Source organism: Hemitrygon akajei, unplaced genomic scaffold (assembly GCF_048418815.1).
Source record: "Hemitrygon akajei unplaced genomic scaffold, sHemAka1.3 Scf000041, whole genome shotgun sequence".
NCBI lineage: Eukaryota > Metazoa > Chordata > Chondrichthyes > Myliobatiformes > Dasyatidae > Hemitrygon > Hemitrygon akajei.
In genome coordinates, this window is record NW_027331927.1 from 6609470 (window position 1) to 6753648 (window position 144179).

Here is a 144179-nt window from a genome sequence, read left to right on the forward strand (position 1 = left end):
ACTCTTGCCTCTCTTTTACTCTTTATATATCTGAGCAACTTTTGATACGATATTATTGGCTCACTTACCTTAATTTATCATCTTGTCTCTCTTGTGTGTGTTTTTTGTTGTCTCCTGTTAATTATTTAAAAGCTTTCCAATCCTCTAACTTCCCACAGTTTTCTTGCTGTATTACATGACCCCGCTTCTGGTTTTATCAAAAACAGGAGAAAATCTGGATGCTGGAAATCCAAGCAACACAAACACAAAATGCCGAAGGAACCTAGGAGGCCAGGCAGCATATATGGGAAATAGTAAACAGTCGACGTTTCGGGCAGAGACCCTTCATCAGGACTGGGGGAAAAAAAGATGAGACGTCAGAGGAAGAAGTGTGGGGGTGAAGCGGTGGAAGAAGTCTTCGGTGACAGGTGAAACCGCGAGAGGGGGAGTAGTGAAGTGTGAGGATGAGAGGGGTGGAAGAAGTGTGAGGGTGAAGGGGTGGAAGAAGTGGTCGGTGATAGGTGAAACCGCGAGAGGGGGAGTAGTGAGGTGTGAGGATGAGAGGGGTGGAAGAAGTGGTCGGTGATAGGTAAAACTGCGAGAGGGGGAGTAGTGAAGGAAAAAACTTATTAGGAATTTATTTCCTTAACGATTCTTGAAAAATCATTGCTAATGCCTCCACATCTCTTCAGTCACCTCTTTCAGATCTCTGGGGTGTACACCATCTGGTCCAGGTGACCTATTTACCTTCAGACCATCTCTGTTTCCCAAGAATCTTCTCCCGTGTAACGTAACTTTACACATTCTGAGCACTAACATCTGGGACTTCCATATTCCTGCTGGTGCCTTCGAGAGATAAGATTGACGTACAATACTTACTCAGTTCATCTGCCATCACTTTGCACCCAAACCCCATTATTACCTGTCCAGCATCATCTTTCAGTCCACCCCCTTTTTCAGAGACTGGGATCCCTGGTTCAACCGGAAATGATGTTGTGCATTTCAATGTGTTCATCTCTCAGTCCTCGATTCTCTAAATGAAATGTAATCATATTTGATCTTTCTTCATATGATGACCCCACCACTCCAGGGATCAGTCTGGTGAATCTTCATTGCACTCTCTATAACAAATACTCACTAACCTCTTTGCTAATCCTCTTAGCAGTTAATTTCCATCTTCTGCAGCCCTGTGTTGCCCCGACCACTTCCGTCTCTCTTTTGCACTATATGTAGCTGAAGACAAATTTGGTATCCTCTTTAATATTACTAGCTACCTCACCGATGTATTCCATCTTTTCCTTCTTAATTATTTTAGTTGCATTCTGTTTGTTTTTAAAAATTTTCCAATCCTCTAACTTCCTAGTAATTTTTGCTCTATGCCCTCTCCTTGTTTTTTACATTTTCTTTGGTTTCTCTTATCAGCCACGGTTTTGTCACCTTCCCTTTGGAATACTACTTCCTCGTTGTGATGTATATATCCTGTGCCTTCCGAATTGCTTCCAGAAATTCCAGCCATTGTTGCTCTGTTTTCATCCCTGCCCGTGTTCTTTTTAAATCAATTCTGACCAGTTTTTCTCTCATGCCTCTCTCATTATTCCGCATCAGACTTTTGCTTCTCCTTCTCTAATGTCAGGGTGAATTTAATCGTATTAAGATCTCTTGTCCCTAAGGGTTCTTTGAAATTAAGTGACCGAATTAATTCCGGTTTGTTACATCACCCAATCCAGAATAGTTGATCCCAAATTGAGCTCAATCACGAGCTGCTCTAAAAATGCATCTTGTAGGCATTCTAGGAATTTCTCCTCTTGAGACCAACCCCATCCTGATTTTCCTAATCACCTGCATGACAATCCCCCATGACTATTGTAACATTGCTTTTTTGGCACGCATTTTCTATCTCTCATTGTAATTTGTGGACCACATACTTACTACTGTTTGGAAATCTCTATACAATTCCCATCAGGGAGTTTTTTTTTACATTTGCTATTCCTTCATTCCACCCACAGATTCTACACATTCAAACCCTATGCCGCCTCTTTCTAATTATTTTATTTAATATTTTACCAACAGAGCCACAAACCCCACTACCAGCTTGTTCTGTCAAGAAATATATAAGTATCTGGGAAACAAGAGGACCTGCAGATGCTAGAAATCTAGAGAACTACACACAAAGTGCTGAAGGAGCCTAGCATGTCAGGCAGCATATATGGATGGGAATCAACATTTCGGGCCAAGACCCTTCATCGGGACTTTTTGTTGTAATTTATTTTTTTAATGAAGTTCATCATCAACAAACATTTCCATAAGATGTATTTCAGGTACTGTACATATATATTTGCCACAAATCTCCACATAATTTTCATCTGAGTTATACACTTATAGAAAAGAGAGGAAAGAAAGAACAAGCGAAAGGAGAAAACTATGTACAAGTAGGCAGTGATCTTTTTTTTTACAATATTTTCATTCATTTGTGAGAATAAAATCAGGTCTATGAAGTGTTATGTAGTTAAAACATTTTTCCCCAGTATGAATCAAATTGTTCCAACTTATGATTAACAGATGTTGTTATCTTCTCCATTTTGTAAATGTCCATTGTAATTTTCATTCATGCGTTTAAGGTTGGGCTGTCCTGTGATAACAACTTCTTGGTAAAAAAAAATCTTTTTAACAGCAACCAGCAGAAAATTCATTAAATATTTATCTCTTTGTTAGCATTCTTGAGGTATATACCCAAAATATATGGTCTTACTTTCTAAAGGTATTTCACATATAAAACGTCTTTCAGGGCATTGTGTATCCCACTCCTGTAGTCTTTGACAACAGGGCAATCCCAGAAAATATGATAATGGTTTGCATTTTCATTTCCACAATTTCTCCAGCAAACAGGAAGTTAACTATCATAATGGGATTTCTGAGAGGGTGTAATAAAATCTTATCAAGGTTTTCCATCCAAACTCCGTTCATTTCTGTGAACTGGTATACCTCCATTGATAACTCCATAATATTGTCCATTTTTCCTCAGATATAATTATTCCTCATTCCTTGTCCCATTTTGTTTTAATGTACACGCTTGGAATTATTCTACTACCATTATCTGAATTATACTTTTCTTTCTTCTAAATAACTCTATCAAACATGAATTTGCCTTGGTTTCATTTTTAACCCTCTTATTAATATATAGTGGAGTGGCGGAGCAGACTCACCTACTTCTGCTCCTTTGTCTTGTGATCTTGTAATATTGCCCTTTTGGTACGCATTTTCTATCTCCCATTGTAATCTGTGGACGACATACTTACTACTGTTTGGAGGTCTCTGTACAATTCCCATCAAGGAGTTTGTTTTTACATTTGCTATTCCTTCATTCTACCCGCAGATTCTACCAACAAACAAACAAAGCAGTAAGTGCAGAAAATGCCAAGAGAAACCAGAGACAATTGAAGACATTCCAGGCTCCTGCAGCAGTTTAACTCAATCTGATTACTTACAAAAGTACAATCAAGTGGCAAATATCATTCACCAAAATCTTTAAAATACAAACTCATGAATGCCCTCTATCACTTCATAAAGGCACCATAAATTCAAGCCTTATCCAATTTTAGAGACAAAATCTTACAAATTATATGATAATCAATACATTGTTTCAGATAGGACAATCCATAATAACCATCCGGATATAATACTACAAGATAAACAAGCAGGAACAACAACCTTAATAGATAAAACCATTCCCAACACAAACATGTTCCACAACCAGTGGAGCACCTCACCACAGTTATTGTTTCTCTCATCAGTCAGACAAACAAAAGATTTTCTCTGTCAATCAGCTTCCAAATGTTGCTACTCTGTCATTCGTTGCCACGCCCCGCTGCTGCTTCCCTTCTCATCATCATACGTTCATAATCCAGAGCCCCAAACTCTGCCCTGTGCAGACACCCCTCGGGTTTCTGACCCTGCTTCGTTGAACATCCAACAGATGGTTTTCCATTCTGCTTTCAGTCTTTAAAGGACAGGGGTGTTTTCAACAACTTTTAGAAGCAGGAAAAATGACACATAATGTGGAAATGAGTCGTGAATAAGGAGGTTAACTACCAAAGTCATTCTTCCTCAGTCCAGAGATGAGAGGGGTGAAGAACATCTCAAACAGAACTGCAGTCAGCTCGTCTTCTTCAGTCAGCAGGGAATTCAAGGGAAGCCTCTTCACCCACAGAGTGGTGACTGGAACCCATCCGACAGGGAGAGAGAGAGGGGAACAACCGGGGAGGATTTAAAGGACTGTCCTGGAACAGAATCACTGGCAGGGTCCAGCTAGCCTGAGTTGACTCTCTACTCTGCACTAGGCATGTTATAAATTCACTAAGTACCAGAGACAGAGTTTAAAATAGAACTAATTTATTTGTCTCAGATCCAGAATATTAAACTCCATTTGTCACAAGGTTAGATTACTGAGTGAATTCCTTCCCACATTCACAACGGGTGAACAGCCTCTCCCCAGTGTGAACTCAATGACGCACATTTGGTGGAGATGGCTGAGAGAATCTCTCCCAAAAGTCTGATCAGATGATCGGCCTCTACCCAGTGTGAACTCGCTGGTGTCTCAGTAGATTAGATGACCGCGCGAATCCTTTCCCACAGTCTGAGCAGGTGAACGGCCGCACCCCACTGTGAACTCGCTGGTGTCTGTGTAGGTTAGACGACTGAGTGAATGTCTTCCCACAGACTGAGCAGCTGAATGGCCTCTCCCCGGAGTGAACTGACTGGTGTGTCTGTAGGTGAGATGCGAAAGTGAATCCTTTCCCGCAGACTGAGCAGGTGAACGGCCTCTCCCCAGTGTGAACTCGCTGGTGTCTTTGTAGGTCGAATGGCCGCGTGAATCCCTTCTCACAGACTGAGCAGGTGAAAGGCCTCTCCCCAGTGTGAACTTGTTGGTGCTTCTGTAGGTCGTATGATCGATTGAATCCCTTCCCACAGTCGGAGCAGGAGAATCGCCTCTCCCCAGAGTGAACTACCCGGTGTCTCCTCAGGTAGGATGAATGAGTGAATCCCTTCCCACAGTCTGAGCAGGTGAACGGCCTCTCCCCAGTGTGAACACTCTGATGTACCTTCAGATGAGATGATCGAGTGAATCGCTTCCCACAGTCTGAGCAGATGAAGGGCCGCTCCCCAGCGTGAACTGACTCGTGTGCTTTTAGGTTAGATAACTGAGTGAACCCCTTCCCACACAAAAAACAGATGTATGGTCTCTCCCCAGTGTGAAGTCTCCGATGTGCCTTCAGCTGAAAGGACCGAGTGTATCCCTTCCCACAGTCTGAGCAGGTGAATGGCTTCTCCCCAGTGTGGACTGACTGGTGTTTCAGTAGGTGAGATGATTTAGTGAATCCCTTCCCACAGTCTGAGCAGGTGAACGGCTTCTCCCCAGTGTGGACTGACTGGTGATTCAGTAGGTGAGATGATTTAGTGAATCCCTTCCCACAGTCTGAGCAGGTGAACGGCTTCTCCCCTGTGTGGACTGACTGGTGTTTCAGTAGGTGAGATGATTTAGTGAATCCCTTCCCACAGTCTGAGCAGGTGAACGGCTTCTCCCCAGTGTGGACTGACTGGTGATTCAGTAGGTGAGATGATTTAGTGAATCCCTTCCCACAGTCTGAGCAGGTGAACGGCTTCTCCCCAGTGTGGACTGACTGGTGTTTCAGTAGGTGAGATGATTTAGTGAATCCTTTCCCACAGTCTGAGCAGGTGAATTGCCCCTCCGCAGTGTGAACTGACTGGTGTTTGAGTAGGTGAGATGACTGAGTGAATCCCTTCCCACAGTCTGAGCAGGTGAATTGCCCCTCTCCAGTGTGAACTTGCTGATCTGCCATTACGTCAGATGACCTTCCCCACAAATTCAGCAGTTGACCGGCCTCTCCTTAGTGTAAACCGACTGGTGTGTCCATAATTGGGATGACCGAGTGAATCCCTTCCCACAGTCTGAGCAGATGAATGGCCGCTTCCCGGTGTAAAATGACGGGTATGCCAGTAGGTCAAATGACCGAGCGAGTCCCTTCCCAGTCGAAACAGGTAGGATCGGGAAATGAGCAGGAAGGATGATTGCACGAATACCCCATTCCACTTTTTAAATATCTGGGCAGGCACAGCGAGACTGGCGTGTTGTGTTCGAGATTCCCGTAGACAAATTTCTTGTTGTGTTTAACCTGAAAAAAAAGCAAAATCAATCAGTGGGTGAAGGACAACATTTAAGATGAGATCACTTTGGTCGCCGAGGTGTGATCTGACATCACACTGTTACAGTGAAGGTCAACCCAAGTTGGAGAGAGAAATGACCTTCTAACTGGGCACAGTGCTGGGAAATGGAATGCCCATGAAATTCTCTGATGCTCCTCCTGTCTCTATAAGAATCGGTGCCGGTGAGTTATCAGGCGTAAGATTTTTACACCGAGAGTGGTCCGTGTGTGGAATGGGTTGCCGGCCACGGTGGTGGAGGCGGATACAATTGGGTCTTTAAGAGGATCCTGGGCAGGTATATGGAGCTCAGAAAATTAGAGGACTATGTCTACCCCTGGGTAATTTCTCAGGTAATAACATGTTCGGCACAGCTTTGTGGGCCGAAGGGCCTGTATTGTGCTGTTGGATTTTTTTCCATGTTTCTGCTGTCTCCAAACTGTGACTTGGCTCAGTCTGGCTCTCGAATTGGTATTATTCCCTGTTTCCACTGAGCTGCATTTGTGCCTGGCCCCAGAGCAACAGAAACAATCTCACACAAGTAACCTATGTTGACTTTCTTTCATGTACTGTCAATTTAAAGTGCCACAATTTTAAAGCCATGTAAATATATCCTGCTGAGATGAATAGTTGTTCCACACAGCTGTTCAAAGGATTTAGAATGAATATTAGTATTATTTCAGGTTCTTGTAACAGTCATAGAAAGTACAAGATGGAAACAGGCTCGTTGGCCATCTGCCCACTCCCATATCGCTACCATCCAGGTACCGTACAAACCTCTAACATGCTGAAATCGATCTCGCATGCACAACTTGAGCTGGCTGCTCATTCCACACTCGCACGATGACATGATGACGTTTCGCCTCATGTTGACCTTAATGTTTCACCTTTCACTCCTAACCCATGACGTTTGGTTGTGGTCCCACCCAATCTTAGTAGCAAAAGTCAGCTTGAATTTACACTATCTATGCCCTCATAATTTTGGTACACTTCCATCAAATCTCCCCTCAGTCTTCTGCGTTCCAAGGAATAAAGTCCAGTTCAAACTCTCCTTATAACCCAAGACTTCCTGACCTGGCAACATCCTTGCGAATTTTCTCGGAACTCTTTCAACTTTTTTAAAATCTTTCCTGGGGATGGTGACCAAAGCTACACACAATACTCCAAATAAGGCCTCATCGTTGTCTTGTACAACGTCAACATCACATCCATCTCCTGTACTCAGTACTTCGGTTTATGAAGGCCTATGTGCCAAATTCTTTCTTTTTGTCCCTATCCAACTGTGACACATCTTTCAGTGAATTATAGACCTATAGTCCCATCCCTTTCTTCAACAACACTCCTCAGTGCCCTATCAGTCACTGTGTAAGACCTATCCTGGTAGATCCTACCAAAGTGTAATACCTCGAAATTGGCTGCATTAAATTCCATTTTCCATTTCTCACACCATTTCTCCACCTGGTCCGGTTCGCACTACAAGCCATGATAATCTTCTGTCAGTCTGCTAAACCCCCAGTCTTGTTTTCATCCACAAATTAGCTGATACGGCGATCCATGTTATTACCCGGATTACTGATATAGATGACAAACAACAACAGATCCAGCACTGATCCCTGTGGCTCACCACTAGTCACATGCCCCCAGTCAGAGAGGCAATCATCTGCTAGCACATTCTGAATTCTGCCAGAGACAGTGTCTCATCCAATTTACTGTCTCATCTTGAATGCTGAGTGACTGAATCTTCTTGACCAACCTCCCATATGAGACTTCGTCAATTGCCTTGCTAAAGTTCATGTAGACAATATCCACTGCCTTGCCTTCACCCACTTTCCTGATAACTTCCTCGAGAAACTAGAGAGAAGATTGGTTAGACATGACCTACCATGCACAAACCCATGCCATCTATCCACGTAGATCCAAATACTTATATATTCTGTTTCTGCACAAATGTTCCAATAAGTTTCCCACTACTGATGTCAATTTCCTCGTTTATTTTTAGAACCTTTCTTGAACAGAGGAACAACATTGGCTGTCCTCCAATCCTCCAGTACCTCACCTGTCACTAAGGATGATTTAGATATCTGTGCTTAGGCCTCGACAATTTCTGCACTTATCTTATGCAGGGTCCTGGGGAACAACTTGCCAGGCCCTGGGGATTGATCCACGCTAATTTTCCTTGAGACAGAAAACACCTCCACCTCTGTAATCTGTACAGGGTCCCTGAAGTTGATGCTGCCTTGCCTCACTTCTATAGACTCTGTGTCCATCTCCTGTGTAAATACAGATGCAAAACTACTATTTAAAACCACCCCCATCCATTTTGTCTCCCGTATAGATTACCATTCTGATTGTCCAGAGTAGGCATGTTTCTGTTCTGATCTTCTCCATGTTTCTGTGACAGAGAAGCTGGTCAGACTTGACTGGAAGGGGAATCTGGTAGGAGTGACGACAGAGCAGCAATGGCTGGAGTTTCTGGGAGCAACTTAGGAGGTGCGTGGTAGATACATCCCAAAGAAGTGGAAGCATTGGAAAGGCAGGAGGACACAACTGTGGTTGAAATGAGAAACCAAAGCCAGCATAAAAGCCAAAGAAAGGGCAAACAAACGAGCAAAACCCATTGGGAAGCTTTTAGAAACCAACAGAAGACCACTAAAAAATGTCAACTGAGCTCACGGCGTGGAATGATGTAGTCATGTTGTCATGATGCAATGATGTAGTCATTAATGACTCTTGGCTGCACCCAACAGTCTGAGGCATTTAGAGGTACAAAATGCATTTAGGGGGCCTCAATATTTCTTGAAAACCAAGGTAACCTGCACCAGTTCCCTTTCAACTTTTATTTAGGCAAGCATATACAAACTAGACATCCTCAATATTTCACTTCTGAAGGCCTCCCACTTACCAAGTACTCCTTTGCAAAAAATCATTCTGTCCCAATCCACACTTGTCAAATCCTTAAAATTGAGCTTTCTGCAATTTGGAATCTCAAGAGAGGTCCAGGCCTCTGTCTTTCCGTATTTACTTGGAATCTCATGGCATTATGATCACTAGACACAAAGTGTCCCCATACACTAATATATGTCTCTAGCCCTGGATCATTTCCTAACCTCTACGTCGAGAATTCTACGTACTGATTAAGGGAACATTTGACGCCTCTACCCCATCTAGTCCTTTTACAGTACGGGAGTCCCAGTCAATATATGGAAAGTTAAACTCACTTACTAAATGAAAAATTGTTTCTTGGCATAGTCTGCGATCTCTCTATAAATAGGTTCCTCTAAATCCCTCAGACTGTTGGGTGAAACCAAATTCCAGTAATGGCTACAATATCATAATTCCATGTCCTGACGTCTGAACAACATCTGTCTTTTGTCAACAAAACAACCTCTCCCTCATTGTCACAAAACTAAGGAGCCGATTGTGGACTACAGGAGGAATGGAGACAGGCTGACCCCCTTTGACATCAGTGGATCTGGGGTTGAGAGGGTGAACAGATTTATCAGTACTCCATCAGTACTGGAAAGGAAGGGGGAAGGGCCAGATGTTTGATTGATTTGGGAGAAGTGGGTTGTGGTTCTGTGGGACTTGGTTCTGTGTGTCAGCTGCTCCCTATCCGTGCAAACTCCAATTTACCCAACAACTCACTCTCGTTTGGGTATGATCGACGTCGCTTTCATATTTCACTCAACCCTTTGCCCTGCGGGGAAACAGATAAAACCTATACCCTGATATAGGAGACACCACTTACCTCTGATGCTGTAACCGGATGGCGTTCGGTGTGGTCCCGGGTAACCTCACTCTGACTTCCCGGGTGGGCGGCAGTGGATCTGAACCAGGGTGCTTAACCTGCGCGGGGAGTTCAGTCTGAGATGAGGCAGAGATTGACACTTTTCGGCACCAATGGAGCTAAATAACTCGCAGTCTCCTGACAACGGTTGTCTGGCAGATGACGGGCACACAAGGTTCCCCAAATCGTCTCACCGTGAGCCCCTCACCTTAATTATAAATTAAATTATTTAAATTCCAGCTTTGTGTGTTGATTATTTATCAGCAGGTAAATAATATTAATATTTGTTTCCAGTTCAACCCTATAATAAAATCATATCCCTCTTCGCATGCCGTCATTATACTAAATTGCACTGATTAAATTGTCAGAGCTTTTTGTGTCAACATACCAATACGTATAACTGGACCACACGGCCGCTAGAAGCTGCTGCTGCAGATAAAGAGGTCACGGCAGATCTGATCTAAAATGTCATTACGCATTCTCCCAGCCCCCCCCCCCCCCCCTTCCCCCCCGTCCATCCCTGAAACACTTCAATCCCGCTGTCTATCAACAATATCGGCCGTAAACTGAGTCAAAGACTTTGCTTTCACTAGCCATTGAGGAGTAGAGTTCAAAACTCTCCCAATCGGCACAGGAACAATCGATATATTCGTCTGAAATAAGACATTCTGAAAACGAAGCAGGTGTTTTGCTGTACGGATCTCGCACTCTTGCTTTGAAACAGGTGGCCATTGTTCTAGAGTTGTTCTTAATCTTTCCTTAACTTGTGGAAAATGTAAATTGTGCAAGCAGGTAACAGTCGGAACACAAAAAGCACCACAGACAAAAATGGCTTAAAATATCTCCTTGACCGCTGATCCAATGCACAGAGGACTGGCTAATTGGAAATAAAGGTCCGAAACAAATATCAGAAGCTGAATTATTCTCACCGTAATTCCCCAAGAATATTCTGAGAGTGTGGATACCGTGTGTCGTTTCTGACAAATAACCCCGCCCACTGCCCCACACGGATCTCTCGTAACCATGGCAACACACACAATGCTGGAGGAACTCAGCAGGTCAGGCAGCATCTATGGATGGGTGTAAATAGTCGACGTTACGGACCGAGTTCCTTCATTAGGACTGGAATGGAAAGGGCAAGCGGCCAAATTGACTGATTGGGAAGGTGCGGCTTGTTCTGTGAGTCTCGGAGCTCAGTGTCTGCGTGCAAGTATTTGCCTGCTCGTACACATTCCTCAGAACAGGGAGCGGCCGTTATGCAGAAACTAAATTCAACCGGTTGGACAAAACACTGCCCTTCAAATCTGAAGGAAGTTTAACCCTTTCTGCTACAGGAAGAGATAGTCCCAATGACGTGCTGCACAGAACATTACGTGTGGTCTCGATCCCACAACGTTACCAGTTACTTTGCTGCGAGTTTCCAGCATTTTGATTTAATCTCAGACTCGCTTCATCTGGAGATGTGCTAAAATAATTTTCAGGCTTTCTTCAAATAAATCGAACCGAGGCATTACCAAAAGCGACATTCCGTAATGTGACTGGGATCTCGTCCTGTTATTTTAAGTAGTTGTGTTTTAATGAGGGAGAGAGAGTGACCGGTGATGAGTCACTACCCCGTGGGATTTCACGTGTCACTATCGGGGTGAAAGATGCCTTCAGCTCGCACTCAGTAGAACCACCCTGGAGAGTATTTCTGGTTGAAGGCAACGGCATCGTTTCTCTTAATTCCATTTGGACAATGATTGTCTCGTTAACATGAACATGTCAGGACTCCCTCCTCCCACTAAATTCACTCCCGATTCCGATCAAAGCCGAGCCTCGCTGTAAACGCTGAATCGTTGTGCAGAATCATAGACAACACTTACCTCTGATGTTTAACCGGACGGCGTTCAGTGTGGTCCTGGGAAATCTCAGTCTTACTTCCCGGGTGATCGACAATGGTCCTGCACCGGTGTGCTCACCCTGTACGGAGAGTTGAGTCTGAGCTGCTGCTCCCGAGGCCACTCGGCTGTGATGTGTCCGTCGCTCATTACAGATGGACAGGACCGGGTGAGCTGGGGTAGAGCGGGACTGCCGCAGTCCGGGTCACACTAACTCTCACCGGCTCAGGACGGGACTGACAGCGGGACGAGGCGGGAGTGGGATCAATGTAGCAACCCTAAAGAGGGAAACAAACAGGCTGCGTTAACATTTCTGTCCGGATTTTCGTGTGGATCTCTCCTTTTTCTTTCATCGTAACCAGTGGGGCGGAGTTTCTCTGTTGAACTCAACCAGTCCCAGGCTACGGATTTGATCCAGTCCGGGCTCTGGGCGGGCCTGAGCTCCGCCCAGTGAGTAAACAGGCCTGCCCGGCAAAGTACAGGGAGCCGCCTTTCTGCTGAAATTAATGCAAACACGTTCGACTACATATTCCAACTCATTTGGGAAAAAATATAGCCAATGATTTTCTCAGCGCCTCTCGATTCAGTGGAGTTTATTAACATTTATAGACTCCATCATTGAGAGATTATTGTATTTCCATCCGGACAACTGTTGTCACAAGAAATCCCCTCGCTCACGGTTTCGTTTCACAAGCAGTGATTGCTGATTCACATCCTGCCGGAAATACTTGTGGAATTTGCTTCTCTTAAAATTCGGCTATTCCAAATGGCCAGAAGTTTTACCAAGGGGGCATGGTGATGGGCTGATTGAAAATGAGCTACCAGGGTGGGGTGGGGAGTAGTAGTGTGCTAATTAAAAATGGGACTCTCAGTTCCCTCTATCGCCTGACCTAATACTCACTCTCCCCCCATCCCTCTACCCCATGTAACCTATCTATACCCCTCATGACTGTGTAGACCTTCATTAAATCTCTCCCAAATCTTCTGCGTTTCATGAACAAAGTCGTAACCTTCTTTAATCTTCCCTTATAACTCGGGTCTGCAATCACAATAACATCCTTGTAAATTGTCGTTGTACTCTGTCAATCTTATTTACATTTTTCCTGTGGGTAGGTGATGTAAACTGCTCATAATACTCCAAATTAGGCCTCATAACCTTCTTAACTCACGCAGTCTCCTGTACTGAATACTTTAACTTATGAAGGACAACGTGCCAAACATTTCTTTACTACCTTGTCTAGGTGTGCCGCAACTTTCAATGAAATGTGGACCTGTATTCCCAGGCGCCCTTGTTCTACCGCAGTTCTTAGTGCCCTACCGTGCACCGTGTAGGACCTATCCTCGTTGATCATACCGAAGAGCAACAACTCGCTGGCCTGCATTAAATTCCATCTGCCATTTTCAGCCCGTTTTCCCCACCTGATGCAGATTCCTCTGCAAGCTCTGATAGTCCTCCTCGCTGTCAAATGCATCTCAAACTTCGCTGTCATCCGCAAATTTGCCGATCCGGTTAATCAGATTATCATCCATATCACTGATATAGGTGACAAACAACAACGGATATCAGCACCGATCCCTGCGACATTCCACCAGTCACAGGTCTCCAGTCAGAGAGGCAACCATCTACTACTATTGGAGTACAAAAGTTGCATTGTTTGCTGTGTAACCAAAGCTATGTAGTCAGCTTTGATGTAGATTATGTAGTTTGAACTTGCTATCTGCTATGCATGTACCCAATTTAGTAGGAGAATGAAATCTTAAGAATGTAGAAGACAATGGTGTGTTAATGAGAGGTAGCTAAGAGATGTAGATTAGAACATGATTAAGTCAATAGGTAGAAACAATAGTGGCGGATGTACTTGTACCTATAGACCGATTGGATATGCTAATGCAACTAAACCAGGAGATTGCTATAAAAAATGCTATGTACAAGGATCGGTGGGCAATCAGCGACTAGCTCACTGACTGTCTCAGCTTTGATTTGCAAATTAAAGTTTAATACTTCTTGAAGAATCTTCTGCGTCTCCTGGTCGTTTGTGGGGCACGAGAAACCACGACACTCCCACTGTTTGCCTTCTCCTAACAACGCCAATGCCCGAAGAATGAACTTGATTGACCATCATCCGATGTGAGATCTTGTCAAAAGCCTTACTAAAGTCCATGTAGAAAATACCCAATGCCTTCCCTTCATCAATTTTCCTGTTAATATTCCTCTTCAAAAAAAAACCTACAGGATTTTCTAGAAAACACGAAGTCCCTAAACAGGCCTGTTTGTTCAAATGTTAACTATTCTGGTCCATCCAATTCCTTCCACTACAGATATGAAGAGCACTGGCCTATAAGTTTCTAGTTTAAATTTGGTGCCTTTCCTAAAAAGTGGAACAAGAATACTTATCCTCCAATCCTCTGGTCGGTCTCTTGTCGCTAAACATAACTTTAACATATCCGCTGCGTCCCTACAATTTCCGTATACGCTGCCATCAGGGTCCAAGGGATCAACCTGTCAGTCGTTGAGGATTTATCAACCCTAATTTGTCTAAGCACCTCCTGATCCGTAACGTGTATAACGTCCATGGCCTCACTTCTACAGATACTGTGTCCTTTTTATGAGTGAGCACAGGTGCAAACATCCACTTCGGAACTCCTCCATCTTTTTTGTCTCCACGCACAGATTACCATTCTGATAATCCAGAGGATCATTTGTGTCCCCTGCAATCCTTTTGCTTTTCAAATACCTGTATAATCCCTTAGGATTCCTACTCATCTTCTCTGCAAAGCAACCTTACCCCACCTTTTAGCCTTCATATTTTCTTTCTCCCTTATTATCTCGCTTTTCCTCAACTCCATAAGCATCGCATTTTTTTCGTGGAACATGGATGGGAGGGGATGGAGAGCAGATCAATGGGACTCGACAGGTTAACACGTTCGACCTGGAGACCGGGGACTGTGCACAGTGAATCTCCTGCTGTGGGATACAGGGAATGAGAATCATGCGTGGTAAAGCCTGTGCGCGATAAGATCCAGAGACCGAGAATGAATCGTTTGTGGAGAATTCCCGTGTAAAATCGCAGACCAGGAACTTTGCGTGCTGAACATCCCCGCTGTGGTGTCCCAAGACCAGGAACCCCAATCTCACACTGGATTTGTTCAGTGACTTGTGAAAAGCCATGATGAACATCCTTACAAACGTAGATAAATAAATACTTGTTCCAATAATTCTGACCTCGCCACCCGACAACTTCAACTCTCTTTCTCTCCATCACCGTTATGCTCACCCTCCTGCCCCTCCGCAGCAAACACGTTCCCCCCTTCTGCCTCCAACCCGTCTCGCTCACTGTCGTCATTGATGCCATCTCACTCACTCGTTGTTCTTCGCCGTCCGACTTCGTCACCCTGTTTCTTCGCAGAGTCCACCACCCCTCCCTCCCTGCAGACCATCTCACGCATCCTCAGTTACATCCCTCCTTGCTCGCTACCCCTATCACACACCGATTTCTCCTCGACGCACACCTCTCCTTCCGCATCCCACTCCCTCAGCCCCTCCTCGCCCCCGTTATTTCCTCTCCCCCTTTCAATCTCCCTAATCCTGTCTCATACACCATTTGTTTCTCCCTCACTACTACTCATATTCCTCACTCTCCCTACCCCTTACTCCTCCCTGGTCTCCTACCCTTCTCTCACCCTCACTCTCCATTTTCCTCATGCTTTCTCCTCTCGCCTATCCCACTCTTCCCATACGCCTCTCATGGCCCTCTGTCCCATTCCTCTGGCACCCTTTCTCGCTGCCCCTACACCTTCCTCAAATCAGCTATGGCCTCTGCACTTTCTGCACTTGCCTCCCTCGGGGTCTGAGGGATCAATTTGTCAATCTCTGAGGATTTATCCACTCTAATGTGCTGCAATGAGCAATCACGTCCTCTCTGTAATCTGTATCACGTCCATGACCTACTTCTGCTGTGTCTCACTTCTATAGATTCTGTCCATTTCCTGGGTAAACACAGATATAAAATCTCCATTTACGATCGCCCGCATTGTTTTTCTTTTGTCTCCACGCCTAAAGTACCATTCTAAAAATCCACAGGTCAGTTTTGTTTTTGAAATCCCTTTGTTCTTAAAATATCTGTATTATCCCATCGGATTTCCATCACCTTGTCTGCTAAGGCAACCTCATGCTTTCTTATAGAGATGCTGATTTCTTTCTTAAGCATTCACTGTTATTACTATACTCCACAGATACCACATTTATTCCAACCTGCCTCTGCATCACACACACCTCAATTTTTCTTTTTACCAGGGCTCAATATCTCTTGAAAATCAAGATTCCCAAAAAGTGTTACTTTTTCTTTTTATTCTGACAGACTCAGAAAAGCTTAAACTCTCAAAATTTTACCTTTGATGTTCTCCCACTGACATAGTATATTTTCTTTCCAGAAAAGAACCTGTTCCAATGGACACTTGTCGATTAAGGTGAGTATTAAGGTGGATCGGACCCAAAGTTTAATTAGCCCCGGGTTATTGAAGGAGGCGGGAGTTGAGATTGCCGGCCCCTTGACCAGTATCCTTGTCATCTTTTGCCACAGGCAATGTCCCAAAGGACTGGCCAGTAGCCAATCTTGCTGTTCAGTTTGTGAAGGGAACAAGGGAAAGTCCAGGGTGAATCGGCTGCCTGAATTCGGAACTGTATTGCGTATAGAAGACAGGTGGTAGTGGTTGAAGGGACATTCGAGCGGGAGGTCTGTAATGAGGAGAGTCTGCAGCGATCGGCGCTAGAGCCTCAGTTGTTTGTGCTGTTTGTAAATGACCTGGTTTGGTGGTGGAGGCAGATACATTAGAGACTTTTAGGAGACGTTTGGGTTGGCACATAGAGGTAAGGAAGTTTGGGAGATACGGACATGACGTATGTCGAAGGGATGTAGTGATTTGCATTTTAGCTTGTTCGGCACAACATTTTGGCTCATGTCCTGCTGCTGTGCTGTACTTTTCTGTGTTATATGTGGACAAGGTCTCCAGTCTGGCCTGACTGAGTCATCATGACATTTTGCCTGAATAGTGACGCCACCAGCCCCTTTAATTACACCCCCCCCCCACCAACTTTGTTGAGTCTGAAACAACGGAGCTGCGGAACATTGAGGTGCCAGTCCTATCACACTCCCCACTCTCTACCTCTGTTACTTATCGTCTCACCATCCTTCATAATCCAGTTCTTCTACACTCATCTCTTCTAACTCAAGCTCTCGCCCCCTCTAGTTACCCCGCTCTTTGTCGCTTCCACTCCTCCTACTTTCCTCCCCTCTCCTCACACACTCTCTCTCTCCCCTCTTTCCATCTCTTTCTCTGTCGCTTCTTCTCATTCTCTCAACCTACTCACAGAGGGAAACACATCTTCAGCTTCCCCCTCACGAACTTCCACACACACACCATGCCCTTCCCCTCCCCATCGATACAATTCTTTATATTGTGTCATGTCGCGGTCGGGACTGCCGCGGGTTGATTTATTTAAAGACATCGTGAAAACAACAGCAGGTAATTCGAATGTGAGGTGAGCATAAAATCATCCGGTGCCTCTCCTGTCGCTAAGCGTATTTTCAATATGTCTGCTACGACCCCTACAATTTCTGTAATTTCCTCTCTCAGTATCCAAGGGAACAACTTGTCTCGCGTTGGGGATTTATTCACCCTGATTTGCCTCAAATCCGCAAACTCTTCCTCCTCCGCATTCTGTCCAGGGTCCATGACGTCACTGCTGCTTTGCCTCACTTCGGTGGATTCTGTGTCCGTTTCCAGAGATAACACAGATGCAAATAAACCATTATAATCTCCCTCATTTTGTTTGTCTCCATGCATAAATTGCATAAATCGATAATCCAGAGGGTCAATTTTGTCCCTGACGATCATTTTGTTCTGCAAATATCATTATAATCCCATAAGATTCTCCATCACCTTGTCTGCTAGGGCAAATTCATGCCTTCCTTTAAACATTCTGGTATCTTTCTCAAGTATTTCCTTACGTTCCCTCGACCCCAAACATACTGCATTTGTTTCTAACTATCTATACCTGTTATGCACCTGCATTTTCTTTCTTTACCAAGGCCTCAATATCTTTTGAAAACCTCGGTTTCCCCAAACGGATACACTTAGCTCTTATTCTGAGAGGCACGTACAGGCTTTGGACTCTCATAGTTTCCCTTCTGGAGGTCTCCTGTTTACCACGTACAGGCTTTGAACTCTCACAGTTTCCCTTCTGGAGGTCTCCTGTTTACCACGTACAGATTTGCCAGAAAACTGCTGCTCCCAATCCACACGTCAAATCCTTTCTGATAGATTTCTCCAGTTTAAAATCTCAACACGGTGCGCTGTTTTTCCATAGTTCAGTTGGATTTACTGGCTTTGTGATCTCTAGAAGCAAAGGGTTTCCCTAAACAAGCCTCTATCACGTGCAATAGAGCCATAATACGGGAAGATATAGGAGCAGAGTTAGGCCATTTGGCCCATCGGGTCTGCTCCGCCATTTCATTATGCTGATTCATTTTTCCCCACAGCCCCAGTCTACTGACTAATCTCCGTATCCCTCTTGCCTTGATCGATCAAGAGTCTGTCAAACTGCCTTAAATATAAATAAAGACTTCGCTTCCCTAGCTGCCTGTGGGAAATAGTTCCACTGATTCACCACTCTCCGGCTAAAGCCATTCCTCATCAGCTCCGTTTTAAACAATGCATCTCAATCCACACACGAGGAATTCTGCAGATGCTGGAATTCAAGCAACACACACAAAGTGGAACACAGCAGGCCAGGCAGCGTCTATAGGGAGAAGCACTGTCGACGATTCGGGCCGAGACCCTTCGTCAGGACTAACTGAAAGAAAAGATAGTAAGATATTTGAAAGTAGGTGGGGGAGGGGAAATGCAAAATGATAGGAGAAGACCGGAGGGGGTGGGGTGAAGCTGAGAGCCGGAAAGGTGATTAGGAAAAGAGATACAGAACTGGAAAAGGGAAAGGATCATCGGACGGGAGGCCTAGTGAGAAAGAAAGGGGGAGGGGAGCACCAGATGGAGATGGAGAACAGGCAGAGTGATGGGCAGAGAGAGAACAAAAAGGGGAGGGGGAGGTAAATAAATAAATCAGGGAAGGAGCATTTCTGATGAGTTTTGGCGTGATGTGGGTCAACAAGCGCTGCTTGTGAAATGAAGCCCGTTGTTGACGGCCGGCGACGGTTTTCTTGTGACAACATTTGTCCGGATGAAGACGCAATAATACCTTAATGTTAGTGTTAATAAAGCAATATTAATAGATTTTCTGTAATCGAGAATCTCTCAGAAATATACGACAGAAGTTGTTCAGATTTCCTCTGGGGGAAATTTGTCCAAAGTGCTTGGTTTGATTTCAGCAGAGCTGCGACTACCGGGACAGGTCAGGAATGTTTGAGCTCAAACTCGTCCAGCGTCGGGAAGCCCGTCCTCACGCAGGGTGAAGAATAAAACCTTTCAGAATCCCTTCCACAGCCTGGGATTCGCTGGATTAAACAGCGAACCTCCGCCCCATTGGTTGTGATGGAAGAACAAGGGAAATGTGAGATCTACACGGAAATCCGGACAGAACCGAGCTGCGGTCGCGACTGACAGTCAACCCAGTCTTTAATATTCCCGTCTGTGCCTCCTCCATTTGTCCCAGTCCCCTCTCATCCCGATATCCGACACGTCCCAGACTGGCGAGGGTTTGCGGAGGCAGACTGCTGAAATCCACATTTACCCCGTCTCACTCGGACCTGTGTACCTGTAATGGGCGACAGACGCAATATAACCGAATTGCCTCGGGAGCAGCGGATCAGACTGAAATCCCGGTGCATGGTGATCACACCGGTCACCCGGGAACTCACTGAACTCCACCCCGTTTCAACATCAGAGGTAAATGGTGTGTCTGCTACTCAGGAACCAGTGAGCGTATACCACGCGGCTCGGCATCTGTCGGGATAGGGAGGGAATATTAGGGGAGAAGGGAAATGTTCAAGTGAAGGAATTAATTTTTGACCAAATGGATTGAAAGAAACGACATTGTTACCTTTAATCACAAACATTCTCTGATTGGTTTGTACTGAGTCGGTGCAGAAGAACTTTTCGCTCCGACAGCGACATCTGAAATCCCTCAGTGTCCCGTCTCTGATCTCTTTCTCTTGATCTTTTACACACACACACACACACACACACACACACACACACACACACACACACACACACACACACACACACACACACACACACACACACACTCAGAGAAACTATTCAGAATAACTGTGCGACTGTTCGGAACGTCCCCGTTCAGAATGCCACAGATCACAGATCGATTTATTTAATAAAATTGCACAGAAACGCACATTAAAACAACAGATGATGGGAGTTTGAGGTAAAATTAAAATACTGGAAGGTAATAAGGTCTGATAGCAATTGCAGCAAGTAGACATTCTGATTGCAGACACTGGAGTACTTGCTTCTCCATATCATACTTTTTATAGTTTATTCCCTGTAACAGAATTATTTAAAGACAGTATTGAACAATTTTGTTCACAGTTGACTGTGAGCGCGGAATGTCGAACCATTTGGATTTGCTTTCAGCAGAGAAGCCGCTCCCGCTCTGAGGAATGCCTGCGTGTCGGAATCCGCCCTGCGGACAGGCAGCAGCTTGACACAGAAAACGGCGCTGTGAGTCTCACAGAACAGCAACCCGGCCCCTCCCTCATATGCACTAAATGATCCTCGCCTGACTGTCTGTATGAAGGGAGAAGAAAGCGACCTGAAAATAATATCCAGACGGAGACAGAACATTCTTGGGTAATTGAGGTGAGACTAATTCAGCTTCTGATATTTATTTCCGATTAGCGCGTTAACTGTGTTTTGACATATAACCCTCCTCTGGCGGTGGTGGTATCATTGACGCTGCAGTTTTCGTCTGAACTATTGAGATTGTCGAGATTTTAAAAAAAATACAGTACTCTACTCAGGGGTTACGATTTCAAAGCACGCGGGCAAAAGGCTGTTTCGGCAACAGGAGTTCCGTTTCCAAGTCTTGTCATTTCAGATGAATGCGTGTTGTTTTCTCTTTGCGAATGTGTTTATTGTGGGTGTTTCAAGCTGATTTCCTCAATGCCTTGTACAAGCAAAGACCTTAATTCTGTTCAAGGCCTTGATACGTAGTAAGCATTGGGGGGGGGGGGGGGGGGTGGTGAGGATGACCAGTTACAGAAAGCCGCGGGCGGCACTGCGGAACAAAAGCCTTGAATTCACTGTGTTGGGCAAAAGTCTGGAAGGGCAGAGAGGCCAATTTCTCGGTGGTATCTGACCAGTTATTCTAAACCGATTTAATGAGTACAGTCCAAGGCACGTGTAAGTTACCTCTCGCAAAACCAAAAACAAACATTGCAGTAGTTATATCATTCAGTTCGCTGACATAGATGTTACGTAACAATGGACCCAGCGCCGATCCCTGCGGCACCCGACTACTCACTGGCGAGGATCAGTCCATCTTCTACCCCTTACTGACTTCTCCCGAGAAGCCGATGTCAAAGCCAGTTTAACACATCATCTCGAATGCCAGACCTCTGAAATCTCTTAGCTAACTTCCCACGTGAGACCCTGCCAAGTACCTTGCTAAATTGTTCCAAATTATTCTGGATTATTTTCAATTCGGTAAATCAACTGTCTTTTCTCCCAGAGCAGGAAGTTGTCACGATCCGGTCCATTAACTACACATTTCAGTTAATGTCCTTTCCCTTGAATTCCACTGGCTCCTTGATTAGGGCACCTGACCCTCATTCGAACCGGCAGCACAGAAACTCCGGGTTACATCTACTCGCTGCGGATGCGTCTCCGGGGTTGTGTGGCAATGCTCGTTCCGGGCCGCCAAGAATTTGGACCGTCTTCCGAGCCAGTGCGGCAATGCCCGTTCCGGGCCGCTGAGAATAGTGGACTCTCAGTTGCTTCGGTGCCCGGGGTTGCTTTGTGAATTCTGTTGCTCCCCTGGCCAGCTGAGTTGTCGGAAGTTTACCGCCACTCCGTGCCACGATACGAATGGGCTGTCATTGTTTACTTTTGTCGTCTCGTATACAGCTGAGGATTGCAGTCCGTTTGCCGCTATTCCGAGTCAAGATCCGAATTGTCTGTCGTTGTTTTTGTCCTCTTGTGTCCAGCTGAGTATCGCGGGCCGTTTTGCCGCTCCTCCGACCCAAGATACGAATGTACTATCGTTGTTTGGTTTTGTCGTCCCCTGCCCAAATCCAGGTCCAACTCCAGGCTCCATGTCTGTAACCACTCTTTTCCTTCTGTGGGCAAGCCAGTTCTGGATCTACAAAGCAATGTCCCCTTGGATCCATTACCTCCTTACTTTCTCAATTAGCCTTGCATGGGGTTCCTTATCAGCTGCCTCACTGAAATCCATATACACTACATCTACCGCTCTACCTTCAACAATGTGTTTAGTCACATCCTCAAAAAATTCAGTCAGGCTCGTCAGGCACGACTTGCCTTTGACAAAGCCATGATGACTATTCATAATCATATTATGCCTCTCCAAATGTTCATAAATACTGCCTCTCAAGATCTTCTCTATTAACTTACCAACAACAGAATTAAGACTCACCTGTCCATAATTTGCTGGGCTATCCCTACTCCCTTTTTTGAATGAGGGAACAACATCCACAACCCTCCAATCATACTTCCGTTATGCTGCTTTATATTATTGGCTAGTCTGCTCTCATATTTCATCTTTTCTATTTTTATAGCTGTTTTTAGTTGCCTTCTGTTGAATTTTAAAAGCTTTCCAATCATTCATCTTCCTGCACAGCTTGCTGCTTTATATGCCCTTTCCTTGGCTTTTATGCAGTTCTTAACTTCCTTTGTCAGCCATGGTTGCCTACCCCTGCCATTTGAGAAATTAGTCCTTTGTGGGACATAATAATCCTGTGCCTTGTGAGCTTCTCCCAGGAACAGCCATCTCTGCTCTGCCGTCATCCTGTCAGTATCCTCCTCCAATCCAGCTGGGCAAGCTCCCCTCTCATGCCTCAGTAATTCCCTTTGTTCCAGTGTGATGCTGATACATGTGAGTTATGCTTCACCCTCTCCAATTGCAGTATGAATTCGATCATATTATGCCCACTGCCTCCTAAAGGTTCCTTTACGTTAAGCTTCCTAGTAATATCTGGATTATTACTCAAGACCCAATCTAAGATAGCCTTTCCCCGAGTAGGCTCAAGCACAAGCTGCTCTAAAGAGCCATCTCGTAGCCATTCAATAAATTCGCTCTTACCGATAGAGACACGCCACAGCCTGTGCCTTCCTGTCTGTCCTTTCGAAAAAAATGTATATCCTTTGATATTTATCTCCCAACTACGGGCTTCTTTCAGCCACGAATGTCTCCCAACAGCTCTAATAAATATGCCCACGAGAATGTAGGCCCCCCTCGGGTTTGGTACAGGTCCCACCCGTACAATTGTGAAATTACCATGTAGAACAGCAGTATTTAATTGATTTTCTGGTCATTGCAAGCTGCAATGATATACTGACACTCGAGTGTATTGTTGGGCAGCCTCTGTTGAGAACAAGCCCTCTTGAAGCGACATGTCCCAACGTAGCATTTCTGTGAGTCCTAATGAGCAAATACCGACCAGTAATTTACATTTATATATGTCAGGTATCGTTAGGTATTTTTCTATGAATTAAAATGTCAAATTCTTTGACCCTGTGATTAAGGAGAAGTGGGAATTGGAAGGAAGCTCTGTTCCCATTTCGACGTGCACAAAGGGAACGGGATATACCTTGCAGGCAGTTCTGCTGGAGTTGCTGGTGTCTGTTTAAACTCGGCTGATATGAGGGATGGAAGCTGCGTGTTAGGTCAAATGATGGAGCAGTGGATATAAGTGTAGACTCGACGTTCACAGAGACTGTGTCAGGATAAGCTGTGGACAGGGCATCATGTACTCAGTTGGATGCTTTGAAATGTGTTCACGTCAATACAGTAAGTATGAAGAATAGCAGTAACTTAGTACAATGTTCAGTAGATAGATGAAACATGTTTACACCATCTTTTATGAGTGAAAGTCGGAAACAGTAAGGAAATAATCACACTGGGAGTGTTCTATTGCACCTCCCCACCCCAGTGTTCACCGGGACAAGGAGTAGCAGACACGGATTCAGTGTAGGTGAATGTCAGAAACAGGAAACGTGTAACACACAAAATGCTGGAGGAACTCAGCAGGTCATGCAGCAACTATTGAAAAAAAATAACAGTTGACGTTTCAGACCGAATCCCTTCAACAGGATTAGTGTAATGGCAGGAAAGGTGTAATCGCTCTGGAAGTACTCGGTAGCCTCCCCTCCCACTAATGGCATTGGGACAATGAGGAGATGATAAGCTGGTAGCTTCTGGAAAGGTGAAAATCTAACTTGATTGTTATAGTTGATGATTTCAATTTCCCTAGTGTTGATTCCCACCTCTTTATTAAAAAATGCTTCAGAAAACTGGGCAGCACACTATGCGAGTCCCGGAAGAAATCCTGACATACTATGTGGATGGGCCAGCCGGATGAGATGCTGTAGTGTGTCTAACACTAGGCAGTGAACTTGATTAGGCGCCAGGCCTCTAGGTGGGCTTCCTTTTTGGAGGTGGAGTGCAAACTAGGGAATGCGATTTATGGTGAGAGGGGAATATTTAAAAAGTATGTGATCCACCACTTTTTCAAGCAGAGCTTGTACAATATGTGTAGTGAGCTGCCAGAGGAATAGCAGAGGGACATTCGTTTATGCAGTATTATTCAAGAAGCAGTTTAGATTGGTGCATAGAGGCTCGGGGCCCGGAGCGATCTGGGACTATCACGGGAAATTGGGAGCATCATGGTGGTCACAGTGGTCAGCATAGTCCCACTGGGCAGAAGGGACTGTATGCATGGTCTGTGACTCTATCATTGGGATGCAACAGATATCAGTGGACAGGCATGAAGATATGGTGTGAATGTTGATGGTAATGGGGAATGTTTGCTCCCTACGGCGACTGCTGCTCCGATACAGAGGATGAAAATACTGTCATGTTTGCAAAGTAATCTTGCTATCTCTGACTCACCAATTAGAGACAATCTCACTCGATGTCTGCTTGTTGTGTGTAATTCAGAATGTCACCAGCAGGTGGGGCTTTCCTCCAGCTGGACCAAAGTGTAAGGAGGCGGGGCCCTGAGGGAAGATACAGGTAGGTGAGAAGAGGCAAAAAGTCAGTGACGGGAATAGAGAGAAATTTGTTTACCCGGAGGAGGAATTGATTTCATGCATTCATGTTGGAGGCTACCAAGGAATACAGCGTGGAATCGCAAACAAGAGAAAATATGCAGATAACACACACAAAATGCTGGTGGAACACTGCAGGCCAGTCAGCATCTATAGAGAGAAGCACTGTCAACGTTTCGGGCCTAGATCCTTTGTCAGGACTGTGTCTGCTGTGTTCCACCAGCATTTTGTGTGTGTTGTTTGAATTTCCAGCATCTGCAGATTTCCTCGTGTTTGCTCTTTAAAATCTGCAGATGCTGAACATCAGTAATATACATAAAATGCTGGAGGAATCCACGCAGGCCAGACGGCATCACGGAAAAGAGTAAACAGTCGGCGTTCCGAGACCTAGAGTCATGTTGAAGGAGCTTGTGTTATGTTGGAGTAATCATCAGATCAGTGAACAATGGCCATTGGTTTAATGGCCGTCAATCACAGGAATGGCCGTGTTTTTCGGTGCCTATGACATGGACCTTGTTCCTAACTGCAACAGTCGCTGTGTCAGAGCTTCACAGCCTCTTTCTGTTGAGGGCCAGGAGAGGGAGAGGGGTACATCTGTGGCATTCTGCTCACCCCATTCCCCTTCCTGCCACCGTGAGTTACTATCATCACTCTCTGCTGCAAGACTCTTGTCATTCCCGCTACGCCAGCCATCCGGATTTCTTGTCTCTCTCCATTGTCGGCCTCATTTCAAACCTGCGATTCACATCCCCAACTCGTTCCATTTTCTCAATCCTCTCCCTCCTGTGGGGATCTCTCTTCCTCATCACCCCCTCCTGTGGAATCCCTGTTGTCCATTCCTCTCCTGTGTGAATTACCCCCGTAACTCCTGTGGGTTATTTCCCACCCATATCTCACCCTCTGAGGGACTTTCTTGCGTCTATCGCCCTAGTCTCCGCTGACCCTCTCATGTCAAAAATAAATCCCCCCGTTGGGGAATCAGTTTACCGAGCACACTGGAGCTGGGGTGTGAGGGGCATTGACAAACTGACTCTTCCGGAAGTTTTGATGTTTCGTAAATTTTACTTTATTTTATTGTAAAGATAAGGTGTTACGTACCCCATAACTGGGTCACTTACCAGCAAAGATAGAGAGGTGCGTTGAAGTCTGATGGTACTATTTTTAAAACTATTTAAAATACACAAAAATAAGATTAATGTAAACATACAGATAATATACGTCGTCAATACTAAATCTAAAAGCGCGGGTATAATAATAATCAATAAGAAATAGCTCTATCGTTGTCTAGGGGATAATATATTGTCCGATGGAAAGATAACAGTCACTGTTGGTTCGTTCAAGCTGAAGCGTTTTGGGTTTAAGAGAGAGACGGTTTTAAACTTGCCCAGGTCGTTTATGATGCTAATCCTTTGAGTCGGGGGAGTTGATTTCCCCGTTGCTAACTAAAAGCCGTTTTCCGTGTTACCAGCCACCAGACCCAGGCAACGGAACTGAACGCACGTGGCCTCCTTCAAATGGCTTCCCGCTATTATGGGATCGCTAGCGTTTCTTCTGGTGCGTCTGAGGGGCTGTTCCTACAGACCCTCTTTTATCCTGACTCGCAGGGTCGTAGATGTCAATCAGGTTGGGGTGATGCAATCTCTTTCTCACCCAGCCCACTTTGCCTGAGGGCGTTCATGTAGCATAGTATCTCAATCCACAAATTTGTCTCCAAGAGACAATGGCCATGTCCCGTAGCTTTACATCGCCGGAGAACGAGACATTCTGCACGTCACTCTCCCATTTCCTGGGTCCCCTGACCCAACCCAATAGTGATCTTGCGATTCTCACAAAGGAGGGGGCTGCAGGCATAACAAAGGAAGAACAGGACTTACGGAACCAACAATTTCTTGCCATCCTATTACACCAATATGACCGATTATTCTACGGAACCGTACACCTACGGGAAGTGGCAGGAAACAGGAGCACCCGGAAAAAACACACACAGTCACGGGCAGAATGGACAAACAGACAGTCTCGGGAACGGAACCCGGTCGTTGGTGCTTTGATAGCAGAATGCTCACTGCTACACTACAGTGCAGATCCTAAATTACCCATGGCAGAGAAACTCCTTCGGACCCAGGGTTTGAATCGCTTTGCTTCTCTTTTTATTCTGTTTGTTTAGACTTGGCTGGAATGACGTGGATGCTTCAGATGGAACCCCAGTCTGGGTTACTGAGGAACCCGGAGTGTAAAATACAGAAACTGGGGTAAGGACCAGACTGTGGGAGATTGTGTTTACAGTCACTGTGTGTCTGACACTGAACATTAATGTGATCAGTAATTATGTTACTGATAAACACTGGGGATTTGTACCGTCTCCTGTCTCTCTGTGTCTTCCACCCTCACCCTCTCTCATCTCCAGGCTGAGTGTGGTTAGTCTCACAGATTCCTGTGCCGAGGATCTCGTCTCCATTCTCAGTACAGACTGATCACTGACGGAACTGTACCTGGGTGGTAATATACTGGGAGATTCAGGAGTGAAACTGGTGTCTGCGGCTCTGAGGAACCCGGAGTGTAAAATACAGAAACTGCGGTACGTACCAGACTGTGGGAGATTGTGTTTACAGTCACTGGGTGTCTGACACTGAACATTAATGTGATCAGTAATTGTGTTACTGATAAACACTGGGGATTTGTACCGCTTTTTGAACAGCGGCCAATCGGAATCCGAAGTGTGAGAAGACGTAGCTCACTCAGGTTCGCCGACTGAGTACGTAAAGCATCGGCTCGCGGCAGGGAAGCTGGGAATTGCACAGAAGAGTCGGTTTGCTGCCGAACAGGGAGGTGGGAATAAACTCTAGAAGGAATGCGTTTGCTCGTGCTACAATGGGTGTTGGGGGTTAAACGAGAGCTTCGGGGGATGGGGACCAGAGTGCCAGATCAGATAATGGGGGGATTCTGGAGACATGTTCTTATGGCCTCAGGCAAAGTCAGGAATGAAACAGATGAGATTGGTGTGACTAATATCCTGAGCTGCATATTTTTCTCGACGCATGACGTAGCAAAGGCAGATGAATTCAGTTTATCGATTAACACATGGAATTAAGATATTGCAGCTATTACTGATGCTTGGTTGCAGAAGGGGCTCGACTGGCAGCTCAATATTCCGGGGTTCCATTGTTTTAGGCCCGACAGAGGGGAGGGGATTATAAAGGGGGGGATTATAGAGGGGAGGGGATTATAGAGGGGAGGGGGTTATAGAGGGGAGGGGGTTACAGAGGGGAGGGGGTTATAGAGAGGAGGGGATTATAGAGGGGAGGGGGTTATAGAGGGGAGGGGATTATAGAGGGGAGGGGATTGTAGAGGGGAGGGGGTTATAGAGGGGAGGGGATTATAGAGGGGAGGGGATTACAGAGGGGAGGGGATTATAGAGGGGAGGGGATTACAGAGGGGAGGGGGTTATAGAGGGGAGGGGGTTATAGAGGGGAGGGGATTATAGAGGGGAGGGGATTACAGAGGGGAGGGGATTATAGAGGGGAGGGGATTACAGAGGGGAGGGGGTTATAGAGGGGAGGGGGTTACAGAGGGGAGGGGATTATAGAGGGGAGGGGATTATAGAGGGGGGGCGTTACTAGTCAGGGGAAATATCACGTCAATGCTCTAATCAGTGTTTGATTCGGAAGATGCGGGTTGTTGTTTTGTGAGACTTGATGCTCAGGACCTGCCTGTACACATTCCTCGGGACCTGTCCGTGTACATTGCTCAGAACAAAGAACAGCCTTTCTGCTGCAATCACAAGGAAATGATTCACCCAAAGTCACAAAGTCACTTTAATATTGCATCTAACAATGCCTGTTACAGGGTACAGCGATAGAGATTTTAACATGACAAATACATTTAACACATAAAGAAAAAATATTCTCCCCTGATTCCTTTAAATTAATCAGTCCGTGGCATTGCCAACTGCGACATTCCCTAATATAAAGAACATTACCTCGGGCATGGAACCTGCAACGTTCCCAGTTACAGTTGGCTCTAACCTTTAAAATGGTGTTGGCGTAAGGGTGACGATGACGGGATGGATCGGAGTGAGCAGGTGATCAAGGGGATGGGAAGGGGCAGGGCGGGGGGTGCAGAAGTTGTAGAGGGGGAAACTGAAGGTGAGGGTGAATGATTGGAGGAGACAGAGGTGGGAAGAAATGGTAAAAGGCTGGGTCATGGGTAAAGTGGTGGATAGGATAGGAGAGAGAAAGGTGGGAAGAAGGGGCAGATGGGAGAGAGTGGAGGGAAATGGTGAGGTTGTGGTTGATAGAAGTAGAGGGGGAGTGAGAGCAGTTTCGGGACAGTGCGAGAGACGAGAATGGGGAGGGCTGCGAGGAGGGCAGGGTGAGAGAGAGGGGTGAGGAAGGAGGAGTGTGCATGATGGGGCAAGTGGGATGGGTGAGAGTGGGGTGTAGTGAACAACCAGGGTGAATGACTGGGAGGCATAGGAGAGAAGAATGAGTGAGGTGGGCGGCAAGGAGAGAGGGGTGTGGGGAATATGCAGTGAACAACCAGGGTGAATGACTGGGAGGCATAGGAGAGAAGAATGAGTGAGATGGGCGGCAAGGAGAGAGGGGTGTGGGGAATATGCAGGGAACAACCAGGGTGAATGACTGGGAGGCATAGGAGAGAAGAATGAGTGAGATGGGCGGCAAGGAGAGAGTGGTGTGGGGAATATGCAGTGAACAACCAGGGTGAATGACTGGGAAGCATAGGAGAGAAGAATGAGTGAGGTGGGCGGCAAGGAGAGAGGGGTGTGGGGAATATGCAGTGAGCAACCAGGGTGAATGACTGGGAGGCATAGGAGAGAAGAATGAGTGAGATGGGTGGCAAGGAGAGAGGGATGTGGGGAATATGCAGTGAACAACCAGGGTGAATGACTGGGAGGCATAGGAGAGAAGAATGAGTGAGGTGGGCGGCAAGGAGAGAGGGGTGTGGGGAATATGCAGTGAACAATCAGGGTGAATGACTGGGAAGCATAGGAGAGAAGAATGAGTGAGGTGGGCGGCAAGGAGAGAGGGGTGTGGGGAATATGCAGTGAGGAATCGGGGTGACTGTTCGATGGTGAGGAAGGATGGGTGAGTGAGAATAACGTGAGTGAGAGAGGGCTGACGATTGCGGTAGAAGGTGGGAAAGTGTGTGATGAGCATCAGGTAGTGCTGAGACAGGAGTGGTGAAAGTGATGGGTGCGATTTATGGAGACAGGAGAGGTATGGACAACAGGAGAGGTATGGAGACAGGAGAGGTATGGACAACAGGAGAGGTATGGAGACAGGTTGCAGGAGGCGCAGGACTGGCAGCTCAATATACTGGGGTTCCACTGATTTAGACGTTACAGATTGGGATGGATTAAAGGGGGAGGTGTGCAGTTACTAGTCAAGGAAAATGTCCCGGCAGTGCTCAGTCAGGACAGGCTGGAGAACTTGTCTAGTGAGACTTTATGGGTAGTATAAGGAATAAGAAAAAATATAATCACGTTAATGGGGCTCTATTACAGATCACGCAACAGGCCGTGGGATATAGAGGAACAAATCTACAGAGAGATTGCAGACTGTTGCAAGAAACATAATTCTGTGATGGTAGATAATTTTAAATTTACACATATTGACTGAGACACCCATTCTGCACAAAGTGCTAGATGGGATAGTTTGTTAAATGTGTTCAGTAAAGACCGCTTAATCAGTACATTGAGAACGCAGTGACAGAGCATGCGATACTAGATCTCCTATCAGGGAATGAGACAGGGTAGCTGACAGAAGTTTGTGTCGGGGAACTCTTTGCATCTACTGATCACAGTGCCACCAGATTCAACGGAAATATGGAACAGGGTATCTTTACTCCATGGATTGAAATTCAAATTTAGAGAAAGGACAATTCTGATGTTATCAGAAATGGCCTGGCAGGTGTGGAATGGGATAGGCTGCTTACCAGCAAAGTTGTATGAGTAAACGGTAGGCATTCGCAAGTTAAGTTTTTAGAGCATAAATTACGTATGTGCCTGTCAGAACAAAAGGCAAGGATAACTGGTTGAGGGAACCTTGTTTGTGAGAGATGTTGAGGCTCTGGTTAATAGATAAAAGGAGTTCCATAGTAGTTATGGGCAGGTGGGGACAAATGAGGTACTTATTGAGCATAGGAAATGCGAGAGAACACTTCAGAAATCAGGACTGCTAAAGGAATGCATGAGATGAAGGCCAATGTTTACAGATTTTACAGACAAGTGCAAAAGGATTGCAAGGGATAACATTGGTCCTCTGGGAGATCACACAGTAATACCTATGTGGAGCCAAAAGAGATGAAGGGGTTCTGAAATGGTTTTCCTGCATCTGGATTTACTCAGGAGACTCATACAGAATTATATAAGTAGTGAAGTCCTGGACCCTATACAGATTAGAGAAGAAGAGGTGTTTTCTGTCTTCAAACACATTAGGGAGGATAAATCCCCAGAACCTGCCAAGGTCCTTCCTCGGACTGTGTGGAGGCAAGTATAGAAATGTGCCAGGAATTGATAGGCAGGTGAGCCTGATATCAGTAGTAGGAAAATTAGTGGAAGCTATTCTAAGGACTGGATATATGAATATTTTGATAGACATTAAGGATAGGCAGCATGGCGTCGTGCGTGGTGGGTCATGTCTCAACAACCTTATAGATGGACGTCAGCCAGTTAGAACAGCGAGGAGAGTTTAAAAGCAAGAAGGTTTACAGAGCGGGCGACAGAGTAGAAGGAGACAGAGTAAGAAGGCTTTGGCTCAACGGGTCTCGGGTGATAACGGGTCGATGCGAGGTAGGTTGCCTGTGTAGAATTAGAGACAGGAAGTATGTGTGTGAGGCCACTGGTCTGTGCTGGTTGTCAGAGGTGAGAAGTCCTGGACACTCCCAGCCTCCCGGCCAGCCACATCTGCACTAGGTGCGTCGAGCTGCAGCTCCTTAGGGACCGCGTTAGAGAAATGGAGATGCAGCTCGATGACCTTCATCTGGTCAGGGAGAGTGAGGAGCGATAGGCAGATAGTTACAGCGGGGCCTAGGGAGATAGACAATTGGGTAAGAGTCAGGAGAAGGAAGGACAAGAGTCAGAGACTAGATAGTACCCCAATGGCTGACCCTATTAACAATAAGAACACCTGTTTGAGTACTATTGAGGCAACGGTCTACCTGGGGGAAGCAACAGTGGCAGTGCCTCTGGCACAGAGTCTGGCCCTGTGGTGCAAAAGAGTAAGGCAAGGAAGAGGATGGCAGCAATGACAGAGGACTTTATAGATAAGGAGTCAGACAGGCTATTCCGTGGATGCAGGAAAGAAACACGGATGGTTGTTTGCCTGCCAGGAGCCAGGGTCCGGGATGTTTCTGATTGCAAGCACGATATCCTGCAGTGGGAAGGAGAACAGCCAGAGGTTGCGGTACAATATAGGTAGGGCAAGGGAGGAAGTTCTGAAAACATATTACAGGGAATTAGGAAGAAAGTTGAGAAGCAGGACCTCAAAGGCAGTAATGTAACAGTTAGTACAGGAATAGAGAGAGGTGGAGGATAAATGCCTGGCTGAGGGATTGGTGCAGGGGGCAGGGATTCAGATTTCTGGATCATCGGGACCTCTTTTGGGGCAGGTGTGACCTGTACAAAAAGGACATGTTGCACTTGAATCTCGGGGGACGAATATCTTGGCGGGGAGGTTTGCTAAGGCTATTGGGGAGCGTTTAAATAGAATGGCTGAGGGTGGGAACCGAACTAAAGAGACTGAGGAAGAGGCAGCTTGGTCAAGAATAGAGAAAGCTAGGAGACAGTGTATGGGGGAGGATAGGCAGGTGATAGAGAAAGGACGCACTCAGACCGAAAGTTTGAGATGTGTCTATTTTAACACAACGAGTGTTGTGAGCAAAGCGGATGAGATTAGACCGTTGATCAGTACTTGGAGATATGATGTGGTGGCCATTACAGAGAATTGGATGGCACAGGGACAGGAATGGTTACTTTTTCAGATGCTTCAGAAAGGACAGGGAGAGAGTCAAAAGAGGTGGGGGCGTGGCACTGTTGATCAGAGATATTGTCACGGCTACAGAAAATGTGGACGCAATGGAGGGATTGTCTACGGAGTCTCTGAGGGTGGAGATTAGGAACAGGAAGGGGTCAATAACTTCACTGGGTGTTTTGTATAGGCTGCCCAATAGTAACAGGGATATTGAGGAGCAGACACGGAAAAAGATCCTGGAAAGGTGTAATAATAACAGAGTTGTCATGATAGGAGATTTTAATTTCCCAAATATCGATTGGCATCTCCTCAGAGCAAGGGGTTTAGATGGGATGGAGTTCGTTAGGTGTGTTCAGGAAGGTTTCTTGACACAATATGTAGATAACTCTACGTGAGGAGAGCCTGTACTTGATCTGATATTTGGAAATGAATCTGGTCAAGTGTCTGATATCTCAGTGGCATGGCATTGTAGAGATAGTTATCACAATTCTATCTCCTTTGCCATAGCATTGGTGAGGGATAGTAACGGACAAGTTAGGAAAGCGTTTTATTGGAGTAAGGGAAAATATGAGGCCATCAGGCAGGTACTTGGAAGCTCAAATTGGGAACAGATGTTCTCGGGGAAATGTACGGCAGAAATGTGGCAAATGTTCACGGGATATTTGCGTGGAGTTCTGCATGGGTAAGTTCCAGTGAGACAGGGAAAGGATGGTACGGTACAGGAACCGTGGTGTACAAAGTCTGTTGTAAATCCAGTCAAGAAGAAAAGAAGAGCTTACGAAACGTTCAAAAAAACTAGGTAATGATAGATATCTAAAAGATAAGACTAGCAGGAAGGAGCTTGAGAAAGAAATTAGGACAGCCAGAAGGGGCCTTGAGAAGGCCTTGGCAGAGAGGATTGAGGAGAACCCCAAAGCATTCTACAAATATGTGAAGAGCTAGAGGATAAGAAGAGAGATAATAGGACCAATCAAGTGTGACAGTGAGAAAGTGTGTATGGAACTGGAGGAGAAAGCAGAGGTACTTAATGAATACTTTACTTCAGTATTCACTTCGGAGAAGGATCTTGACGATTGTAAGGCTGACTTGCAGCGGGCTGAAAAGCTTGAGCATATAGATATTAAGAAAGAGGACGTGCTGGAGCTTTTGGAAAACATCAAGTTGGATACGACACCGGGATCGAATGAAATGTACCCCAGGCTACTGTGGGAGGCGAGGGAGGAGTTTGCGGAGTCTCTGGCCATGACTTTTGCATCATCAATGGGGATAGGAGAATTTCCAGACTACTGACGGGTTGCGAGAGTTGTTCCCCTTTTCAAGAAAGGTAGTGGAGGTAGCCCAGGAAATTATAGACCACTGAGGCTTACGTCAGTGGTTGGTAACTTGATGGAAAAGATCCTGGGAGGCAGGATTTATGAACATTTAGAGATGTATATTATTTTTAGAAATAGTCAGCATGGCTTTGTCAAAGGCAGGTCATGCCTGACGAACCGGATTGATTTTTTGGAGGATGTGACCAAACAAATTGATGAAGGTAGAGCAGTAGAAGTAGTGTATATGGAGTTTAGAAAGGCATTTGGTAAGCTACCCCATGTAAGGCTTATTGAGTAAGTAAGGAGGCATGGGATCCAAGGGGACATTTGTTTGTGGTTCAAGTATTAGATTGCCCACAGAAGGCAAAGAGTGGTTGTATCTGGGTCATATTCTGCGTGGAAGTCGTTGACCAGTGTCGTGCCTCAGGAATCTTTCTGTAAACTCCACTCTTCGTGATTTTTATAAATTAACTTGATGAGGAAGTGGAGGGATGGGTTAGTAAATTTGCTGATGACACAAAGGTTGGAGGTGTTGTGGATAGCGTGGAGGGCTGACAGAGGTTACAGCAGGACATTGATAGAATGCAAAACTCGACTGAAAATGACAGATGGAGTTCAACCCAGTTTAGTGAGGTTGTTTTGTTTTGGTAGGTCAAATAGGATGGCAGAATATATTATTAATGATAAGACTCTTGGCAGTGTGGAGGATCAGAGGGACTTTGGGGCACGAGTCGATAGGGCACTCGAAGCAGCTGCGCAGGTTGACTCTGTGGTTAAGAAGGCGTATGGTGCATTGGCCTTCATTAATCGTGGGATTGAGTTTAGGAGCCGAGAGGTAATGTTGCAGCTATATAGGACCCTAGTCAGACCCTACTTGGAGTACTGTACTCAGTTCTGGTCGCCTCACTTCAGGAAGAATGTGGAATCCATGGACAGGGTGTAGAGGAGATTTACAAGGATGTTGACTAGTTTGGAGAGCATTCATTATGAGAATAGGTTGAGTGAACTCTGCATTTTCTACTTGTACCAACGATGAGAGGTGGCCTGATAAGTTTGTTCAAGATGAGGAGAGGCATTGGTCGTGTGGATAGTCTGAGTCTTTTTCCAAGGGTTGAAGTAGCTAACATGAGAGGCCCCAGTTTTAAAGTGCTTGGAAGTAGGTACAGAGAATATGTCAGGGGTACGTGTTTTACGTAGAGAGAGGTGAGTGCATGGATTGGGCTGCCGGCGACAATGGTGGAGGCGGATATAATAGGTTAGTTTAGGAGACTCCTAGATAGGTATATAGAACTAGAAAAATAGAGGGCTATGCTTAACCCCAGGAAAATTCTAAGGTAATGACATATTCGGCACAGCGCAGTGGGCTGTACAGCCTGTATTGGGTTGTAGGACTTCTATGCTTCTATGACGTTACCGGGAAAGTTGATGAAGACAAGACAGTGGATATAGTCTGCATTGAGTTTAACATGGTATTTGCCAAGGTCCCACGTGGGAGGTTCGTGAAGAAGTTTCAGTCGCTCAGGATCAATAAACTGTATAAGACACTGGTTTGGTGGGAGAAGCTGTGATGATGTAGCAGATGGTCACCTCTCTGACTGGAGGCCTGTGAACAATGGAGTGCTTCAGGGATCAGTGCTGGATCGGTTGTTCTTTGTCAACAATCTGGATGATAATGTGGTTAACTGGATCAGCAAATTTGCAGATATCGCCAAGATTGGGGGTGTACTGGACAGTGAGGAAGGTCATCATGATTTGAACGAGCTGTAAAAATGGGCTAAAGACGTCATACCCAATTTAACGCAGATAAATGCTAGGTGTTACAGTTCGGCAGGACCAGCCAGGATGGGACTTAAGCAGTGATTGATCGGGCATTGAGGAGTTTGGGGGAACGAACGCATTTGGGGTTACAGGTACATAATGCATTGAAATTAGCGTGACTGTTAGATAGAGTCGTACAGGAAACATTTTCCGACATTGGCATTCATAAATCTATGTATTGAGTTGAGGAGATGGAATGTTACATTGAAATTTTATAGGACATTGGTGAGGCGGACTTTGGAGTACAGTGTGCAGATTTGTTCACCTACCTGCATCAAAGATGTGAGTAAGGTTGTAGGAGTATTGAGTGATTTTACAAGGAAATTGCTGGGTCAGGAAGACCAGAGTTATAAGGACAGATTGAACAAATTGGAAGACTGAGAGATTTGACCCAGATATACAAAGTTATGGGGGGTATATGCAGGGTAAGTGCAAACATGTTTTTTTTTTTCACTGAAGGTGAGTGGGACTGCAACCAGAGGTTATGGGTGAAGGGTGAAAGATCAAAAGTTTGAGGAACGTGAGCGGAAACTTCTTCGCTCAGAGGGTCGTGGAATGAGACGCCAGCAAAAGTAGTGCATGAGAACACGGTGTCACTGTTTAACTGATCGATTGGACGTTAGGGGTATGGTGGGCTCTGTCGTGGGGATTAATCAGTTGGATGGTCGGTGTATGGTGGATATGTCCCCGGTGTAGGTAGATGAGATTAATCATTTGGATCATAGGTGTATGGTGGGATATGACCCAGGCGAAGGTCGATGGGATTAATTATTTGGATGATAGGAGCATACTGGGTAATGCCCCAGTGCAGGTCGATGGGATTAATTATTTGAACGATAGGGATATATTGGATATTGCCCCAGCGCAGGTTGGTGGGATTAATTATTTGGATGGTAGGGGTATGGTGGCCTATGGCCCCAGCGCAGGTGAATGGGACTAATTATTTGAATGGTAGAGGCATAGTGGGCTATGACCCCGGTGCAGGTTGATGCATTAATCATTTGGATGGTAGGGGTGTGGTGGGCGATGTTCCCGGTCAGGCTGATGAGATTAGGCGGTTTAAGTTCCTCGGCCGAAGGACCTGTTTCTGTGCTGTACTTTTCTTTGACTCTATGTGTCCTTGATCTCCGATCCAGACAGCGATTGATTAAATAATGATCCAAAATAAATATCAGAAGTTGAATTATTCACACGTTTATTCCCCAAGAATATGCCAAAGGTGTAGATAAATTTAAAGTCGTTTCACTGTGACCCTACCCCAATGCCCCGTTCTCTTCCTCCTGAAGATCTTTCATAACCATGGAAACACACATGGTTCTGGAGGAACTCAGAAGGTCGGGCAGCATCTATGGAACTGAATCATTAATCGATGTTTCAGGCCCTGACAGCTCAGTGGAATTGGAAATGAAGGGGGAAAAGATCAGATCATTGATTTGGAAGATGCGGGTTGCTGTTCTGTTTGACTCTGAGCTCAGGGTCTGTGTGTAAACAGCAGCCTGTCCGGGCGCATTTCTCAGAACAGGGAGCGGCCTTTCTGCTGAAATCAGATCTAATCGGTTTGGCAATTCGCAGCTTGTCCGTACGCATTCCTCAGAACAGGGAAAGGCCTTTCTGCTGAAATCCGATCTAATCAGTTTGACAATTCGCTCTCCTTCGGGTGTGAACAAAGTCACTTTAATATTGCATTTAACCATTTCAGCTGTAGGGTAGAGTGATTTAAAGAAAATTACCTTGGGTCTCGAAACTGCAACGCTGCCCTGTTTGCTGCAAGTTCCCAGGATCTTGTGTTTATCTCAGACACGTATCCTCTGCAGTTGGGTTAAAAATAATCTTCAATGGTCTTTTAAATAAATCGGTCCATGGCATTCCCAATTGTGACTTTCCTTAATATGAAGAACATCACCCCGGAACTGGAACCTGCAACGCTCCCAGTTACAGATTCCTCGAATCTTTTAAATGTTGTTGAGGTGAGGGTGAGGAGCAGGAGCAGAGTGAGGGGTGAACAGGATCAACAGGAAGCTGAAGATGAAGATGAGTGTAAGGGGTGGCAGCAGAGAGAGAGAGAGAAACACAGAGGGTGTGGGTTAGAGAGAAAGGGGTAGGGTGAGGGAGATAGAGCCTGAGAGGGGAGAGATAAAGGGAGAGAAATGGAGTGGGACGGTTGGTGAGTGGTTGAGTGAGAGGGGCAGAGAGGTTTGGAGATTGAAAGGAAGGGGAGAGAGGAGGAGATAGCGGGGATGGATGTGTGAGCTGAAGGGAGAGTGTGAGGGATAGGAGTAGAGACGGAGTGACGTTGTGTGAGTGAGGGAGAGGGGCTGAGGATTGTGAGATGAGAGAGGGATTTGAGGGAGGATTATTGAGTATGTGAGGGTGCCGTTGTATTGGTGACCGACAGGGCAGTGAGCATGAGGGCTGAGTGATAGGGGAGGCGAGGAGAGAGGGTTAAGTAAAATGGGTGACAAGGGTGTGCAGTGTGGACTATGCAGTGAGGATGAAGGGTGACTGGGATGGGCGGGGAGGAAAAATGGGTGAGTGAGAATGCCGTCAATGAGAGGGGTTGAGGGAGGGCTTTGAGGCAGGAATGAAGGTGTGTGGTGCAGACAGCAGGTGAGAAAAGAGGGGTGAGGGTGAATGGTGGTGAGTTGGGAGGGAAGAGGGAGAGGAATAGAGAAGAGACCAGAGTGAAAGAGACATGGATGAGTGAGGGAGGCACTGAGCCTGGTCAGAATTATTAGACAAACTATTTATTCATTCACTGAGGCAAGGATGTTAGTCATGGTTTATCACAAGTCACGGAACAGATGCACAGTGAGGTTACGGTTCCCTGTCTCGCGATTCCACACGGGGAGTTCTGCCGCACACTGATCCCCGTCTCCAACCCAGAGCGGGTGTTTTACCATGCATGGTTTCCAATCTCCGCAACCCACATAGGGAGTATTACCGGTCACGATTCCCAGTCTCTGTATCTCATCAATCACCATATCCCATAGCGGGAGTTTTACCGTGCATGATTCCCAATCACCATATCCAATACCGGGCCTTCTGCTCTGCACGGTTCCCAGTCTCTGTGTCGATCTGTTAACTTGCCAAGCCCCATTGACATGCTCTCCATCCCCTACCATCTGTTCACTTATCCAAATTTATCAAACAGATATTGTTAGGACTGCAGACAAAGGCAAGGATTGCAGGCTAACCATAATGCGACTAATGTTCTGAGCTGCGTATGTTTCAATGTACGAAGTATTGAAGGAAAGGCAGATATGCTCAGGACATGGATCAGCACGTGGAATTATGACGTTCGTAGCCATTCGTGAGACTTGGTTGCAGGACGGGCGGGCATGACTGCTCTGGGTTTCCATTGTTTTAAATGCGACAGTCCATGTGGAATTAAATGGCGTAGGGGTGGCCCAGGAGGGCTAGTACTCCTGGAAAATGTCCCGGCAGTGCTCAGTCAGGAAAGACTGGAGAACTCGTCTAGTGAGGCTTTATGGGCAGAACTGAGGTATCAGAAAGATACGACCACATTAATGGGGCTGTATTACAGATCACCAACAGTCTGTGGGATTTAGTGCAGCAGATTTGCTGAGAGATTGCAGACTGTTGTAGAAACATAATTTGTGATGGTAGGTGATTTTATCTTTTCTCATATGGACTGGGACGTCCAAACTGTAAAATGACTCGATGTAATAATGGACCCTATACAGATTATAGAGGAGGAGTTATTTGCTGTCTCAAAGCACATTAGGGACAATGACTCTCCAGGACCTGACAAGGTTCTCCCTTGGATGGTGTGGAGGCAAGTGCAGAACTTGCAGGGCCCGAGCAGAGATCTTTAAATCATCCATAGCGACACGTGAGGTAGCGGAGGATTGGAAGATAGCTAATGTTGTTCCACTGCTTCAGAAAACCTCCAAAAATAAACCAGCAAATGAGAGGCCAGGAATCCTGATATAAGTAGTGGGAAAGTTATTGGAAGCTATTCTAAGGGACCAGATATATGACTATTTGGATAGACTTTGACTGATTTGGGATGATCAGCATGGCGTTGTGCGTGATAAGTTGTGTCTCAGCACTCTTATAAAAGACAAGACAGTGGATGTTGCCTACGTGGACTTTAACAAGGCATTTGCCAAGGTTCCACTTGGGAGCTAAGTCAAAAAGTTTCAGTTGCTCGACATTCAAAATAAGGCAGTAATTTGAATCAGACATTGGTTTGGTGGGAGAATCTGGAATGTGGTAGTAGATGGTTACCTGACTGGAGGCCTGTGAACGATGGAGCGCTGCAGCGATCAGTGCCGGCTCGGCTGTTCCTTGTAAACAATCTGGATGATAATGGGGTTAACTGCATCAGCAAATTTGAAGATAACGCCAAGATTGGGAGTGTAGGGATCAGCATGTACGGAACTGAATAATGTCGGTGCTTCAAGCAGAGAGCCATCAGTGAAATTGGAAATGAAGGGGTAGAGGACAGATTATGGATTGATTTGAAGGTTCGGGTTGTTGTTCTGTGAGACTCGGTGCTCAGCGTCTGTGTGTGAGCATCTCCCTGTTCGCGCACATTCCGCAGAGCAGGGAGCGGCCCTTCTGCAGAAAACAAATCCAACCGGTTCTGAAAAAAAAACACTCTCATGCAGGCGCAAAGAAAGTCGCTTCAGTATTGTACTTAACCCTTTCTGCTGCAGGGAAGAGGGAGATAATCTCTAGCATGATTTAAAGAAAATTACCCAGGGTCTGGAACGCGCAGCATTGCCAGTTGCAGCTGTTGCCCTGTTTGCCGCGAGTTTCCAGCACTTCATGTTTATCTCAGACTCGAATCATCTGCAGCTGTTGCCCTGTTTGCCGCGAGTTTCCAGCACTTCATGTTTATCTCAGACTCGAATCATCTGCAGCTGTTGCTCTGTTTGCCGCGAGTTTCCAGCCCTTCATGTTTATCTCAGACTCGAATCATCTGCAGTTGTTGCCCTGTTTGCCGCGAGTTTCCAGCCCTTCATGTTTATCTCAGACTCGAATCATCTGCAGCTGTTGCCCTGTTTGCCGCGAGTTTCCAGCCCTTCATGTTTATCTCAGACTCGAATCATCTGCAGCTGTTGCCCTGTTTGCCGCGAGTTTCCAGCACTTCATGTTTATCTCAGACTCGAATCATCTGCAGCTGTTGCCCTGTTTGCCGCGAGTTTCCAGCCCTTCATGTTTATCTCAGACTCGAATCATCTGCAGCTGTTGCCCTGTTTGCCGCGAGTTTCCAGCCCTTCATGTTTATCTCAGACTCGAATCATCTGCAGCTGTTGCCCTGTTTGCCGCGAGTTTCCAGCCCTTCATGTTTATCTCAGACTCGAATCATCTGCAGCTGTTGCCCTGTTTGCCGCGAGTTTCCAGCCCTTCATGTTTATCTCAGACTCGAATCATCTGCAGCGGTTGCCCTGTTTGCCGCGAGTTTCCAGCCCTTCATGTTTATCTCAGACTCGAATCATCTGCAGCTGTTGCCCTGTTTGCCGCGAGTATCCAGCACTTCATGTTTATCTCAGACTCGAATCATCTGCAGCTGTTGCCCTGTTTGCCGCGAGTTTCCAGCCCTTCATGTTTATCTCAGACTCGAATCATCTGCAGCAGTTGCCCTGTTTGCCGCGAGTTTCCAGCCCTTCATGTTTATCTCAGACTCGAATCATCTGCAGCTGTTGCCCTGTTTGCCGCGAGTATCCAGCCCTTCATGTTTATCTCAGACTCGAATCATCTGCAGTTGTTGCCCTGTTTGCCGCGAGTTTCCAGCCCTTCATGTTTATCTCAGACTCGAATCATCTGCAGCTGTTGCTCTGTTTGCCGCGAGTTTCCAGCCCTTCATGTTTATCTCAGACTCGAATCATCTGCAGCTGTTGCCCTGTTTGCCGCGAGTTTCCAGCACTTCATGTTTATCTCAGACTCGAATCATCTGCAGCTGTTGCCCTGTTTGCCGCGAGTTTCCAGCACTTCATGTTTATCTCAGACTCGAATCATCTGCAGCTGTTGCTCTGTTTGCCGCGAGTTTCCAGCACTTCATGTTTATCTCAGACTCGAATCATCTGCAGTTGTTGCCCTGTTTGCCGCGAGTTTCCAGCACTTCATGTTTATCTCAGACACGAATCATCTGCAGCTGTTGCCCTGTTTGCCGCGAGTTTCCAGCACTTCATGTTTATCTCAGACTCGAATCATCTGCAGCTGTTGCCCTGTTTGCCGCGAGTTTCCAGCCCTTCATGTTTATCTCAGACTCGAATCATCTGCAGCTGTTGCCCTGTTTGCCGCGAGTTTCCAGCCCTTCATGTTTATCTCAGACTCGAATCATCTGCAGCTGTTGCCCTGTTTGCCGCGAGTTTCCAGCCCTTCATGTTTATCTCAGACTCGAATCATCTGCAGTTGTTGCCCTGTTTGCGCGAGTTTCCAGCCCTTCATGTTTATCTCAGACTCGAATCATCTGCAGCTGTTGCCCTGTTTGCCGCGAGTTTCCAGCCCTTCATGTTTATCTCAGACTCGAATCATCTGCAGCTCTTGCCCTGTTTGCCGCGAGTTTCCAGCACTTCATGTTTATCTCAGACTCGAATCATCTGCAGCTGTTGCCCTGTTTGCCGCGAGTTTCCAGCCCTTCATGTTTATCTCAGACTCGAATCATCTGCAGTTGTTGCTCTGTTTGCCGCGAGTTTCCAGCACTTCATGTTTATCTCAGACTCGAATCATCTGCAGCTGTTGCCCTGTTTGCCGCGAGTTTCCAGCACTTCATGTTTATCTCAGACTCGAATCATCAGCAGCTGTTGCCCTGTATGCCGCGAGTTTCCAGCCCTTCATGTTTATCTCAGACTCGAATCATCTGCAGCTGTTGCCCTGTTTGCCGCGAGTTTCCAGCACTTCATGTTTATCTCAGACTCGAATCATCTGCAGTTGGCGTGAAAATAGGCTTCATGGATCTTCCGAATAAATCGGTCCATGAGACCTCCCCCGGCAAAACATCTGGCCATTTGGAATGGCTGGAAACAAATTCCACAAGTTTTTCCGGCGGGGTGTGAATCAACAATCACTGCTTGCGAAACGAAACCCGCTGTTAACCGTGGGCGAGGGGGTTCTTGTGACAACAGTTGTCCGGATGGAAATGCAATAATCTCTCAGTGATAGAGTTAATAAATGAATGTTAATAAATTCCCCTGAATCGAGAGGCCCTGAGTAAATCTTTGATCAGATTTATTACAGTTCATTGTGAATATATATAGTCGAAGGTGTTTGGATTAATTTCAGCAGAAAGGCGGCTCCCTGAAAGACGTTTGAGCTGAAATTGTACCTACGCCGGGCAGTCCTGTTTCCACACAGGGGGCGGAGCTCAGATCCTCCCAGAACACGGACTGGATCAAATCCGCAGCCTGGGACTCGCTGAGTTAAACAGAGAAACTCCGCCTCACTGGTTGTGATGAAAGAAAAAGGAGAGATCCATACGGAAATCCGGACAGAAAGGTTAACGCAGCCTGTTTGTTTTCCTCTTCAGGGTTGCTACATTGACCCCACTCCCGCCTCCTCCCGCTATCAGACCCGTCCAGAGCCGGTGAGAGTTCGTGTGACCCGGACTGCGGCAGTCCCGCTTTACCCCGGCTCACCCGGCCCTGTCCATCTGTAATGAGCGACGGACACATCACAGCCGAGTGGCCTCGGGAGCAGCAGCTCAGACTCAACTCTCCGTACAGGGTGAGCACACCGGTGCAGGACCATTAGCGATCACCCGGGAAGTCAGACTGTGATTCCCTGGGGCCACACTGAACGCCGTCCGGTTAAACATCAGAGGTAAGTGTTGTCTATGACTCTACACAACTATTCAGCGTTTACACCGAGAATCGGCGTTGTTCGGGATCGGGAGTGAATTTAGTGGGAGAAGGGAGTCCTGACATGTTCATGTTAACGAGTCAATTACTATCCAAATGGATCAAGAGAAACGTGAGTGCGAGCAGAAGAAATCTTTCACCCCGGTAGTGACATGTGAAACATCCCTCGGGGCAGTGACTCGTCACCGATCTCTCTCAAACAAGAGGAAAATGCAAATGCTGGATATCCGAGCAACACACACAAAATGCTGGAGGAACTCTACAGGTCAGGCAGCATCTATGGAAAAGAGTACAGTCGACATACGAGATCCCAGTAATGTTCTTTACATTGTGCCTTTGGTTCTATTGCTCTTCCCTGTGGAAGAAGGGGTTAAATGCAATATTAAACTTTCTTCACGCTTGAATGACGGTGTTTTGTCGAACCGGTTTGGATTTGATTTCAGCGGAACGGCCGCTGCCTGTTCTGAGGAATGTGACGGACAGGCAGATGCTTGCTCGCAGACCCTGAGCACCGACTCTCACAGAACAACAAGCCGCACCTTCCAAATCAGTCAATCATCTGCCCTCTTCCCCTTTCCAGTCCAGTCCTGATGATGGGACTCGGTCCACAGCATCGATTGCTTACACCCATCAGTAAATGCTGGCTAACCTGCTGAGTTCTCCCAGCACTCTTGTGTGTTGCCATGGTTACGTGTGGGGTTGTGGGCGGGATTATTTGTAAGAAACGGTACACAGTATTTATACTCTCAGAAAATCTTGTGGAATTGACTTAAGAATAATTCAGCTTCGGATATCTATTTCGGATCTTTATTTCCAAACAACAAGTTGTCTCTGCATTGAATCAGCGATCAAGGAGATACTTGTTTTTTGAGCCACTTCTGGCGGCTTTGCTTTTTCTGTTCCCAGTGTTAGAATTTTTTGAGGTTGTGACTAAACACATTTATGAAGGAAGAGCAGTAGATGTAGTGTATATGCATTTCAGCAAGGCATTTGATAAGGTACCGCATGCAAGGATTATTGAGAAAGTAAGGAGGCAGGGGATACAAGGGGACATTGCTTTGTGGATCCAGAACTGGCTTGCCCACAGATGGCAAAGAGTGATTGTAGCCGGGTCATATTCTGCATGGAGGCCGGTGACCAGTGGTGTGTTTCGGGGATCTGTTCTGGGACCCTTACTCTTCGTGATTTTTATAATTGACCTGGACGAGGAAGTAGAGGAATGGGTTATTAAGTTTGCTGATGACACAAATGTTGGCGGTGTTGTGAATACTGTGGAGGTCTGTCAGAGGTTGCAGCGGGACATTGATAGGATGCAGAACTGGGCTGAAAAGTGGCAGATGGAGTTCAATCCAGATAAACGTGAAGTAGTTCATTTTGGTAGGTCTAATATGATGGCAGAATATAGTATTAATGGTATGATTTTTGGCCCTGTGGAGGATCAGAGGGATCTTGGGGTCCGAGTCCATAGGACGCTCAAAGCTACTGCGCAGGTTGACTCTGTGGTTAAGAAGGCATTTGGTGTGTATTGGCCTTCATCAATCGTGGAAATGAATTTAGGAGCCAAGAAGTAATGTTGCAGCTATATAGGACCCTGTGCTCAGTTCTGGTCTCCTCACTACAGGAAGGATGTGAAAACCATAGAAAGGGTAAAGAGGAGATTTTCAAGGATGTTGCCTGGATTGGGGAGCATACCTTATCAAAACAGGTTGAGTGAACTCTGCCTTTTCTCCTTGGAGCGATAGAGGATGAGAGTTGACCTGATAGAGTTATATTCAATGGTGAGATGCAGTGATCGTGCGGATAGTCAGAGGATTTTTCTCAGGGCTGAAATGGCTGCCACAGGAGTGTACATGTTTAAGGTGCTTAGGAGTAGGTAAGAAGAGATGTCAGGGGTAAGTTTTTTTTTTACACAGAGAGTGATGAGTGGTGTAATGGGCTGCCGGCAACGGTGGTGGAGGTGGATAAGATAGGCTCTTTTAAGAGACTTTTAGATAGGTACGTGGAGCTTAGAAAAATCAAGGGTTATGGGTAACCCTAGTAATTTCTAAGGTAGGGTAAATGTTCGGCAAAACTTTGTGGGCCGAACAAAGTATTGTGCTGCAGGTTTTCTATGTTCCATGTTTTTCAATGTTACTTGTTCGCACGATTGACATTTTACAGGTTAAGTAAAGTTTAAGAACTGCTCTAGAACAATGGCACCTGTTTCATAGCAAGGATGCGGGATCTGTGCAGCAAACACCTGTTCCGTTTTCATAATTTCTAATTTCAGACAGATACATCTATTGTTCATGTGTTGATTGAGGTTGTTTTGAACTCCTCTCCTCAATGGCCGGTGGAAGCAAAGCCTTTGATTCTGTTGAAGGCCGAGATTCTTGATAAACTGTGGGTTACAGGGATGGAGATGGGCGAATACGGAATGGAATTTTAGATCAGATCATCCGTGCTTTCATTATCTGCAGCATCAGTTTTGAGGGATGTGTGGTCCAGTTATGCGTACGGTATTGGAATGTCGACTGGAAAAACTCTGAACATTCAAATAATGTAAGCTGGTATAATGACTGCATTCGAAGAGAGATATAATTTTATTTATATGGTGAGCTGAAAACAAGCATTAAATTGATGAACGATTTACCTCCAACTTTGTGCTTTAAGTATGTGCCCCAGCTACGTCAGGGGATTCAATTTATGACCAACTCGGTGAGTTGGACAACACGGTGTTGGACCGACAGGAAAGCTCCCAATTCCATGTTAATCCTCCTGCAGACTCCATGTGTCTTTCCACGACCCCAACACAGAGCTCACAGTAACATTAGAGGTTGGGGGACCTCGGATGGCCATGACTGGCCATAGGTCCCCACGGACACACCATTTGCCGGTAGCCGGACGGACAATGGAGAGGGTTCAGCTGTCCGGTCCTTTCTCTGTGACACTCCCGATCTCCACATCAACTCCATCTGTCTGTCTCTGGGAGAATTTTAACAATTAATAAACATAATTCCTCTCAGCGATCAGCTGTCTGAGTGATTCCCTGACTCTGAGAGGAAGGGGTATCTATGGTCCTCATTGTCAGGGTGTTGAGTTTACCAGGAGACAAAGACTGCAGGGACGAGAGGTTTTCTGGTGACTAATACACTGTGTGTGGACCCCTCTGGCAATTCTGGTTTACATTTGTAGAACAGATGTTTTTCCAAATACTGAACAGCGAAATACTGCACTGATTAATCTACTCGAAATCAGATCAGCCGAGATAGTTCTTCCAAATCAGTCGGGACTTTGTGACCAAACTCAAGACAAATAGCACGCTGCCCACTCCAACAACGGCACAGCCGGATGAATCCCAGGATTGATTGAAAAAAGAATAAATGGCCATCCAGGTGTTTTAAAAAACAAGTCTCTCCCACACCAAGATCTGACGACACGAGTGTGGTACTTTACGTCACACACGTAGAAACATAGAAAGCCTACAGCACAATACAGGCCATTCGGCCCACAAAGCTCTGCAGAATATGTCCTTACCTTAGAGCTACCTAGGGTTGCCCATGGCCCTCTATTTTTCTGAGCTCCATGTACCTATCCAGGAATCTCTTAAGTAATCCTATCGTATCCGCCTCCACCACTGTCGTCGGAAACCCATTCCACGCACTCACCACTCTCTGCGTAAAAAAACTTACCCCTGACATCTTCTCTGTACTGACTTCCAAGCACCTTAAAACTATGCCCTCTCGTTGTAGCCATTTCAGGCCTGGGGGGAAAAAAAGCCTCTGACTGTCCACACGATCAATGCCTCTCATCATCTTATATGGCTCTATCAGGTCACCTCTCATCCTCCATCTCTCCAAGGAGAAAAGGCCGAGTTCACTCAACTGCACTGCCTGGCTGGCTTTGAGATGTGTTAACGGCTGAGGTAACAATCACGTCATTCCACCCCCACCGTCACTATCAACAGAGTATTTACAAACTACGTTATTTTCATTGATGCGAAGAGATGTCAATCACTGGTTACACCCAACTGCAGAGGCGGACCAGCCGAGAGGGTGGTACCACCTGGGAGACGGGTCTCCCGCTTCCGTTCTGAACTTCCTGTCAAAGTGGAACAAACTGCAAACTAAATGACCCCCTTTTTTATTTATCTCCATTTCCCTCTGAGGGAAGTTGGGGGCGTTTGTGAACCGTCTTCTGCAGCCGGTGTCTGATGTATGTTTGAGAAGCAGGAGGAGACCGCTTGTCCATCGTCTTGCTGCCGGACCCCGGAGTGGGAGAGATCCCGCCTGAAGAAGTAGGTTCAGTGATCTATTCTGATCATTCTGATCTTCAGTGATACAGTTTTATCCGTTGCAATCCTTTTGCTCGGATCCTGTTTGTGGAATTCTCAATAACTCTCTTCACCTTGTCTATCAGAGGAACTTCATGCCTTCTTTTAGCTGCCCGGATTTCTTTTCTTGCACTTACTATACTCCATAGGAATCTCATTTGATCCAACTTGCCATTCTCTGCCATGCACCTCCTTTCTTCCTTTAACCGGCGCCTCAATAATTCTTGCATATCAAGGTGCCTACGCTTGTTATCCTTACCTTTCATTCTGCCAGGCACTTGCATGCTGGTAGTCTCCAAATTCCGTTTTTGAAGGCATCACACCTTGCAAGTACACTTACGCCACAAAGCAGCAGCCTGTCTCAATCCACACTTGCCAGATCCATTCTGACACCATCAAAATTGTGCTTTCTCCAATTCTGTATATTTAGATGCATATTATTGGCATCGTGGTCACTGGATGCAAAGTGTTGCTATGCACAAATTTCTGTCCCCTGCCCTGCCTCATTCCTTCATAGCAGATTCGGTATTGCAAGCTTACTGTTGGGACTTCTGCGTACTGATGAAGGAAAAGTTCTTTGACACACTTGACAAACTATCCCACCTGGTCCATTTACAATATGAGATTCCCAGTCATTATGTGGAAAGTTAAAATCACCAAGTGTAACAACCTTAAGCTTCTTGCAGCAATATACGATCTTACAAATGTGTTCCTCTAAATCCCCGGGACTGTCGGGTTGTCTTTAGTATCGCCCCATTACCGTGGCCATAACTTACTTATTTCTCATTTCCACACAGAATGCCTCATTAGTCGGGTTCTACAATTTGTCCTGACGGAGCACTGCCGTGACATTTTCTCTGACTGGTAACGCCACCCCTCCTTCATTAATCCTCCCCCCTCTGAAACGCCTTAAATAATTTGATCTCGAAATAGCTGTGCTGGGTGTGGAGTGTTTGAGCTGAAATTCGCCCCGCAGCGGACAGCCGCGTTGACAAAGAGGGTGGAGCCTCAACCTGTCTGGATCAAATCACAGCCTGGGATTGGCTGGCTAAACCGGAGAAGCTCCGCCCAGCGAGTTGGAAAAGTGCGATCGACACGGAAATCCAGACAGAAACTTCTTGCGACCGTGAGGGAGCGTTCACACAGCCTCTGTAATTCTGTCTGTTTTTGCTGTATTTGTCCTAGTCCCCTCTCCTCCCACTGACCGACCTGTACTAGGCTGGTGAGGAGGTGTGGGATCAGAACTGCGGACGGCTTCATTTACCCCGGATCATCCGGACCTGCCTATCTGTAACGAGCGACTAACGCATTCTAACCGGATCGCCCCAGGAGCAGCAGCACCGACTGAATTCTCGGTGCATGATCGGCTATCCAGGACCGCGCTAAACACCGTCCGGTATCAACATCAGAGGTAAATGTTGTCTCCGATTTTGCAGATCAGTGAGCGTTTACAGCGGGGCTCGGCTATTGTTCGGACTGTGAGCGAACAAGGGGAGAAGGGAGTTCTGACAAGTTCAATGAACTAGTTATTGACCAAATGCATTAAAAGAAACGACGTCGTCACCTTCAGTCATACACATTTTCTATTGTACTGAGTCAGTGCAGATGAACCTTGCTCACGGATAATAATATCCAAAATGTCCCACAGGGTAGGGGCCGGGTTCCTTCTCCGATTTCTTTCTCTCGCTCTCTCCTCCCCCCCCCCCCCTCCTCTCTCTCTCTCTCACACACACACACACACACACACACACACACACACACACACACACACACACACACACACACACACACACACAGACACACACACACACACACACACACACACACACACACAATAAAAACTCACCACTCAGAATAACAGACCGACCGTGAAATTTTACTGTTTTACTGTCCGGGACGTCGCAGTGGAGAATGCCACAGAGCAATTTATTTAATTAACTCACAAAATATGATATTAAAATTACAAATGATGGGAGTTTGGGGTAAAATTAAATGCTGGAATCTCACAACGTCTGGTAGCAATTGTAACAAGTAGTCATTCAGATTGCAGACACTGTGGGACTTCTTTTTTTCTCTACCATCTGGTGTTTGTTGCTTTATTTTCTGTAACAGAATTAAATACAATATTAAGGCAACTTGGTGCAGTTTAAGTGGAGTGTCGAACTGGTCTGTCTGGTTTCAGCAGAGAATCCGCCCTGCGGACAGGCAGCCGCTTGCACACAGAAAATCGCGCTGTGAGTCTCACAGAACAGCAACCCGGCCCCTCCCCCCCAGCTACCGTCTGATTGTCTGATATGAAATTGGAAGAAAACGACTTGAAAATATATCCTCATGGAGACTGAACATTCTTGGTGAATTAGGTGGGAATAATTCAGCTTCCGATATTTATTTCAAATCATTCTGTGTTTTGGATTCGTGATCAATAGCTCATTCGCTCCATTTTAACCCCTTCTGTCAGCGATTGTATTTGTGATCCTGCAGTTTCCTGTCAGCGCCATTGAGATTTTCCACAGTTTATGTCAAGATTAAAAACAGATCTCTAACCAGGGTTTACGTTTTCAATGTAAGCGTTTGAAAAACCTGTTCGGACAACACGATTTCAATTTCCAATACTTGTTATTTCAGATGTTTGAGACTGGTTTGTTGTGGGTGTTTCGAAATGATCACGCTGACATCCTGTAGCAGCAAAGATTTTGATTCCTTTGATTCCTTTCAAGACCACGGCAGACAGTAAAAAGGTGGTGTGACCGGTTACAGAAAGAGGCAGGCGGCAGGCGGGATTGCGGAGCGAAAACCATGATTTTATTGCACGGGGTAGAAGGCTGGATGGGACGAGTGGCCGATTTATGCGTGGTATAGTTACAGTAAAGCTCTGACTCCAGAGTTATTGTAAAACAATTTAAAAAGTACGGACTATCACTCATGCAAATTACCTGTCTCTGAACCAAAAACAAACATTGCAGTAATTAAATCAACCAGAGTGCTAACAGAGCTTATAAGCAACAATGGACCCAGCACCGATCCCCGAGGAACCCCACTAGTCACTGGTCTCCGGTCAGAGGACCAAAACATTTTCTACCGCTTACTGGCTTCTCCCAGGAAGCCGATGCCGAAGCTATGTTACCATCGCTTCCTTAACGTTAAGCCACTGAAGCTTCTTGACCAACCTCCGATGTGGGAATCTGCCGAATGACCTGGTATTTTTTTCTAAATTATACTAATTATTTTTCATTCGGTGAATTACCTCTTCCTTTTCCCCCGGAACAGGAAGTGTCACGTTGTTCCAGTCTAATAATTTATGAACAACATTTTTGATTATTCGCTCACAGTTGCACTCAGACCCCATTCTCTGGCTTACAGTGTGTTTGCAGAATTCACGTTTATATACCCTACTACTGCAGCCCTTTCGCCACGAGAATTTTGATATAAAGGTAGAAATGATGCAAAGTGGGTGTGATTGTAAATCAGTGTTAGCAGGGAAATGATGCTACGAAAGGAGTGAACACCAGAGAGTCTGCAAGAGATGTTTGAGATTTGGAACAGTTCTCTAACCGGGTGTTACAATTGCAAAGCAAGCGTGCGAAGAACTGTTCAGGCAACATGATTTCCCTTTCATCAGAACTTGCCGTTTCCGATAAATGTTCGTTGTTCTCTCTTTGAGAGTGTGTTTATTCTGGGTGTTTCAGAGCTGATCTCCTGAAAGTCCTGTAGAAGCAAAGACTTTGTTTCTGTTCAAAGGCTCGATACACAACAAACAGTGGGGGGGGGGGGGGGGGGGGAGTGTGACCACTTACAGAAAGCAACCGGCGGCATTGCGGAACGAAAGCCATGAGTTCACTGCTTGGGGCAGAAGGCTCGGTGGGGTAGTGGCCAATTTACTCCTGCTATGTTTACAAGAAATGTTCTGACTACAGACTGATTGTAAACCAATTTAATGAGGTCGACCAAGCCTCAATAGTTTTCTTTACTATTCAAAAAGGGGAAAATAACTGTTTCGAGGATGATTGTACTGGCGTGGATGTTATGTAGCCTCTTCCCTGATGGACTGATGTGGGTGGGACAAACAGTCCCTGACCAGGGTTTGTGGGACCTTTAATGATATTATGGTACTTTTCCACCATTTTTCTGTGAATATGTGCTTGATGGGAGGTCGGTCTTGCTCGGGAGTCTGGATTTGCAATTGTGTGAGCAGAGTGGACAGCAATGGTCTGAGCACAAGGCTGAGGGTCACAGAGGTTGACGATGATGGGAAGGGAGGACCATTTGTGCACTGTGACTGTCTGTCGTCTGTTGGTTAGGCAGTCCACCGCCCAGTTGCACAGTGGCGTCTTTAGACGGAGGCGTTGTGAATTTGTTCACCAAGGTTTGTGGGACAAAAGCGTTGAATGTTGAAATGAAATCCAGAAACAACATTTTGACCTAATTGTCTTTTTTTAAGGCATATCAGGCCAAGGAGAATGAGAGATGCAATGCCATCTGCCACTTAGCAATTCAGTCGGTAAGCATACTGGTGAGTGACCAGTGAACAAGGATTGGAGTTTTTGATTTGTGCCGTTATCAGCCGATCAAAGCACTTAATGCTGATTGGCGACAGCTTCACTGGGCTGTAGCCCAGTTCTGAATGTGTAGAGTTCCTTGGTACAGGGATAATGGTGGTTGATTTGAAGCACGTGGGAACAGCAGCCTGGATGAGTGAAGTGATGATGATAGCTGTGAAGACATCAATGTGCATATGTACACTCTTTCTGCGAGCTCAGCCTGAATGCTTTCTGGCCAGAGTCCTCATTACCTTTGCTGTTACCGTTATTGGATGTTCAGCTCTGACGGGAGAAGCTTTCCTGGCTGGCTTGTGTTGCATGCTTCGAAGCATTGTTTGGAGCGGCAGGGAGTGGGGGGGGGGGGGCCTCATTGGTACAGTCAAGCCTTACGTAGTCTATAAACCCTTGATGCCCAGCCACATACACCACTGTTCGTTTCTCAGGGTTAGTGAGTCCGAACCGAAGGGCACAGATACAATAGAGAAGACAAATCGAATAGAACTGCGAGTTAATCTCAATACACAGAGGCAGTGAGTATCTGGAGTGAGCTGTTCAGTGTTTGCATCATTGGTTATCTACCGTGGGTTCAGTATCCTCACCGTGTTTGGAAATTATCACTCACTGTCACCTGTCTGTGAGCAGCTGCATATTAAAAAAAAACCACTCAAGATGCTGGAGACCTGAAATCAAATCAAAAAAATGTTCAAAGCCATTTCGATACAGGGTGTCAGACCTGAAAAATCATCTTTCCACAGATGATCTTTATCTGTTGAATGTTCATTTCGTTTTCAGCTTTTTAGTACATTGCTTTGGAAGGGGTTAAGTCTCTTGGGAAGCGCAGTTGAGTGGAACTGGGAAATTTGGTTGAAAACTATCAGGTTGAATCTGTGTTGATGCCACCCAATGTGGAAAATGGGAAAGATGTGCTAAACTCTCGGTGTGGGCTGTGACCCAGTGAGGTTGGGTCCCGGGATAGATGTCACTATTTTTTTAACCAGGTAAAATTAATTCGGGGATCAAGTTCCCCGGGTTTATGAAATGATCTGTTAGTATTTCTGTTCTGTGCTCAGATATTTGATTCTACAGTTCCTTTGGAAGAAAAGCAGGGATTGAATTTCCATTCTGTCACTCACAGGGTGAGCCTGTGATTAAACATGTTGTTTTGTGTTTGCACCAGTAGAAATAGACCGTGGTTTCAGAATTCAATTCACATTTGGAAATTCCCCCTCACTATCACCTGTCTATCTGCCAGTGGGAGTCAAAGAGAAACTCAAGATGCTGGAGATAGAACTGAACATGGAACAGTGCATCACAGAAACAGGCCCTTCGGCCACAATGGTGTGCCAAACCAGCTAAAAAAGAAATCAAGCCTCCCCCCAAAAAATAACTAATCCGTCCGACTTACACAATATCCATATCCTCTCGATCTTCCTCACACCTTTGTGCCTATCTAAACGTGTCTTCAAAGACTCCGATGTATTGTCTTCCACCACCATAACAGGCAGCTCATTCCAGGCATTCACCACTCCCTCCCTGAGTAAAACATCTTACCCTCACATTCCCTTTGCATCTACTCCCTCACACCTTCAATGCATGTCCTCTGGTATTGGACATTTCTAACCAGCGAAGAGATACTCCCTGACTACTCTGTCAATGTCTTTCATAATCTTACAAACCTCTAACAGATTTCTCCTCAGTCTCTGCCACTCCAAGGTAAACAACACAGGATTTCCAGTAAAAAAACTGGGTAATATTTGCATCCATTCTGACGAAAGGTTAGGAAACCGAACTGTTAGCTTGGTCCCTCTCCCCACGGCAGTTCCTTACTTGCTGAGTATTTGTAGTGATTCCAGTTTCTCTTTATTACATTCACTCTGGAACATGTTCAATTTCCTGCGAATGGAGCAGTGCAGCTGCACTCGTTTTGTGATTGTAGAACAGTAAAGAAATCAGAGCTTTTCCCTGTAAATTATCCTGGTACCAGTTGTCTGTCCTTGTAATCCTGGACATGTGTTCAGTACAATTGTTGATAACAAGGTTCACAAAATAACTCGGGGAATGATGAGCTTTATGCATGTGGAGCATGTGATAGCCCTGGGCCTGAGTTCAGTAGAGTTCAGAGGGATGGTTGTTGTGGGGGGGGGGGGGGGGTGGGAGTGATTATTTACACCAACTAAATAACAACAAGCCTGGATACATTGGGAATGGAGAGGATGTCTTGATTAGACGGAGTGTCTGGGATCTGAGTGCAGCCTCAGAATCAAGAAGCTTCACTTTAAAACTGAGCTGAGAGAAATTACTTTAGCCAAATGTTGGTTGATATGTGGAATTCAATGCCACAGAGGGTGGTGGAGGCTATCGTTGGGTACATTCATGTTCTGAATCGCTAATAGGTTGAGTGTTATAGCAGGGAAGCAAGAATACGGTGTTGGAAAAATAATCCTCCATGATTGATTATTGAGCAGACTAGAATGACCGAATCACCGAATTCTACTCCTATGTATTATGACTTGTATCTTATACCATGACTGAGCCCTGGTATGTGTATCCCATCACAAACAAGAGAAAATCGTCAGAAGCTGCGAAGCAACACACACAAAATGCTGGAGGAACTCAGCAGGCCAGGCAGCATCTATGGAAGAGAGTCGAGTTGACGTACAGTTCCTTTGTATCACATGTCAGGTTTTGTAAAGTGTGAGGGACAGTTCCAGATTTCTTCACTCGGATCATTATATATGCGTTCAAGATTTAAATTTCAGTTTAATGCTTGGTTCTCCTTTGTCTTGTTAACGTGCTTCATCGTCTCTCTGGTTAAAGTTAGATCTGCAGTGAGAGATTTACTGGAAGAAAAGCCCACAACTGGAAACAAACCACAACTGAAGATGAGGGAACATCAACAAGTGAACCAGCCCGAGTGCTGAGAGCATCAACTTGAGAGAACCCTTAGTTTCCATTGATTCAGTCAGGAGAAAGTTTGGTGAGTCTCATTTACTCAAACACCGGTCCTTCAGACATTACATATCTGTACCAAGGAAGGTAGGAAATAGCTGGAGTGGGACTGAATAAATGTAGAAGTGCCAGTTATGTCAGTTGCAATCACTCCAGATTTGCTAATTGCTGTCAGCATCCCAGCTGTGTGAAGCCACACACTTTCCCTCACATTGCTTGCTCATTTCAAACTCTTGTCAGTTCTGCTGTTTCCTTGCTTGGCTGTGTTAGATGGTAATCATCTCAAAATGCGTTGAGAATTTTCTCCCTTTATGAGACACCGCAGCGCTTCCTGCTGTAGTGATTGCAGAAATGTGGAATCACTATGAACTACAGCAACATGTCATTGACTCATCTGCCTATTGCAAGCTGCAATGATATACTTGCCCTCAGGTATATCGTCGTGCAAGCCTCTGCTAAGAGCAAACCCTCTTGAAGCCAAATGTCCCGGCACCACATTTCATTCAGACCTAACTAGCAAATGCCAACCAATAATTTACATTTACATACCTGGCGCCATCAAGTAGTCTTCTTCCAATAAATTGTCCGAACCTATGAACCTGTGATTAAGCAGAACTAGGTTTTGCAATGTTCCCATTTGGCCCGGTACCAAATCACGGGTAATACCTGTACTTGACATGAACGAATGCCCTTGCAGCCAGGACTGCTGGAGCTGCCGGAATCGGTTTAAATTCAGTCATTTTTGGATGGGAAGCAGCGTGTTGGGTCAGATGATGAAGGAGATGATATTAAGGTAGATGCAATGTTCAGAAAGACTGTGGAAGGATTGACTGTGGAAAGGGCATCGTGCAGTGAAAAGCAGCAACTGTTTAACCTCTCTTTCACCCATTTCTTTTTGCTGGAGTTAATCGGGGGAGTTGGGAACTCATTCTACTCACTGACCAGTGAAAGTAAAGCCTTTGTTTCCATTCGAAGCCCAGTTTCTTCATAAAGAGTGGGTTTGAAGTGTTATCGAGATGAACATGGGGCAATGCGTAACGAAAGTTTAAATCAGATCAGCAGCAGTTTCGGAGGGCCGAGTGGTCCACTTATGCATTTTGTGTGTTGATTGGAAAAGTTCTGACAGCTTAATTAGTGTAACACAATTTAACATCAGCAAATTAATTATATTGTGGAACTGACAAGAAACATTACATTGATTAAGTATATACATGGAGATTTGTGTGTTAATGTTGTACCCCAACGGGTTGCGGATCGACCATGACTCATTCGGTGAGCTGGCCAGCGTGGTACGGGACCGAGGGTCACGCTCCCCATTCCCTGTTACTGACTCTGGAGTCTCCCCATCTACCGCGCGCACCAGCTCACTGTACATGCGTCTCACAGAGCACCGTCACGCTTGCGCTCCCGGGCTGACATTTAGACGATTTAAGCATGCTGCGCGTGCCCGGTATCTCGCGTGAAGTGATGTGAGATTTACTTATCCCTCACTGGTGACAGCAAATGCCAATTTAGCATACCAACCAATGGGAATATGGGTTTCGTCATTAAGGAGTTTCCTCCCTAGACCCCACCACGTGTTTCCTAACCTGACTCCCGGGAAAGATCCAACAAGCTCGTTTTTTTAATGCTGCTCTTCCTCTCCAAGGAGTTGGCGGAGCTGCAATGGCGACAGTGGGAGTACAGGGGGTTTATCTCCTCTGAAGTGGCGAGGATGAAGAAGGCTTCAGTATATTTGTAGCGGACACCGGTAAAGTGTTAACCTGCAAGTGCGGTGTTGAGAGATTTTGAGAACAAGTCACGATCTTACTATCTGACACGGTGGGCTGGAGGGACCCAGCGGCTGCCTTTTGTTTGAGGTGTCTGGGTTTAAACAACGGAGTAAACAGACCCACCTTGGGCCAGCAGGCTGTCCCACTGGGTGTTGTGGGGGCAGAGGCTTAGAGCATGGTTGCTCCCTGTCTGCATTAGCGATTTATCTGAGGGACAAAATGCAACACTTACAAGTCTGTTATTGACTGAAAACATTTATATTTATTGTTGCATTTTGTTTATGATACAATCATTGTCCAATTTATGTTCAAACTCAATAGTCAGTCATCCATACATGAAAGCCGATGAATACAGTGAAATAAAAGAGCGTTACTGCACAACAAGGTGCCTTTTTGCAAACTGCCTATCCAAGATTCCACAAGGTCAGGTTCATTGTCTGAGTAGTATTATCTAGCCATCGTCATCTCTGTTGTCCTCTCCTTCCTTAACCTTCTGTTTTACCCAACATGGAATACTGTCTTCTCTTTATGTGGCCAATTCATCTGAGTTTCTCATAAGGCACAGCAAATGTCCAGGTATCCCCATTTCCTTAAGGATTTGCTGTAGTTTATTATGGTCCACACTGTTGAAGGCTTTAGAGTAGTCAATAAAACACAGATAAATACTTTTCTGGAAGTCTCTCGATTTCTCCATTATCCAGCGTGGGTTAGCAATTTGCTCACTGGTGCCTCTGCCTCGTCTAAAACCAGCTTGTACATCTGACAGTTCGGGTTCCATATATTGCTGGAGTATTGCTTGCACGATCTTTAGAATTACCTTTCTAGCTTGTGAAAATGTTCGGTAATTTGAACAATCCTTTACATTTCCCTTCTTGGGTATGGGGATAAAAACGGATCTTAATCCAGTTTAAAGGTCATTGTTGTTTCTATTTTTTCCCCAGATCTGCTGGAAAATTGCATGCAACACGTTGACAGCATCACCTTTTAGAGTTTTAAACAATTCAGCTGGACTCCTGTCACATCCTGCAGCCTTATTATTGGCTTCACTTTCCAGAATGTCTGGCTCTGTATCGATGAGGGAGTCATTGCAGGTGTCTTCGCTGTTGGATCTTTCTGCAATTCCTCTGTGTGTTCCTGGCAACTCCCTTTGATGTCCTTTGCTTCTGTAAGGTCCTTCCCTTCTTTGTCTTTTCCTACGCTCATTTTACATGAAATGTTCCTTTGATTTCCCTAACATTCAGCAAAAGATCTCTTGTGTTTCTTTTTCCAATTCTGTTGGCTTCTTCAGCTTCAGTGCATCGCTCCTTTAAGAAAGTTTCCTTATATTTCCTTGCTATCTTCTTGAACTTTGTGTTCAGTTGGAGGTCTTTGTTCCAATCTCCATTTACTCCCTGGAATGTAGGAGAGTGAGCAGTGACCTTACAAACATGGTTTAAATTATGAAGGGCAGAGTAACTGACTCACTCCTTTATTTGTGTAATTCAGGTCATTGCCAGCAGGTGGAGCTTTCTGCCACCCAGACGGCAGACAAGAAGACGACAATCAACCAACCTCAGTCAGACTCAGAATGGACACAGGTATGTTCACTGAGCTCTTTCTCATTAAAACTCTGTCCTTATGGTGCACGTGTAGTCAAATTATCAATAGTTCAGAGGGACAAACATGGGCGATAACGGGGCAGAGAGAAAGTACCATCAAACGGGGTCATTGTTCCAACTGGTAAAGTGAATTTGAGCACTGGAACAATTCACCAGCTCCAGTGCAGGGACCTAACAACGGGAATGGTCGAATCACTCCGCTCACCAGGCAAATCTTCACCTGAGTGAAAAGAGAAGCAGCTTCTGAATAAGGTGGGTGTGGGTGAAACTCAGAGGAATAAAACAGCAGGCAATGTAACAGTCCAGGGAACAGATAGAATTTCTGTGCACAATGAATGCTGGGACCGTTAATAAGACTGATGTACAGATGGGTTTTGCGATGGATGTGCATAGCTCCCTGAAAGTGGCAACACAATTGGTAGTGTGCTAACGGCGAGTTGAGGTGTGAGTATGTATTTTTTTTAAGTTGTGCTGTAACTGGATGAACGGTGCTTAAGAGACAATTTTAGTATTGTGCACAGATCTGGTAACCACATCACGAGAATGATGTGGAGGGTCTGGAGAGGGTGCAGACGAGTTTCAACACAAATACCAGAGGGAATAGGTTTAAGGTCAGAGGGTAAAGTTTTTAAAGGGGATTTAGGATGCATGTTTTCCACAGAGAGTGATTGGTGTCTGGAATGTGCTGCCGAGGGAGGGACTGGAAACAGATACTCAGCAGCGTCTGAGAGGCGTTTGAACTCATGAGTCAGCCGGGAATGGAGGGATATTCACCAGGTTCCTGAAGATGGGATTAGTTTAAATTGGCATCCTGTCCGCATACGCATGGTACACTCTACTATTTTATGTTCAATGACCAACTACAGATCTGAACTCCGCAATCGCCGCCTTCCTGGCAAAATGTGAGGATCACCAGCTGTTCCAGTTGACGAGATTCTACATGGAGCGACTGGAGCAGGCGATTGAGGAGGGTGTGGAGGGAGTCAGCTTCATGTTAATGGGCGAGGATCACTTCACCGGGCGAGAGTATCACGTAAGTGGAAGGGACATACACTGAGTGTAGATTCTACAGAATCAATCACAGACCGACAGAACCGGTGTAACGGCACCTCTGGGCTGTGAAAATCCTGCAATGCTTGCGGTCAACATCAAGAAAAGAGATTTCACCTGAGGAAACCCTGAACCTTCATTCACTAATACCAGCCTCTCTCCAGTTTTCTGACCACGTTCATTTTTAGACAGGTTAGGATACAGACAATGACTGAGAGGTGAATTTAGTGATATGACACTTGACGGACATTGCAAGTGGACAGGGAACCTCTTTACACCACTCCGTTTGATAACACATCATGTTCCCAATGCTCGACCTTAATTGCTATTCACCAGTCTGTGTTCTTCTGATGACCCATGGGATTCCCACAAATCAAATATATAGTGACATATTTCTCAGCTCATTTCTCGAGTCTACCTTCAACCCCACCGTCAGTTGAACAGGCAGTACTGAATATTGTCTCTCTTTTCAATTGCTGGCCCTCTTGCAATTGATCAATATCCCAGCATGCCTCAGGGTTCTGTTACCATCTGTTCCTTGTGACTGTTCCATTTGGAGTTTGTAATTACCACAACATATACTGTTAACACTGGGAAATGCAACATTTGTATAACTGAAAATATTCCAAGAATCTACAGCTAACAGAGAATTACAAATAAACTGCTTTCCAATGGTCCTTGTGCTCCGGGAGTGCATTCACCTAACGCCACCTAGATTGAATTTTAATGAAGAGCCAGACACTATACCGAACACTACATTCCACATGAGGGAGCTGACAATTTCAGTCCAAACTTCTTACTCAACATTCCCACCAGCTGCTTTTGGTCTGTCACACATGCACAATAGTCCTGAATTTGCTGTCTGCTACTCACTGCCAGTTTCCAACTGTCGGCTGACACTGGACCCCACATGAAGCCTGGCAGTGAAGTGTGAACCTGTTGTGGTTTACCAGGGATTACCCCAGGGAAAATCAACAGTAACCCTGTCATAGCTTGATCTACCCATAGTCATCAAACTCTACAGTACAGCAACAAACTCTTCTGCCCATCTAGTCCACACCGACCTATTATCTGCTTAGTCCCATTGATCTGCACCCGGACTGGAGACGTCCATAACTCCCCCATTGAATGAACTTATCCAAATTGATCTTGAATGTTCAAAACGAATGTACATTGACTGATTCCGATGGCAGCATGTTCCACGCTCTCAGCAACCTCTGCGTGAACAAGTTCACCCTCATATTGCCTTTCACCTGTCATCGTTACCCCAAGATCTCTAATTCCAGTCCCACCCAACCTCAGTAGTAAATGCCTTTTCACACTTACTCTATCTATACCTTTCATAAGCCTGTATACCTCTGTCACATCTCTATTGGTCCTCCTACACTCTATTGAAATAACATCCTAGCCTATTCACACTCTCTCTATATCTCAGGTTCTCAAGTCCTGGCAACAATCTGTATTTTTTTGTGCACTCATTCAATCTTATTGATATCCTTCCGAGAGGTAGGTGCACACATTGCTTCAAATTAGTCTCTGCCACATCAGTTTCGACATAATATTCCAACTTCTGTATTCAATATTTTGATTTATGAAGGCCCATGTCCGAAAAGCTTTACAACGCCATCTACCTTCGACAACACTTTCAAGAAATTTTGGATCTGTATCACTTTGCAGGATCTCATCACACTTCCTGCTCTTGTCATTGGTACCAGCATGGACGACGACCTCTGACACCTCATCCTATCCTTAAGAAAGTTTCAGAGTCGATACGAGATATAAATGACGTTGGCAAGACACCATCCAAAATTCCTGTTCTTGTAAATAGAATCTCCAGTCTGTTCTCCTAACCATTGAATTCCCCATCAGTGCAGCTCAGCACTTCTCATCCCTTCTGAGTCACAAAGCCAAACTCAGAGCCAGAGGCATAATCACCGTGGCTTTCCTCTGCTAGGCCATACCCCAAAACAGAAATCCGTACACCTGTTACAGAGGAGTTTCCCGCAGTGGCTGCCTGTTCCCTTCCTTCTCCTGACAGTCACCCAGTTCCCTGTGTCCTGCCCCTTGTGTATAGCTCCCTCCCTGTATAGCCTGTCAGTCAATCTCTCAGCCTAAAAAATGATCCTGAGTTCACCCAGCTCCAGCTCCAATTCCTTAGCACAGTCTGTATTAAGCTGCAGCTGGATGAAATTCCTGAAGGTGTAGTTATCTGAATTTCTCCTGTCTTGCCGCATCCTGTAGGAACAGCATCCCACTATCCTGCCTGGCTTTCCCACTGCTCTAACAGTGAAAAAGAGAAGGGAAATGTTACCCAAGATCTACCTAAAGCCTCCGCCTCTCCTCACTGAACCCTCTCTGACACAAAGCATCAATAACCTACTCTATCTCTGGCTCACTCACACTACGTCTGCTCTGTTTAAACCTTGCCAAGTGGATAAGTACCCCACAATCTGTGGCGTTCAGAAAGTCATCACTGGCCACGCTAACTTCTTTTAAATTCTTTTTCCTGCTACGAACAATTGCTGTCAGTGATCTGTGACGAGCAGAATGTGCTGGGTCAGTCCATGTTCAGGGTAGATTTGAACCCATCCCTCCACTCCTCAATATATTTCCCATTGTTCATTACAGAGCATGACTGACCTCGCGGAGAAGGGAAAGCGAGCGGGCGCTTCCAAACTCCTCTTGGATCTGGTGATGGAGAAGGGCTCCGGGGCCCGGAGGGTGATGTGGGAATCCTTTGTGAAACTACATCACCATTTACCGAAGTTGAGCAGAATATTGGAGGAAATACGGGAACGTGGTACGGTGAACAATACACTGTGCGTTACAGATGTAAATGCTGATGAATTTACAGTATTACACAGAACAGACTTCATGCAGGTTAATTTTTTTGAACAGGTGACGGCCAGTTCGCCTACATGGACACTGAGCGGGGATTATCTGAAGTGCCCGCGCATCTGAAAGGTAAGTGATGGAATGGAAATCTCAAAGTCTGTATTTCACACTGAGAGTCTGAATACGTCTCTTTAGAGGCCTGTTTAGAGACTGTCAGAGTCTGGGAGACAGGTTTTTGTTGTTATTTCACACTGAGAGTCTGAATACCTGTCTTTAGAGGCCTGTGTAGAGACTGTCAGAGTCTGGGAGACAGGTTTTTGTTGTTATTTCACACTGAGAGTCTGAATACCTGTCTTTAGAGGCCTGTGTAGAGACTGTCAGAGTCTGGGAGACAAGTTTTGTTGCTGTTGCTGGAGGACAGGAAGCAATCTGCATTTGTCACAACACCTTTTCTGTAGGGCCGAATATCTGGAGATTTGACAAAACTGAAGCCAAACTATTCCAATTGGAACATCCAACTCCAGCAAGGGAAATCTCACACCTCCGATCCAAAGTGGAGCCGAGATTTGTTGTTATTCCTCCATAAGAACATGACATGGAAGCAGAATTAGGCCATTCAGCCCATCAGTCTGCTCCGCCATTCCATCATGGCTGATTCCCCGATTCCACTCAACACCTTTTCGCCATATCCTTTGATGCCCTGACCGATCAGGAACTTCTGCCTTCATTACACCCATGGACTCGGCCTCCACTGTAGTCTGAGGCAGAGCCTTACAGACAGTCATTACTCTCTGGCTCAAAGAATCCTCCTTACCTGTTGTAAAGGATCGCCCCTCAATTTTGAGGCTCTGGCCCCTAGTTCTGGATGCACCTACCAGAGGAAACATCCTTTCCACATCCACCCTATCTGGTCCTTTCAACATTCTGCAGGTTTAAAAGAGATTCCCTTGCATTCCTTAAAATTCCAGTGAGTACAGGCCCAAAGTTGACAAATCACACCTCATATGTTACCCCCTTCATTCCCGGAATCATCATCTGGAATCTCCTTGGGACTCTCTCTAATGACCACACATCTTTTCAGAGGCAAAGCTGTTGACAACACTCCTGTAGTGCAGCCTGACTACAGTCTTGTAAAGGCTCAGCATTTATATTCGATTCTCTTTTTTGCTGCCTTTACCACAGACTCGACCTTTAAATTAATCTTCTGTGAGTTTTGCTCGAGGCTCCAAGGTCCCTCTGAAGTCGCTCTGCAGCTCTGATTCTTGGACCTTCTGCCCATTTAGATAATAGTCGGCTCCTTTCACCAAAATGCATTATCATACATTTCCAACACTGTATCCAATCTGCCACCTTTTTGCCCATTTTTCCAATTTGTCTCAGTCCTGTTGCAATCGCACTACCGACCCCTCCACCTATCTTCGTATCATCCGCAAACTTTGCCACAAATACATTCCTTCCATCATCTAAATCACTGACAAGAAATCTGAAAGTCAGCGGTCCCAATACTGATCCCTGCGGAACACCACCAGTCACTGGCAGCCAACCAGAAAAGGCTCTTTTTATTCCCACTCGCTGCCAGTATCTTTCCTGTGACGCCATAAATTTTTATCTGGTTAAGGAGACTCATGTGCGGCAGCTTATCAAATGCCTTCTGAAAATCCAGGTAAATGGCATCCACTGACTCCTTTGTCCACCCTGCTTCTTACTTCCACCGTGAAATCTAACAGAACCATTGCTAACTTATATTGTCATTAGTCTCCAAGTACCTCGAAACCTCAACCTTAATAAGAGACTCCAACTCTTTCCCAGTCACTGAGGTTTGGCTAACTGGCCTATAATTTTCCTTCTTTTGCCTTCCTCCCTTCTTAAAGACTAGAGTGACAATTGCAATCTTCCAGTCCTCCGGGACCATGCCAGAATAAAGTGATTCTTCAAAGATCATGATCAATCCATCCGTCATCCCTTCAGCAACCTCTCTCAGATCTCTGGGATGCAGTCCATCTCGCCCAGGTGACTTTGCACCTTAAGAGCTTTCAGTATGCCAAGATGTTTTTCTTTTGTAATAGCAATGGCACTCACTCCTACTGCCTGTCACTCGCAGACTGCTAGTGTCTGGAACAGTGAAGATATATGCAGAGTGCACATTATCCAGTGTTCCAGCATGGACTCTCACCTCCCTTTTAATCTTTATATAACTGAAAGAAAAGTGTTTATTATCCTGCTTTATATTATTGGCTTTTCTGCCCTCATATTTCATCTTTTCCCTTCTTATCGCTTTTTTAGTTGACTATTGTTGTATGCCCTTTCCTCAGCTTTTATGCAATCCTTAACTTCCTTTGCCAACCATGGTTGCCTACACGTGTCACTTGAGAACTTCTTCCTCCGTGGGCCGTATCCATCCTGCAACTTGAGACCTATTCCCAGAAGCTTCAGCCATCTCCGCTAGTATCCTTCTCCAATCTACCTGGGAAAGCTTCTCTCTCGTGCCTCTGTAATTCGCTTTATTCCATTGCGATACTGATACTGTAAATTATGCTTCTCCTTCTCAAACTGTATTATAAATTCACTCATATTATGATCACTACCTCTTTATCGCTCTTTTACATTAAGCTCCCTCGTAAGATCAGGGCTATTACACAACACCCATTCAAAGATAGCCTTTCACTGAGTCCTCTCAAGCACAAGCTGCTCTAAAACGCTATCTCGTGGGAATTCAATAAATTCCCTCTCTTGCGATCTGATTCCAGACATTTGTTTGATTTTCTTATTCCCCGTGCACATTGAAGTCCTTTATTACAACTGTGTCATTGGCTTTAACACACGCCTTTTCCAACTCCCTTTTCAATCTCAACCCCACACATTCGCTATTTTCAGGCCAATATAGGATTCCTATGAAGTTTTTTTTTTAACTCTTACAGTTTCCTATCTCCACCCACAAAGCTTCAACATTCTCTAACCCTATGTCACCTCTTTATACAGATGTGATTCCACCTCGAACCAGCACAGCCACATCACCAATGCCTATGCCTTCCTGCCTGTCCTTTCCATAAGACGTAAATCTTTTAACGTTAAGCTCCCAGCTATGGTCTTCGTTCAGCCACGACTCAGTGATGCCGACAACATCATACTGACCAATCTCTAATTGCGCCAAAAGTTCGTCCACCTTATTCTGAATGTTGCGTGCATTTAAATACAATGCGTTTAGTCCTGCATCTGCCCCCTTTTGAATGTTGTGGATGTGGTACAATTGAACAGTTTGCTCTGTCTGTATTTGAACCCAGTCATTGGCTTGTCCTTCCTTACATTCATGTTAAACCCATCATCTACTTGTAAAACTGCTGGTTCATCCACAGCTCTATCGTCCTAGTTCCAGTCCCCCGGCCAAAACACTCCCAACAGCTCCAGTAAATCTGCCCGCAAGAATATTGGTCCTCATCGTCCTAGTTCCAGTCCCCCGGCCAAAACACTCCCAACAGCTCCACTAAATCTGCCCGCAAGAATATTGGTCCTCATCGTCCTAGTTCCAGTCCCCCGGCCAAAACACTCCCAACAGCTCCAGTAAATCTGCCCGCAAGAATATTGGTCCCCATCGTCCTAGTTCCAGTCCCCCGGCCAAAACACTCCCACCAGCTCCAGTAAATCTGCCCGCAAGAATATTGGTCCTCATCGTCCTAGTTCCAGTCCCCCGGCCAAAACACTCCCAACAGCTCCAGTAAATCTGCCCGGAAGAATATTGGTCCTCATCGTCCTAGTTCCAGTCCCCCGGCCAAAACACTCCCAACAGCTCCAGTAAATCTGCCCGGAAGAATATTGGTCCTCATCGTCCTAGTTCCAGTCCCCCGGCCAAAACACTCCCAACAGCTCCAGTAAATCTGCCCGTAAGAATATTGGTCCTCATCGTCCTAGTTCCAGTCCCCCGGCCAAAACACTCCCAACAGCTCCAGTAAATCTGCCCGGAAGAATATTGGTCCTCATCGTCCTAGTTCCAGTCCCCCGGTCAAAACACTCCCAACAGCTCCAGTAAATCTGCCCGGAAGAATATTGGTCCTCATCGGATTCACGTGCAACCCGTGCCTTTTGTACAGCTCCTACCTGCCCCGGAAGTGGTCCCAATTATCCAGAAATCTGAATCACTGCCCCCTGCTCCAAATGCTCTGCCACACATTTCTCTGCCACCTCATTCTATTCCTATTGCCACTGTCGGGTGGCACAGGCAGCAATCCTGAGATCACTACTTTTGAGCTCCTGTTCCTCAGCTTTTTTCCTAATCCCTGTGTTCGGTTTTCCAGACCTCCTCCCTTTGCTTTTCCTATGTCGTTGTTACCAATGTTTGTCACGACTTCTGGCTGCTCAACCGCCCTTCTCAGGATATTGTGAACGCGTCCAGAAACATTTCGGACAATGGCACCTGAGAGGCAAAGTACCATCGGTGTGCACAGAATCGCCTACCTGCCCTCCTGACTTTAGAGTTCCCTATTCCCGCTGCCATCCTCGTCAGCTTCCTGCTCTTCCGCACATCATCGGGGAATTGCCTGAGTTCATGGACCAGCTCCTCGGAGAAAAAGAGACTGTAGACCAGGGTGTGTTACATCGTGACTGGCTCAGCCTGGAAAAGGAGACTGAAATTATGTTCCTTTTCTGCGGCTCAGTACTGACAGCTTCATCGTAAAGGAGTGTCAAGAACATGGGGTCCATTGTGAGAGAAGTAAAAGTCAGTAGAGCAAGTAAATGCCCCCCTCACCCTCCACTGTTACCCTCTGCAGGGTTGCACACTTCAGCAGAAGCTGAGCAGTGAAAGCAGTGAAACCACCCGCTCCACACAACACTCTCCTCTCCAGAATCACGTGTGCACTTGGTGCTCGCTGGAACACCGGGGAATCTGCAAACTACCAACAGAGGGGAGAGTGGAGCCTTTAACAGCGGATCTGAATCAGATCAGAAATGTTTCTGGGCCGTCTTTCACTTTCAGACACTCTAATCTCCGATCACCCGATTTCACACAAACAGTGTCTTTCACAGGTATTTTTTTATTAAAGAAAATATGTTGTGAGCTCCATGTTCATCAGATCAGGCATTGACAACCTATTTCTGTCCGTCATAAGATGTTCGAAGGAAACACAAGGAGACTCTGCGGACACAGACTGAAACACTGAGAGTGAACACGATCCTGATGAGGGAGAAGGTGAAGGTTTTCCAGCTGGTTGATCGATATGCTGAGCTCACGGTCATTTCTACTGTTCGAGATCGGAGACTGGTGGAACATGAGCTGCTGGCAAGAGGCAGAGACCACGAGGAGTGGAGAGAAAAAGATCTCCGTGGTAACCTGGAAAAAATCCGGACTGATCAGTTATTCAAGAAGAGCTTTGTTCAAAAATTGAAAAGATCTGTCTTTAGAAACAAATCCGGGATGTCTGCAGCAGTGGCCGGAGTCCCAGGGATTGGGAAAACAACAATGGTACAAAAGATTGTTTATGACTGGGCCACGGGGAAGATATACCAACAATTCCAGTTTGTCTTCAGTTTCAAATTCCGGGATTTAAACTCCATTAACTGCAGAATAAACCTGAAAGAACTGATTCTGCATCAGTATCCTTACTTTGGGAATATTCTGGGAAAAGTCTGGAAACACACAGAGGGACTGCTGTTCATATTTGACGGATTGGATGAATTCAAGGACAAAATTAACTTTGTTGATGGTCGGAGAGACACAGAATCACAGTACACAGATCCTGAATTCAAGTGCAACGTGTCTGACATTGTGTACAGTTTAATCCAGGGCAAGCTGCTCCCAGGGTGTTCAGTGCTGGTGACAACCCGTCCCACTGCGTTACATTTATTGGAAAAGGCAGACATCAGTGTCTGGGCTGAAATCCTGGGATTTGTTGGTGAAGAACGGAAGGAATATTTCATCAGGTATTTTGAAGATCGGACGGTGGCAGAAGCTGTTTTCAAACACGTGAAGGAGAACGAGATCCTGTACACCATGAGCTACAACCCCTCCTACTGCTGGATCCTCGCACTGGCACTGGGCCCCTTTTTCACACAAAGAGTCAGGGACCCACAGCGAGTTCCCAAAACCATCACCCAACTGTACTCCTACTATATTTACAACATCCTGAAAAATCACGGCCGTGAGATTGAGAGCCCCCGTGATGTGTTACTCAGGGTTGGTCAGATGGCCTACAGAGGAGTGTCTGAGAAGAAGATTGTGTTTACACATGGAGATTTGATCAACTACAATCTGCAACCTTCCCAGTTCCTGTCCGGATTCCTGATGGAGCTTTTGGAGAGAGAGGATTCTGCCCAGAGTGTGGTGTACACATTCCCACACCTCACCATCCAAGAGTTTGTAGCTGCAGTCGCACAATTCCTGAATCCACATCCCGGGGATATCCTGAAGTTCCTCACTAAAGCCCACAACACGACAGATGGGCGATTTGAGGTATTTCTCCGTTTTGTTGCTGGTCTCTCCTCCCCAATGACAGCTCGGGGCCTGGAGGAGTTTCTGGGTCCATTTCCTCATCAAACAACCTGCCGGGTGATTGACTGGGTGAAGGAGGAGGTTAAACGCCAGAGTGGAAACACGAGGAATGAAGCTGGTAAAAGGAGCCTGCTGAACACATTGCACTACCTGTTTGAGTCTCAGAATCGTGGCCTGGCTCAGGCCACACTGGGATCTGTGGAAACACTTTCATTCAGTGGAATGACACTGACCCCGATTGACTGCGCGGTCCTGTCTCATGTCATCGGACTCTGTGATACAATAAAACACCTCGACCTGCAGGGCTGTCACATTCAGTGTGAAGGAATCCAACGGCTGGGACCCGGGCTGCACAAGTGCCAGGAGTTGAGGTAACTTGATTTATCTCTCACTCTGAACTGTGAAACTGTTCCATTGTGTTGTTTCAATGGAAAGGAATTTCGGTAAATTTGTAGTAAATCAGATTGTGAAGAATTATGACAAATGCCCAGGGGAACGGTCAGTAATTCCCCAAGGACAGGAGGGTTCTTTGGTTCCTTGTGAAGGGATGTTGGAGACTTCATCAGATCAGTGAACAATGACCATTGGTTTAATGGTAGTAAATCACAGGAATGGCCGTGTTTCTCGCTGCCTGTGACCCGTCCATTGACAATGTTCCTTCTCACTGTTACTGACACCCAGACCGACACTGACTGCAGCAGGTGGGTCAGAGATTCACACCCTCCTCCCGGTGAGGGACAAGAGACCGTCAGCAGACTGTCCCAGTGAGAAGGAAAGAAATACCATTGTGAGATTGTCCTCCCCTGCCCTTCCCCGTGTGTGACTTTGCTCACTTCCAGATACGCAAAGAGCGAGGGCGCATCTCCTCTGGGCCTCTGTTCAGACCCAACACACACATACAAAAAATTTCTGCATCCTCTTGTCTTGTAGGATTATAGTTTACCTTTGGAATCCTCCCGTGGGACCTCTCATCCCAATCCCCCTTCCATTCTTTGGAATCTTGCACACACCCCCATTCCTCCTGTAGGCTCTCTATTACTCTTTCCTCATCCTCCTGTGGGATGTCTTTTCCACACAACCCACACACCCCCCCCGCCTTCCTGTAAGATCTCTTCTCCCCATCCCCCTTTCATCCTGTGGAATCTCTCTTCCCCATTCCCCTTCCCCGTGTGGGATCTCTCTTCCCCATCCCCTTCCTCCTGTGTGATCCCTTCCTCCTTTGGATTCTCTCTTCCCCATCCCTCTTCCTCCTGTGGGATCTCACTTCCCCATCCCCTTCCTCCTTTGTGATCTCTCTTTCCCATCCCCATTTCACCTGTGGGAACTCTCCTCCCCATAGAATCATAAAATCATAGACCACTACAGCACAGAAAACAAGCCATTCAGTCCTTCTAGTCTGTACCAAAACCTTATTCCGCTAGTCCCATTGACCTGCACCCAGTCCATAACCCTCCAGTCCTCTCCCATCCATGTATCTATCCAATGTATTCTTAAAGCTTAAGAGTGAGTCCATATTTTCCAAATCAGATGGCAGCTCGTTCCACACTCTCACCACCCTCTGAGTGAAGAAGTTCCTCCTAATGCTCCCCCTAAACCTTTCCCCTTTCACACTGAAGCCATGTCTTCTCATTTGTATCTCTCCTAATCTATGCCTATTCGCATTTACCCTGTCTATACCCTCATAATTTTGTAAACCTCTATCAAATCTCCCCTCATTCTTCTACGCTCCAAGGAATAAAGTCCTAACCTGTTCAATCTTTCCTTGTAACTCAACTCCTGCACACCCAGCAACATCCTAGTAAGTCTTCTCTGCACTTTTTCAAACTTACTGATATCCTTCCTACAGTTCGGTGATCAGAGCTGCACACAATACTCCAAATTTGGCCTCACCAATGCCTTATACAACCACACCATAATATTCCAACTCCTATACTCAGTACTTTGATTTATGAATGCCAGGATGCCAAAAGCCTTTTTTACAACCCTGTCCACCTGTGACGCCACTTTCAGGGGCTTATGTATCTGAACCCCCAGATCCCTCTGTTCCTCCGCACTCTTCAGTGCCCTACCGTTATTGTGTATGTCGTACCTTGATTTGTCCTTCCAAAATGGAACACCTCACACTTGTCTGCATTAAATTCCATCTGCCATTTTCTGGCCAATTTTTCCAGTTGGTCCAGATCCCTCTGCAAGCTTTGAAAGCCTTCCTCGCTGTCCACAATGCATCCATCTTAGTATCATCCACAAACCTGCTGATCCAATTTATCAAATTATCATCTACATCATTGATATAGACAACAAACAACAATGGTCCCAGCACAGATCCCTGAGGCATACCACTAGTCACAGGTCTCCAGTCTGAGAAGCAATCATCCACTACCACTCTCTGTCTTCTCCCACACAGCCAATTCGAATCCAGTTTACAACCTCTCCATGGATACCTAGTGTCTGAACTTTCTGAACTAACCTCTTACGTGGGACCTTGTCAAAGGCCTTACTAAAGTTCATGCAGACAACATCCACAGCCTTTCCTTCATATGCATTCTTGGTAACCTCCTCGAAAAACACTACAAGATTCATTAAACATGATCTACCACACACAAAGCCATGTTGACTATCTTTAATCAGCCCTTGGTTGTCCAAATCCTTGTATATCCGATCTCTCAGAACACCTTCTGATAATTTACCTACTACTGATGTCAGGCTCACTGGCCTGTAATTACATGGTGTACTTTTGGAGCCTTTTTCAAACAACGGAACTACATGAACTACCCTCCAATCCTCCGGCACCGCACCCGTGGCTGAGGACATTTTAAATATTTCTGCCAGGGCCCCTGCAATTTCTACACTAGTCTCTCTCAAGGTCCGAGAAAAAATCATGTCAGGCCCGGGGGATTTATCTACCTGTATTCACTGTAAGGCAGCAAGCAACACCTCCTCTTTAATCTCTATATGTTCCATGACACTACTGTTTGTTTGCCTTAATTCCATATCCGCTATGCCAGTTTCCTGAGTAAACACTGATGCAAAAAACCTGTTTAAGATCTCCCCCATCTCGTGAGGCTCCACACATAGACGACCACTCTGATCTTCTAGGGAACCAATTTTGTCCTTTACTATCCTTTTACTCTCAATATACTTGTAGAAACCCTTTCGGTTTACCTTCACATTATCTGCCAAAGCAACCTCATGTCTCCTTTTTGCCTTCCTGATTTCCTTCTTTAGTATTCGCTTACATTTTCTATACTCTTCAAGTACCTCATTTCTTCCTTGTTGCCTTAACCTGCTAAACACCTACTTAACCAGATCACCAATATCCCTTGTAAACCAACGTTCCCCATGCCTGTTAACTTTGCCTTTAATGCTGGCAGGAACATGCAAACTCTGCACTCTCAAAATTTCACCCTTGAAGATGTTCCACTTACTATACACATCCCTGCCAGAAAACAACTTAACCCAATCCACACTTCCCATATCCTCCCTCTTTTCCACAAAATTGGTCCTTCTCCAATTCAGAACCTTAACTGGTGGATGAGTCCTATCCTTATCCATAACTATCTTGAAATTAATGACATTATGGTCACTGGACCCAAAATGTTTGCTTACACATACTTCTGTCACCTGACCTGTCTGGTTCCGTAATAGGAGATCAGGTACTGCACACCCTCTCTCGTTGGTACCTCAATATATTGATTTAGAAAACTTTCCTGAACACATTTGACAAACTCCACGCCATCTAACCCTTTCTCAGAGTGGGCATCCCCGTCAATATGTGGAAAGTTAAAATCCCCTACGATTACAACTTTCTTTTTCTTACATTGGTCTGCTATCTCTCTACAGATTTGCTCCTCCAATTCTCTCTGACTATTGGGTGGTCTATAATACAACCCTATTAGTGTGGTCGCACCGTTCCCGTTCCTCAGCTCCACCCATACAGCCTCTGTAGACGAGTCCTCCGGGCTGTCCCATCTACGCACAGCTGTGATATTCTCCCTGACTGGTAATGCCACTTCTCCCCCTTTCATCCCTCCGCCCCATCACCTCTGAAACAACGGAAACCCAGAACATGAAGCTGCCAGCCCTGCCCCTCCTGCAAACCAAGTCTTACTAATAGCAATAATGTCGATATCATTATCGTGCCAATCCACGCACTAAACTCATCTGCCTTACCTACAATACTCCTTGCATCAAAATAGATGTACCTGAGAACATTTCTATCATGTACAAACCATTGATATCTGTCTAGACAAGCAGTCCTCACATGACCCTTATCCTCCTCCACCTCATTATCTGCTCTAACACTCTGCCCCCTCCCCCTGCAAACTAGTTTAAAACCCCCGGAGCAGAACTTGCTAACCTACTGGCTAGGATGTTAGTCCCCTCCAGTTCAGGTGCAAACTGCCCAATTCAAACTGGTCCCACCTCCCCTGGAAGAAAGCCCAATTGTCCAGAAACATGAACCCCACCCTCATGCACCATCCCCTCAGCCACGTATTTAGCTGCATTATCTTCCTATTTCTAGCCTCACTAGCACGTGGCACGGGTAGCAATCCACCTGTGGGATCTCACTTTTCCATCCCCCTTTCATCCTCTGGGCTCTCTGTTCCCACTCCACCTTCCTGCTGTTGGATCTCTCCTCAGCATCCCCCTTCCTCGTGTGGGATCTCTCTCCCCCATCCCCCTTCCTTCTGTTGGATCTCTATTCCCCATCCCCCTTCTTCCTGTTGGATCTCTCTTCCCCATACCGCTTCCTTCTGTGGGATCTCTCATCCCCATCCCCCTTCCTGCCGTGGGATCCCTCTTCCCCATCCCCCTTCCTTCTGTGGGATCTCCCTTCCCCATTCCGTCCTGCTGTGGGATCTCTCATCCCCATCCCCCTTCCTGCTGTGGGATGTCTCTTCTCCATACACCTTCCCCCTGTGGGATCTCTCTCCCCCATCGACTTCTTCCTGTCAGATCTCTCTTTGGCATGCCCCATTGTCCTGTGGAATTTTAATTCCCCAACCCCCTTCCTCCTGTGAGATTTCTCTTCCCAATCCCACATCCTCCTGTGGGAACTCTCTTCCACATCCCTCCTCCTCCTAGCCAATCTCTCAACCCCTTCCCACGTCATCCTGTTTAATCTCTCTCTATATCCCCTTTCTCCTGTGGGATCTCTCTTCCCCATCCCCCTTCCTCCTGTGGGATCTGTCTTCCCCATCCCCCTTCCTCCTGTGGGATCTCTCTTCCCCATGCCTCATCCTGCTTGTGGGATCTCTCTTCCACACTCCCATGCCGCCTGTGGGATCTCCCTTCCCCATCCCTCTTCCTGCTGTGAGATCTCCCTACCCATCTCCCTTCCTCCTGTGGGCTCTCTGTTCCCTATACAACTTCCTCCTGTGGGATCTCTCATCACCAGCTCCCTTCCTCCTGATGAATCTCTCTTCCCCATCCCCATTCCTACAGTGGAATCTCTCTTCTCCACCCCTCATGCTCCTGTGGGATCTCTCTTCCGCATCCCCTTTCACCCTCTGGGGCCTCTGTTCCCATCCCACTTCCATCTGTTGGATCTGTCTTCCCCAACTCCCTTCCTCCTGTGGGATTTAAACTCCCCACCCCTTTCTTCCTGTGGGATCTCTCTTCAATATCCCATTTCATACAGTGGGATCTCTCTTCCCCATACACCTGACCCCCGTGGGGGCTCTGTTTCCATCCCTCCACTTCTTACGGGATCTTGCTTCGCCATTTCCCTTCCTCCTATACATCTCTCTTCCCCATTCCCCATCCTCTTGTGGGATCTCTCTTCCCCATCCCCCTTCCTCCTCTGGGATCTCTCTTCTCCATCCCCCTTCCTCCTGTGGGATCTCTCTTCGCCATCCCCTTCCTCCTGTGTGATCTCTCTTCCCCATCCCTCTTCCTCCTGTGGGATCTCTCTTCCCCATCCCCCTTCCTCCTGTGGTTTCCCTAATCCCCATCCCCCTTCATCCTGTGGGATCTCTCTTTCACACCACCCTCCTCCTGCGGGACATCTCTTCCACATCCCTCCTCCTGGCCGATCTCTCAACCCCTTCCCCCTTCATCCTGTTTAATCCCTCTCTCTTCTCTCCCCTTCCTCCCATGGGACCTCCCTTCACCATCCCCTTCTTCCTGTGGGATCTCTCTTCCCCATCCCCCTTCCTCCTGTGGGATCTCTCTTCCCCTTCCCACATCCTCCTGTGGGACATCCCTTCCCCATCTCCCTCCTGTGAGATCTCTCTTCCCCATCCCCCTTACTCCTGTGGGGTCTCTCTTCCCCATCCCCTTCCTCCTGTGTGATCCCTTCCTCCTTTGGATTCTCTCTTCCCCATCCCTCTTCCTCCTGTGGGATCTCACTTCCCCATCCCCTTCCTCCTTTGTGATCTCTCTTTCCCATCCCCATTTCACCTGTGGGAACTCTCCTCCCCATAGAATCATAAAATCATAGACCACTACAGCACAGAAAACAAGCCATTCAGTCCTTCTAGTCTGTACCAAAACCTTATTCCGCTAGTCCCATTGACCTGCACCCAGTCCATAACCCTCCAGTCCTCTCCCATCCATGTATCTATCCAATGTATTCTTAAAGCTTAAGAGTGAGTCCATATTTTCCAAATCAGATGGCAGCTCGTTCCACACTCTCACCACCCTCTGAGTGAAGAAGTTCCTCCTAATGCTCCCCCTAAACCTTTCCCCTTTCACACTGAAGCCATGTCTTCTCATTTGTATCTCTCCTAATCTATGCCTATTCGCATTTACCCTGTCTATACCCTCATAATTTTGTAAACCTCTATCAAATCTCCCCTCATTCTTCTACGCTCCAAGGAATAAAGTCCTAACCTGTTCAATCTTTCCTTGTAACTCAACTCCTGCACACCCAGCAACATCCTAGTAAGTCTTCTCTGCACTTTTTCAAACTTACTGATATCCTTCCTACAGTTCGGTGATCAGAGCTGCACACAATACTCCAAATTTGGCCTCACCAATGCCTTATACAACCACACCATAATATTCCAACTCCTATACTCAGTACTTTGATTTATGAATGCCAGGATGCCAAAAGCCTTTTTTACAACCCTGTCCACCTGTGACGCCACTTTCAGGGGCTTATGTATCTGAACCCCCAGATCCCTCTGTTCCTCCGCACTCTTCAGTGCCCTACCGTTATTGTGTATGTCGTACCTTGATTTGTCCTTCCAAAATGGAACACCTCACACTTGTCTGCATTAAATTCCATCTGCCATTTTCTGGCCAATTTTTCCAGTTGGTCCAGATCCCTCTGCAAGCTTTGAAAGCCTTCCTCGCTGTCCACAATGCATCCATCTTAGTATCATCCACAAACCTGCTGATCCAATTTATCAAATTATCATCTACATCATTGATATAGACAACAAACAACAATGGTCCCAGCACAGATCCCTGAGGCATACCACTAGTCACAGGTCTCCAGTCTGAGAAGCAATCATCCACTACCACTCTCTGTCTTCTCCCACACAGCCAATTCGAATCCAGTTTACAACCTCTCCATGGATACCTAGTGTCTGAACTTTCTGAACTAACCTCTTACGTGGGACCTTGTCAAAGGCCTTACTAAAGTTCATGCAGACAACATCCACAGCCTTTCCTTCATATGCATTCTTGGTAACCTCCTCGAAAAACACTACAAGATTCATTAAACATGATCTACCACACACAAAGCCATGTTGACTATCTTTAATCAGCCCTTGGTTGTCCAAATCCTTGTATATCCGATCTCTCAGAACACCTTCTGATAATTTACCTACTACTGATGTCAGGCTCACTGGCCTGTAATTACATGGTGTACTTTTGGAGCCTTTTTCAAACAACGGAACTACCTGAACTACCCTCCAATCCTCCGGCACCGCACCCGTGGCTGAGGACATTTTAAATATTTCTGCCAGGGCCCCTGCAATTTCTACACTAGTCTCTCTCAAGGTCCGAGAAAAAATCATGTCAGGCCCGGGGGATTTATCTACCTGTATTCACTGTAAGGCAGCAAGCAACACCTCCTCTTTAATCTCTATATGTTCCATGACACTACTGTTTGTTTGCCTTAATTCCATATCCGCTATGCCAGTTTCCTGAGTAAACACTGATGCAAAAAACCTGTTTAAGATCTCCCCCATCTCGTGAGGCTCCACACATAGACGACCACTCTGATCTTCTAGGGAACCAATTTTGTCCTTTACTATCCTTTTACTCTCAATATACTTGTAGAAACCCTTTCGGTTTACCTTCACATTATCTGCCAAAGCAACCTCATGTCTCCTTTTTGCCTTCCTGATTTCCTTCTTTAGTATTCGCTTACATTTTCTATACTCTTCAAGTACCTCATTTCTTCCTTGTTGCCTATACCTGCTAAACACCTACTTAACCAGATCACCAATATCCCTTGTAAACCAACGTTCCCCATGCCTGTTAACTTTGCCTTTAATGCTGGCAGGAACATGCAAACTCTGCACTCTCAAAATTTCACCCTTGAAGATGTTCCACTTACTATACACATCCCTGCCAGAAAACAACTTAACCCAATCCACACTTCCCATATCCTCCCTCTTTTCCACAAAATTGGTCCTTCTCCAATTCAGAACCTTAACTGGTGGATGAGTCCTATCCTTATCCATAACTATCTTGAAATTAATGACATTATGGTCACTGGACCCAAAATGTTTGCTTACACATACTTCTGTCACCTGACCTGTCTGGTTCCGTAATAGGAGATCAGGTACTGCACACCCTCTCTCGTTGGTACCTCAATATATTGATTTAGAAAACTTTCCTGAACACATTTGACAAACTCCACGCCATCTAACCCTTTCTCAGAGTGGGCATCCCCGTCAATATGTGGAAAGTTAAAATCCCCTATGATTACAACTTTCTTTTTCTTACATTGGTCTGCTATCTCTCTACAGATTTGCTCCTCCAATTCTCTCTGACTATTGGGTGGTCTATAATACAACCCTATTAGTGTGGTCGCACCGTTCCCGTTCCTCAGCTCCACCCATACAGCCTCTGTAGACGAGTCCTCCGGGCTGTCCCATCTACGCACAGCTGTGATATTCTCCCTGACTGGTAATGCCACTTCTCCCCCTTTCATCCCTCCGCCCCATCACCTCTGAAACAACGGAAACCCAGAACATGAAGCTGCCAGCCCTGCCCCTCCTGCAAACCAAGTCTTACTAATAGCAATAATGTCGATATCATTATCGTGCCAATCCACGCACTAAACTCATCTGCCTTACCTACAATACTCCTTGCATCAAAATAGATGTACCTGAGAACATTTCTATCATGTACAAACCATTGATATCTGTCTAGACAAGCAGTCCTCACATGACCCTTATCCTCCTCCACCTCATTATCTGCTCTAACACTCTGCCCCCTCCCCCTGCAAACTAGTTTAAAACCCCCGGAGCAGAACTTGCTAACCTACTGGCTAGGATGTTAGTCCCCTCCAGTTCAGGTGCAAACTGCCCAATTCAAACTGGTCCCACCTCCCCTGGAAGAAAGCCCAATTGTCCAGAAACATGAACCCCACCCTCATGCACCATCCCCTCAGCCACGTATTTAGCTGCATTATCTTCCTATTTCTAGCCTCACTAGCACGTGGCACGGGTAGCAATCCACCTGTGGGATCTCACTTTTCCATCCCCCTTTCATCCTCTGGGCTCTCTGTTCCCACTCCACCTTCCTGCTGTTGGATCTCTCCTCAGCATCCCCCTTCCTCGTGTGGGATCTCTCTCCCCCATCCCCCTTCCTTCTGTTGGATCTCTATTCCCCATCCCCCTTCTTCCTGTTGGATCTCTCTTCCCCATACCGCTTCCTTCTGTGGGATCTCTCATCCCCATCCCCCTTCCTGCCGTGGGATCCCTCTTCCCCATCCCCCTTCCTTCTGTGGGATCTCCCTTCCCCATTCCGTCCTGCTGTGGGATCTCTCATCCCCATCCCCCTTCCTGCTGTGGGATGTCTCTTCTCCATACACCTTCCCCCTGTGGGATCTCTCTCCCCCATCGACTTCTTCCTGTCAGATCTCTCTTTGGCATGCCCCATTGTCCTGTGGAATTTCACTTCCCCAACCCCCTTCCTCCTGTGAGATTTCTCTTCCCAATCCCACATCCTCCTGTGGGAACTCTCTTCCACATCCCTCCTCCTCCTAGCCAATCTCTCAACCCCTTCCCACGTCATCCTGTTTAATCTCTCTCTATATCCCCTTTCTCCTGTGGGATCTCTCTTCCCCATCCCCCTTCCTCCTGTGGGATCTGTCTTCCCCATCCCCCTTCCTCCTGTGGGATCTCTCTTCCCCATGCCTCATCCTGCTTGTGGGATCTCTCTTCCACACTCCCATGCCGCCTGTGGGATCTCCCTTCCCCATCCCTCTTCCTGCTGTGAGATCTCCCTACCCATCTCCCTTCCTCCTGTGGGCTCTCTGTTCCCTATACAACTTCCTCCTGTGGGATCTCTCATCACCAGCTCCCTTCCTCCTGATGAATCTCTCTTCCCCATCCCCATTCCTACAGTGGAATCTCTCTTCTCCACCCCTCATGCTCCTGTGGGATCTCTCTTCCGCATCCCCTTTCACCCTCTGGGGCCTCTGTTCCCATCCCACTTCCATCTGTTGGATCTGTCTTCCCCAACTCCCTTCCTCCTGTGGGATTTAAACTCCCCACCCCTTTCTTCCTGTGGGATCTCTCTTCAATATCCCATTTCATACAGTGGGATCTCTCTTCCCCATACACCTGACCCCCGTGGGGGCTCTGTTTCCATCCCTCCACTTCTTACGGGATCTTGCTTCGCCATTTCCCTTCCTCCTATACATCTCTCTTCCCCATTCCCCATCCTCTTGTGGGATCTCTCTTCCCCATCCCCCTTCCTCCTCTGGGATCTCTCTTCTCCATCCCCCTTCCTCCTGTGGGATCTCTCTTCGCCATCCCCTTCCTCCTGTGTGATCTCTCTTCCCCATCCCTCTTCCTCCTGTGGGATCTCTCTTCCCCATCCCCCTTCCTCCTGTGGTTTCCCTAATCCCCATCCCCCTTCATCCTGTGGGATCTCTCTTTCACACCACCCTCCTCCTGCGGGACATCTCTTCCACATCCCTCCTCCTGGCCGATCTCTCAACCCCTTCCCCCTTCATCCTGTTTAATCCCTCTCTCTTCTCTCCCCTTCCTCCCATGGGACCTCCCTTCACCATCCCCTTCTTCCTGTGGGATCTCTCTTCCCCATCCCCCTTCCTCCTGTGGGATCTCTCTTCCCCTTCCCACATCCTCCTGTGGGACATCCCTTCCCCATCTCCCTCCTGTGAGATCTCTCTTCCCCATCCCCCTTACTCCTGTGGGGTCTCTCTTCCCCATCCCCTTCCTCCTGTGTGATGCCTTCCTCCTTTGGGTTCTCTCTTCCCCATCCCTCTTCCTCCTGTGGGATCTCACTTCCCCATCCCCTTCCTCCTTTGTGATCTCTCTTTCCCATCCCCATTTCGCCTGTGGGAACTCTCCTCCCCATAGAATCATAAAATCATAGACCACTACAGCACAGAAAACAAGCCATTCAGTCCTTCTAGTCTGTACCGAAACCTTATTCCGCTAGTCCCATTGACCTGCACCCAGTCCATAACCCTCCAGTCCTCTCCCATCCATGTATCTATCCAATTTATTCTTAAAGCTTAAGAGTGAGTCCATATTTTCCAAATCAGATGGCAGCTCGTTCCACACTCTCACCACCCTCTGAGTGAAGAAGTTCCTCCTAATGCTCCCCCTAAACCTTTCCCCTTTCACACTGAAGCCATGTCTTCTCATTTGTATCTCTCCTAATCTATGCCTATTCGCATTTACCCTGTCTATACCCTCATAATTTTGTAAACCTCTATCAAATCTCCCCTCATTCTTCTACGCTCCAAGGAATAAAGTCCTAACCTGTTCAATCTTTCCTTGTAACTCAACTCCTGCACACCCAGCAACATCCTAGTAAGTCTTCTCTGCACTTTTTCAAACTTACTGATATCCTTCCTACAGTTCGGTGATCAGAGCTGCACACAATACTCCAAATTTGGCCTCACCAATGCCTTATACAACCACACCATAATATTCCAACTCCTATACTCAGTACTTTGATTTATGAATGCCAGGATGCCAAAAGCCTTTTTTACAACCCTGTCCACCTGTGACGCCACTTTCAGGGGCTTATGTATCTGAACCCCCAGATCCCTCTGTTCCTCCGCACTCTTCAGTGCCCTACCGTTATTGTGTATGTCGTACCTTGATTTGTCCTTCCAAAATGGAACACCTCACACTTGTCTGCATTAAATTCCATCGCCATTTTCTGGCCCATTTTTCCAGTTGGTCCAGATCCCTCTGCAAGCTTTGAAAGCCTTCCTCGCTGTCCACAACGCATCCATCTTAGTGTCATCCACAAACCTGCTGATCCAATTTATCAAATTATCATCTACATCATTGATATAGACAACAAACAACAATGGTCCCAGCACAGATCCCTGAGGCATACCACTAGTCACAGGTCTCCAGTCTGAGAAGCAATCATCCACTACCACTCTCTGTCTTCTCCCACACAGCCAATTTGAATCCAGTTTACAACCTCTCCATGGATACCTAGTGTCTGAACTTTCTGAACTAACCTCTTACGTGGGACCTTGTCAAAGGCCTTACTAAAGTTCATGCAGACAACATCCACAGCCTTTCCTTCATATGCATTCTTGGTAACCTCCTCGAAAAACACTACAAGATTCATTAAACATGATCTACCACACACAAAGCCATGTTGACAATCTTTAATTAGCCCTTGGTTGTCCAAATCCTTGTATATCTGATCTCTCAGAACACCTTCTGATGATTTACCTACTACTGATGTCAGGCTCACTGGCCTGTAATTACCTGGTGTACTTTTGGAGCTTTTTTCAAACAACGGAACTACATGAACTACCCTCCAATCCTCCGGCACCGCACCCGTGGCTGAGGACATTTTAAATATTTCTGCCAGGGCCCCTGCAATTTCTACACTAGTCTCTCTCAAGGTCCGAGAAAAAATCATGTCAGGCCCGGGGGATTTATCTACCTGTATTCACTGTAAGGCAGCAAGCAACACCTCCTCTTTAATCTCTATATGTTCCATGACACTACTGTTTGTTTGCCTTAATTCCATATCCGCTATGCCAGTTTCCTGAGTAAACACTGATGCAAAAAACCTGTTTGATCTCCCCCATCTCGTGAGGCTCCACACATAGATGACCACTCTGATCTTCTAGGCGACCAATTTTGTCCTTTACTATCCTTTTACTCTCAATATACTTGTAAAAACCCTTCGGGTTTACCTTCACATGATCTGCCAAAGCAACCTCATGTCTTCTTTTTGCCTTCCTGATTTCCTTCTTTAGTATTCGCTTACATTTTCTGTACTCTTCAAGTACCTCATTTGTCCCTTGTTGCCTATTCCTGCTAAACACCTACTTAACCAGATCACCAATATCCCTTGTAAACCAACGTTCCCCATGCCTGTTAACTTTGCCTTTAATGCTGGCAGGAACATGCAAACTCTGCACTCTCAAAATTTCACCCTTGAAGATGTTCCACTTACTATACACATCCCTGCCAGAAAACAACTTAACCCAATCCACACTTCCCATATCCTCCCTCTTTTCCACAAAATTGGTCCTTCTCCAATTCAGAACCTTAACTGGTGGATGAGTCCTATCCTTATCCATAACTATCTTGAAATTAATGACATTATGGTCACTGGACCCAAAATGTTTGCTTACACATACTTCTGTCACCTGACCTGTCTGGTTCCGTAATAGGAGATCAGGTACTGCACACCCTCTCTCGTTGGTACCTCAATATATTGATTTAGAAAACTTTCCTGAACACATTTGACAAACTCCACGCCATCTAACCCTTTCTCAGAGTGGGCATCCCCGTCAATATGTGGAAAGTTAAAATCCCCTACGATTACAACTTTCTTTTTCTTACATTGGTCTGCTATCTCTCTACAGATTTGCTCCTCCAATTCTCTCTGACTATTGGGTGGTCTATAATACAACCCTATTAGTGTGGTCGCACCGTTCCCGTTCCTCAGCTCCACCCATACAGCCTCTGTAGACGAGTCCTCCGGGCTGTCCCATCTACGCACAGCTGTGATATTCTCCCTGACTGGTAATGCCACTTCTCCCCCTTTCATCCCTCCGCCCCATCACCTCTGAAACAACGGAAACCCAGAACATGAAGCTGCCAGTCCTGCCCCTCCTGCAAACCAAGTCTTACTAATAGCAATAATGTCGATATCATTATCATGCCAATCCATGCCCTAAACTCATCTGCCTTACCTACAATACTCCTTGCATCAAAATAGATGTACCTGAGAACATGTCTATCACGTACAAACCTTTGATATCTGTCTATACAAGCAGTCCTCGCATGACCCTTATCCTCCTCCACCTCACTATCTGCTCTAACACTCTGGTTCCCCTGCCCCTGCGAACTAGTTTAAAACCCCCGGAGCAGAACTTACTAACCTACCGGCAAGGATGTTAGTCCCCTCCAGTTCAGGTGCAAACTGCCCAATTCGAACTGGCCCCACCTCCCCTGGAAGAAAGCCCAATTGTCCAGAAACATGAACCCCACCCTCATGCACCACCCCCTCAGCCACGTATTTAGCTGCATTATCTTCCTATTTCTAGCCTCACTAGCACGTGGCACGGGTAGCAATCCACCTGGGGGATCTCACTTTTCCATCCCCCTTTCATCCTCTGTGCTCTCTGTTCCCACTCCACCTTCCTTCCAACTGTTGGATCTCTCCTCAGCATCCAACTTCCTCCTGTGGGATCTCTCATCCCCATCCCCCTTCCTTCTGTGGGATCTCTCATCCCCATCCCCCTTCCTGCCGTGGGATCCCTCATCCCCATCCCCCTTCCTTCAGTGGGATCTCCCTTCCCCATCCACCTTCCTCCTGTGGGATCCCTCTTCCCCATCCCCCTTCCTTCTGTGGGATCTCCCTTCCCATTCCGTCCTGCTGTGGGATCTCTCATCCCCATCCCCCTTCCTGCCGTGGGATCTCTCTCCCCCATCGACTCCTTCCTGTCGGATCTCTCTTTGGCATGCCCCATTGTCCTGTGGAATTTCTCTTCCCCAACCCCCTTCCTCCTGTGAGATTTCTCTTCCCAATCCCACATCCTCCTGTGGGAACTCTCTTCCACATCCCTCCTCCTCCTGGCCAATCTCTCAACCCCTTCCTGCTTCATCCTGTTTAATCTCTCTCTATATCCCCTTCCTCCTGTGGGATCTCTCTTCCCAATCCACTACATCGGATGGGATCTCTCTTCCCCGTCCCCCTTCCTCCCGTGGCATTTATTTTCCCCATCACTCTTCCTCCTATGGGATCTCTCCTACTCATCCCCCAACCTCCTGTATGATCTTGCTTCCCCACCCACTTCCTCCTGTCCCATCTCTCGTCCCCATGCCTGATCATCCTATGGGATCTGTATTCCCCATTCCCATTCCTTCTGTGGGATCTATTGTCACCACCCCCTTCCTTCCGAGGGATTGCTCTTCCCCATTCCACTTCCTCCTGTGGGTCATCATAATGCCCCCTCTTCCTGTGGGATCTGTCTTGTCCCTCCACATGTATCTCTCTTCCCCATCCCACATCCTCCTGTCAGATCTCTCTTCCCCATTCTCCTTCCAACTGTGGGATATCTCCTCCCCACCATCTTACTTCCTAGGGATATATCTTCCCCAATCCCCTTACTTCTGTGGGATCTCTATTCCCCATCCCCTTCCACCTGTGGGATCTCTCTTCCCCATCCCCCTTCCTCCTGTGGGATCTCTCTTCCCCATCCCCCTTCCTCCTGTGGGATCTCTCTTCCCCATCCCCCTTCCTCCTGTGGGATCTCTCTTCCCCATCCCCCTTCCTCCTGTGGGATCTCCCTTCCCCATCCCTCTTCCTGCTGTGAGATCTCCCTACCCATCTCCCTTCCTCCTGTGGGCTCTCTGTTCCCTATACACCTTCCTCCTGTGGGATCTCTCATCACCAGCTCCCTTCCTCCTGATGAATCTCTCTTCCCCATCCCCATTCCTACAGTGGAATCTCTCTTCTCCACCTCCCATGCTCCTGTGGGATCTCTCTTCCGCATCCCCTTTCACCCTCTGGGGCCTCTGTTCCCATCCCACTTCCATCTGTTGGATCTGTCTTCCCCAACTCCCTTCCTCCTGTGGGATTTAAACTCCCCACCCCTTTCTTCCTGTGGGATCTCTCTTCAATATCCCATTTCCTACAGTGGGATCTCTCTTCCCCATCCACCTGACCCCCGTGGGGGCTCTGTTTCCATCCCTCCACTTCTTACGGGATCTTGCTTCGCCATTTCCCTTCCTCCTGTACATCTCTCTTCCCCATTCCCCATTCTCTTGTGGGATCTCTCTTCCCCATCCCCCTTCGTTCTGTGGGATCTCTCTTCCCAATACCCTACATCGGATGGGATCTCTCTTCCCCGTCCCCCTTCCTCCCGTGGCATTTACTTTCCCCGTCACTCTTCCTCCTATGGGATCTCTCCTACTCATCCCCCAACCTCCTGTATGATCTTGCTTCCCCACCCACTTCCTCCTGTCTCATCTCTCGTCCCCATGCCTGATCATCCTATGGGATCTGTATTCCCCATTCCCATTCCTTCTGTGGGATCTATTGTCACCACCCCCTTCCTTCCGAGGGATTGCTCTTCCCCATTCCACTTCCTCCTGTGGGTCATCATAATGCCCCCTCTTCCTGTGGGATCTGTCTTGTCCCTCCACATGTATCTCTCTTCCCCATCCCACATCCTCCTGTCAGATCTCTCTTCCCCATTCTCCTTCCAACTGTGGGATATCTCCTCCCCACCATCTTACTTCCTAGGGATATATCTTCCCCAATCCCCTTACTTATGTGGGATCTCTATTCCCCATCCCCTTCCACCTGTGCACTCTCTGCTCCCCATCAACATCCTGCTGTGGGATCTCTCATCCCCATCCCCCATTCACCTGTGGGATCTTCCTTCCTCATCCCCCTTCCTCCTGTGGGATCTCTTTTCCCCACCCCCCTTCACCCTGCGAGTTCTCTCTTCCCCTTCCCACATCCTCCTGTGGGATCTCTCTACCCCCTTACTCCTGTAGGGCCTTGTTTCGAATACCTGCCACTTCCTGCCGGATCTCTCTTTGGCATGCCCCATTGTCCTGTGAGATTTCTCTTCCCAATCCCACATCCTCCTGTGGGAACTCTCTTCCCCGTCCCCCTTCCTCCTGTGGGATCTCTCTACACCATCCCCCTTCCCCCTGCGAGTTCTCTCTACCCCACCCCCCTTCACCCTGCGAGTTCTCTCTTCCCCTTCCCACATCCTCCTGTGGGATCTCTCTACCCCCTTCCTCCTGTTGGGTCTCTCTTCCTCATCCCCCTTCCACCGGTGGGGTCTCTCTTCCCCATCCCCCTTCCTCCGGTGGGATCCCACTTCCCCATCCCCCTTCCTCCTGTGGGATCTCTCTTCCCCATCCCCCTTCCTCCTGTGGGATCTCTCTCCCCCATCCCCCTTCCTCTTGTGGGATCTCTCTTCCCCATCCCCCTTCCTCCTGTGGGATCTCTCTCCCCCATCCCCCTTCCTCCTGTGGGATCTCTCTCCCCCATCCCCCTTCCTCCTGTCTGGTCTCTCTTCCCCATCCCCCTTCCTCCTGTGGGATCTCTCTTCCCCATCCCACTTCCTCCTGTGGGGTCTCTCTTCCTCATCCCCCTTCCTCTGGTGAGATCTCTCTTCCCCATCCCCCTTCCTCCTGTGAGATCTCTCTTCCCCATCCCCCTTACTCCTGTGGGGTCTCTCTTCCTAATCCCCCTTCCTCCGGTGGGGTCTCTCTTCCCCATCCCCCTTCCTCCTGTGGGATCTCTCTTCCCCATCCCCCTTCCTCCGGTGGGATCGCTTTTCCCCATCCCCCTTCCTCCTGTGGGGTCTCTCTTCCCCATCCTTCTGTGGGATCTCTCTTCCCCATCCCCCTTCCTCCGGTGGGATCGCTTTTCCCCATCCCCCTTCCTCCTGTGAGATCTCTCTTCCCCATCCCCCTTCCTCCTGTGAGATCTCTCTTCCCCATCCCACTTCCTCTGGTGGGATCGCTCTTCCCCACCCCCCTGCCTCCTCTGGGATCTCTACTCCCCATCCCCCTTCTCCTAGTGGGATCTCTCTTCCCCACTCCTCTTCCTCCTGTGGTTCCTCTGTTCCATGTCCCCACTTCCTGAGGTATCTCTCCTACTCATCCGCCTTCCTCCTGTATGATCTCTCTTCCACGTCCCCTCCCCCTTCCTATCAGATCTCTCTTCCCCATGCTCCTTCCTCCTGTGGGATTTATCTACCCCACTCCCTTTCTTCCTGTGGGATCTCTTTTCCCCATCCCACTTCCTGCTATGTAATGTCTCTTCCCTGTCAGATTTATCTTCCCCACCAGCTTTCTTCCTCTGGGAACTCTCTTTCCCATCCTCTTCCTTCTGTTGGACATCTCTTCCACATTCCACTTCCTCCTCTGGGCTTTCTTCCGCAACAACTTCCTGCTGTTGGATCTCCCTTCCCCATCACCTTCCTCCTGTGGGATCTCTATTCCCCTTCCCCTATCCTCCAGTGGGATCTCTCTTCCCCATCCCCCTTCCTCCTGTGGGATCTCTCTCCCCCATCCCCCTTCCTCCTGTCTGGTCTCTCTTCCCCATCCCCCTTCCTCCTGTGGGATCTCTCTTCCCCATCCCACTTCCTCCTGTGGGGTCTCTCTTCCTCATCCCCCTTCCTCTGGTGAGATCTCTCTTCCCCATCCCCCTTCCTCCTGTGAGATCTCTCTTCCCCATCCCCCTTACTCCTGTGGGGTCTCTCTTCCCCATCCCCCTTCCTCCGGTGGGATCGCTTTTCCCCATCCCCCTTCCTCCTGTGGGGTCTCTCTTCCCCATCCTTCTGTGGGATCTCTCTTCCCCATCCCCCTTCCTCCGGTGGGATCGCTTTTCCCCATCCCCCTTCCTCCTGTGGGGTCTCTCTTCCCCATCCTTCTGTGGGATCTCTCTTCCCCATCCCCCTTCCTCCGGTGGGATCGCTTTTCCCCATCCCCCTTCCTCCTGTGAGATCTCTCTTCCCCATCCCCCTTCCTCCTGTGAGATCTCTCTTCCCCATCCCACTTCCTCTGGTGGGATCGCTCTTCCCCACCCCCCTGCCTCCTCTGGGATCTCTACTCCCCATCCCCCTTCTCCTAGTGGGATCTCTCTTCCCCACTCCTCTTCCTCCTGTGGTTCCTCTGTTCCATGTCCCCACTTCCTGAGGTATCTCTCCTACTCATCCGCCTTCCTCCTGTATGATCTCTCTTCCACGTCCCCTCCCCCTTCCTATCAGATCTCTCTTCCCCATGCTCCTTCCTCCTGTGGGATTTATCTACCCCACTCCCTTTCTTCCTGTGGGATCTCTTTTCCCCATCCCACTTCCTGCTATGTAATGTCTCTTCCCTGTCAGATTTATCTTCCCCACCAGCTTTCTTCCTCTGGGAACTCTCTTTCCCATCCTCTTCCTTCTGTTGGACATCTCTTCCACATTCCACTTCCTCCTCTGGGCTTTCTTCCGCAACAACTTCCTGCTGTTGGATCTCCCTTCCCCATCACCTTCCTCTTGTGGGATCTCTATTCCCCTTCCCCTATCCTCCAGTGGGATCTCTCTTCCCCATCCCCCTTCCTCCTGTGGGATCTCTCTCCCCCATCCCCCTTCCTCTTGTGGGATCTCTCTTCCCCATCCCCCTTCCTCCTGTGGGATCTCTCTCCCCCATCCCCCTTCCTCCTGTGGGATCTCTCTCCCCCATCCCCCTTCCTCCTCTCTGGTCTCTCTTCCCCATCCCCCTTCCTCCTGTGGGATCTCTCTTCCCCATCCCACTTCCTCCTGTGGGGTCTCTCTTCCTCATCCCCCTTCCTCTGGTGAGATCTCTCTTCCCCATCCCCCTTCCTCCTGTGAGATCTCTCTTCCCCATCCCCCTTACTCCTGTGGGGTCTCTCTTCCTAATCCCCCTTCCTCCGGTGGGGTCTCTCTTCCCCATCCCCCTTCCTCCTGTGGGATCTCTCTTCCCCATCCCCCTTCCTCCGGTGGGATCGCTTTTCCCCATCCCCCTTCCTCCTGTGGGGTCTCTCTTCCCCATCCTTCTGTGGGATCTCTCTTCCCCATCCCCCTTCCTCCGGTGGGATCGCTTTTCCCCATCCCCCTTCCTCCTGTGAGATCTCTCTTCCCCATCCCCCTTCCTCCTGTGAGATCTCTCTTCCCCACAGCCCTTCATAGAATCATAAAACACCAGCACACAGTAAACAAGCCATCTGGCCCTTCTGCTCTGTGCCGAAACTTTATTCCACTTGTCCCAGTGACCTGTACCCAGTCCATAACCCTCCAGACCCCACCCCCATCTATGTATGTATCCAATTTATTCTTAAAGCTTAAGAGTGAGTCCACATTTTCCACAACGGATGGCAGCTCGTTCCACACTCTCACCACTCTCTCAGTGAAGAATTTCCCCCAAAACCTTTCCCCTTTCACCCTGAAGCCAAGTCCTCCTGTAATTTATCTCTCCTAATGTATGTGGAAAGAGCCTATTCTCATTTACCCTGTCTATACCCCTCAGAGTTTTGTCAACCTCTTTGAAATCCCCCCGCATTCTTCTGCGCTCCAAGGAATAAAGTCGTAATCTGTTCAATCGTTCCCTGTAACTCAACTCCTGAAGACTCGGCAACATCCTAGTAAATCATCTCTGCACTCTTTCAACCTTACTGATATCCTTCCTATAGTTCAGTGACCAGAACTGCACACAATATTCAAAACTTGGCCTCACCAATGTCCTTTACAACCTCACCATAATATTCCAACTCCTATACTCAGTACTTTGATTTATGAATGCCAGGATGCCAAAAGCCTTCTTTACAACCCTGTCCACCTGTGACGCCACTTTCAGGGAATTATGTATCTGAACTCCCAGATCCCTTTGTTCCTCCACACTCCTCAGTGCCCTACCATTTACTGTGTATGTCCTACCTTGATCTGTCCTTCCAAAATGCAACACCTCACACTTGTCTGCATTAAAGTGGTGACTAGTGGTGTGCCTCAGGGATCTGTACTGGGTCCAATGTTGTTTGTCATATACATTAATGATCTGGATGATGGAATGGTAAATTGGATTAGTAAGTATGCAGATAATACTAAGATAGGTGACGTTGTGGATAATGAAGGTTTTCAAAGCTTGTTGTTCAAATATTTAGGCCAGTTAGAAGAGTGGGCTGAAAGATGGCAGATGGAGTTTAATGTTGATATGTGTGAGGTGATACATTTTGGTAGGAATAATCCAAAAAGGACATACATGGTAAATGGTAGGGCATTGAGGAATGCAGCAGAACAGAGTGATCTAAGAATAATGGTGCATAGTTCCCTGAAGGTGGAATCTCATGTGGATAGGGTGGTGAAGAAAGCTTTTGGTATACTGGCCTTTATAAATCAGAGCATTGAGTATAGGAGTTGGGATGTAATGTTAAAATTGTACAAGGGATTGTTAAGGCCAAATTTGGAGTATTGTGTACAGTTCTAGTCACCAGATTATAGGAAAGATGTCAACAAAATAGAGAGAGTACTAAGTAAATTTACTAGAAAATTACCTGGGTTTCAGCACCTAATAAACAAGTTAGGTATTTATTCTTTGGAGCGTAGAAGGTTGAGGGGGGACTTGATAGAGGTATTTAAAATGATGAGGGGGGTAGATAGAGTTGACATGGGTAGTCTTTTTTCCATTCAGAGTAGGGGAGATTCGAACAAGAGGGAATGAGTTGAGAGTGAAAGGACAAAAGTTTAGGGGTATCACAAGGGAGATCTTCTTTACTCAGAGAGTGGTCGCTGTGTGGAACGAGCTTCCAGTAGAAGTGGTAGAGGCGGGTTCAATTTTGTCATTTAAAAAAAAATTGGATAGTAATATGGACAGGAAAGGAATGGAATGGGGGGTTATGGGCTGAGTGCCGATCAGTGGGACTAGGTGAGAGTAAGCGTTCGGCACAGACTAGAAGGGCCGAGATGGCCTGTTTCCGTGCTGTAATTGTTATATGGTTATATGTCATATGTTCTAAATTCCATCTGTCATTTTCTGGCCCATTTTTCCAGTTGGTCCAGATCCCTCTGCAAGCTTTCAAAGCCTTCCTCACTGTCCACAACGCCTCCATCTTAGTGTCATCAGCAAACCTGCTGATCCAATTTATCACATTATCATCTAGATCATTGATATAGACAACAAACAACAATGGTCCCAGCACAGATCCCTGAGACCCACCACTAGTCACAGGTGAGAAGCAATCATCCACTACCACTCTCTGTCGTCTCCCACACAGCCAATTCGAATCCAGTGTACAACCTCTCCATGGACACCTAGTGTCTGAACCTTCTGAACTAACCTTTTATGTGGGACCTTGACAAAGGCCTTACTAAAGTTCATGCAGACAACATCCACAGCCTTTCCTTCATATGCATTCTTGGTAACCTCCTCGAAAAACACTACAAGATTCATTAAACTTGATCTACCACATACAAAGCCATGTTGACTATCTTTTATCAGCCCTTGGCTGTCCAAATCCTTGTATATCTGATCTCTCAGAACACCTCCTGATAATTTACCTACTACTGATGTCAGGCTTACTGGCCTGTAATTACCTGGTGTACTTTTGGAGCCTTTTTCAAACAACGGAACAACATGAGCTACCCTCCAATCCTCCGGCACCAAACCGGTGGCTGAGGACATTTTAAATATTTCTGCCACAGCCCCTGCAATTTCTACACTAGTCTCTCTCAAGGTCCGAGAAAATATCATGTCAGGCCCGGGGGATTTATCTACCTTTATTCACTGTAAGGCAGCAAGCAGCTCCTCCTCTTTAATCTCTATATGTTCCATGACACTACTCTTTGTTAGCCTTAATTCCATATCCGCTGTGCCAGTTTCCTGTGTAAACACTGATGCAAAAAACCTGTTTAAGATCTCCCCCATCTCATGAGGCTCCACACATAGACGTCCACTCTGATCTTCTAGGCGACCAATTTTGTCCTTTACTATCCTTTTACTCTCAATATACTTGTAGGAACCCTTCTGGTTTACCTTCACATGATCTGCCAAAGCAACCTCATGTCTTCTTTTTGCCTTCCTGATTTCCTTCTTTAGTATTCGCTTACATTTTCTATACTCTTCAAGTACCTCAATTGTTCCTTGTTGCCTATTCCTGCTAAACACCTACTTAACCAGATCGCCAATATCCCTTGAAAACCAAGGTTCCCTATGCCTGTTAACTTTGACTTTAATCCTGGTAGGAACATGCAAACTCTGCACTCTCAAAATTTCACCCTTGAAGGCCTTCCACTTACTGAACACATCCTTGCCAGAAAACAACTTATCCCAATCCACTTTTCCCAGATCCTCTCTCATTTCCACAAAATTGGCCCTTCTCCAATTCAGAACCTTAACTGGTGGACCAGTCCTATCCTTATCCATAATTATCTTGAAACTAATGACATTATGGTCACTGGACCCAAAATGTTTGCTTACACATACTTCTGTCACCTGACCTGTCTGGTTCCCTAATAGGGGATCAGGTACTGCACACCCTCTCTCGTTGGTACCTCAATATATTGATTTAGAAAACTTTCCTGAACACATTTAACAAACTCCACGCTATCTAACCCTTTCTCAGAGTGGGAGTCCCCGTCAATATGTGGAAATTTAAAATCCTCTACGATTACAACTTTCTGTTTCTTACATCGGTCTGCTAACTCTCTACAGGTTTACTCCTCCAATTCTCTCTGACTATTGGGTGGTCTATAATACAACCCTATTCGTGTGCTCACATTTTCCCCGTTCCTCACTCTCCACCCATATGGCATCTGTAGACGAGCCCTCCAGGCTGTCCCGTCTACGCACAGCTGAGATATTCTCCCTGACTAGTAATGCCACTCCTTTCCCTTTCATCCTTCACCCCTATCACGTCTGAAACAACGGAACGCCGGAACATGAAGCTGGCGCTTTTAAGGAATATAAAAGTGGATAAATCTCCGGATCCTGACAGGATATTCCCTAGGACCATGACGGACGTTAGTGTAGAAATAGCAGGGGCTCTGACAGAAATATTTCAAATGTTATTAGAAACGGAGATGGTGCCGAAGGATTGGCGTATTGCTCATGTGGTTCCATTGTTTAAAAAGGGTTCCCAGAGTAAACCTAGCAATTATAGGCCTGTCAGTTTGACGTCAGTGCTGGGTAAATTAATGGAAGGTATTCTTAGAGATGGTATATATAATTATCTGGATAGACAGGGTCTGATTAGGAACAGTCATCATGGATTTGTGCGTGAAAGGTCATGTTTGACATACCTTATTGAATTTTTTGAAGAGGTTACAAGTAAAGTTGACGAGGGTAAAGCAGTGGATGTTGTCTATATGGACTTCATTAAGGCCCTTGACAAGGTTCCGCACAGAAGGTTAATTAGGAAGATTTGATCGTTAGGTATTAATACTGAAGCAGTAAAATGGATTCAACAGTGTCTGGATAGGAGATGCCAGAGAGTAGTGGTGGATAACTGTCAGGTTGGAGGCCGGTGACTAGTGGTGGGCCTCAGGGATCTGTACTGGGTCTAATGTTGTTTGTCATATACATTAATGATCTGGATGATGGGGTGGTAAATTGGATTGGTAAGTATGCAGATGATACTAAGGTAGGTGGCGTTGTGGATAATGAAGTAGGTTTTAAAAGTTTGCAGAGAGATTTAGAACAGTTAGAGGAGTGGGCTGAACAATGGCAGATGGAGTTTAATGCTGATAAGTGTGAGGTACTGCATTTTAGTAGGAATAATCCAAATAGGACATACATGGTAAATTGTAGGGCATTGAAGACTGCAGTAGAACAGAGTGATCTAGGAATAATGGTGCATAGTTCCCTGAAGGTGGAATCTCATGTGGATAGGGTGGTGAAGAAAGCTTTTGGTATGTTGGCCTTTATAAATCAGAGCATTGAGTATAGGAGTTGGGATGTAATTTTAAAATTGTACAAGGCATTGGTAAGGCCAAATTTGGAGTATTGTGTACAGTTCTGGTCACCGAATTATAGGAAAGATGTCAATAAAATAGAGAGAGTACAGAGAAGATTTACTAGAATGTTACCTGGGTTTCAGCACCTAAGTTACACAGAAAGATTGAACAAGTTAGGTCTTTATTCTTTGGAGCATAGAAGGTTCAGGGGGGACGATAGAGGTATTTAAACTTATGAGGGGGATAGATAGAGTTGACGTGGATAGGGTTTTTCCATTGAGAATAGGGGAGATTCAAACAAGAGGACATGATCTGAGAGTTAGTGGGCAAACATTTAAGGGTAATATGAGGGGTAATTTCTTTACAGATAGTGGTAGCTGTGTGGAATGAGCTTCCAGTAGAAGTGGTAGAGGCAGGTTCGGTATTGTCATTTAAAGTAAAATTGGATAGGTATATGGACAGGAAAGGAATGGAGGGTTATGGGCTGAGTACGGGTCAGTGGGACTAGGTGAGTGTAAGCATTCGGCACGGTCTAGAAGGGCCGAAATGGCCTGTTTCCGTGCTGTAATTGTTAAATGTTTATATAGTTATTAGTCCTGCCCCTCCTGCAACCAAGTCTTACTAATAGCAATGATGTCGATATCATCATGTGCCAATCCACGACCTAAACTCATCTGCCTTACCTACAATACTCCTCGTATGGAAATAGATGTACCTGAGAACATCTCTATCATGTACAAACCTTTGATATCTGTCTATACAAGCAGTCCTCACATGACCCGTATCCTCCTCCACATCACTATCAGCTCTAACACACTGCACCCTCTGCTTACAATCTGGTTTAAAACCCCCTGAGCAGAACTTGCCTAACCTACCGGCAAGGATGTTAGTCCCCTCCAGTTCAGGTGCAAACTGTCCAATTCAAACTGGTCACACCTCTCCTGCAAGAAAGCCCAATTGTCCAGAAACATGAACCCCACCCTCATGCACCATCCCCTCAGCCACATATTTAGCTGCATTATCTTCTTATTTCTAGCCCCACTAGCACATAGCACGGGGAGCAATCCACCTGTGGGATCTCCCTTCCCCTTCCCCCTTCCTCCTGTGTGTTGTCCCTTCCTCGTCCCCCTTCCTCTTGTGGGATGTCCCTTCCCTGTCCCCCTTCCACCTGTGGGATCTCCCTTCCCCTTCCCCCTTCCTCCTGTGGGATCTCTCTTCCCCGTCCCCCTTCCTCCTGTGGGATCTCTCTTCCCCGTCCCCCTTCCTCCTGTGGGATCTCTCTTCCCCATCCCCCTTCCTCCTGTAGGATCTCACTTCCCCATCCCCCTTCCTCCTGTGGGATCTCTATTCCCCATCCACCTTTCTTCTGTGGGGCTTCTGTTGTCATACCCCACCCTTCTTGTGGGTCTCCCTTCCACATCTTCCTTCCTCTTCAGGGATCTATCACTTCCCCTTCCTCCCGTGGTATCTCTCTTCCCCATCCCCCTTCCTACTTTCAGATCTCTCGTCCATCCGAACTCCTGTGGGTTCTCTCTTCCCCCTCCCCCTTCCTCCTGTGGGATCTCTCTTCCCCATTACCCTTCCTCCTGTGGGATCTCTCTTCCCCATTACCCTTCCTCCTGTGGGATCTCCCTTCCCCATCCCTTTAGCTTGGGTGGGTCTATTTCACTGTGTCCCATTGACATTCCTGCATTTCTGTGTGGAACATTTTGTTTAGCCATCTGGAAATGAGAGAGAATATGTGGAGTTTACAGGGTCACACCGACAGACTAAATTACCGACATTTGGTGAATACACTGGAGCTGGTCAGTGAGGGACATTGACTGTGATGGGAACTCCGATCAGTGATTTACTGAAGGGTTTAATGTTTCCTGAAATATCCAAGTGAGAGAAATTCCCCCAGACCCACGGTTTGAATCACTTTATTCATCAATGTCTGTTTGTGTTTAGACTTGGGGGCAATGACCTGGGAGATTCAGGAGTGAAACTGGTGTCTGCGGCTCTGAGGAACCCGGAGTGTAAAATACAGCAACTGTGGTAAGTACCAGACTGTGGGAGATTGTGTTTACAGTCACTGGGTGTCTGACACTGAACATTAATGTGATCAGTAGAAACGAAGAAACATAGAAAATCTACAGCACAATACAGGCCCTTCGGCCCACAACGCTGTGCCGAACATGTTTCTACTTTAGAATTACCTCGGTTTTACCCATAGCCCTCCATGTTTCTAAGCTCCATGTAGCCTTCCTGGAGTTAAAAGATCCGATCGTTTCCGTCTCCATCACCGCCGCCAGCAGCCCATTCCATGCACTCACTACTCTCTGTGTAAAAAAACTTACCCCTGACATCTCCTCTGTACCTACTTCCAAGCACCTTAAAACTATGCCCTCTCATGTTAGCCAGTTCAGCCCTGGGGAAAAGCCTCTGACTATCTACATGATCAATGCCTCTCATTATCATGTACATCTCTACCAAATCACCTCTCATCCTCCGTCACTCCAAGAGAAAAGGCCAAGTTCACTCAACCTATTCTCATAAGGCATGCACCACAATCCAGGCAACATCCTTGTAAATCTCCTCTGCACCCTTTCTATGGTTTCCACGTCCTTCCTATAGTGAGGCGACCAGAATTGAGCACAGTATTCCAAGTAGGGTCTGACCAGGGTCCTGTATAGCTGCAACATATAACCATATAACAATTACAGCACGGAAACAGGCCATCTCAGCCCTCCTAGTCTGTGCCGAACGCTTACTCTCACCTAGTCCCACTGACCGGCACTCAGCCCATAACCCTCCATTCCTTTCCTGTCCATATACCTATCCAATTTTACTTTAAATGACAATACCCAAACTGCCTCTACCACTTCTACTGGAAGCTCGCTCCACACAGCTACCACTCTCTGAGTAAAGAAATTCCCCCTCGTGTTACCCTTAAACTTTTGCCCCCTAACTCTCAAATCATGTCCTTTTGTTTGAATCTCCCCTACTCTCAATGGAAAAAGTCTATCCACGTCAACTCGATCTATCCCCCCTCATAATCTCTCAACTGTTAAACATTACCTCTCGATTCTTAAACTCAATCCCACGACTGATGAAGGCCAATACACTGTACGCCCTTTTAACTACAGAGTCAACCTGCATAGCATCTTTGAGTGTCCTATGTACTCGGACCCCAAGATCCCTCTGATCCTCCACACTGCTAAGAGTCTTACCATTAATACTATATTCTGCCATCATATTTGACCTACCAAAGTAAACTACTTCACACTTATTTGGGTTGAACTCCATTCTGCCACTTCTCAGCCCAGTTTTGCATCCTATCAATGTCCCATTGTAAACTCTGACAGCCCTCCACACTATTCACAACATCCCCAAGCTTTGTGTCATCATCATATTTACTAACCCTACCCTCCACTTCCTCATCCAGGTCATTTATAAAAATCACAAAGACTTGGGGTCCCAGAACAGATCCCTGAGGCACTCCACTGATCACCGGCCTCCATGCAGAATATGACCCGTCTACAACCACTCTTTGCCTTCTGTGGGCAAGCCAGTTCTGGATCCACAAAGCAATGTCCCCTTGGATCCCATGCCTCCTTACTTTCTCAATAAGTCTTGCATGGTGTACCTTATCAAATGCCTTGCTGAAATCAATATACACGGCATCTTCTTCCTTCCTTCATCAATGTGTTTAGTCACATCCTCAACAAAATCATTCAGACTCGTAAGGCACAACCTGCCTTTGACAAAGCCATGCTGACTATTCCTAATCATATTTTGCCTCTCCAGATGTTCATAAATCCTACCTCTCAGGATCTTCTCCATCAACTTACCAACCACTGAAGTAAGACTCACTGGTCTATAATTTCCTGGGCTAACCCTACTCCCTTTCTTGAATAAGTGAACGAGATTCGCAACCCTCCAATCCTCCGGAAACTCTCATGTCCTCATTGATGATGCAAAGATCATCGCCAGAGGCTCAGCAATCTCTTCCCTCGCTTCCAACAGTCGCCTGGTGTACACCTTTTCCGGTCGCGGTGACTTATCCAACTTGATGCTTTCCAAAAGCTCCACCACATATTTCTTAATATCTACATTCTCAAGCTTTTCAGTCCACTGCAAGTCATCCCTACAATTGCCAAGATCCTTTTCCGTCATGAATACTGAAGCAAATGGTTCATTAAATATCTCCGCTATTTCCTCCGGTTCAATACGCTCTTTTCCATTGTCACACTTGATTCGTCCTATTCTGTCATGTCTTATCCTCTTGCTCTTCACATACTTGCAGAATGCTTTAGGGTTTTCCTTAATCCTGTCCGCCAAGGCCTTCTCATGGCCCCTTCTAGCTCTCCTGATTTCATTCTTAAGCTCCTTCCTGCTAGCCTTATAATCTTCCAGATTCATATCACTACCTCGTTTTTGAACCTTTTGTAAGCTCTTCTTTTCTTCTTGACTAGATTTACAACAGCCTTTGTACATCACAGATCTTGTCCCCTACCATCCTTTCCATGTCTCATTGGAACGCACCTTCTCAGAACCCCATGTAAATATCCCTTGAACATTTTCTACATTGCTTCGGTACTATTCTCTGACAACATCTGTTTCCAATTCATGCTTACAAGTTCCAACCTGATAGCCCCATAGTTCCCCTTACTCCAATTAAAGATTTCCCTAACTTAACTGACCCATACCTCTCCAAAGGTGTGGTAAAAGAGACAAAATTGTGATCACTATCTCCAAAATGCTCTCCCACTGAGAGACCTGACACCTGACCAGGTTCATTTCCCAATAGCAGATCAAGTACAACCTCTCCTCTTGTAGGCTTATCTACATATTGTGTCAGAAAACCTTCCTGAACACACCTAACAAACTCCACTCCATCTAAACCCCTCACTCTAGGGAGATACCAATCAATATTTGGGAAATTAAAATCTCACACCTCAACAACCCTGTTATTAAAACTCCTTTCCAGAATCTGTCTCCCTATCTGCTCCTCGATGTCCCTGTTACTGTTGGGTGGTCTATATAAAAACACCCAGTAGTGTTATTGACCCCTTCCTGTTCCTAACTTCCACCCAGAGATGCCGTAGTGTCCTCCTTTTCTGTAGCCATGACACTATCTCTGATCAACAGTGCCACGTCCCCACCTCTTTTGCCTCCCTCCCTGTCCTTTCTGAAACAATTAAATCCTGGCACGTGAAGTAGCCATTCCTGCCCCTGCACCATCCTAGTCTCTGTAATGGCCACCACATCATATCTCCGAGAGCTGATCCACGCTCTAAGCTCATCCGTTTTATTCATCATACTCCTTGCATTAAAATAAACACATCTCAAACCATCGGACTGAGTGCCTCCTTCTCTATCACCCGCGTATCCTCCCTTTCACACTGTCTCCAAATTCTCTCTATTTGTGAGCCAACCTCCCTCTCCTCCATCACATCAATTTGGTTCCCTCCCCCCAGCAATTCTTGTTTAAACTCTCCCCAGTAGCCTTAGCAAACCTTCCTGCCAGGATATTGGCCCCCCAGGAATTCAAGTGTAACCCATCCTTTTTGTGCAGGTCACTCCTGCCCCAAAAGAGGTCCCAATGATCCAGAAATCTGAATCCCTGCCTCCTGCTCCAATCCTTCAGTCAATGCGTTTATCCTCCACCTCATCCTAATCTTATTCTCACTGTCACGTGGCACAGGCAGTAATTCCAAGATCACTACCTCTGAGGTCCTGCTTCTCAACTTCCTTCCTAACTCCCTGTAGTCTACTTTCAGGACCTCTTCCCTTTTCCTACCTATGTCACTGGTACCAATATGTACCACGACCTCTGGCTGTTCTCTCTCTCACCGCAGGATATCTTGGACGTGATCAGAAACATCCCAGACCCTGGCACCTATGAGGCAAACTACCATCCGAGTTTCTTTCCTGCCACCACAGAATCATCTGTCTGACCCCCTGACTATAGTCCCCTATCTCTGCTGCCTTCCTCTTCCTTTCCCTGCTCTCCTGAGCCACAGGGCCAGACTCTGTGCCAGAGGCACTGACACTGATGCTCCCCAACCCATAGGCCACCCCCCTCCGGCAGTACTCGAACAGGGGTACTTATCGTCAAGGGGTACAGCCACAGGGGTACTCTCTAGTATCTGCTTATTGCCCGTCCCTCTCCTGACTGTGACCCACTTCTTCAGTCTCCAGCGGCCCCGGTGTCACCACCTGCCTGTAACTCCTCTCTATCACCTCCTCGCTCTCCCTGACCAGACGAAGGTCATCGAGCTGCATCTCCAGTTCCCTAACTCGGTCCCTAAGGAGCTGCAGCTCGACACACCGGGTGCAGATGTTGCCGTCCAGGAGGCTGGGAGTCTCCAGGATCTCCCACATCTGACACCGAGCACAGAAAGCCAGCCTCACACACATACTCTCTGTCTGTGTGTAAACAGATAACCTACCTCGCCTCGACCCTTTATCGCCGAAGCCCCGTTGAGCCAAAGCCTTCCTACTCTGTCTCCCGCTCCTCTGACGCTCGCTCTGTAAATCTGTCTTCCTTTTAAACTCTTCTCGCTCTTCTCACTGGCCGACTTGCGCAGTCGTGCTGAAGAAAATAATCATTAATTGTGTTACTGATAAACACCGGGGATTTGTACCGTCTCCTGTCTCTCTGTGTCCTTCACCCTCACTCTCTCTGATCTCCAGGCTGAGGGATGTCGGTCTCACAGATTCTGGTGCCGAGGATCTCGCCTCCGCTCTCAGTACAAAACCATCACTGACGGTGCTGAACCTGGAATTAAACTCTCTGACAGACGGATCTGTCCCCGCTCTCCGCCGCCTCATACTGACCCTCCCGCGTCTGGAGTGGATCTGGTGAGTGTTTGTGTTAATGTTCAATGTGATAATATATCAGCGGATCCGCGGGTTTTCTGGTGATATTTGTCTGTGAGTGTTGTTGAAACATTAACCCCAGTCCCCTGTTACTGACACTGTTGTGTAATCTGTTTATTTCATCTTTATTCTCCCATCTGTTTCAGGCTGTGGGACAATCGGTTCAGTGAGACCGGGGGGAAGGAACTGAGATCTCTGCAGGAACTCAGACCCGGACTGAGTGTGGCTCTGAACATCTGAATGTGTGAACATCCCCGCCCGCGGGATGGGGACATTTGGCCGATTCCCCGCCCTCCCCTTTAACTCCCGCCCTTACCTTTAACGGCCGCGCGCCGGGGCTGATTCCCAACGGTTTTAACGGAACCGGCTCGGGCCCCGCGCTGTGTGCGTCGCTCGGAGCGGTCCCGCAGTGACGTGTTTCCGCCTGTTGTCCGGCGTGGCAGCTTCGGCCGGATGTGCGTGTTGAGACTCCCACGTGACACCCCGGGGAATTACCCAGACAGGAAGAGCCTGGGGGTCCGGGGCTCAGACTTGGATACCGGTGTCCCGGGGTGGGATTATCTCGGGAGAGAATCCTTTTGCTCCCTTTGCTGAGGACGGTGCATTCGAGGCTGGCCGATATAATGATGTTAAATTGACAAATCCCTCGGCAGTGACCCTGGATCTGCAGTGATCCCGGACACGGCCCTGAAGTGTGATTTTATAATCATCGGTTCCCTGAGCAGAGTGACGGTGAGAAACGGGACTGATTATTCAAACTGTCACTCGTTGTCGCCGGTCAGTTAATTGTGTGTGACTGTGAGTGAGTCGGGAGCAGCTTATTTATTCCCGCACGTCAGCAGCTCACACATTGTTTAATTTACATTTGTCATGATGAAATCATTAAACCGCTGTAACTTCCTGTCCTGGTGCCGGCCTCGAGTTTTATTTGAGGTTTCTGCTGCCCCCCCCGCACCCTGTGCACTGCAACAGTGGGTCGGAGCTCCTCATACTGACACAGTAGCGTCTCAGCTCCAGGCTGAGGGAGGTCGAACTGGCAGAGTCAGGGTGCCCAGGATCTCATCTCCACCGAACTCCCATTCTGGCTATCTGTCCCCCTCCTGGCCCCCCGATTGAAAATGGTGAATAGGGAGGGAGCGACAGAAGGATTTAGAATGATCACTGAGGAGGGAGTGAAAGGTTGACTGAAAATGGTCTCCGGGGAGAAAGTGATGGGCTGAATGAAAATGTGCGCCAGGGAGGGGGGCGATGGGCGGAATTAAGATGGCCGTGGTCACCTTGTTCCTCATGGCCGGCAGGGAGGGAGTGATACACTGACAAGAGAGTGGGAGTGACAGGCAGAGTTAAAATGACTGACAGGGTGGGGATTGTGCACTGACTGAAAATTATCACGGGGGGGGGGGGGGGGAGTTACCTGCTGATTAAAATAAGATTCTGCATTAAAGCCAGAATATAAAATTATTACCAGGGGCAGAGTGTTGCGCCGAAATAACATTGTCACCAGGGAGGGGGTGACGCACGCAGTGAAAATGATCACCAGGGAGGGAGGGATGCACTGACAAATCCGAGGGAGTGGCGGCCCGACCTGAAATAGTCCCTGATTCCTTTGTTACAATGGCCGGCAGGGAGAGAGTGATGGACAGACTTCAAATGGTCCACAGGGAGGGAGAGACGCACCGGGAAAAATAGCCGAAATGGAGAGAGTGGCACATTGAGAAGAGAGAGGGGGTAATGGGTCGATGTACAATGATCTAATGGAAGAGAGTGACGCTCTGACATAAAATAGCCGTTGTTTCGCTTAAAATGTCTGACGGGGCAGTTTAGGGTTCGTGATACCTTGTTTAAAGTAAGCGCCGGGAAGGGAGGGGGTGAGACTCCGATTGAAAATGACCTCCACCATCGTTTATTCTGTTGAGACAAAGGGAGAGATGTATTGACTGAAGGAGACCCCGTTCGGCCGGGTTGAAACGGGACCAAGGAGGGAGAGATGTGGTGACTGAAGGAGACCCCGTTCGGCCGGGTTGAAACGGGACCAAGGAGGGAGAGATGTGGTGACTGAAGGAGACCCCGTTCGGCCGGGTTGAAACGGGACCAAGGAGGGAGAGATGTGGTGACTGAAGGAGACCCCGTTCGGCCGGGTTGAAACGGGACCAAGGAGAGAGGGATGTGGTGACTGAAGGAGACCCCGCTCGGCCGGGTTGAAACGGGACCAAGGAGGGAGAGATGTGGTGACTGAAGGAGACCCCGTTCGGCCGGGTTGAAACGGGACCAAAGAGGGAGGGATGTGGTGACTGAAGGAGACCACGTTCGGCCGGGTTGAAACGGGACCAAGGAGGGAGAGATGTGGTGACTGAAGGAGACCCCGTTCGGCCGGGTTGAAACGGGACCAAGGAGGGAGAGATGTGGTGACGGAAGGAGACCCCGTTCGGCCGGGTTGAAACGGGACCAAGGAGGGAGAGATGTGGTGACTGAAGGAGACCCCGCTCGGCCGGGTTGAAACGGGACCAAGGAGGGAGAGATGTGGTGACTGAAGGAGACCCCGTTCGGCCGGGTTGAAACGGGACCAAGGAGGGAGAGATGTGGTGACTGAAGGAGACCCCGATCGGCCGGGTTGAAACGGGACCAAGGAGGGAGAGATGTGGTGACGGAAGGAGACCCCGCTCGGCCGGGTTGAAACGGGACCAAGGAGGAACGGATGTGGTGACGGAAGGAGACCCCGCTCGGCCGGGTTGAAACGGGACCAAGGAGGGAGAGATGTGGTGACTGAAGGAGATCCCGTTCGGCCGGGTTGTAACGGGACCAAGGAGGGAGAGATGTGGTGACTGAAGGAGACCCCGTTCGGCCGGGTTGAAACGGGACCAAGGAGGGAGAGATGTGGTGACTGAAGGAGACCCCGATCGGCCGGGTTGAAACGGGACCAAGGAGGGAGAGATGTTGTGACTGAAGGAGACCCCGTTCGGCCGGGTTGAAACTGGACCAAGGAGGGAGAGATGTGGTGACTGAAGGAGACCCCGTTCGGCCGGGTTGAAACGGGACCAAGGAGGGAGAGATGTGGTGACTGAAGGAGAACCCGTTCGGCCGGGTTGAAACGGGACCAAGGAGGGAGAGATGTGGTGACGGAAGGAGATCCCGTTCGGGGGGTTGTAACGGGACCAAGGAGGGAGAGATGTGGTGACTGAAGGAGACCACGTTCGTCCGGATTGAAACGGGACCAAGGAGGGAGAGATGTGGTGACTGAAGGAGACCACGTTCGGCCGGATTGAAACGGGACCAAGGAGTGAGAGATGTGGTGACTGAAGGAGACCCCTCTCGGCCGGGTTGAAACGGGACCAAGGAGGGAGAGATGTGGTGACTGATGGAGACCCCGTTCGGCCGGGTTGAAACGGGACCAAGGAGGGAGGGATGTGGTGACTGGAGGAGACCCCGTTCGGCCGGGTTGAAACGGGACCAAGGAGGGAGAGATATGGTGACTGAAGGAGACCCCGTTCGGCCGGGTTGAAACGGGACCAAGGAGGGAGAGATGTGGTGACTGAAGGAGACCCCGTTCGGCCGGGTTGAAACGGGACCAAGGAGGGAGAGATGTGGTGACTGAAGGAGACCCCGTTCGGCCGGGTTGAAACGGGACCAAGGAGGGAGAGATGTGGTGACTGAAGGAGACCCCGTTTGGCCGGGTTGAAACGGGACCAAGGAGAGAGGGATGTGGTGACTGAAGGAGACCCCGATCGGCCGGGTTGAAACGGGACCAAGGAGGGAGAGATGTGGTGACTGAAGGAGATCCCGTTCGGCCGGGTTGAAACGGGACCAAGGAGGGAGGGATGTGGTGACTGAAGGAGACCACGTTCGGCCGGGTTGAAACGGGACCAAGGAGGGAGAGATGTGGTGACTGAAGGAGACCCCGTTCGGCCGGGTTGAAACGGGACCAAGGAGGGAGAGATGTGGTGACGGAAGGAGACCCCGTTCGGCCGGGTTGAAACGGGACCAAGGAGGGAGAGATGTGGTGACTGAAGCAGACCCCGTTCGGCCGGGTTGAAACGGGACCAAGGAGGGAGCGATGTGGTGACTGAAGGAGACCCCGTTCGGCCGGGTTGAAACGGGACCAATGAGGGAGAGATGTGGTGACTGAAGGAGACCCCGTTCGGCCGGGTTGAAACGGGACCAAGGAGGGAGAGATGTGGTGACTGAAGGAGACACCGATCGGCCGGGTTGAAACGGGACCAAGGAGGGTGAGATGTGGTGACTGGAGGAGACCCCGCTCGGCCGGATTGAAACGGGACCAAGGAGGGAGAGATGTGGTGACGGAAGGAGACCCCGCTCGGCCGGGCTGAAACGGGACCAAGGAGGGAGAGATGTGGTGACGGAAGGAGACCCCGCTCGGCCGGGCTGAAACGGGACCAAGGAGGAACTGATGTGGTGACGGAAGGAGACCCCGCTCGGCCGGGTTGAAACGGGACAAAGGAGGGAGAGATGTGGTGACTGAAGGAGATCCCGTTCGGCCGGGTTGTAACGGGAACAAGGAGGGAGAGATGTGGTGACTGAAGGAGACCCCGTTCGGCCGGGTTGAAATGGGAACAAGGAGGGAGAGATGTGGTGACTGAAGGAGACCCCGATCGGCCGGGTTGAAACGGGACCAAGGAGGGAGAGATGTTGTGACTGAAGGAGACCCCGGTTCGGCCGGGTTGAAACTGGACCAAGGAGGGAGAGATGTGGTGACTGAAGGAGACCCCGTTCGGCCGGGTTGAAACGGGACCAAGGAGGGAGAGATGTGGTGACTGAAGGAGACCCCGATCGGCCGGGTTGAAACGGGACCAAGGAGGGAGAGATGTGGTGACTAAAGGAGACACCGTTCGGCCGGGTTGAAACGGGACCAAGGAGGGAGAGATGTGGTGACTGAAGGAGACCCTGTTCGGCCGGGTTGAAACGGGACCAAGGAGGGAGAGATGTGGTGTCTGAAGGAGACCCCGTTCGGCCGGGTTGAAACGGGACCAAGGAGGGAGAGATGTGGTGACTGAAGGAGACCCCTCTCGGCCGGGTTGAAACGGGACCAAGGAGGGAGAGATGTGGTGACTGAAGGAGACCCCGTTCGGCCGGGTTGAAACGGGACCAAGGAGGGAGAGATGTGGTGACTGAAGGAGACCCCGTTCGGCCGGGTTGAAACGGGACCAAGGAGGGAGAGATGTGGTGACTGAAGTAGACCCCGTTTGGCCGGGTTGAAACGGGACCAAGGAGAGAGGGATGTGGTGACTGAAGGAGACCCCGATCGGCCGGGTTGAAACGGGACCAAGGAGGGAGAGATGTGGTGACTGAAGGAGATCCCGTTCGGCCGGGTTGAAACGGGACCAAGGAGGGAGGGATGTGGTGACTGAAGGAGACCACGTTCGGCCGGGTTGAAACGGGACCAAGGAGGGAGAGATGTGGTGACTGAAGGAGACCCCGTTCGGCCGGGTTGAAACGGGACCAAGGAGGGAGAGATGTGGTGACGGAAGGAGACCCCGTTCGGCCGGGTTGAAACGGGACCAAGGAGGGAGAGATGTGGTGACTGAAGCAGACCCCGTTCGGCCGGGTTGAAACGGGACCAAGGAGGGAGCGATGTGGTGACTGAAGGAGACCCCGTTCGGCCGGGTTGAAACGGGACCAATGAGGGAGAGATGTGGTGACTGAAGGAGACCCCGTTCGGCCGGGTTGAAACGGGACCAAGGAGGGAGAGATGTGGTGACTGAAGGAGACACCGATCGGCCGGGTTGAAACGGGACCAAGGAGGGTGAGATGTGGTGACTGAAGGAGACCCCGCTCGGCCGGGTTGAAACGGGACCAAGGAGGGAGAGATGTGGTGACGGAAGGAGACCCCGCTCGGCCGGGCTGAAACGGGACCAAGGAGGGAGAGATGTGGTGACGGAAGGAGACCCCGCTCGGCCGGGCTGAAACGGGACCAAGGAGGAACTGATGTGGTGACGGAAGGAGACCCCGCTCGGCGGGGTTGAAACGGGACAAAGGAGGGAGAGATGTGGTGACTGAAGGAGATCCCGTTCGGCCGGGTTGTAACGGGAACAAGGAGGGAGAGATGTGGTGACTGAAGGAGACCCCGTTCGGCCGGGTTGAAACGGGAACAAGGAGGGAGAGATGTGGTGACTGAAGGAGGACCCCGATCGGCCGGGTTGAAACGGGACCAAGGAGGGAGAGATGTTGTGACTGAAGGAGACCCCGTTCGGCCGGGTTGAAACTGGACCAAGGAGGGAGAGATGTGGTGACTGAAGGAGACCCCGTTCGGCCGGGTTGAAACGGGACCAAGGAGGGAGAGATGTGGTGACTGAAGGAGACCCCGATCGGCCGGGTTGAAACGGGACCAAGGAGGGAGAGATGTGGTGACTAAAGGAGACACCGTTCGGCCGGGTTGAAACGGGACCAAGGAGGGAGAGATGTGGTGACTGAAGGAGACCCTGTTCGGCCGGGTTGAAACGGGACCAAGGAGGGAGAGATGTGGTGTCTGAAGGAGACCCCGTTCGGCCGGGTTGAAACGGGACCAAGGAGGGAGAGATGTGGTGACTGAAGGAGACCCCGTTCGGCCGGGTTGAAGCGGGACCAAGGAGGGAGAGATGTGGTGACTGAAGGAGACCCCGTTCGGACGGGTTGAAACGGGACCAAGGTGGGAGAGATGTGGTGACTGAAGGAGATCCCTTTCGGCCGGGTTGTAACGGGACCAATGAGGGAGAGATGTGGTGACTGAAGGAGACCACGTTCGGCCGGATTGAAACGGGACCAAGGAGGGAGAGATGTGGTGACTGAAGGAGACCACGTTCGGCCGGATTGAAACGGGACCAAGGAGTGAGAGATGTGGTGACTGAAGGAGACCCCGCTCGGCCGGGTTGAAACGGGACCAAGGAGGGAGAGATGTGGTGACTGAAGGAGACCCCGTTCGGCCGGGTTGAAACGGGACCAAGGAGGGAGGGATGTGGTGACAGAAGGAGACCCCGTTCGGCCGGGTTGAAACGGGACCAAGGAGGGAGAGATGTGGTGACAGAAGGAGACCCCGTTGGGCCGGGTTGAAACGGGCCAAGGAGGGAGAGATGTGGTAACGGAAGGAGACCCCGCTCGGCCGGGTTGAAACGGGACCAAGGAGGGAGAGATGTGGTGACTGAAGGATACCCCGCTCGGCCGGGTTGAAACGGGACCAAGGAGGGAGAGATGTGGTGACTGAAGGAGACCCCGTTCGGCCGGGTTGAAACGGGACCAAGGAGGGAGAGATGTGGTGACTGAAGGAGACCCCGCTCGGCCGGGTTGAAACGGGACCAAGGAGGGAGAGATGTGGTGACTGAAGGAGACCCCGTTCGGCCGGGTTGAAACGGGACCAAGGAGGGAGAGATGTGCAGACTGAAGGAGACCCCGTTCGGCCGGGATGAACCGGGACCAAGGAGGGAGAGATGTGGTGTCTGAAGGAGACCCCGCTCGGCCGGGTTGAAACGGGACCAAGGAGGGAGAGATGTGGTGACTGAAGGAGACCCCGTTCGGCCGGGTTGAACCGGGATCAAGGAGGGAGAGATGTGGTGACTGAAGGAGACCCCGCTCGGCCGGTTTGAAACGGGACCACGGAGGGCGAGATGTGGTTACTGAAGGAGACCCCGTTCGGCCGGGTTGAAACGGGACCAAGGAGGGAGAGATGTGGTGACTGAAGGAGACCCCGTTCGGCCGGGTTGAAACGGGACCAAGGAGGGAGAGATGTGGTGACTGAAGGAGACCCCGTTCGGCCGGGTTGAAACGGGACCAAGGAGGGAGAGATGTGGTGACTGAAGGAGACCCCGTTCGGCCGGGTTGAAACGGGACCAAGGAGGGAGAGATGTGGTGACTGTTGGAGACCCCGTTCGGCCGGGTTGAAACGGGACCACGGAGGAAGAGATGTGGTAACTGAAGGAGACCCCGCTCGGCCTGGTTGAAACGGGACCAAGGAGGGAGAGATGTGGTGACTGAAGGAGACCCCGTTCGGCCGGTTTGAAACGGGACCAAGGAGGGAGAGATGTGGTGACTGAAGGAGACCCCGTTCGGCCGGGTTGAACCGGGACCAAGGAGGGAGAGTTGTGGTGACTGAAGGAGACCCCGTTCGGCCGGGTTGAAACGGGACCAAGGAGGGAGAGATGTGGTGACTGAAGCAGACCCCGTTCGGCCGGGTTGAAACGGGACCAATGAGGGAGAAATGTGGTGACTGAAGGAGACCCCGCTCGGCCGGGTTGAAACGGGACCAAGGAGGGAGAGATGTGGTGACTGAAGGAGACCCCGTTCGGCCGGGATGAAACGGGACCAAGGAGGGAGAGATGTGGTGACTGAAGTAGACCCCGCTCGGCAGGGTTGAAACGGGACCAAGGAGGGAGAGATCTGGTGACTGAAGGAGACCCCGTTCGGCCGGGTTGAAACGGGACCAAGGAGGGAGAGATGTGGTGACTGAAGGAGACCCCGTTCGGCCGGGTTGTAACGGGACCAAGGAGGGAGAGATGTGGTGACTGAAGGAGACCCCGTTCGGCCGGGTTGAAACGGGACCAAGGAGGGAGAGATGTGGTGACTGAAGGAGACCCCGATCGGCCGGGTTGAAACGGGACCAAGGAGGGAGAGATGTGGTGACTGAAGGAGACACCGTTCGGCCTGGTTGAAACGGGACCAAGGAGGGAGAGATGTGGTGACTGAAGGAGACCCCGTTCGGCCGGGTTGAAACGGGACCAAGGAGGGAGAGATGTGGTGACTGAAGGAGACCCCGTTCGGCCGGGTTGAAACGGGACCAAGGAGGGAGAGATGTGGTGACTGAAGGAGACCACGTTCGTCCGGATTGAAACGGGACCAAGGAGGGAGAGATGTGGTGACTGAAGGAGACCACGTTCGGCCGGATTGAAACGGGACCAAGGAGTGAGAGATGTGGTGACTGAAGGAGACCCCTCTCGGCCGGGTTGAAACGGGACCAAGGAGGGAGAGATGTGGTGACTGAAGGAGACCCCGTTCGGCCGGGTTGAAACGGGACCAAGGAGGGAGGGATGTGGTGACTGAAGGAGACCCCGTTCGGCCGGGTTGAAACGGGACCAAGGAGGAAGAGATGTGGTGACAGAAGGAGACCCCGTTCGGCCGGGTTGAAACGGGACCAAGGAGGGAGAGATGTGGTAACGGAAGGATATCCCGTTCGGCCGGGTTGTAACGGGACCAATGAGGGAGAGATGTGGTGACTGAAGGAGACCACGTTCGGCCGGATTGAAACGGGACCAAGGAGGGAGAGATGTGGTGACTGAAGGAGACCACGTTCGGCCGGGTTGAAACGGGACCAAGGAGGGAGAGATGTGGTGACTGAAGGAGACCCCGTTCGGCCGGGTTGAAACGGGACCAAGGAGGGAGGGATGTGGTGACAGAAGGAGACCCCGTTCGGCCGGGTTGAAACGGGACCAAGGAGGGAGAGATGTGGTGACAGAAGGAGACCCCGTTGGGCCGGGTTGAAACGGGCCAAGGAGGGAGAGATGTGGTAACGGAAGGAGACCCCGCTCGGCCGGGTTGAAACGGGACCAAGGAGGGAGAGATGTGGTGACTGAAGGATACCCCGCTCGGCCGGGTTGAAACGGGACCAAGGAGGGAGAGATGTCGTGACTGAAGGAGACCCCGTTCGGCCGGGTTGAAACGGGACCAAGGAGGGAGAGATGTGGTGACTGAAGGAGACCCCGTTCGGCCGGGTTGAAACGGGACCAAGGAGGGAGAGATGTGCAGACTGAAGGAGACCCCGTTCGGCCGGGATGAACCGGGACCAAGGAGGGAGAGATGTGGTGTCTGAAGGAGACCCCGCTCGGCCGGGTTGAAACGGGACCAAGGAGGGAGAGATGTGGTGACTGAAGGAGACCCCGTTCGGCCGGATTGAAACGGGACCAAGGAGTGAGAGATGTGGTGACTGAAGGAGACCCCGTTCGGCCGGGTTGAAACGGGACCAAGGAGGGAGAGATGTGGTGACTGAAGGAGACCCCGTTCGGCCGGGTTGAAACGGGACCAAGGAGGGAAAGATGTGGTGACTGAAGGAGACCCCGCTCGGCCGGGTTGAACCGGGACCAAGGAGGAAGAGATGTGGTGACTGAAGGAGACCCCGTTCGGCCGGGTTGAAACGGGACCAAGGAGGGAGAGATGTGGTAACGGAAGGAGACCCCGCTCGGCCGGGTTGAAACGGGACCAAGGAGGGAGAGATGTGGTGACTGAAGGAGACCCCGTTCGGCCGGGTTGAAACGGGACCAAGGAGGGAGAGATGTGCAGACTGAAGGAGACCCCGTTCGGCCGGGATGAACCGGGACCAAGGAGGGAGAGATGTGGTGTCTGAAGGAGACCCCGCTCGGCCGGGTTGAAACGGGACCAAGGAGGGAGAGATGTGGTGACTGAAGGAGACCTCGTTCGGCCGGATTGAAACGGGACCAAGGAGTGAGAGATGTGGTGACTGAAGGAGACCCCGTTCGGCCGGGTTGAAACGGGACCAAGGAGGGAGAGATGTGGTGACTGAAGGAGACCCCGTTCGGCCGGGTTGAAACGGGACCAAGGAGGGAAAGATGTGGTGACTGAAGGAGACCCCCGCTCGGCCGGGTTGAACCGGGACCAAGGAGGAAGAGATGTGGTGACTGAAGGAGACCCCGTTCGGCCGGGTTGAAACGGGACCAAGGAGGGAGAGATGTGGTAACGGAAGGAGACCCCGCTCGGCCGGGTTGAAACGGGACCAAGGAGGGAGAGATGTGGTGACTGAAGGAGACCACGTTCGGCCGGGTTGAAACGGGACCAAGGAGGGAGAGATGTGGTGACTGAAGGAGACCCCGCTCGGCCGGGTTGAAACGGGACCAAGGAGGGAGTGATGTGGTAACGGAAGGAGACCCCGCTCGGCCGGGTTGAAACGGGACCAAGGAGGGAGAGATGTGGTGACTGAAGGAGACCCCGCTCGGCCGGGTTGAAACGGGACCAAGGAGGGAGAGATGTGGTAACGGAAGGAGACCCCGTTCGGCCGGGTTGAAACGGGACCAAGGAGGGAGAGATGTGGTAACGGAAGGAGACCCCGCTCGGCCGGGTTGAAACGGGACCAAGGAGGGAGGGATGTGGTGACTGAAGGAGACCCCGCTCGGCCGGGTTGAAACGGGACCAAGGAGGGAGAGATGTGGTAACGGAAGGAGACCCCGCTCGGCCGGGTTGAAACGGGACCAAGGAGGAAGAGATGTGGTGACTGAAGGAGACCCCGCTCGGCCGGGTTGAAACGGGACCAAGGAGGGAGAGATGTGGTAACGGAAGGAGACCCCGTTCGGCCGGGTTGAAACGGGACCAAGGAGGGAGAGATGTGGTGACTGAAGGAGACCCCGTTCGGCCGGGTTGAAACGGGACTAAGGAGGGAGAGATGTGGTGACTGAAGGAGACCCCGTTCGGCCGGGTTGAAACGAGACCAAGGAGGGAGAGATGTGGTGACTGAAGGAGACCCCGTTCGGCCGGGTTGAAACGGGACCAAGGAGGGAGAGATGTGGTGACGGACGGAGACCCCGTTCGGCCGGGTTGAAACGGGACCAAGGAGGGAGAGATGTGAAGACTGAAGGAGACCCCGTTCGGCCGGGTTGAAACGGGACCAAGGAGGGAGAGATGTGGTGACTGAAGGAGACCCCGTTCGGCCGGGTTGAAACGGGACCAAGGAGGGAGAGATGTGGTGACTGAAGGAGACCCCGTTTGGCCGGGTTGAAACGGGACCAAGGAGAGAGGGATGTGGTGACTGAAGGAGACCCCGATCGGCCGGGTTGAAACGGGACCAAGGAGGGAGAGATGTGGTGACTGAAGGAGACCCCGTTCGGCCGGGTTGTAACGGGACCAAGGAGGGAGGGATGTGGTGACTGAAGGAGACCACGTTCGGCCGGGTTGTAACGGGACCAATGAGGGAGAGATGTGGTGACTGAAGGAGACCACGTTCGGCCGGATTGAAACGGGACCAAGGAGGGAGAGATGTGGTGACTGAAGGAGACCACGTTCGGCCGGGTTGAAACGGGACCAAGGAGGGAGAGATGTGGTGACTGAAGGAGACCCCGTTCGGCCGGGTTGAAACGGGACCAAGGAGGGAGGGATGTGGTGACAGAAGGAGACCCCGTTCGGCCGGGTTGAAACGGGACCAAGGAGGGAGAGATGTGGTGACAGAAGGAGACCCCGTTGGGCCGGGTTGAAACGGGACCAAGGAGGGAGAGATGTGGTAACGGAAGGAGACCCCGCTCGGCCGGGTTGAAACGGGACCAAGGAGGGAGAGATGTGGTGACTGAAGGATACCCCGCTCGGCCGGGTTGAAACGGGACCAAGGAGGGAGAGATGTCGTGACTGAAGGAGACCCCGTTCGGCCGGGTTGAAACGGGACCAAGGAGGGAGAGATGTGGTGACTGAAGGAGACCCCGTTCGGCCGGGTTGAAACGGGACCAAGGAGGGAGAGATGTGCAGACTGAAGGAGACCCCGTTCGGCCGGGATGAACCGGGACCAAGGAGGGAGAGATGTGGTGTCTGAAGGAGACCCCGCTCGGCCGGGTTGAAACGGGACCAAGGAGGGAGAGATGTGGTGACTGAAGGAGACCCCGTTCGGCCGGATTGAAACGGGACCAAGGAGTGAGAGATGTGGTGACTGAAGGAGACCCCGTTCGGCCGGGTTGAAACGGGACCAAGGAGGGAGAGATGTGGTGACTGAAGGAGACCCCGTTCGGCCGGGTTGAAACGGGACCAAGGAGGGAAAGATGTGGTGACTGAAGGAGACCCCGCTCGGCCGGGTTGAACCGGGACCAAGGAGGAAGAGATGTGGTGACTGAAGGAGACCCCGTTCGGCCGGGTTGAAACGGGACCAAGGAGGGAGAGATGTGGTAACGGAAGGAGACCCCGCTCGGCCGGGTTGAAACGGGACCAAGGAGGGAGAGATGTGGTGACTGAAGGAGACCACGTTCGGCCGGGTTGAAACGGGACCAAGGAGGGAGAGATGTGGTGACTGAAGGAGACCCCGCTCGGCCGGGTTGAAACGGGACCAAGGAGGGAGTGATGTGGTAACGGAAGGAGACCCCGCTCGGCCGGGTTGAAACGGGACCAAGGAGGGAGAGATGTGAAGACTGAAGGAGACCCCGTTCGGCCGGGTTGAAACGGGACCAAGGAGGGAGAGATGTGGTGACTGAAGGAGACCCCGTTCGGCCGGGTTGAAACGGGACCAAGGAGGGAGAGATGTGGTGACTGAAGGAGACCCCCGTTTGGCCGGGTTGAAACGGGACCAAGGAGAGAGGGATGTGGTGACTGAAGGAGACCCCGATCGGCCGGGTTGAAACGGGACCAAGGAGGGAGAGATGTGGTGACTGAAGGAGACCCCGTTCGGCCGGGTTGTAACGGGACCAAGGAGGGAGGGATGTGGTGACTGAAGGAGACCACGTTCGGCCGGGTTGTAACGGGACCAATGAGGGAGAGATGTGGTGACTGAAGGAGACCACGTTCGGCCGGATTGAAACGGGACCAAGGAGGGAGAGATGTGGTGACTGAAGGAGACCACGTTCGGCCGGGTTGAAACGGGACCAAGGAGGGAGAGATGTGGTGACTGAAGGAGACCCCGTTCGGCCGGGTTGAAACGGGACCAAGGAGGGAGGGATGTGGTGACAGAAGGAGACCCCGTTCGGCCGGGTTGAAACGGGACCAAGGAGGGAGAGATGTGGTGACAGAAGGAGACCCCGTTGGGCCGGGTTGAAACGGGCCAAGGAGGGAGAGATGTGGTAACGGAAGGAGACCCCGCTCGGCCGGGTTGAAACGGGACCAAGGAGGGAGAGATGTGGTGACTGAAGGATACCCCGCTCGGCCGGGTTGAAACGGGACCAAGGAGGGAGAGATGTCGTGACTGAAGGAGACCCCGTTCGGCCGGGTTGAAACGGGACCAAGGAGGGAGAGATGTGGTGACTGAAGGAGACCCCGTTCGGCCGGGTTGAAACGGGACCAAGGAGGGAGAGATGTGCAGACTGAAGGAGACCCCGTTCGGCCGGGATGAACCGGGACCAAGGAGGGAGAGATGTGGTGTCTGAAGGAGACCCCGCTCGGCCGGGTTGAAACGGGACCAAGGAGGGAGAGATGTGGTGACTGAAGGAGACCCCGTTCGGCCGGATTGAAACGGGACCAAGGAGTGAGAGATGTGGTGACTGAAGGAGACCCCGTTCGGCCGGGTTGAAACGGGACCAAGGAGGGAGAGATGTGGTGACTGAAGGAGACCCCGTTCGGCCGGGTTGAAACGGGACCAAGGAGGGAAAGATGTGGTGACTGAAGGAGACCCCGCTCGGCCGGGTTGAACCGGGACCAAGGAGGAAGAGATGTGGTGACTGAAGGAGACCCCGTTCGGCCGGGTTGAAACGGGACCAAGGAGGGAGAGATGTGGTAACGGAAGGAGACCCCGCTCGGCCGGGTTGAAACGGGACCAAGGAGGGAGAGATGTGGTGACTGAAGGAGACCACGTTCGGCCGGGTTGAAACGGGACCAAGGAGGGAGAGATGTGGTGACTGAAGGAGACCCCGCTCGGCCGGGTTGAAACGGGACCAAGGAGGGAGTGATGTGGTAACGGAAGGAGACCCCGCTCGGCCGGGTTGAAACGGGACCAAGGAGGGAGAGATGTGGTGACTGAAGGAGACCCCGCTCGGCCGGGTTGAAACGGGACCAAGGAGGGAGAGATGTGGTAACGGAAGGAGACCCCGTTCGGCCGGGTTGAAACGGGACCAAGGAGGGAGAGATGTGGTAACGGAAGGAGACCCCGCTCGGCCGGGTTGAAACGGGACCAAGGAGGGAGGGATGTGGTGACTGAAGGAGACCCCGCTCGGCCGGGTTGAAACGGGACCAAGGAGGGAGAGATGTGGTAACGGAAGGAGACCCCGCTCGGCCGGGTTGAAACGGGACCAAGGAGGAAGAGATGTGGTGACTGAAGGAGACCCCGCTCGGCCGGGTTGAAACGGGACCAAGGAGGGAGAGATGTGGTAACGGAAGGAGACCCCGTTCGGCCGGGTTGAAACTGGACCAAGGAGGGAGAGATGTGGTGACTGAAGGAGACCCCGTTCGGCCGGGTTGAAACGGGACCAAGGAGGGAGAGATGTGGTGACTGAAGGAGACCCCGTTCGGCCGGGTTGAAACGAGACCAAGGAGGGAGAGATGTGGTGACTGAAGGAGACCCCGTTCGGCCGGGTTGAAACGGGACCAAGGAGGGAGAGATGTGGTGACGGACGGAGACCCCGTTCGGCCGGGTTGAAACGGGACCAAGGAGGGAGAGATGTGAAGACTGAAGGAGACCCCGTTCGGCCGGGTTGAAACGGGACCAAGGAGGGAGAGATGTGGTGACTGAAGGAGACCCCGTTCGGCCGGGTTGAAACGGGACCAAGGAGGGAGAGATGTGGTGACTGAAGGAGACCCCGTTTGGCCGGGTTGAAACGGGACCAAGGAGAGAGGGATGTGGTGACTGAAGGAGACCCCGATCGGCCGGGTTGAAACGGGACCAAGGAGGGAGAGATGTGGTGACTGAAGGAGACCCCGTTCGGCCGGGTTGTAACGGGACCAAGGAGGGAGGGATGTGGTGACTGAAGGAGACCACGTTCGGCCGGGTTGAAACGGGACCAAGGAGGGAGAGATGTGGTGACTGAAGGAGACCCCGTTCGGCCGGGTTGAAACGGGTCCAAGGAGGGAGAGATGTGGTGACGGAAGGAGACCCCGTTCGGCCGGGTTGAAACGGGACCAAGGAGGGAGAGATGTGGTGACTGAAGCAGACCCCGTTTTGCCGGTTTGAAACTGGACCAAGGAGGGAGCGATGTGGTGACTGAAGGAGACCCCGTTCGGCCGGGTTGAAATGGGACCAATGAGGGAGAGATGTGGTGACTGAAGGAGACCCCGTTCGGCCGGGTTGAAACGGGACCAAGGAGGGAGAGATGTGGTGACTGAAGGAGACCCCGTTCGGCCGGGTTGAAACGGGACCAAGGAGGGAGGGATGTGGTGACAGAAGGAGACCCCGTTCGGCCGGGTTGAAACGGGACCAAGGAGGGAGAGATGTGGTGACAGAAGGAGACCCCGTTGGGCCGGGTTGAAACGGGCCAAGGAGGGAGAGATGTGGTAACGGAAGGAGACCCCGCTCGGCCGGGTTGAAACGGGACCAAGGAGGGAGGGATGTGGTGACTGAAGGAGACCCCGTTCGGCCGGGTTGAAACGGGACCAAGGAGGAAGAGATGTGGTGACAGAAGGAGACCCCGTTCGGCCGGGTTGAAACGGGACCAAGGAGGGAGAGATGTGGTAACGGAAGGAGATCCCGTTCGGCCGGGTTGTAACGGGACCAATGAGGGAGAGATGTGGTGACTGAAGGAGACCACGTTCGGCCGGATTGAAACGGGACCAAGGAGGGAGAGATGTGGTGACTGAAGGAGACCACGTTCGGCCGGATTGAAACGGGACCAAGGAGTGAGAGATGTGGTGACTGAAGGAGACCCCGCTCGGCCGGGTTGAAACGGGACCAAGGAGGGAGAGATGTGGTGACTGAAGGAGACCCCGTTCGGCAGGGTTGAAACGGGACCAAGGAGGGAGGGATGTGGTGACAGAAGGAGACCCCGTTCGGCCGGGTTGAAACGGGACCAAGGAGGGAGAGTTGTGGTGACTGAAGGAGACCCCGTTCGGCCGGGTTGAAACGGGACCAAGGAGGGAGAGATGTGGTGACTGAAGCAGACCCCGTTCGGCCGGGTTGAAACGGGACCAATGAGGGAGAAATGTGGTGACTGAAGGAGACCACGTTCGGCCGGATTGAAACGGGACCAAGGAGGGAGAGATGTGGTGACTGAAGGAGACCCCGTTCGGCCGGGATGAAACGGGACCAAGGAGGGAGAGATGTGGTGACTGAAGGAGACCCCGATCGGCCGGGTTGAAACGGGACCAAGGAGGGAGAGATCTGGTGACTGAAGGAGTCACCGTTCGGCCTGGTTGAAACGGGACCAAGGAGGGAGAGATGTGGTGACTGAAGGAGACCCCGTTCGGCCGGGTTGACACGGGACCAAGGAGGGAGAGATGTGGTGACTGAAGGAGACCCCGTTCGGCCGGGTTGAAACGGGACCAAGGAGGGAGAGATGTGGTGACTGAAGGAGACCACGTTCGTCCGGATTGAAACGGGACCAAGGAGGGAGAGATGTGGTGACTGAAGGAGACCACGTTCGGCCGGATTGAAACGGGACCAAGGAGTGAGAGATGTGGTGACTGAAGGAGACCCCTCTCGGCCGGGTTGAAACGGGACCAAGGAGGGAGAGATGTGGTGACTGAAGGAGACCCCGTTCGGCCGGGTTGAAACGGGACCAAGGAGGGAGGGATGTGGTGACTGAAGGAGACCCCGTTCGGCCGGGTTGAAACGGGACCAAGGAGGAAGAGATGTGGTGACAGAAGGAGACCCCGTTCGGCCGGGTTGAAACGGGACCAAGGAGGGAGAGATGTGGTAACGGAAGGAGATCCCGTTCGGCCGGGTTGTAACGGGACCAATGAGGGAGAGATGTGGTGACTGAAGGAGACCACGTTCGGCCGGATTGAAACGGGACCAAGGAGGGAGAGATGTGGTGACTGAAGGAGACCACGTTCGGCCGGGTTGAAACGGGACCAAGGAGGGAGAGATGTGGTGACTGAAGGAGACCCCGTTCGGCCGGGTTGAAACGGGACCAAGGAGGGAGAGATGTGGTGACAGAAGGAGACCCCGTTGGGCCGGGTTGAAACGGGCCAAGGAGGGAGAGATGTGGTAACGGAAGGAGACCCCGCTCGGCCGGGTTGAAACGGGACCAAGGAGGAAGAGATGTGGTGACAGAAGGAGACCCCGTTCGGCCGGGTTGAAACGGGACCAAGGAGGGAGAGATGTGGTAACGGAAGGAGATCCCGTTCGGCCGGGTTGTAACGGGACCAATGAGGGAGAGATGTGGTGACGGAAGGAGACCACGTTCGGCCGGATTGAAACGGGACCAAGGAGGGAGAGATGTGGTGACTGAAGGAGACCACGTTCGGCCGGGTTGAAACGGGACCAAGGAGGGAGAGATGTGGTGACTGAAGGAGACCCCGTTCGGCCGGGTTGAAACGGGACCAAGGAGGGAGAGATGTGGTGACAGAAGGAGACCCCGTTGGGCCGGGTTGAAACGGGCCAAGGAGGGAGAGATGTGGTAACGGAAGGAGACCCCGCTCGGCCGGGTTGAAACGGGACCAAGGAGGGAGAGATGTGGTGACTGAAGGATACCCCGCTCGGCCGGGTTGAAACGGGACCAAGGAGGGAGAGATGTCGTGACTGAAGGAGACCCCGTTCGGCCGGGTTGAAACGGGACCAAGGAGGGAGAGATGTGGTGACTGAAGGAGACCCCGTTCGGCCGGGTTGAAACGGGACCAAGGAGGGAGAGATGTGCAGACTGAAGGAGACCCCGTTCGGCCGGGATGAACCGGGACCAAGGAGGGAGAGATGTGGTGTCTGAAGGAGACCCCGCTCGGCCGGGTTGAAACGGGACCAAGGAGGGAGAGATGTGGTGACTGAAGGAGACCCCGTTCGGCCGGATTGAAACGGGACCAAGGAGTGAGAGATGTGGTGACTGAAGGAGACCCCGTTCGGCCGGGTTGAAACGGGACCAAGGAGGGAGAGATGTGGTGACTGAAGGAGACCCCGTTCGGCCGGGTTGAAACGGGACCAAGGAGGGAAAGATGTGGTGACTGAAGGAGACCCCGCTCGGCCGGGTTGAACCGGGACCAAGGAGGAAGAGATGTGGTGACTGAAGGAGACCCCGTTCGGCCGGGTTGAAACGGGACCAAGGAGGGAGAGATGTGGTAACGGAAGGAGACCCCGCTCGGCCGGGTTGAAACGGGACCAAGGAGGGAGAGATGTGGTGACTGAAGGAGACCACGTTCGGCCGGGTTGAAACGGGACCAAGGAGGGAGAGATGTGGTGACTGAAGGAGACCCCGCTCGGCCGGGTTGAAACGGGACCAAGGAGGGAGTGATGTGGTAACGGAAGGAGACCCCGCTCGGCCGGGTTGAAACGGGACCAAGGAGGGAGAGATGTGGTGACTGAAGGAGACCCCGCTCGGCCGGGTTGAAACGGGACCAAGGAGGGAGAGATGTGGTAACGGAAGGAGACCCCGTTCGGCCGGGTTGAAACGGGACCAAGGAGGGAGAGATGTGGTAACGGAAGGAGACCCCGCTCGGCCGGGTTGAAACGGGACCAAGGAGGGAGGGATGTGGTGACTGAAGGAGACCCCGCTCGGCCGGGTTGAAACGGGACCAAGGAGGGAGAGATGTGGTAACGGAAGGAGACCCCGCTCGGCCGGGTTGAAACGGGACCAAGGAGGAAGAGATGTGGTGACTGAAGGAGACCCCGCTCGGCCGGGTTGAAACGGGACCAAGGAAGGAGAGATGTGGTAACGGAAGGAGACCCCGTTCGGCCGGGTTGAAACGGGACCAAGGAGGGAGAGATGTGGTGACTGAAGGAGACCCCGTTCGGCCGGGTTGAAACGGGACCAAGGAGGGAGAGATGTGGTGACTGAAGGAGACCCCGTTCGGCCGGGTTGAAACGAGACCAAGGAGGGAGAGATGTGGTGACTGAAGGAGACCCCGTTCGGCCGGGTTGAAACGGGACCAAGGAGGGAGAGATGTGGTGACGGACGGAGACCCCGTTCGGCCGGGTTGAAACGGGACCAAGGAGGGAGAGATGTGAAGACTGAAGGAGACCCCGTTCGGCCGGGTTGAAACGGGACCAAGGAGGGAGAGATGTGGTGACTGAAGGAGACCCCGTTCGGCCGGGTTGAAACGGGACCAAGGAGGGAGAGATGTGGTGACTGAAGGAGACCCCGTTTGGCCGGGTTGAAACGGGACCAAGGAGAGAGGGATGTGGTGACTGAAGGAGACCCCGATCGGCCGGGTTGAAACGGGACCAAGGAGGGAGAGATGTGGTGACTGAAGGAGACCCCGTTCGGCCGGGTTGTAACGGGACCAAGGAGGGAGGGATGTGGTGACTGAAGGAGACCACGTTCGGCCGGGTTGAAACGGGACCAAGGAGGGAGAGATGTGGTGACTGAAGGAGACCCCGTTCGGCCGGGTTGAAACGGCTCCAAGGAGGGAGAGATGTGGTGACGGAAGGAGACCCCGTTCGGCCGGGGTTGAAACGGGACCAAGGAGGGAGAGATGTGGTGACTGAAGCAGACCCCGTTTTGCCGGTTTGAAACTGGACCAAGGAGGGAGCGATGTGGTGACTGAAGGAGACCCCGTTCGGCCGGGTTGAAATGGGACCAATGAGGGAGAGATGTGGTGACTGAAGGAGACCCCGTTCGGCCGGGTTGAAACGGGACCAAGGAGGGAGAGATGTGGTGACTGAAGGAGACCCCGTTCGGCCGGGTTGAAACGGGACCAAGGAGGGAGGGATGTGGTGACATAAGGAGACCCCGTTCGGCCGGGTTGAAACGGGACCAAGGAGGGAGAGATGTGGTGACAGAAGGAGACCCCGTTGGGCCGGGTTGAAACGGGCCAAGGAGGGAGAGATATGGTAACGGAAGGAGACCCCGCTCGGCCGGGTTGAAACGGGACCAAGGAGGGAGAGATGTGGTGACTGAAGCAGACCCCGTTCGGCCGGGTTGAAACGGGACCAAGGAGGGAGCGATGTGGTGACTGAAGGAGACCCCGTTCGGCCGGGTTGAAACGGGACCAATGAGGGAGAGATGTGGTGACTGAAGGAGACCCCGTTCGGCCGGGTTGAAACGGGACCAAGGAGGGAGAGATGTGGTGACTGAAGGAGACACCGATCGGCCGGGTTGAAACGGGACCAAGGAGGGTGAGATGTGGTGACTGAAGGAGACCCCGCTCGGCCGGGTTGAAACGGGACCAAGGAGGGAGAGATGTGGTGACGGAAGGAGACCCCGCTCGGCCGGGCTGAAACGGGACCAAGGAGGGAGAGATGTGGTGACGGAAGGAGACCCCGCTCGGCCGGGCTGAAACGGGACCAAGGAGGAACTGATGTGGTGACGGAAGGAGACCCCGCTCGGCGGGGTTGAAACGGGACAAAGGAGGGAGAGATGTGGTGACTGAAGGAGATCCCGTTCGGCCGGGTTGTAACGGGAACAAGGAGGGAGAGATGTGGTGACTGAAGGAGACCCCGTTCGGCCGGGTTGAAACGGGAACAAGGAGGGAGAGATGTGGTGACTGAAGGAGACCCCGATCGGCCGGGTTGAAACGGGACCAAGGAGGGAGAGATGTTGTGACTGAAGGAGACCCCGTTCGGCCGGGTTGAAACTGGACCAAGGAGGGAGAGATGTGGTGACTGAAGGAGACCCCGTTCGGCCGGGTTGAAACGGGACCAAGGAGGGAGAGATGTGGTGACTGAAGGAGACCCCGATCGGCCGGGTTGAAACGGGACCAAGGAGGGAGAGATGTGGTGACTAAAGGAGACACCGTTCGGCCGGGTTGAAACGGGACCAAGGAGGGAGAGATGTGGTGACTGAAGGAGACCCTGTTCGGCCGGGTTGAAACGGGACCAAGGAGGGAGAGATGTGGTGTCTGAAGGAGACCCCGTTCGGCCGGGTTGAAACGGGACCAAGGAGGGAGAGATGTGGTGACTGAAGGAGACCCCGTTCGGCCGGGTTGAAGCGGGACCAAGGAGGGAGAGATGTGGTGACTGAAGGAGACCCCGTTCGGACGGGTTGAAACGGGACCAAGGTGGGAGAGATGTGGTGACTGAAGGAGATCCCTTTCGGCCGGGTTGTAACGGGACCAATGAGGGAGAGATGTGGTGACTGAAGGAGACCACGTTCGGCCGGATTGAAACGGGACCAAGGAGGGAGAGATGTGGTGACTGAAGGAGACCACGTTCGGCCGGATTGAAACGGGACCAAGGAGTGAGAGATGTGGTGACTGAAGGAGACCCCGCTCGGCCGGGTTGAAACGGGACCAAGGAGGGAGAGATGTGGTGACTGAAGGAGACCCCGTTCGGCCGGGTTGAAACGGGACCAAGGAGGGAGGGATGTGGTGACAGAAGGAGACCCCGTTCGGCCGGGTTGAAACGGGACCAAGGAGGGAGAGATGTGGTGACAGAAGGAGACCCCGTTGGGCCGGGTTGAAACGGGCCAAGGAGGGAGAGATGTGGTAACGGAAGGAGACCCCGCTCGGCCGGGTTGAAACGGGACCAAGGAGGGAGAGATGTGGTGACTGAAGGATACCCCGCTCGGCCGGGTTGAAACGGGACCAAGGAGGGAGAGATGTGGTGACTGAAGGAGACCCCGTTCGGCCGGGTTGAAACGGGACCAAGGAGGGAGAGATGTGGTGACTGAAGGAGACCCCGCTCGGCCGGGTTGAAACGGGACCAAGGAGGGAGAGATGTGGTGACTGAAGGAGACCCCGTTCGGCCGGGTTGAAACGGGACCAAGGAGGGAGAGATGTGCAGACTGAAGGAGACCCCGTTCGGCCGGGATGAACCGGGACCAAGGAGGGAGAGATGTGGTGTCTGAAGGAGACCCCGCTCGGCCGGGTTGAAACGGGACCAAGGAGGGAGAGATGTGGTGACTGAAGGAGACCCCGTTCGGCCGGGTTGAACCGGGATCAAGGAGGGAGAGATGTGGTGACTGAAGGAGACCCCGCTCGGCCGGTTTGAAACGGGACCACGGAGGGCGAGATGTGGTTACTGAAGGAGACCCCGTTCGGCCGGGTTGAAACGGGACCAAGGAGGGAGAGATGTGGTGACTGAAGGAGACCCCGTTCGGCCGGGTTGAAACGGGACCAAGGAGGGAGAGATGTGGTGACTGAAGGAGACCCCGTTCGGCCGGGTTGAAACGGGACCAAGGAGGGAGAGATGTGGTGACTGAAGGAGACCCCGTTCGGCCGGGTTGAAACGGGACCAAGGAGGGAGAGATGTGGTGACTGTTGGAGACCCCGTTCGGCCGGGTTGAAACGGGACCACGGAGGAAGAGATGTGGTAACTGAAGGAGACCCCGCTCGGCCTGGTTGAAACGGGACCAAGGAGGGAGAGATGTGGTGACTGAAGGAGACCCCGTTCGGCCGGGTTGAAACGGGACCAAGGAGGGAGAGATGTGGTGACTGAAGGAGACCCCGTTCGGCCGGGTTGAACCGGGACCAAGGAGGGAGAGTTGTGGTGACTGAAGGAGACCCCGTTCGGCCGGGTTGAAACGGGACCAAGGAGGGAGAGATGTGGTGACTGAAGCAGACCCCGTTCGGCCGGGTTGAAACGGGACCAATGAGGGAGAAATGTGGTGACTGAAGGAGACCCCGCTCGGCCGGGTTGAAACGGGACCAAGGAGGGAGAGATGTGGTGACTGAAGGAGACCCCGTTCGGCCGGGATGAAACGGGACCAAGGAGGGAGAGATGTGGTGACTGAAGTAGACCCCGCTCGGCAGGGTTGAAACGGGACCAAGGAGGGAGAGATCTGGTGACTGAAGGAGACCCCGTTCGGCCGGGTTGAAACGGGACCAAGGAGGGAGAGATGTGGTGACTGAAGGAGACCCCGTTCGGCCGGGTTGTAACGGGACCAAGGAGGGAGAGATGTGGTGACTGAAGGAGACCCCGTTCGGCCGGGTTGAAACGGGACCAAGGAGGGAGAGATGTGGTGACTGAAGGAGACCCCGATCGGCCGGGTTGAAACGGGACCAAGGAGGGAGAGATGTGGTGACTGAAGGAGACACCGTTCGGCCTGGTTGAAACGGGACCAAGGAGGGAGAGATGTGGTGACTGAAGGAGACCCCGTTCGGCCGGGTTGAAACGGGACCAAGGAGGGAGAGATGTGGTGACTGAAGGAGACCCCGTTCGGCCGGGTTGAAACGGGACCAAGGAGGGAGAGATGTGGTGACTGAAGGAGACCACGTTCGTCCGGATTGAAACGGGACCAAGGAGGGAGAGATGTGGTGACTGAAGGAGACCACGTTCGGCCGGATTGAAACGGGACCAAGGAGTGAGAGATGTGGTGACTGAAGGAGACCCCTCTCGGCCGGGTTGAAACGGGACCAAGGAGGGAGAGATGTGGTGACTGAAGGAGACCCCGTTCGGCCGGGTTGAAACGGGACCAAGGAGGGAGGGATGTGGTGACTGAAGGAGACCCCGTTCGGCCGGGTTGAAACGGGACCAAGGAGGAAGAGATGTGGTGACAGAAGGAGACCCCGTTCGGCCGGGTTGAAACGGGACCAAGGAGGGAGAGATGTGGTAACGGAAGGATATCCCGTTCGGCCGGGTTGTAACGGGACCAATGAGGGAGAGATGTGGTGACTGAAGGAGACCACGTTCGGCCGGATTGAAACGGGACCAAGGAGGGAGAGATGTGGTGACTGAAGGAGACCACGTTCGGCCGGGTTGAAACGGGACCAAGGAGGGAGAGATGTGGTGACTGAAGGAGACCCCGTTCGGCCGGGTTGAAACGGGACCAAGGAGGGAGGGATGTGGTGACAGAAGGAGACCCCGTTCGGCCGGGTTGAAACGGGACCAAGGAGGGAGAGATGTGGTGACAGAAGGAGACCCCGTTGGGCCGGGTTGAAACGGGCCAAGGAGGGAGAGATGTGGTAACGGAAGGAGACCCCGCTCGGCCGGGTTGAAACGGGACCAAGGAGGGAGAGATGTGGTGACTGAAGGATACCCCGCTCGGCCGGGTTGAAACGGGACCAAGGAGGGAGAGATGTCGTGACTGAAGGAGACCCCGTTCGGCCGGGTTGAAACGGGACCAAGGAGGGAGAGATGTGGTGACTGAAGGAGACCCCGTTCGGCCGGGTTGAAACGGGACCAAGGAGGGAGAGATGTGCAGACTGAAGGAGACCCCGTTCGGCCGGGATGAACCGGGACCAAGGAGGGAGAGATGTGGTGTCTGAAGGAGACCCCGCTCGGCCGGGTTGAAACGGGACCAAGGAGGGAGAGATGTGGTGACTGAAGGAGACCCCGTTCGGCCGGATTGAAACGGGACCAAGGAGTGAGAGATGTGGTGACTGAAGGAGACCCCGTTCGGCCGGGTTGAAACGGGACCAAGGAGGGAGAGATGTGGTGACTGAAGGAGACCCCGTTCGGCCGGGTTGAAACGGGACCAAGGAGGGAAAGATGTGGTGACTGAAGGAGACCCCGCTCGGCCGGGTTGAACCGGGACCAAGGAGGAAGAGATGTGGTGACTGAAGGAGACCCCGTTCGGCCGGGTTGAAACGGGACCAAGGAGGGAGAGATGTGGTAACGGAAGGAGACCCCGCTCGGCCGGGTTGAAACGGGACCAAGGAGGGAGAGATGTGGTGACTGAAGGAGACCACGTTCGGCCGGGTTGAAACGGGACCAAGGAGGGAGAGATGTGGTGACTGAAGGAGACCCCGCTCGGCCGGGTTGAAACGGGACCAAGGAGGGAGTGATGTGGTAACGGAAGGAGACCCCGCTCGGCCGGGTTGAAACGGGACCAAGGAGGGAGAGATGTGGTGACTGAAGGAGACCCCGCTCGGCCGGGTTGAAACGGGACCAAGGAGGGAGAGATGTGGTAACGGAAGGAGACCCCGTTCGGCCGGGTTGAAACGGGACCAAGGAGGGAGAGATGTGGTAACGGAAGGAGACCCCGCTCGGCCGGGTTGAAACGGGACCAAGGAGGGAGGGATGTGGTGACTGAAGGAGACCCCGCTCGGCCGGGTTGAAACGGGACCAAGGAGGGAGAGATGTGGTAACGGAAGGAGACCCCGCTCGGCCGGGTTGAAACGGGACCAAGGAGGAAGAGATGTGGTGACTGAAGGAGACCCCGCTCGGCCGGGTTGAAACGGGACCAAGGAGGGAGAGATGTGGTAACGGAAGGAGACCCCGTTCGGCCGGGTTGAAACGGGACCAAGGAGGGAGAGATGTGGTGACTGAAGGAGACCCCGTTCGGCCGGGTTGAAACGGGACTAAGGAGGGAGAGATGTGGTGACTGAAGGAGACCCCGTTCGGCCGGGTTGAAACGAGACCAAGGAGGGAGAGATGTGGTGACTGAAGGAGACCCCGTTCGGCCGGGTTGAAACGGGACCAAGGAGGGAGAGATGTGGTGACGGACGGAGACCCCGTTCGGCCGGGTTGAAACGGGACCAAGGAGGGAGAGATGTGAAGACTGAAGGAGACCCCGTTCGGCCGGGTTGAAACGGGACCAAGGAGGGAGAGATGTGGTGACTGAAGGAGACCCCGTTCGGCCGGGTTGAAACGGGACCAAGGAGGGAGAGATGTGGTGACTGAAGGAGACCCCGTTTGGCCGGGTTGAAACGGGACCAAGGAGAGAGGGATGTGGTGACTGAAGGAGACCCCGATCGGCCGGGTTGAAACGGGACCAAGGAGGGAGAGATGTGGTGACTGAAGGAGACCCCGTTCGGCCGGGTTGTAACGGGACCAAGGAGGGAGGGATGTGGTGACTGAAGGAGACCACGTTCGGCCGGGTTGTAACGGGACCAATGAGGGAGAGATGTGGTGACTGAAGGAGACCACGTTCGGCCGGATTGAAACGGGACCAAGGAGGGAGAGATGTGGTGACTGAAGGAGACCACGTTCGGCCGGGTTGAAACGGGACCAAGGAGGGAGAGATGTGGTGACTGAAGGAGACCCCGTTCGGCCGGGTTGAAACGGGACCAAGGAGGGAGGGATGTGGTGACAGAAGGAGACCCCGTTCGGCCGGGTTGAAACGGGACCAAGGAGGGAGAGATGTGGTGACAGAAGGAGACCCCGTTGGGCCGGGTTGAAACGGGCCAAGGAGGGAGAGATGTGGTAACGGAAGGAGACCCCGCTCGGCCGGGTTGAAACGGGACCAAGGAGGGAGAGATGTGGTGACTGAAGGATACCCCGCTCGGCCGGGTTGAAACGGGACCAAGGAGGGAGAGATGTCGTGACTGAAGGAGACCCCGTTCGGCCGGGTTGAAACGGGACCAAGGAGGGAGAGATGTGGTGACTGAAGGAGACCCCGTTCGGCCGGGTTGAAACGGGACCAAGGAGGGAGAGATGTGCAGACTGAAGGAGACCCCGTTCGGCCGGGATGAACCGGGACCAAGGAGGGAGAGATGTGGTGTCTGAAGGAGACCCCGCTCGGCCGGGTTGAAACGGGACCAAGGAGGGAGAGATGTGGTGACTGAAGGAGACCCCGTTCGGCCGGATTGAAACGGGACCAAGGAGTGAGAGATGTGGTGACTGAAGGAGACCCCGTTCGGCCGGGTTGAAACGGGACCAAGGAGGGAGAGATGTGGTGACTGAAGGAGACCCCGTTCGGCCGGGTTGAAACGGGACCAAGGAGGGAAAGATGTGGTGACTGAAGGAGACCCCGCTCGGCCGGGTTGAACCGGGACCAAGGAGGAAGAGATGTGGTGACTGAAGGAGACCCCGTTCGGCCGGGTTGAAACGGGACCAAGGAGGGAGAGATGTGGTAACGGAAGGAGACCCCGCTCGGCCGGGTTGAAACGGGACCAAGGAGGGAGAGATGTGGTGACTGAAGGAGACCACGTTCGGCCGGGTTGAAACGGGACCAAGGAGGGAGAGATGTGGTGACTGAAGGAGACCACGTTCGGCCGGGTTGAAACGGGACCAAGGAGGGAGAGATGTGGTGACTGAAGGAGACCCCGTTCGGCCGGGTTGAAACGGGACCAAGGAGGGAGGGATGTGGTGACAGAAGGAGACCCCGTTCGGCCGGGTTGAAACGGGACCAAGGAGGGAGAGATGTGGTGACAGAAGGAGACCCCGTTGGGCCGGGTTGAAACGGGCCAAGGAGGGAGAGATGTGGTAACGGAAGGAGACCCCGCTCGGCCGGGTTGAAACGGGACCAAGGAGGGAGAGATGTGGTGACTGAAGGATACCCCGCTCGGCCGGGTTGAAACGGGACCAAGGAGGGAGAGATGTCGTGACTGAAGGAGACCCCGTTCGGCCGGGTTGAAACGGGACCAAGGAGGGAGAGATGTGGTGACTGAAGGAGACCCCGTTCGGCCGGGTTGAAACGGGACCAAGGAGGGAGAGATGTGCAGACTGAAGGAGACCCCGTTCGGCCGGGATGAACCGGGACCAAGGAGGGAGAGATGTGGTGTCTGAAGGAGACCCCGCTCGGCCGGGTTGAAACGGGACCAAGGAGGGAGAGATGTGGTGACTGAAGGAGACCCCGTTCGGCCGGATTGAAACGGGACCAAGGAGTGAGAGATGTGGTGACTGAAGGAGACCCCGTTCGGCCGGGTTGAAACGGGACCAAGGAGGGAGAGATGTGGTGACTGAAGGAGACCCCGTTCGGCCGGGTTGAAACGGGACCAAGGAGGGAAAGATGTGGTGACTGAAGGAGACCCCGCTCGGCCGGGTTGAACCGGGACCAAGGAGGAAGAGATGTGGTGACTGAAGGAGACCCCGTTCGGCCGGGTTGAAACGGGACCAAGGAGGGAGAGATGTGGTAACGGAAGGAGACCCCGCTCGGCCGGGTTGAAACGGGACCAAGGAGGGAGAGATGTGGTGACTGAAGGAGACCACGTTCGGCCGGGTTGAAACGGGACCAAGGAGGGAGAGATGTGGTGACTGAAGGAGACCCCGCTCGGCCGGGTTGAAACGGGACCAAGGAGGGAGTGATGTGGTAACGGAAGGAGACCCCGCTCGGCCGGGTTGAAACGGGACCAAGGAGGGAGAGATGTGGTGACTGAAGGAGACCCCGCTCGGCCGGGTTGAAACGGGACCAAGGAGGGAGAGATGTGGTAACGGAAGGAGACCCCGTTCGGCCGGGTTGAAACGGGACCAAGGAGGGAGAGATGTGGTAACGGAAGGAGACCCCGCTCGGCCGGGTTGAAACGGGACCAAGGAGGGAGGGATGTGGTGACTGAAGGAGACCCCGCTCGGCCGGGTTGAAACGGGACCAAGGAGGGAGAGATGTGGTAACGGAAGGAGACCCCGCTCGGCCGGGTTGAAACGGGACCAAGGAGGAAGAGATGTGGTGACTGAAGGAGACCCCGCTCGGCCGGGTTGAAACGGGACCAAGGAGGGAGAGATGTGGTAACGGAAGGAGACCCCGTTCGGCCGGGTTGAAACGGGACCAAGGAGGGAGAGATGTGGTGACTGAAGGAGACCCCGTTCGGCCGGGTTGAAACGGGACCAAGGAGGGAGAGATGTGGTGACTGAAGGAGACCCCGTTCGGCCGGGTTGAAACGAGACCAAGGAGGGAGAGATGTGGTGACTGAAGGAGACCCCGTTCGGCCGGGTTGAAACGGGACCAAGGAGGGAGAGATGTGGTGACGGACGGAGACCCCGTTCGGCCGGGTTGAAACGGGACCAAGGAGGGAGAGATGTGAAGACTGAAGGAGACCCCGTTCGGCCGGGTTGAAACGGGACCAAGGAGGGAGAGATGTGGTGACTGAAGGAGACCCCGTTCGGCCGGGTTGAAACGGGACCAAGGAGGGAGAGATGTGGTGACTGAAGGAGACCCCGTTTGGCCGGGTTGAAACGGGACCAAGGAGAGAGGGATGTGGTGACTGAAGGAGACCCCGATCGGCCGGGTTGAAACGGGACCAAGGAGGGAGAGATGTGGTGACTGAAGGAGACCCCGTTCGGCCGGGTTGTAACGGGACCAAGGAGGGAGGGATGTGGTGACTGAAGGAGACCACGTTCGGCCGGGTTGAAACGGGACCAAGGAGGGAGAGATGTGGTGACTGAAGGAGACCCCGTTCGGCCGGGTTGAAACGGGTCCAAGGAGGGAGAGATGTGGTGACGGAAGGAGACCCCGTTCGGCCGGGTTGAAACGGGACCAAGGAGGGAGAGATGTGGTGACTGAAGCAGACCCCGTTTTGCCGGTTTGAAACTGGACCAAGGAGGGAGCGATGTGGTGACTGAAGGAGACCCCGTTCGGCCGGGTTGAAATGGGACCAATGAGGGAGAGATGTGGTGACTGAAGGAGACCCCGTTCGGCCGGGTTGAAACGGGACCAAGGAGGGAGAGATGTGGTGACTGAAGGAGACCCCGTTCGGCCGGGTTGAAACGGGACCAAGGAGGGAGGGATGTGGTGACAGAAGGAGACCCCGTTCGGCCGGGTTGAAACGGGACCAAGGAGGGAGAGATGTGGTGACAGAAGGAGACCCCGTTGGGCCGGGTTGAAACGGGCCAAGGAGGGAGAGATGTGGTAACGGAAGGAGACCCCGCTCGGCCGGGTTGAAACGGGACCAAGGAGGGAGGGATGTGGTGACTGAAGGAGACCCCGTTCGGCCGGGTTGAAACGGGACCAAGGAGGAAGAGATGTGGTGACAGAAGGAGACCCCGTTCGGCCGGGTTGAAACGGGACCAAGGAGGGAGAGATGTGGTAACGGAAGGAGATCCCGTTCGGCCGGGTTGTAACGGGACCAATGAGGGAGAGATGTGGTGACTGAAGGAGACCACGTTCGGCCGGATTGAAACGGGACCAAGGAGGGAGAGATGTGGTGACTGAAGGAGACCACGTTCGGCCGGATTGAAACGGGACCAAGGAGTGAGAGATGTGGTGACTGAAGGAGACCCCGCTCGGCCGGGTTGAAACGGGACCAAGGAGGGAGAGATGTGGTGACTGAAGGAGACCCCGTTCGGCAGGGTTGAAACGGGACCAAGGAGGGAGGGATGTGGTGACAGAAGGAGACCCCGTTCGGCCGGGTTGAAACGGGACCAAGGAGGGAGAGTTGTGGTGACTGAAGGAGACCCCGTTCGGCCGGGTTGAAACGGGACCAAGGAGGGAGAGATGTGGTGACTGAAGCAGACCCCGTTCGGCCGGGTTGAAACGGGACCAATGAGGGAGAAATGTGGTGACTGAAGGAGACCACGTTCGGCCGGATTGAAACGGGACCAAGGAGGGAGAGATGTGGTGACTGAAGGAGACCCCGTTCGGCCGGGATGAAACGGGACCAAGGAGGGAGAGATGTGGTGACTGAAGGAGACCCCGATCGGCCGGGTTGAAACGGGACCAAGGAGGGAGAGATCTGGTGACTGAAGGAGTCACCGTTCGGCCTGGTTGAAACGGGACCAAGGAGGGAGAGATGTGGTGACTGAAGGAGACCCCGTTCGGCCGGGTTGACACGGGACCAAGGAGGGAGAGATGTGGTGACTGAAGGAGACCCCGTTCGGCCGGGTTGAAACGGGACCAAGGAGGGAGAGATGTGGTGACTGAAGGAGACCACGTTCGTCCGGATTGAAACGGGACCAAGGAGGGAGAGATGTGGTGACTGAAGGAGACCACGTTCGGCCGGATTGAAACGGGACCAAGGAGTGAGAGATGTGGTGACTGAAGGAGACCCCTCTCGGCCGGGTTGAAACGGGACCAAGGAGGGAGAGATGTGGTGACTGAAGGAGACCCCGTTCGGCCGGGTTGAAACGGGACCAAGGAGGGAGGGATGTGGTGACTGAAGGAGACCCCGTTCGGCCGGGTTGAAACGGGACCAAGGAGGAAGAGATGTGGTGACAGAAGGAGACCCCGTTCGGCCGGGTTGTAACGGGACCAATGAGGGAGAGATGTGGTGACTGAAGGAGACCACGTTCGGCCGGATTGAAACGGGACCAAGGAGGGAGAGATGTGGTGACTGAAGGAGACCACGTTCGGCCGGGTTGAAACGGGACCAAGGAGGGAGAGATGTGGTGACTGAAGGAGACCCCGTTCGGCCGGGTTGAAACGGGACCAAGGAGGGAGAGATGTGGTGACAGAAGGAGACCCCGTTGGGCCGGGTTGAAACGGGCCAAGGAGGGAGAGATGTGGTAACGGAAGGAGACCCCGCTCGGCCGGGTTGAAACGGGACCAAGGAGGAAGAGATGTGGTGACAGAAGGAGACCCCGTTCGGCCGGGTTGAAACGGGACCAAGGAGGGAGAGATGTGGTAACGGAAGGAGATCCCGTTCGGCCGGGTTGTAACGGGACCAATGAGGGAGAGATGTGGTGACGGAAGGAGACCACGTTCGGCCGGATTGAAACGGGACCAAGGAGGGAGAGATGTGGTGACTGAAGGAGACCACGTTCGGCCGGGTTGAAACGGGACCAAGGAGGGAGAGATGTGGTGACTGAAGGAGACCCCGTTCGGCCGGGTTGAAACGGGACCAAGGAGGGAGAGATGTGGTGACAGAAGGAGACCCCGTTGGGCCGGGTTGAAACGGGCCAAGGAGGGAGAGATGTGGTAACGGAAGGAGACCCCGCTCGGCCGGGTTGAAACGGGACCAAGGAGGGAGAGATGTGGTGACTGAAGGATACCCCGCTCGGCCGGGTTGAAACGGGACCAAGGAGGGAGAGATGTCGTGACTGAAGGAGACCCCGTTCGGCCGGGTTGAAACGGGACCAAGGAGGGAGAGATGTGGTGACTGAAGGAGACCCCGTTCGGCCGGGTTGAAACGGGACCAAGGAGGGAGAGATGTGCAGACTGAAGGAGACCCCGTTCGGCCGGGATGAACCGGGACCAAGGAGGGAGAGATGTGGTGTCTGAAGGAGACCCCGCTCGGCCGGGTTGAAACGGGACCAAGGAGGGAGAGATGTGGTGACTGAAGGAGACCCCGTTCGGCCGGATTGAAACGGGACCAAGGAGTGAGAGATGTGGTGACTGAAGGAGACCCCGTTCGGCCGGGTTGAAACGGGACCAAGGAGGGAGAGATGTGGTGACTGAAGGAGACCCCGTTCGGCCGGGTTGAAACGGGACCAAGGAGGGAAAGATGTGGTGACTGAAGGAGACCCCGCTCGGCCGGGTTGAACCGGGACCAAGGAGGAAGAGATGTGGTGACTGAAGGAGACCCCGTTCGGCCGGGTTGAAACGGGACCAAGGAGGGAGAGATGTGGTAACGGAAGGAGACCCCGCTCGGCCGGGTTGAAACGGGACCAAGGAGGGAGAGATGTGGTGACTGAAGGAGACCACGTTCGGCCGGGTTGAAACGGGACCAAGGAGGGAGAGATGTGGTGACTGAAGGAGACCCCGCTCGGCCGGGTTGAAACGGGACCAAGGAGGGAGTGATGTGGTAACGGAAGGAGACCCCGCTCGGCCGGGTTGAAACGGGACCAAGGAGGGAGAGATGTGGTGACTGAAGGAGACCCCGCTCGGCCGGGTTGAAACGGGACCAAGGAGGGAGAGATGTGGTAACGGAAGGAGACCCCGTTCGGCCGGGTTGAAACGGGACCAAGGAGGGAGAGATGTGGTAACGGAAGGAGACCCCGCTCGGCCGGGTTGAAACGGGACCAAGGAGGGAGGGATGTGGTGACTGAAGGAGACCCCGCTCGGCCGGGTTGAAACGGGACCAAGGAGGGAGAGATGTGGTAACGGAAGGAGACCCCGCTCGGCCGGGTTGAAACGGGACCAAGGAGGAAGAGATGTGGTGACTGAAGGAGACCCCGCTCGGCCGGGTTGAAACGGGACCAAGGAAGGAGAGATGTGGTAACGGAAGGAGACCCCGTTCGGCCGGGTTGAAACGGGACCAAGGAGGGAGAGATGTGGTGACTGAAGGAGACCCCGTTCGGCCGGGTTGAAACGGGACCAAGGAGGGAGAGATGTGGTGACTGAAGGAGACCCCGTTCGGCCGGGTTGAAACGAGACCAAGGAGGGAGAGATGTGGTGACTGAAGGAGACCCCGTTCGGCCGGGTTGAAACGGGACCAAGGAGGGAGAGATGTGGTGACGGACGGAGACCCCGTTCGGCCGGGTTGAAACGGGACCAAGGAGGGAGAGATGTGAAGACTGAAGGAGACCCCGTTCGGCCGGGTTGAAACGGGACCAAGGAGGGAGAGATGTGGTGACTGAAGGAGACCCCGTTCGGCCGGGTTGAAACGGGACCAAGGAGGGAGAGATGTGGTGACTGAAGGAGACCCCGTTTGGCCGGGTTGAAACGGGACCAAGGAGAGAGGGATGTGGTGACTGAAGGAGACCCCGATCGGCCGGGTTGAAACGGGACCAAGGAGGGAGAGATGTGGTGACTGAAGGAGACCCCGTTCGGCCGGGTTGTAACGGGACCAAGGAGGGAGGGATGTGGTGACTGAAGGAGACCACGTTCGGCCGGGTTGAAACGGGACCAAGGAGGGAGAGATGTGGTGACTGAAGGAGACCCCGTTCGGCCGGGTTGAAACGGCTCCAAGGAGGGAGAGATGTGGTGACGGAAGGAGACCCCGTTCGGCCGGGTTGAAACGGGACCAAGGAGGGAGAGATGTGGTGACTGAAGCAGACCCCGTTTTGCCGGTTTGAAACTGGACCAAGGAGGGAGCGATGTGGTGACTGAAGGAGACCCCGTTCGGCCGGGTTGAAATGGGACCAATGAGGGAGAGATGTGGTGACTGAAGGAGACCCCGTTCGGCCGGGTTGAAACGGGACCAAGGAGGGAGAGATGTGGTGACTGAAGGAGACCCCGTTCGGCCGGGTTGAAACGGGACCAAGGAGGGAGGGATGTGGTGACATAAGGAGACCCCGTTCGGCCGGGTTGAAACGGGACCAAGGAGGGAGAGATGTGGTGACAGAAGGAGACCCCGTTGGGCCGGGTTGAAACGGGCCAAGGAGGGAGAGATATGGTAACGGAAGGAGACCCCGCTCGGCCGGGTTGAAACGGGACCAAGGAGGGAGGGATGTGGTGACTGAAGGAGACCCCGTTCGGCCGGGTTGAAACGGGACCAAGGAGGAAGAGATGTGGTGACAGAAGGAGACCCCGTTCGGCCGGGTTGAAACGGGACCAAGGAGGGAGAGATGTGGTAACGGATGGAGATCCCGTTCGGCCGGGTTGTAACGGGACCAATGAGGGAGAGATGTGGTGACTGAAGGAGACCACGTTCGGCCGGATTGAAACGGGACCAAGGAGGGAGAGATGTGGTGACTGAAGGAGACCACGTTCGGCCGGATTGAAACGGGACCAAGGAGTGAGAGATGTGGTGACTGAAGGAGACCCCGCTCGGCCGGGTTGAAACGGGACCAAGGAGGGAGAGATGTGGTGACTGAAGGAGACCCCGTTCGGCCGGGTTGAAACGGGACCAAGGAGGGAGGGATGTGGTGACAGAAGGAGACCCCGTTCGGCCGGGTTGAAACGGGACCAAGGAGGGAGAGATGTGGTGACAGAAGGAGACCCCGTTGGGCCGGGTTGAAACGGGCCAAGGAGGGAGAGATGTGGTAACGGAAGGAGAGCCCGCTCGGCCGGGTTGAAACGGGACCAAGGAGGGAGAGATGTGGTGACAGAAGGAGACCCCGTTGGGCCGGGTTGAAACGGGCCAAGGAGGGAGAGATGTGGTAACGGAAGGAGACCCCGCTCGGCCGGGTTGAAACGGGACCAAGGAGGGAGAGATGTGGTGACTGAAGGATACCCCGCTCGGCCGGGTTGAAACGGGACCAAGGAGGGAGAGATGTGGTGACTGAAGGAGACCCCGTTCGGCCGGGTTGAAACGGGACCAAGGAGGGAGAGATGTGGTGACTGAAGGAGACCCCGCTCGGCCGGGTTGAAACGGGACCAAGGAGGGAGAGATGTGGTGACTGAAGGAGACCCCGTTCGGCCGGGTTGAAACGGGACCAAGGAGGGAGAGATGTGCAGACTGAAGGAGACCCCGTTCGGCCGGGATGAACCGGGACCAAGGAGGGAGAGATGTGGTGTCTGAAGGAGACCCCGCTCGGCCGGGTTGAAACGGGACCAAGGAGGGAGAGATGTGGTGACTGAAGGAGACCCCGTTCGGCCGGGTTGAACCGGGATCAAGGAGGGAGAGATGTGGTGACTGAAGGAGACCCCGCTCGGCCGGTTTGAAACGGGACCACGTAGGGCGAGATGTGGTGACTGAAGGAGACCCCGTTCGGCCGGGTTGAAACGGGACCAAGGAGGGAGAGATGTGGTGACTGAAGGAGACCCCGTTCGGCCGGGTTGAAACGGGACCAAGGAGGGAGAGATGTGGTGACTGAAGGAGACCCCGTTCGGCCGGGTTGAAACGGGACCAAGGAGGGAGAGATATGGTGACTGAAGGAGACCACGTTCGGCCGGGTTGAAACGGGACCAAGGAGGGAGAGATGTGGTGACTGTTGGAGACCCCGTTCGGCCGGGTTGAAACGGGACCACGGAGGAAGAGATGTGGTAACTGAAGGAGACCCCGCTCGGCCTGGTTGAAACGGGACCAAGGAGGGAGAGATGTGGTGACTGAAGGAGACCCCGTTCGGCCGGGTTGAAACGGGACCAAGGAGGGAGAGATGTGGTGACTGAAGGAGACCCCGTTCGGCCGGGTTGTACCGGGACCAAGGAGGGAGAGTTGTGGTGACTGAAGGAGACCCCGTTCGGCCGGGTTGAAACGGGACCAAGGAGGGAGAGATGTGGTGACAGAAGGAGACCCCGTTGGGCCGGGTTGAAACGGGCCAAGGAGGGAGAGATGTGGTAACGGAAGGAGACCCCGCTCGGCCGGGTTGAAACGGGACCAAGGAGGGAGAGATGTGGTGACAGAAGGAGACCCCGTTGGGCCGGGTTGAAACGGGCCAAGGAGGGAGAGATGTGGTAACGGAAGGAGACCCCGCTCGGCCGGTTTGAAACGGGACCAAGGAGGGAGAGATGTGGTGACTGAAGGATACCCCGCTCGGCCGGGTTGAAACGGGACCAAGGAGGGAGAGATGTGGTGACTGAAGGAGACCCCGTTCGGCCGGGTTGAAACGGGACCAAGGAGGGAGAGATGTGGTGACTGAAGGAGACCCCGCTCGGCCGGGTTGAAACGGGACCAAGGAGGGAGAGATGTGGTGACTGAAGGAGACCCCGTTCGGCCGGGTTGAAACGGGACCAAGGAGGGAGAGATGTGCAGACTGAAGGAGACCCCGTTCGGCCGGGATGAACCGGGACCCAGGAGGGAGAGATGTGGTGTCTGAAGGAGACCCCGCTCGGCCGGGTTGAAACGGGACCAAGGAGGGAGAGATGTGGTGACTGAAGGAGACCCCGTTCGGCCGGGTTGAACCGGGATCAAGGAGGGAGAGATGTGGTGACTGAAGGAGACCCCGCTCGGCCGGTTTGAAACGGGACCACGTAGGGCGAGATGTGGTGACTGAAGGAGACCCCGTTCGGCCGGGTTGAAACGGGACCAAGGAGGGAGAGATGTGGTGACTGAAGGAGACCCCGTTCGGCCGGGTTGAAACGGGACCAAGGAGGGAGAGATGTGGTGACTGAAGGAGACCACGTTCGTCCGAATTGAAACGGGACCAAGGAGGGAGAGATGTGGTGACTGAAGGAGACCACGTTCGGCCGGATTGAAACGGGACCAAGGAGTGAGAGATGTGGTGACTGAAGGAGACCCCTCTCGGCCGGGTTGAAACGGGACCAAGGAGGGAGAGATGTGGTGACTGAAGGAGACCCCGTTCGGCCGGGTTGAAACGGGACCAAGGAGGGAGGGATGTGGTGACTGAAGGAGACCCCGTTCGGCCGGGTTGAAACGGGACCAAGGAGGAAGAGATGTGGTGACAGAAGGAGACCCCGTTCGGCCGGGTTGAAACGGGACCAAGGAGGGAGAGATGTGGTAACGGAAGGAGATCCCGTTCGGCCGGGTTGTAACGGGACCAATGAGGGAGAGATGTGGTGACTGAAGGAGACCACGTTCGGCCGGATTGAAACGGGACCAAGGAGGGAGAGATGTGGTGACTGAAGGAGACCACGTTCGGCCGGGTTGAAACGGGACCAAGGAGGGAGAGATGTGGTGACTGAAGGAGACCCCGTTCGGCCGGGTTGAAACGGGACCAAGGAGGGAGAGATGTGGTGACAGAAGGAGACCCCGTTGGGCCGGGTTGAAACGGGCCAAGGAGGGAGAGATGTGGTAACGGAAGGAGACCCCGCTCGGCCGGGTTGAAACGGGACCAAGGAGGAAGAGATGTGGTGACAGAAGGAGACCCCGTTCGGCCGGGTTGAAACGGGACCAAGGAGGGAGAGATGTGGTAACGGAAGGAGATCCCGTTCGGCCGGGTTGTAACGGGACCAATGAGGGAGAGATGTGGTGACGGAAGGAGACCACGTTCGGCCGGATTGAAACGGGACCAAGGAGGGAGAGATGTGGTGACTGAAGGAGACCACGTTCGGCCGGGTTGAAACGGGACCAAGGAGGGAGAGATGTGGTGACTGAAGGAGACCCCGTTCGGCCGGGTTGAAACGGGACCAAGGAGGGAGAGATGTGGTGACAGAAGGAGACCCCGTTGGGCCGGGTTGAAACGGGCCAAGGAGGGAGAGATGTGGTAACGGAAGGAGACCCCGCTCGGCCGGGTTGAAACGGGACCAAGGAGGGAGAGATGTGGTGACTGAAGGATACCCCGCTCGGCCGGGTTGAAACGGGACCAAGGAGGGAGAGATGTCGTGACTGAAGGAGACCCCGTTCGGCCGGGTTGAAACGGGACCAAGGAGGGAGAGATGTGGTGACTGAAGGAGACCCCGTTCGGCCGGGTTGAAACGGGACCAAGGAGGGAGAGATGTGCAGACTGAAGGAGACCCCGTTCGGCCGGGATGAACCGGGACCAAGGAGGGAGAGATGTGGTGTCTGAAGGAGACCCCGCTCGGCCGGGTTGAAACGGGACCAAGGAGGGAGAGATGTGGTGACTGAAGGAGACCCCGTTCGGCCGGATTGAAACGGGACCAAGGAGTGAGAGATGTGGTGACTGAAGGAGACCCCGTTCGGCCGGGTTGAAACGGGACCAAGGAGGGAGAGATGTGGTGACTGAAGGAGACCCCGTTCGGCCGGGTTGAAACGGGACCAAGGAGGGAAAGATGTGGTGACTGAAGGAGACCCCGCTCGGCCGGGTTGAACCGGGACCAAGGAGGAAGAGATGTGGTGACTGAAGGAGACCCCGTTCGGCCGGGTTGAAACGGGACCAAGGAGGGAGAGATGTGGTAACGGAAGGAGACCCCGCTCGGCCGGGTTGAAACGGGACCAAGGAGGGAGAGATGTGGTGACTGAAGGAGACCACGTTCGGCCGGGTTGAAACGGGACCAAGGAGGGAGAGATGTGGTGACTGAAGGAGACCCCGCTCGGCCGGGTTGAAACGGGACCAAGGAGGGAGTGATGTGGTAACGGAAGGAGACCCCGCTCGGCCGGGTTGAAACGGGACCAAGGAGGGAGAGATGTGGTGACTGAAGGAGACCCCGCTCGGCCGGGTTGAAACGGGACCAAGGAGGGAGAGATGTGGTAACGGAAGGAGACCCCGTTCGGCCGGGTTGAAACGGGACCAAGGAGGGAGAGATGTGGTAACGGAAGGAGACCCCGCTCGGCCGGGTTGAAACGGGACCAAGGAGGGAGGGATGTGGTGACTGAAGGAGACCCCGCTCGGCCGGGTTGAAACGGGACCAAGGAGGGAGAGATGTGGTAACGGAAGGAGACCCCGCTCGGCCGGGTTGAAACGGGACCAAGGAGGAAGAGATGTGGTGACTGAAGGAGACCCCGCTCGGCCGGGTTGAAACGGGACCAAGGAAGGAGAGATGTGGTAACGGAAGGAGACCCCGTTCGGCCGGGTTGAAACGGGACCAAGGAGGGAGAGATGTGGTGACTGAAGGAGACCCCGTTCGGCCGGGTTGAAACGGGACCAAGGAGGGAGAGATGTGGTGACTGAAGGAGACCCCGTTCGGCCGGGTTGAAACGAGACCAAGGAGGGAGAGATGTGGTGACTGAAGGAGACCCCGTTCGGCCGGGTTGAAACGGGACCAAGGAGGGAGAGATGTGGTGACGGACGGAGACCCCGTTCGGCCGGGTTGAAACGGGACCAAGGAGGGAGAGATGTGAAGACTGAAGGAGACCCCGTTCGGCCGGGTTGAAACGGGACCAAGGAGGGAGAGATGTGGTGACTGAAGGAGACCCCGTTCGGCCGGGTTGAAACGGGACCAAGGAGGGAGAGATGTGGTGACTGAAGGAGACCCCGTTTGGCCGGGTTGAAACGGGACCAAGGAGAGAGGGATGTGGTGACTGAAGGAGACCCCGATCGGCCGGGTTGAAACGGGACCAAGGAGGGAGAGATGTGGTGACTGAAGGAGACCCCGTTCGGCCGGGTTGTAACGGGACCAAGGAGGGAGGGATGTGGTGACTGAAGGAGACCACGTTCGGCCGGGTTGAAACGGGACCAAGGAGGGAGAGATGTGGTGACTGAAGGAGACCCCGTTCGGCCGGGTTGAAACGGCTCCAAGGAGGGAGAGATGTGGTGACGGAAGGAGACCCCGTTCGGCCGGGTTGAAACGGGACCAAGGAGGGAGAGATGTGGTGACTGAAGCAGACCCCGTTTTGCCGGTTTGAAACTGGACCAAGGAGGGAGCGATGTGGTGACTGAAGGAGACCCCGTTCGGCCGGGTTGAAATGGGACCAATGAGGGAGAGATGTGGTGACTGAAGGAGACCCCGTTCGGCCGGGTTGAAACGGGACCAAGGAGGGAGAGATGTGGTGACTGAAGGAGACCCCGTTCGGCCGGGTTGAAACGGGACCAAGGAGGGAGGGATGTGGTGACATAAGGAGACCCCGTTCGGCCGGGTTGAAACGGGACCAAGGAGGGAGAGATGTGGTGACAGAAGGAGACCCCGTTGGGCCGGGTTGAAACGGGCCAAGGAGGGAGAGATATGGTAACGGAAGGAGACCCCGCTCGGCCGGGTTGAAACGGGACCAAGGAGGGAGGGATGTGGTGACTGAAGGAGACCCCGTTCGGCCGGGTTGAAACGGGACCAAGGAGGAAGAGATGTGGTGACAGAAGGAGACCCCGTTCGGCCGGGTTGAAACGGGACCAAGGAGGGAGAGATGTGGTAACGGAAGGAGATCCCGTTCGGCCGGGTTGTAACGGGACCAATGAGGGAGAGATGTGGTGACTGAAGGAGACCACGTTCGGCCGGATTGAAACGGGACCAAGGAGGGAGAGATGTGGTGACTGAAGGAGACCACGTTCGGCCGGATTGAAACGGGACCAAGGAGTGAGAGATGTGGTGACTGAAGGAGACCCCGCTCGGCCGGGTTGAAACGGGACCAAGGAGGGAGAGATGTGGTGACTGAAGGAGACCCCGTTCGGCCGGGTTGAAACGGGACCAAGGAGGGAGGGATGTGGTGACAGAAGGAGACCCCGTTCGGCCGGGTTGAAACGGGACCAAGGAGGGAGAGATGTGGTGACAGAAGGAGACCCCGTTGGGCCGGGTTGAAACGGGCCAAGGAGGGAGAGATGTGGTAACGGAAGGAGAGCCCGCTCGGCCGGGTTGAAACGGGACCAAGGAGGGAGAGATGTGGTGACAGAAGGAGACCCCGTTGGGCCGGGTTGAAACGGGCCAAGGAGGGAGAGATGTGGTAACGGAAGGAGACCCCGCTCGGCCGGGTTGAAACGGGACCAAGGAGGGAGAGATGTGGTGACTGAAGGATACCCCGCTCGGCCGGGTTGAAACGGGACCAAGGAGGGAGAGATGTGGTGACTGAAGGAGACCCCGTTCGGCCGGGTTGAAACGGGACCAAGGAGGGAGAGATGTGGTGACTGAAGGAGACCCCGCTCGGCCGGGTTGAAACGGGACCAAGGAGGGAGAGATGTGGTGACTGAAGGAGACCCCGTTCGGCCGGGATGAACCGGGACCCAGGAGGGAGAGATGTGGTGTCTGAAGGAGACCCCGCTCGGCCGGGTTGAAACGGGACCAAGGAGGGAGAGATGTGGTGACTGAAGGAGACCCCGTTCGGCCGGGTTGAACCGGGATCAAGGAGGGAGAGATGTGGTGACTGAAGGAGACCCCGCTCGGCCGGTTTGAAACGGGACCACGTAGGGCGAGATGTGGTGACTGAAGGAGACCCCGTTCGGCCGGGTTGAAACGGGACCAAGGAGGGAGAGATGTGGTGACTGAAGGAGACCCCGTTCGGCCGGGTTGAAACGGGACCAAGGAGGGAGAGATGTGGTGACTGAAGGAGACCCCGTTCGGCCGGGTTGAAACGGGACCAAGGAGGAAGAGATGTGGTGACAGAAGGAGACCCCGTTCGGCCGGGTTGAAACGGGACCAAGGAGGGAGAGATGTGGTAACGGAAGGAGATCCCGTTCGGCCGGGTTGTAACGGGACCAATGAGGGAGAGATGTGGTGACTGAAGGAGACCACGTTCGGCCGGATTGAAACGGGACCAAGGAGGGAGAGATGTGGTGACTGAAGGAGACCACGTTCGGCCGGGTTGAAACGGGACCAAGGAGGGAGAGATGTGGTGACTGAAGGAGACCCCGTTCGGCCGGGTTGAAACGGGACCAAGGAGGGAGAGATGTGGTGACAGAAGGAGACCCCGTTGGGCCGGGTTGAAACGGGCCAAGGAGGGAGAGATGTGGTAACGGAAGGAGACCCCGCTCGGCCGGGTTGAAACGGGACCAAGGAGGAAGAGATGTGGTGACAGAAGGAGACCCCGTTCGGCCGGGTTGAAACGGGACCAAGGAGGGAGAGATGTGGTAACGGAAGGAGATCCCGTTCGGCCGGGTTGTAACGGGACCAATGAGGGAGAGATGTGGTGACGGAAGGAGACCACGTTCGGCCGGATTGAAACGGGACCAAGGAGGGAGAGATGTGGTGACTGAAGGAGACCACGTTCGGCCGGGTTGAAACGGGACCAAGGAGGGAGAGATGTGGTGACTGAAGGAGACCCCGTTCGGCCGGGTTGAAACGGGACCAAGGAGGGAGAGATGTGGTGACAGAAGGAGACCCCGTTGGGCCGGGTTGAAACGGGCCAAGGAGGGAGAGATGTGGTAACGGAAGGAGACCCCGCTCGGCCGGGTTGAAACGGGACCAAGGAGGGAGAGATGTGGTGACTGAAGGATACCC

The 144179-nt window shown here is 50.7% G+C and overlaps 2 protein-coding genes and 1 long non-coding RNA gene across 6 annotated transcripts; 1 reads left to right on the forward strand and 2 right to left on the reverse strand.

The window, feature by feature from the left end:
* Positions 1–3167: 3167 nt before the first annotated feature.
* On the reverse strand, positions 3168–12163 carry LOC140720329 (uncharacterized). Of its 3 annotated transcripts, none has more exons than XM_073035191.1 (3): positions 11851–12163; positions 9947–10044; positions 3168–6170 (listed from the first exon to the last, which is right to left on the reverse strand). In XM_073035191.1, exon 3 carries the CDS (start codon positions 5835–5837, stop codon positions 4548–4550), a length of 1290 nt encoding a protein of 429 aa, XP_072891292.1. In that variant the 5' UTR covers positions 5838–6170; positions 9947–10044; positions 11851–12163; the 3' UTR covers positions 3168–4547. The 3 variants fall into 3 exon arrangements, with proteins under 3 accessions (XP_072891292.1, XP_072891291.1, XP_072891293.1); XM_073035190.1 differs by having other exon boundaries at positions 9947–10193; XM_073035192.1 differs by lacking the exon at positions 9947–10044.
* Positions 12164–49229: 37066 nt separating this feature from the next.
* LOC140720344 (NACHT, LRR and PYD domains-containing protein 3-like) lies at positions 49230–102442 on the forward strand. Of its 2 annotated transcripts, none has more exons than XM_073035207.1 (9): positions 49230–49796; positions 59130–59221; positions 60109–60275; positions 62921–63092; positions 63191–63256; positions 68230–69979; positions 96625–96711; positions 101356–101523; positions 101688–102442. In XM_073035207.1, the coding sequence occupies exons 2-9, from the start codon at positions 59212–59214 to the stop codon at positions 101779–101781; spliced, it is 2514 nt and encodes an 837-aa protein (XP_072891308.1). In that variant the 5' UTR covers positions 49230–49796; positions 59130–59211; the 3' UTR covers positions 101782–102442. The 2 variants fall into 2 exon arrangements, with proteins under 2 accessions (XP_072891308.1, XP_072891306.1); XM_073035205.1 differs by lacking the exon at positions 49230–49796 and adding an exon at positions 55760–55900.
* On the reverse strand, positions 81906–101936 carry LOC140720350 (uncharacterized). The gene is made up of 3 exons (XR_012097168.1): positions 101858–101936; positions 101112–101254; positions 81906–82030 (listed from the first exon to the last, which is right to left on the reverse strand). It is a non-coding gene; the product is annotated as an uncharacterized lncRNA (long non-coding RNA).
* Positions 102443–144179: the final 41737 nt, after the last annotated feature.

Excerpts from the sequence above, each read along its gene's own strand:
- LOC140720329 (XM_073035192.1), bottom strand. The coding sequence starts at position 5,837 with ATGGCAGATCAGCAAGTTCACACTGGAGAGGGGCAATTCACCTGCTCA.
- LOC140720344 (XM_073035207.1), top strand. Across the intron at positions 63,093-63,190 it reads GGAGGAAATACGGGAACGTG|GTGACGGCCAGTTCGCCTAC; the intron begins GTACGGTGAACA and ends TTTTTTGAACAG. Across the intron at positions 69,980-96,624 it reads CACAAGTGCCAGGAGTTGAG|ACTTGGGGGCAATGACCTGG; the intron begins GTAACTTGATTT and ends GTTTGTGTTTAG.